Raw genomic sequence first — 144,179 nt, forward strand, 5'->3', positions numbered from 1 at the left:
GTACATTTGTAAATAAATATTTGATCGCATTCAAAAAATGTTGTACTTATTGCATTGCTTTACACCGACTTACTCTTAAGAAAAACGATCAGGTCTAAACATGCACAATGACGACATCACAACAGCACTTGCTTACTCTAGCTTTCCCGATGCATGTTTAAACTCGTTCGAATTTACCGCTACCACATTCCTTTACATCGACTTACTCTTAAGAAAACGGACAAGTCTAAACATGTATGATGATGTCATCACAACAGCACGTGCTTACTCTAGCTTACCCGATGCGTGATTAAACTTGTTCGAATTAACCGCCACCACATAGAGTGCAGCAGCGAGGTAAGCGATGTAAATGGCGGTAGCTAAAGATGTCAGCACGGTGCTCTGTTGATTAAAGATGGCTGCTTGTCAAAAAGATTTTTTCAAGTTATCCGCCACCACATAGAGTGCAGCACTGAGGTTTGCGATGCAATATGGCGGGTGACAGCTTGTCAAAGGTAAGTAGCTAAAGAGGGCAGCACTAAGGTTATCAATGCAAGATGGTGGATGACAGCTGTGACGTAAAATATTACCCGCAAGATAGCACCACGATGCCCTTTTCATTAAAGATGGCAGCTAGAATTTTTCAAATTAACCGCCTCAAAGGTAAGTAGCTAAAGAGGGCAGCACTGTTCTCTCTGGATTAAAGATGGCAGCTTGTCGAAAAGAATTTTTCAAATTAACCGCCTCAAAGGTAAGTAGCTAAAGAGGGCAGCACTGTTCTCTCTGGATTAAAGATGGCTGCTTGTCGAAAAGAATTTTTTCAAATTATCCGCCACCACAAAGAGGGCAGCACGGTGCTCTCTTGATTAAAGATGGTAGATGACAGCTGAAGAGCGAGTAGAATTTGTTTCCAAATAAGAGCACGTAGAATTTGCCGCCACCACATAGAGTGCAGCACTGTTCTCTCTAGATTAAAGATGGTGGATGACAGAAAAGCGCATAGGTTTGTAAAGCACGTAGAATTTGCCGCCACCGCATAGAGTGCAGCACTGTTCTCTCTAGATTAAAGATGGTGGATGACAGAAAAGCGCATAGGTTTGTAAAGCACGTGGAATTTGCCGCCACCACATAGAGTGCAGCACTGTTCTCTCTAGATTAAAGATGGCGGATGACAGCTGTCAGAAAAGCACATAGGTTTGTAAAGCACATGGAATTTACCGCCACCACATAGAGTGCAGCACTGTTCTCTCTGGATTAAAGATGGCGGATGACAGCTGTCAAAAAAGCACGTGAGTATGTTTTCAAACAAGAGCACGTGGAATTTTTCAATTTGCCGCCACCACATAGAGGGCAGCACTGTTCTCTCTGGATTAAAGATGGCGGATGACAGCTGTCAAAAAAGCACGTGAGTATGTTTTCAAACAAGAGCACGTGGAATTTTTCAATTTGCCGCCACCACATAGAGGGCAGCACTGTTCTCTCTGGATTAAAGATGGCGGATGACAGCTAACGAAATTGCCCGCATGATAGCAGCACAGTGCTCTATTGATTAAAGATGGCGGATGACAGCTGTCAAAAAAAGCACGTAGCTTTGTTTCCCAACAAGAGCACATAGAATTTTTCAAATTGCCGCCACCACATTTCAAAGGTATCTAGCTAAAGAGTACAGCACTGTGCTCTGTTGATTAAAGATGGTGGATGGTAGCTGTCAAAAAAGCACGTGAGTTTGTTTCCAAACAAGAGCACGTGGAATTTTTCAATTTGCCGCCACCACATAGAGGGCAGCACGGTGCTCTCTTGATTAAAGATGGCTGCTGTCACGTGGAATTGTCTGCACCACAGGTATCTAGCTAAAGAAGGCAGCACTGAGGTTTGCGATGCAATATGGCTGCTGTCAAAAAGCATTTTTCAAATTATCCGCCACCACATTTCAAAAGGTAAGTAGCTAAAGAGGGCAGCACTGTGCTCTATAGATTAAAGATGGCGGATGACAGCTGCACGTGGCTTTGTTTACCTCGCGCTAGTTAGGTTAAGTTGGTAGCACTAAGGTTTAGACCCGTCAAGATGGCAGCACTGCCGATGACAGGTGACGAAAGAGGGCAGCACGGTGCTCAAAGATGGCGGATGGCAGCTGTCAAAAAGCATGTGGCTGTCAAAAAGCACGTGGCTTTGTTTACCTCTCGCTAGTTAGGTTAAGTTGGTACCACCGAGGTTTAGGTCCGTCAAGATGGCAGTACTGAGGTTAGCGATGCGTTGTTGTCTGTCAAAAAAGCACGTGGCTTTGTTTACAAATCTGTCAAAAAGCACGTGGCTGTCAAAAAACACGTGGCTTTGTTTACCTCACGCTAGTGAGGTTAAGTTGGCACTAGTGAGGTTTAGGCCCGTCAAGATGGCAGCAGTGAGGTTAGCGATGCGTTGTTGTCGATGACAGCTGTCAAAAAGCACGTGGCTTTGTTTACAAATTCAAATTTCGCGCTAGTTAGGTTAAGTTGGCAGTACTGTCGCGCTAGTTAGGTTAAGTTGGCAGTACTGGAAGAGGCCACTGGCTGAGGTGGAGGTGGCCACTGGGAGCCGGAGGTGGCGGTGGCGCCAGAACCATCCAATTATACTACTGACTCTCATACTAAACTTCTTCCGCTAGATTGTACTGCTATCTTGGCATAACTTATACGCATGAACTTAAACTACAAAGAATAGCTAAGTTCAAAGCGTGTACACATCACCTATCGATTTTGCATGCATCGACTTTCGTATAACGATCGCATATGTGTATTGCTAACGTATGTGTATAAAGTTAAACTTCTGCCGCTAGAGTGTACAACGATCGCATATGTGTATTGCTAACGTATGTGTATAAAGTTAAAGCACAAAGAGTAGCCAAGTTCAAAGCGTGTACACATCACCTATCGATTTTGCATGCATCGACTATCGTACTAAACTTCTACCGCTAGAGTGTACAACGTTCGCAATTGTGTGCTGCTACCTATGTGCGTGAACTTAAAGCACAAAGAATAGCGTGTACACAACACCTGTCAATTTTGCACGCATTAACTCTTGTTCTAAACTTCTTCTACTAGAGCGTGCGATAATTGCTTGTGCATGCTGCAATCTTAACATAACCTATGTGCGCGAACTTAAAGCACAAAGAATAGCCAAGTTCAAAGCGTGTACACATCACCTATCGATTTTGCATGCACCGTCTTTCGTATTAAACTTTTTCCACTAGAGCGTGCGTCAACCTTATAACTATGCCGCTAACTTAGTATAACTGATACGCATGAACTTAAAGCATAAAGAATAGCGATTATAAAAATCTTGTGAACATAGCAGCAGCAGTAAGAATAGCAATGTTTTTAAAGCGTGAACGCATTGCCTATCGATTATACATGCATCAACTAGAGTACTAAACTTCTCCCGTTAGAGTGTGCTACTATCATAGCATAACATATGTGCACGAACATAAAGCACGAAGAATAGTTAAGTTTCAAAGTGTGTACACAACACCTATCTATTTTGCATGCATCAACTATTATACTAAACACATTCCGCTAGAATGTACAACGTTCACATGTGTTTGCACTGCTACCTTAGCATGACCTATGCGCACGAACTTAAAGCACAACGAATAGCGATGTTTCAAAATCTTGCGAACATAGTAGCAGTAAGAATAGCAAGGTTTAAAAGCGTGTACATATCACCTTTTGATAATGCATACATCAACTATCGTACTAAACAACTTCTACACGAGCGTTCGACCATCGCTTGTACGTGTGCTGCTACCTTAACATAACCTATGTGCACGAACTTAAAACATAAAGAATAGTAATGTGTAAAAATCTTGTGAACATAGCAGAGTGTTAACTACGTAGGTGTAGACATTGAACTTTGCATGCTGAAGCAGCATACTACGTGACCGTGACGTCACGACCACGTGCTCTTGTTTGGTAAACATAGCCACGTGCTTTATTGACAGCTGTCTCCTTGACGAACCCTAACCTCACTTTGGAGGACAATAGAGCGTCGCTAACCTCACTGCTGCCATCTTTACAGCGGTAAACCTCAAGGCTGCCACCTTATGCATGTTATAGCGGGGAATTTAAAATCCAACAACAGAACATTGCTAACCTCACTCTTGCCATCTTTACGGCGGTAAACCTCAAGGCTGCCACCTTATGCATGTTATAGCGTAGAATTTAAAATCCAACAACAGAACATTGCTAACCTCACTCTTGCCATCTTGAAAAGTTCAGTGTTCCAAACACTAGTTCGAAAAACGTAACTCATCGCACCTCGGGGATTTTATTAGGTAAGACGTAACCCCTAGGTTCCATTCCTTGTTCTGAACATAAAACCATTTACCAATAAAGATTAATTTTCTACACTTAACAAAGTACAAGCGTTCTTGCTGATAGCGATCGATGAGGTTGTTGCTCCTTTAGCCCTTTAGCCCTTTAGCCCATTAGCCCTTTAGCCTTTTTGCCCTTTTGCCCATTAGCCCTTTTGCCTTCCATTCCTTGTTCTGAACATGAAACCATTTACAAATAAAGATTAATTTTCTACACTTAACAAAGTACAAGCGTTCTTGCTGATAGCGATCGATGTGGTTGTTGCACCTTTAGCCCTTTAGCCCTTTAGCCCATTAGCCCTTTAGCCCATTAGCCCATTAGCCCATTAGCCCTTTAGCCTATTAGCCCTACAAGGAATGTGCGGTAATCTAATCTTCTTAGAACAAAGGTATCCCCTGACATGTTCTAAACACATGTTGTATCGAGTACAGTGTTCTATTATAGTCTTGATCACTTATTGAGTGTTCTAAACACTTCAATCAATGTTCCGATCACATGATCACGGTATAGAGTGCAGTGTTCGATTCTAGTCTTGTTATGTTTCTTTAGTGATTTGCAAGTCTAAACATGCATAATGACGTCATCACTGCAGCACGTGCTTACTCTAGCTATTCCGATGCAGGTTTAAACTTGTTCGATAGAGCTATGCCTTGACATAAGAGGAGGCCTTAACAGCTTATGTATAGTCGTTATTGTCTAAAGATAGCAGCTGTGAAGAAAAAGCACGTCGAATTTTTCAAATTGCCCGCTACCAAATTTCAAAGGTATGAGGTTTAGTGCTGTAAAAATATCTGCGCGATGCAAAGCTAGCTTTCTTCATCAGAGCAGTCACCATCTTGTGTGAGCACCTCTAGGCCGTATCATAAGCAGCTGTGTATAGTCACCGTCTTGTCGGTGCTACCTTGCGCAAGCACACCTAGGGCGTCTCATAAGAGCAGCAGCCATCTTGTGCAAGCGCTCTTAAGCTGTCTCATAAGAAGCTATGTATAGCCGCCATCTTGTAGAATTAGATAGCTGCCAATGCCAAAGGGCCTAAGTAAGGATCGAACCGTTGATCTCATCATTAGACTATTTTTTTTCATGTTCCTGATACTGCAAACCTAGGTATCAGGTAGAAAATTTTTATCCGTTTTCGAGATATTTAACATTTTGCACTTAAGCCCTAAATTTAATGAATCGAACCTGCACGGCACGTTATACTCTCTACCATAGCTAGACCTGATCATGTTACGAAGACTTACTTCAATACAAGCTAAAACAGAGTGAATGCCAAAGGGCCTAAGTAGGAACCGAACCGTCGATCTCATCATTAGACTTATGCTATCATGTTCCTCCTACTGCGAACCGAGGTATTGGTCAGAAAAATTTTGTCCGTTTTGCTCTACGATGCACCGTTTTCGAGATATTTAACATTTTGCATTTAAGCCCCAAATTTAATGAATCGAACTAGCACGACACGTTAGCCTCTAAGCTAAGAGCAGCAGCTATCTTGCGCAAGCACCCTTAAGGCGTCTCATAAGGAGTCGTGTATAGCCGCCATCTTGCGTCCGCCATTTTGCGCAAGCATCCTTAGGGCGTCTCTAGTCATCTTGTGCAAGGACCCTTAAGTCGCCTCATAAGAGCAACCGCCATCTTGCGCAAGCATCTCTAGGGTGTCTCATAAGGAGCCATGTATAACCGCCATCTTACGCAAGCATCCCAAGGGCGTCTATGTATAGCGGCCATCTTGCATAAGCACCTTTAAGGAGTCATGTATAGCCACCATCTTGTGCAATTAGCGTCGAGAGAGGACTGATGTAGAATTTTTCTTTTTAAATTATCCGCCACCATATTTCAACTAAAGAGTGTAGCACTGAGCTCTATAGATTAAAGATGGCGGATGACAGCTGACAAAAAGCACGTGAGTTTGTTTACTAAACAAGAGCACGTAGAATTTGCCGCCACCACATAGATGGCAGCACGGTGCTCTCTTGATTAAAGATGGCGGATGACAGCTAACAGAACTTTTCAAATTGCCCGCTACTACAGAGAGCAGCACGGTGCTCTGTAGATTAAAGATGGCGGATGACAGGTGATGAAATTGCCTGCATGATAGCCGCACAGTGCTCTATTGATTAAAGATGGTGGATGACAGCTGTCATAAAAAGCACGTGGCTTTGTTTACTAAACAAGAGCACATAGATTTTTTCAAATTGCCGCCACCACATAGAGCGCAGCACTGAGGTTTGTGATGCAAGATGGCGGATGACAGCTGTCAGAAAAAAGCACGTGAGTTTGTTTCCAAACAAGAGCATGTAGAATTTTTCAAATTGCCGCCACCACATAGAGGGCAGCACGGTGCTCTCATGATTAAAGATAGCTGCTGTCACGTGGAATTGCCTGCCACCACAAAGAGGGCAGCACGGTGCTCAAAGATGGCTGCTATCAAAAAGCATTTTTCAAATTATCCGCCACCACATTTCAAAGGTAAGTAGCTAAAGAGGGCACCACTGTGCTCTATGGATTAAAGATGGTGGATGACATCTGTCAAAAAAGCACGTGGATTTGTTTATCTCGCGCTAGTAAGGTTAAGTTGGTAGCACTAAGGTTTAAGCCCGTTAAGATGGCAGCACTGCGGATGACAGCTGTGACGAATTTACGTCTACTACAATAAAGAGGGCAGCACTGTGCTCTATAGATTAAAGATGGCGGATGTCAGCTGTCAAGAAAGCACATGGCTTTGTTTCCAAACAAGAGCACATGGAATTTGTCACCACCACATTTCAAAGGTAAGTAGCTAAAGAGGGCAGCACGGTGCTCTCTGGATTAAAGATGGCGGATGACAGCTGTCAAAAAAAGCGCATGGGTTTGTTTCCAAACAAGAGAATGTAGAATTTTTCAAATTACCACCACCACATAGAGGGCAGCACGGTGCTCTCTTCATTAAAGATGGCTGCTGTCACGTGGAATTGTCTGCCACGACATTTCAAAGGTATCTAGCTAAAGAGGGCGGCACGGTGCACAAAGATGGCTGCTGTCAAAAAGCATTTTTCAAATTATCCGCCACCACATTTCAAAGGTAAGTAGCTAAAGAGGGCTCACCGGGGCAGCACGGTGATTAAAGATGGTGGATGACTGCTCTGTCAGAAAAGCATATAGGTTTGTAAAGCATTTAGAATTTGTCGCCACCACATAGAGTGTAGCACGGTGATTAAAGATGGCGGATGACAGCTGTCAAAAAAGCACATGGCTTTGTTTCCAAATAAGAGCACGTGGAATTTGCCGTCACCACATAGAGGGCAGCACGGTGATTAAAGATGGTGGATGACGGCTGTCAAAAAAAAGCGCGTGAGTTTGTTTCCGCACAAGAGCACGTGGAATTTGCCGCCACCACATAGATTGCAGCACTGTTCTCTCTAGATTAAAGATGGCGGATGACAGCTGTCAAAAGTAAGTAGCTAAAGAGGGCAGCACTGTGCTCAAAGATGGTGGATGACAGCTGTCAAAGGTAAGTAGCTAAAGAGGGCAGCACTGTGCTCAAAGATGGCGAATGACAGCTGTCAAAAAGCACGTGGCTTTGTTTACCTCATGCTAGTGAGGTTAAGTTGGTACCACTAAGGTTTAGGCCCGTCAAGATGGCAGTACTGAGGTTTGCGATGCGTTGTTGTCTGTCAAAAAGCACGTGGCTTTGTTTACAAATCTGTTGAAAAGCACGTGGCTGTCAAAAAGCACGTGGCTTTGTTTACCTCGCGCTAGTGAGGTTAAGTTGGCACTACTGAGGTTTAGGCCCGTCAAGAGGGCAGTACTGAGGTTAGCGATGCGTTGTTGTCTGTCAAAAAGCACGTGGCTGTCAAAAAACAAGTGGCTTTGTTTACCTCGCGCTAGTGAGGTTAAGTTGGCACTAGTGAGGTTTAGGCCCGTCAAGATGGCAGCAGTGAGGTTAGCGTTGCGTTGTTGGCGATGACAGCTGTCAAAAAGCACGTGGCTTTGTTTACAAATTCAAATCTCCCGCCAAAATTCAAATTTCCCGCCAAAATTCAAATTTCCCGCGGGCTGCGGCGGCGGAGGCGGCGGCGGAGGAGGAGGCGGCGGGAGGAGGAGGAGGCGGCCGAACCCGCTTATTATACTACTGAAGTGATAAATGGTGAATGAAATAATGTTATGAGTTTATAGTAGATTATGATGGTGATAGTTATTGTTATTTAGGACGTTGGTCATAGTATTCTTCGAGAGATGGTAGTATGTGTAAATTGCACATGCTAAGATATATGTTGAAACGTGCTGTTTTCAATTGCTATTTTTATTCCCTAATATATAATATAGATTAGGATACGATCTCAATGCCATCAGTATAGAATTAATTGAGTATGTAGGATCATCAGAAGAGCCGAGAGGCCAATAACGTCAATATTTAGGCCTTCACTGACATATCTACGATCGTTTTCATGTATTCTCACATGCGGCAAATTAACTTATGGGTTTATGGGAGCAGTTTGACACATCACTGGTAACTTAGTCTTTCAAATGTGGATTTTAGAGAAGATAGAGTCTTCTAATGTGTCAATTTTTCCACCTATGGTATTATTCGTTGGAAGGTTAGTTAAATACACTTGGTAATGCTATATTAAGCCATATACGCACTTTAACTGAATTTCAACCATGGAATAAAATAATAATTGAATGATTTTACCCACTGGAGCCTTATGATAGAATTAATTTGAGATTACTTACGACTTAAAGTGGACTTAGATTTGCTTATATGGAGGTAAGTTAATATGAAATATGAAACATTATGAAAACTTGAAACCTCAACTAGTGAAAATCCTTATGAACAGACATTATTTTCTCACACGATTTTCCTACTGTGCATGGACATTGATGTGAAGTTTTCAGCCAAGTGATATGCATTTCTTTAGTCACATGTGAATTTAGGCTCAAATGATTGAATTTTGGTAATTTTGAGGAGCAATCCAGCTCAATAAGGAAAGATTCCAGATCTTAATTAATTAATTAATTGATTAATTATTGGCTACCTTCTTTGCGTTTTCACATTTTCAATTGAAACCCCAATTTGAAATATTGTATATAGTAGGGAGTATAGTTTGTTTTACTTAAATCAATTGGATGCGTCTGATTATTACAATTATATTGAATAATTTTTCACTTAATTATATATAATTTAATTTTTCCTTTTCATTTAATTTTCAAGGATAATACTTAATTACGACATATTTTTTTTTAACAGGCCAGGATTAGCGTATAGATGAATGAGGCCTGATTTCCATTTATTTATTGAAGGTTTTTCCAAACCTGTTTTCTTTCAATGCAACATAACTACGGCACTTAGAGATACTGATTGCGTATGAAACCAGCCACATTATATAAAATAATTTCTCAAGATACTCTACGTGATTTTCAAATCATACTTAGACTGATTTGTTAATAAATGCTGAGTAGTGAAAATATTAAAATTCTTTTAATGCCTACTTAGAATAAGTGCTAGATATAAGCCTATAATGTCTATTTCTGATCGCGATTGTGATGACGACATGCACGAATTTCTTGAAAAGCCATAATAACCTGAATTTTACGATAAATTTCGGCAACATGCAAGTATGGTATCCGACTGATAGCGTGTTGGAGACGTCCTTCTACGTAGGTTGGGATTTACCGTAGGCCATCGGTGTACTTTCTCACGTGGAACTCACAACCCAGCAATATTTGGTATAATGGAATCGTTGATAAGAGCTAGTCTGGAACTCGTGTATCCCCACCTGGACGCGGGAGCGGTGCAGTAGTAAGCAGTTTGGCCTATCCTGACGACTTGGTCTTAATGGCAGACTGTGCCGTAAGCCTGCAGTCTAATATCCTGGAACTTGAAAATAGGTACAATGAGTATGGTATGAAAATTAGCCTCTCGAAGACTAAATTGATGTCCGTAGGTAAGAAATTCAACAGAATTGAATGTCAGATTGGTGATACAAAGCTAGAACAGGTCGATAATTTCAAGTATTTAGGTTGTGTGTTCTCCCAGGATGGTAATATAGTAAGTGAGATTGAATCAAGGTGTAGTAAGGCTAATGCTGTGTGCTCGCAGTTGCGATCAGCAGTATTCTGTAAGAAGGAAGTCAGCTCCCAGACGAAACTATCTTTATATCGGTCTGTTTTCAGACCAACTTTGCTTTACGGGAGCGAAAGCTGGGTGGACTCAGGATATCTTATTCATAAGTTAGAAGTAACAGACATGAAAGTAGCAAGAATGATTGTTGGTACAAACAGGTGGGAACAATGGAAGGATGGTACTCGGAATGAGGAGATAAAGGTTAATTTAGGAATGAACTCGATAATGAAGCTGTACGCATAAACCGGCTTCGGTGGTGGAGTCATGTGAAACGAATGGAGGAGGATAGGTTACCTAGGAGAATAATAGACTCTGTTATTTAGGGTAAGAGAAGTAGAGGGAGACCAAGACGACGACGGTTAGACTCAGTTTCTATCGATTTAAAGATAAGAGGTATAGAACTAAATACGACTACAACACTAGTTGCAAACCGAGGATTGTGGAGACGTTTAGTAAATTCTCAGAGGCTTGCAGACTGAATGCTGAAAGGCATAACAGTCTTTAATGATAATGTATGTATGTATGTTTATTTATTCCAAATTAGCCCTGAAGAGGGGGTTTCTCTTCTGGCTTGGAGGAAAAGTTTTCCTCCTATTCAGATAGATTTTTCCGCCGACAGTGTAGTGAATTAAGATTTTACGACTCATCGGGCATTCCTAGGGAATGGATTAGTAAAACGGCTTCGTTTTCTCTGTGGGACTCTCCACTGTTCGATCCCCTCCTCGAAAAAGGACGAAGAGTGTTCACGGACAACAACTGTCTGCGGCTTGGTCATTCAAGCTCTGGAACTTTGGACTGATAAATCGGCGGCGTAGTACTGTTTTTTTTAATTGTAAAAATGTGTGGTTTTACATTTGATCGAATATTTCATGTGAAAGCATTGCTTTTAATCGCACCGTTCCTACTAACGTCATTGTATGACCCATGTTCATTTCTGTTGGGAAAACCACTAAGATAGTCCTTCTGAGGACGTAAAAGGGCAGGTGGAGAGTGAGTGTCTGCCATTATAGTGAATACTCCCCAACCTGATTGTGACTGATGGTAGTTAAGTGGGCCTACCATTACAATAAAAATTCCCAAACCCAGCCTTCATGGGAGAAAAGACTTCCCCATCGCGTGTATAGGGTAACGTTAAGAGCTGTGTTGTGTATGTTGGGTATTCAGCCCGAAGGCCGATTTAATCCTCTACAGCTCCACCAACAGCTTTCATAGATAGCCTAGGTGTCGCTGAAGAGGCATACTAGGGAAGTGAGGAGTGAGGTAATTTCCCGTTCCTTTCCTCACTGAGCCAGAAGTTGTTATTGCATATCAATCTGCCAAGCCCACTGGAATGCATGCACAGTAGTACAATAGGACAGTTCGGCCGCCACCGCCACCGCAGGCTCCCAGAGGCCACCTCCACCACCACCACAGCCAGAGGCCTCCCAGATGCCTCCTAAACCACCACCACAGCCAGAGGCCTCCCAAAGGCCTCCTCCACCACCACCACAGCCAGAGGCCTCCCAGAGGTCTCCTCCACCACCCGCGGGAAGTTTGAATTTGTAAACAAAGCCACGTGCTTTTTGACAGCTATCATCGACAACAACGCATCGCTAACCTCAGTATTACCATCTTGACGGGCCTAAACCTCAGTAGTACCAACTTAACCTAACTAGCGCGAGGTAAACAAATCCACGTGTTTTTGACAGCCACGTGCGTTTTGACAGACAACAATGCATCGCTAACCTCAGTACTGCCATCTTGACAGGCCTAAACCTCAGTAGTACCAACTTAACCCAACTAGCATGAGATAAACAAATCCACGTGCTTTTTTGACAGCTGTCATCCGCCATCTTTAAACTACAGAGCACCGTGCTGCCCTCTTTATCGCAGTAGCTGCAAATTCATCACCTGTCATCGGCAGTGCTGCCATCTTGGTGGGCCTAAACCTTAGTGCTACCAACTTAACCTCACTAGCGTGAGATAAACAAATCCACGTGCTTTTTTGACAGCTGTCATCCGCCATCTTTAAACCACAGAGCACTGTGCTGCCCTCTTTATCGCAGTAGCTTCAAATTCGTCACCTGTCATCCGCAGTGCTGCCATCTTAACGGGCCTAAACCTTAGTTCTACCAACTTAACTTCACTAGCGCGAGATTAGAATCGGTAAACAAATCAACGTGCTTATGTGACAGCTGTCGTCCGCCATCTTTAATCTATAGAGCACAGTGGTGCTCTCTTTAGCTACTTACCTTTGAAATGTGGTGGCGGATAATTTGAAAAATGCTTTTTGATAGCAGCCATCTTTAATCCAGAGAGCACCGTTTTGCCCTCTTTAGCTAGATACCTGTGGTGGCAGGCAATTCCACATGACAGCAGACATCTTTAATCAAGAGGGCACCGTGCTGCCCTCTATGTGGTGGCGGCAATTTTTAAAAAATTCTACATGCTCTTGTTTGGAAACAAACTCACGCGCTTTTTGGACAGCCGTCATCCGCCATCTTTAATCAACAGAGCACAGTGCTGCCCTCTTTAGCTAGATACCTTTGAAATGTGGTGGCGGCAAATTCCACGTGCTCTTGTTTGGAAACAAAGCTATGTGCTTTTTTGACAGCTGACATCCGCCATCTTTAATCTATAGAGCACAGTGCTGCCCTCTTTAGCTACTTACCTTTGAAATGTGGTCCGTCACAGCTGTCATCCACAGTGCTGCCATCTTAACGGGCCTAAACCTTAGTGCTACCAACTTAACCTTACTAGCGCGAGATTTGAATCGGTAAACAAATCCACGTGCGTTTCGACAGCTGTCATCCACCATCTATAATCCATAGAGCACAGTGGTGCCCTCTTTAGCTACTTACCTTTGAAATGTGGTGGCGGATAATTTGAAAAATGCTCTTTGATAGCAGCCATCTTTAATCCAGAGAGCACCGTGCTGCCCTCTTTAGCTAGATACCTGTGGTGGTAGGCAATTCCACGTGACAGCAGCCATCTTTAATCAAGAGGGCACCGTGCTGCCCTCTTTGTGGCGGTGGCAAATTCCACGTGCTTTACAAACTCACGTGCTTTTTTCTGACAGCTGTCATCCGCCATCTTGCTTCACAAACCTCAGTGCTGCGCTCTTTAGCTAGTTACCTTTGAAATGTGGTGGCGGCAATTTGAAAAATTCTATGTGCTCTTGTTTAGTAAACAAAGCCACGTGCTTTTTCTGACAGCTGTCATCCACCATCTTTAATCAATAGAGCACTGTGCTGCTATCATGCGGGCTATTTTGTCAGCTGTCATGCGCCATCTTAAATCTACAGAGCACCGTGCTGCCCTCTATGTAGTAGCGGGCAATTTGAAAAGTTCTGTTAGCTGTCATCCGCCATCTTTAATCAAGAGAGCACCGTGCTGCCATCTTTAGCTAGATACCTTTGAAATGTGGTGGCGGCAATTTGAAAAATTCTATGTGCTCTTGTTTAGTAAACAAAGCCACGTGCTTTTTTTGACAGCTGTCATCCACCATCTTTAATCAATAGAGCACTGTGCTGTTATCATGCGGGCAATTTCGTCAGCTGTCATCCGCCATCTTTAATCTACAGAGCACCGTGCTGCTCTCTGTAGTAGCGGGCAATTTGAAGAGTTCTGTTAGCTGTCATCCGCCATCTTTAATCAAGAGAGCACCGTGCTGCCATCTTTAGCTAGATACCTTTGAAATGTGGTAGCGGCAAATTGAAAAATTCCACGTGCTCTTGTTTGGTAAACAAACTCCCGCGCGTTTTGTCAGCTGTCATCCGCCATCTTTAATCTATAGAGCTCAGTGCTACACTCTTTAGGTACATACCTTTGAAGTATGGTGGCGGATAATTTAAAAAGAAAAATTCTACATCAGCCATCCCCCGACGCTAATTGCACAAGATGGTGGCTATACATTCTAACCGGCACCACCCTCTAGGTTCCCGGTACGACCTAGGGATGATAGGTCAATAACCTTACCCACCAGAGTGAGAGGGGAAGAGAGAGGGAAAAGGAGCAAAAGAGAGAGAGAAAGACAGAGATAGATAGATATAAGAGAGGGGTAGAGACCCTGGTGAGAAGGTTGCTAGCGTGTCCGCCCCAAAATAGGAGTTTAAGCGAAAACGAGGGAGAACGATAGGCACAAGAAAAACGACAACAAAGGTCCGAGCACAATAAAATAACAAGAAACCATAGAAATAACCAAAGGATGAAGTTACCACACTTACCGGAAGCAGCGGAGGAAGACGACTTAAGGCCGTGGAAGCTAATACTTAAGAAAATCGGTGACAGTGCTCCACCGAACGTGGCGAATGAAAACCAACACTTGAATGGAATTAAAGAACTTTAATTGAGAGGTAAATTGGAGGTAACACATTAAATCATTAAGCTGAGAAAACCTATGTTTATATTTTAAAAAGTAAAACCAAAATCAGTAAATACATCCAACGTAAAGTTGAAAAGGGGGGAAAAGTAAATAACAATTAATAAAATGAATCAGAAAATACCAGGTATAGTTTGAAAAAAAATTAATTCATTAGTAATTAACAGTTAAGGAAAATAGATATTCTTTAACAGATAATAAATTATAATTATTATGAAAACAACAAAGAAAAGAAAAGGATGACCTCCGTACCCTAATGTGATTTGAAAACAACGGAAAACAAATTGACCTCCTTACATAAATACTACCTTGAATAAGGTAAAAATAAAATGTGATCGATCACGGATAATTAATTAATTAAAGATACCATACTCAGTTAACAAGGTTTTCAGTTAAATTGATTTTCAACGCGGCCGCTTCTCATGATTACCATAATTAATTCGTTCAATTTCCACCGAGGACAGTTTCCAAGACATGTAGAAAATTTACGTAGAAATACACAACCACCCGGGCCAAGAAAAGGTAACACAACATTAAAGGGTGGCCAAAATTAATTAATTAATTTTTAAAACAGTAAACGATACACTCAACTCAGAAATATATAATTCAAGATCCACACAGGCTCCATGCGCCAGACTCCATCAAAAACCCGACAACAACAATACACACACAAAACCGTTGCCAAGGTAACAACCAAAACAAAAGCAAAGCCTCCAAAAAACAAGGAGGAAAAACAGGAAAGAGAAATTAATTCACAGAAAACCCCGGGGGGGGGAAGAAAACATACCTAACAAAGGGGAAAACAAATCACAGGAAGGCAGACAGAAACCCCAAAGAAAGTTAAGCCCGCTATCTTGGAGACTGTACCTTGGTTCACAAGGAAAGTTACAATTTAAGGTGCTCAAAAAAACTCATTTTAATTTTAAATTAAAAATCCCAATTCAGTTCACTGTGGACCTTCCACATTAATGTGATTAGTTGCCGAAACTGTTTTTCAGATTTTCATAACCGCACACGCCAATAAGTACCAATTTAACGACGAAGTTTAAATCATTATTATTATTATTATTATTATTATTATTATTATTATTATTATTATTATTATTATTCTCATGTTTTCTGAAATCGTCGAAAATATCAAAATCCACTTCTGGACGACGCTTAAGATGTTTCAAACACTGGTACATACCTTTGGTGGTGAAGAAATTGTGAGAAATCCAAACCTGGCCATTGTTGAAAAGAGAGCAGTCACGAGCTCAGCAACAAGACCTTGTTAGCAAGTATCCAGGAGAAAAATAGTTGCAAAAATATAATCGGAGGACATGGTAGGAGGTCTTCAACTAGTTCTGCGGGGGAATATCTCCGATAATGGAATGGTTACGGCGGTTTGAAGGTAATCCACCACTCCATGACGTAGCACTCAATCACACTCACGTTCATGATGGCTGCCCCAAGCGAAATGAGTCTCGCGTCAGCAAGCGAGGAGGAGGCAAGTCCACCTGGTAGCAGGCAGGCGCATGCGCAGTTACGCGCAACCACACGAAGCCAGACAATGGCGCGCTGTATACAGTACTAAAAAAAAGGTATGCTAGCGAAAAGCCGATTGACACAAATTTTCCATGGCACAAGTCCAGTCCAAAAAGGTTATAAAGGGAGGCTCACACTACATAATATTGTCTCAACATGACTCCTTAAAGGTTCTTATGCAAGATGGCCGCTATACATAGGTTCTTATGAGATGCCCTTGGGATGCTTGCGTAAGATGGCGGTTATACAAGGCTCCTTATGAGACGCCCTAGAGATGCTTGCGCAAGATGGCGGTTGCTCTTATGAGGCGGCTTAAGGGTCCTTGCACAAGATGGCTAGAGATGCCCTAAGGATGCCTGCGCAAGATGGCGGACTCAAGATGGCGGCTAGACACGACTCCTTATGAGACGCCTTAAGGGTGCTTGCGCAAGATGGCTGCTGCTCTTATGAAGAAAGCTAGCTTAGAGGCTAACGTGTCGTGCTCGTTCGATTCATTAAATTTGGGGCTTAAATGCAAAATGTTAAATATCTCGAAAACGGTGCATCGTAGAGCAAAACGGACAAAATTTTTCTACCCAATACCTCGGTTCGCAGTATGGGGAACAAGTAAAACATAGTCTATTGATGAGATCAACGGTTCGGTTCCTACTTAGGCCCTTTGGCATTCGCTCTGTTTCAGCTTGTAATGAAGCAAGTCTTCGTAACATGATCAGGTCTAGCTATGGTAGAGAGTATAACGTACCGTGCAGGTTCGATTCATTACATTTGGGGCTTAAATGCACAATGTTAAATATCTCGAAAACGGACAAAATTTTTCTACCTGATACCTAGGTTTGCAGTATCAGGAACATGATAGCATGAGAAAAACATAGTCTAATGACGGGATCGACGGTTCGATTCCTACTTAGGCCCTTTGGCGTTGGCAGCTATCTCTTTCTTCAAGATGGCGGCTATACATAGCTTCTTATGAGACAGCTTAAGAGCGCATGCACAAGATGACTGCTGCTCTTATGAGACTCCCTAGGGGTGCTTGCGGGAGGTAGCAGCGACAAGACGATGACTATACACAGCTGCTTATGATACGGCCTAGAGGTGCTTACACAAGTTGGTGGCTGCTCTGATGAAGAAAGCTAGCTTTGCATCGTGCAGGTATTTTTACAGCACTAAACCTCATACCTTTGAAATGTGGTGGCGGGTAATTTGAAAAATTCGACGTGCTTTTTCATAAGCTGTTAAGGCCTCCTCTTATGTCAAGGCATAGCTCTATCGAACAAGTTTAAACGTGCATCGGAATAGCTAGAGTAAGCACGTGCTGCAGTGATGACGTCATTAAGCATGTTTAGACTTGCAAATCACAGAAGAAACGTAACAAGGCTGGAATCGAAAACTGCACTCTATGCCGTGATCATGTGATCGGAACATTGATTGAAGTGTTTAGAACACTAAATAAATAGAACCGAACACTGTACTCGATACAACATGTGTTTAGAACATGTCAGGGGATACTTTTGTTCTAAGAAGATTAGTTTACCGCACATTCCTTGTAGGGCTAATAGGCTAAGGGGCTAATGGGCAAAAGGGCTAATGGGCAAAAAGGGCTAAAGGGCTAAAGGGCTAAAGGAGCAACAACCTCATCGATCGCTATCAGCAAGAACGCTTGCACTTTGTTAATTGTAGAAAATCAATCTTTATTTGTAAATGGTTTCATGTTCAGAACAAGGAATGGAACCTAGGGGTTACGTCTTACCTAATAAAATCCCCCGACCGGGCGAGTTGGCCGTGCGTGTAGAGGCGCGCGGCTGTGAGCTTGCATCCGGGAGATAGTAGGTTCGAATCCCACTATCGGCAGCCCTGAAGATGGTTTTCCGTGGTTTCCCATTTTCACACCAGGCAAATGCTGGGGCTGTACCTTAATTAAGGCCACGGCCGCTTCCTTCCAACTCCTAGGCCTTTCCTATCCCATCGTCGCCATAAGACCTATCTGTGTCGGTGCGACGTAAAGCCCATAGCAAAAAAAAATCCCCCGAGGTGCGATGAGTTACGTTTTTCGAACTAGTGTTTGGAACACTGAATTTTTCAAGATGATAGCAGATAGTTTAGCTATGTTCTGTTGTTGGATTATAAATTCCGCGCTACAACATGCATAAGGTGGCAGCCTTGAGGTTTAACGCCGTAAAGATGACAAGAGTGAGGTTAGCAATGTTCCGTTATTGGATTTTAAATTCCGCGCCTAAAACATGCATAAGGTGGTAGTCTTGAGGTTTACCGCCGTAAAGATGGCAGCAGTGAGGTTAGCGACGCTGTATTGTCCTTCAAAGTGAGGTTAGGGTTCGTCAAGAAGACAGCTGTCTAAAAAGCACGTGGCTATGTTTACCAAACAAGAGCACGTGGCTGTGACGTCACGGTCACGTAGTATGCTGCCTCAGCATGCAAAGTTCAATGTCTACACCTACGTAGTAAACATTCTGCTATGTTCACAAGATTTTTTACACATAACTATTCTTTATGCTTTGAGTTCATGCACATAGGCTATGCTAGGATAGCAGCACAAACACATGCGAACTTTGTACATTCTAATGGAATAAGTTTAGTACTGCGAGCATCATGGATACATGATGTGTACACGCATTTAAACATGGCCATACTTATTGCTGCTGCTTTGTTTACATTTTTTATACATTGCTATTCTTTATGTTTTAAGTTCGTGCACACACAAGCGATAGTCGTACGCTCTGGCAGGAGAAGTTTAGTACGATATTCGATACATACATTAGCGATAGGTGATGTGTACACGCTTTGGAACATAGCTCTTCTTTGTGCTTTAAGTTCGTGCACATGGGTTAGGGATACACAAAAGCGATTGCTACATGCTCTAGCAGAAGAAGTCTAGTACGATAGTCGATGCATGTAAAATCGATAGGTTATGCTAAGATAGCAGCACACTTACACGATTTTAGCACAATCTAGTGGAAAAAGTTTAGTATGATAGTCGTTTCATGCAAAATCATTAGGTAATGTGTACACGCTTTGAAACAAGGCTATTCTTTGTACTTTAAGTTCATGCGTACTGGTTATGCTAAGATAGCAGCTCAATCTAGTGCAAGAAGTTTAGTACGATATTTGATGCATGCAAAATCGATAGGTGACTGTACACGCTTTAAAACATGGTTATTCTTCGTACTTTAAGTTCATGCGTATAGGTTAGGCTAAGATAGCAGCACAGTCTAGCGTAAGAAGTTTAGTGCGAAAGTCGATGAATGCAAAATCGATAGGTGATATGTACACGCTTTGAAACATAGCTATTATTTGTACTTTAAGTTCATGCGTCTTAGTTATGCTAAGATAGCAGCACAATCTACCTTAAGAAGTTTTGTACGAGAGTCGATACTTGCAAAATCGATAGTTGATGCGTACACGCTTTGAAACATGACTATTCATTGTACTTTAAGTTCATGGGTGTAGGTTATGCTAAGATATCAGCACAATCTAGCGGAAGAAATTTAGTACGATATTTGATGCAAGCAAAATCAATAAGTAATATGTACACACTTTCAAACATGGCTATTCTTCGTACTTTAAGTTCATGTGTATAAGTTATGCTAAGATAGCAGCACAATCTAACGGAAGGAGTTTAGTATGAGAATCAATGCATGCAAAATTGGTAGGTAATGTGTACACGCTTTGAAACATGGCTATTCTTTGTACTTTTAAGTTCATGTGTATAAGTTACGCTAAGATACCAGCACAATCTAGCGGAAGAAGTTCAGTACGAGATTCGATGAATGCAAAATCAATAAGTAATGTGTACACGCTTTGAAACATGGCTATTCTTTGTACTTTAAGTTCATGTGTATACGTTATGGTAAGATAGCAGCACAACCTAGCGGAAGAAGTTTAGTACGATATTTGTTGCATGCAAAGTCGATAGGTAATGTGTACACGCTTTGAAACATGGCTATTCTTTGTACCTTAAGGTCATGCGTCTTAGTTATGCTAAGATAACAGCACAATCTACCTGCAGAAATTTAGTACGAGAGTCGATACATGCAAATTCGATAGTTGATGTGTACACGCTTTGAAACATGACTATTCATTGTACTTTAATTTTTTGGGTCTAGGTTATGCTAAGATAGCAGCACGATCTAGCGGATGAAGTTTAGTTCGATGGTCGATGCATGTAAAATCGATAGGTGATGTGTACACGCTTTGAAACATGGCAATTCATACTGCTGCTCTGTTCTCAAGACTTTTAAGCATAGCTAATCCTAATGCTTCTCTTAACGACGTCAAGCTAAGGATTGATTACGTGACCGTGACGTCACAGCCACGTGCTCTTGTTTGGTAAACATAGCCACGTGCTTTTTTGACAGCTGTCTTCTTGACGAACCCTAACCTCACTTTGAAGGACAATAGAGCGTCGCTAACCTCACTGCTGCCATCTTTACGGCGGTAAACCTCAAGGCTACCACCGTATGCATGTTATAGCGCGGAATTTAAAATCCAACAACGGAACATTGCTAACCTCACTCTTGTCATCTTTACGGCGGTAAACCTCAAGGCTGCCACCTTATGCATGTTGTAGCGCGGAATTTATAATCCAACAACAGAACATTGCTAAACTCTCTGCTATCATCTTGAAAAGTTCAGTGTTCCAAACACTAGTTCGAAAAACGTAACTCATCGCACCTCGGGGGATTTTATTAGGTAAGACGTAACCCCTAAGTTCCATTCCTTGTTCTGAACATGAATCCATTTACAAATAAAGATTAATTTTCTACACTTAACAAAGTGCAAGCGTTCTTGCTGATAGCGATCGATGAGGTTGTTGCTCCTTTACCCCTTTAGCCCTTTAGCCCATTAGCCCTTTAGCCCTTTTGCCCATTAGCCCTTTTGCCCATTAGCCCCTTAGCCTATTAGCCCTACAAGGAATGTGCGGTAAACTAATCTTCTTAGAACAAAGGTATCCCCTGACATGTTCTAAACACATGTTGTATCGAGTACAGTGTTCGGTTCTATTTATTTAGTGTTCTAAACACTTCAATCAATGTTCCGATCACATGATCACGGCATAGAGTGCAGTTTTCGATTCCAGCCTTGTTACGTTTCTTCTGTGATTTGCTTAATGACGTCATCACTGCAGCACGTGCTTACTCTAGCTATTCCGATGCAGGTTTAAACTTGTTCGATGGAGCTATGCCTTGACATAAGAGGAGGCCTTAACAGCTTATGAAAAAGCACGTCGAATTTTTCAAATTACCTGCCACCACATTTCAAAGATATGAGGTTTAGTGCTCTAAAAGTACTTGCACGATGCAAAGCTAGCTTTCTTCATCAGAGCAGCCACCATCTTGTGTAAGCACCTCTAGGCCGTATCATAAGCAGCTGTGTATAGTCATTGTCTTGTCGCTGCTACCTCCCGCAAGCACCCCTAGGGCGTCTCATAAGAGCAGCAGTCATCTTGTGCATGCGCTCTTATGCTGTCTCATAAGAAGCTATATATAGCCGCCATCTTGTAGAAAGAGATAGCTGCCAATGCCAAAGGGCCTAAGTAGGAATCGAACCGTCGATCCCGTCATTAGACTATGTTTTTCTTATGCTATCATGTTCCTGATACTGCAAACCTAGGTATCAGGTAGAAAAATTTTGTCCGTTTTCGAGATATTTAACGTTGTGCATTTAAGCCCCAAATGTAATGAATCGAACCTGCACGGTACGTTATACTCTCTACCATAGCTAGACCTGATCATGTTACGAAGACTTGCTTCATTACAAGCTGAAACAGAGCGAATGCCAAAGGGCCTAAGTAGGAACCGAACCGTTGATCTCATCAATAGAATATGTTTTAATTGTTCCCCATACTGCGAACCGAGGTATTGGGTAGAAAAATTTTGTCCGTTTTGCTCTACGATGCACCGTTTTCGAGATATTTAACATTATGCATTTAAGCCCCAAATTTAATGAATCGAACTAGCACGACACGTTAGCCTCTAAGCTAGCTTTCTTCGTAAGAGCAGCAGCCATCTTGTGCAAGCACCCTTAAGGCGTCTCAAAAGGAGTCGTGTATAGCCGCCATCTTGCGGCCGCCATCTTGCGGAAGCATCCTTAGGGCATCTCTAGCCATCTTGTGCAAGGACCCTTAAGCCGCCTCATAAGAGCAACCGCCATCTTGCGCAAGCATCTCTAGGGCGTCTCATAAGGAGCCTTGTATAACCGCCATCTTACGCAAGCATCCCAAGGGCATCTCATAAGAACCTATGTATAGCGGCCATCTTGCATAAGCACCTTTAAGGAGTCATGTATAGCCACCATCTTGTGCAATTAGCGTCGTGAGATGGCTGATGTAGAATTTTTCTTTTTAAATTATCCGCCACCATATTTCAAAGGTATGTACCTAAAGAGTGTAGCACTGAGCTCTATAGATTAAAGATGGCGGATGACAGCTGACAAAAAGCGCGTGAGTTTGTTTACTAAACAAGAGCACGTGGAATTTTTCAATTTGCCGCCACCACATTTCAAAGGTATCTAGCTAAAGATGGCAGCACGGTGCTCTCTTGATTAAAGATGGCGGATGACAGCTAACAGAACTTTTCAAATTGCCCGCTACTACATAGAGGGCAGCACGGTGCTCTGTAGATTAAAGATGGCGGATGACAGCTGACGAAATGGCCCGCATGATAGCAGCATAGTGCTCTATTGATTAGAGATGGTGGATGACAGCTGTCAAAAAAAGCACGTGGCTTTGTTTACTAAACAAGAGCACATAGAATTTTTCAAATTGCCGCCACCACATTTCAAAGGTATCTAGCTAAAGGTGGCAGCACGGTGCTCTCTTGATTAAAGATGGCGGATGACAGCTAACAGAACTTTTCAAATTGCCCGCTACTACATAGAGGGCAGCACGGTGCTCTGTAGGTTAAAGATGGCGGATGACAGCTGACTAAATTGCCCGTATGATAGCAGCACAGTGCTCTATTGATTAAAGATGGTGGATGACAGCTGTCAAAAAAAGCACGTGGCTTTGTTTACTAAACAAGAGCACAGAGAATTTTTCAAATTGCCGCCACCACATTTCAAAGGTAACTAGCTAAAGAGCGCAGCACTGAGGTTTGTGAAGCAAGATGGCGGATGACAGCTGTCAGAAAAAAGCACGTGAGCTTGTAAAGCACGTGGAATTTGACACCGCCACAAAGAGGGCAGCACGGTGCCCTCTTGATTAAAGATGGCTGCTGTCACGTGGAATTGCCTACCACCACAGGTATCTAGCTAAAGAGGGCAGCACGGTGCTCTCTGGATTAAAGATGGCTGCTATCAAAAAGCATTTTTCAAATTATCCGCCACCACATTTCAAAGGTAAGTAGCTAAAGATGGCACCACTGTGCTCTATGGATTAAAGATGGTGGATGACAGCTGTCAAAAAGCACGTGGATTTGTTTACCAATTCAAATCTCGCGCTAGTAAGGTTAAGTTGGTAGCACTAATGTTTAGGCCCGTTAAGATGGCAGCACTGTGGATGACAGCTGTGACGTACCACATTTCAAAGGTAAGTAGCTAAAGAGGGCAGCACTGTGCTCTAAGATGGTGGATGTCACCTGTCAAAAAAGCACATAGCTTTGTTTCCAATCAAGAGCACGTGGAATTTGCCGCCACCACATTTCATAGGTATCTAGCTAAAGAGGGCAGCACTGTGCTCTGTTGATTAAAGATGGCGGATGACGGCTGTCAAAAAAGCGCGTGAGTTTGTTTCCAAACAAGAGCATGTAGAATTTTTTAGAAATTGCCGCCACCACATAGAGGGCAGCACGGTGCCCTCTTGATTAAAGATGTCTGCTGTCATGTGGAATTGCCTGCCACCACAGGTATCTAGCTAAAGGGGGCAGCACGGTGCTCTCTGGATTAAAGATTGCTGCTATCAAAAGCATTTTTCAAATTATCCGCCACCACATTTCAAAGGTAAGTAGCTAAAGAGAGCACCACTGTGCTCTATAGATTAAAGATGGCGGCTGACAGCTGTCACAAAAGCACGTTGATTTGTTTACCGATTCTAATCTCGCGCTAGTGAGGTTGAATTGGTAGCACTAACGTTTAGGCCCGTTAAGATGGCAGCACTGCGGATGACAGGTGACGAATTTGAAGCTACTGCGATAAAGTGGGCAGCACAGTGCTCTGTGGTTTAAAGATGGCGGATGACAGCTGTCAAAAAAGCACGTGGATTTGTTTATCTCACGCTAGTGAGGTTAAGGTGGTAGCACTAAGGTTTAGGCCCGCCAAGATGGCAGCACTGCCGATGACAGGTGATGAATTTGCAGCTACTGCGGTAAAGAGGGCAGCACGGTGCTCTGTAGTTTAAAGATGGCGGATGACAGCTGTCAAAAAAGCACGTGGATTTGTTTATCTCACGCTAGTTAGGTTAAGTTGGTACTACTGAGGTTTAGGCCTGTCAAGATGGCAGTAGTGAGGTTAGCGATGCGTTGTTGTCTGTCAAAAGCACGTGGCTGTCAAAAACACGTGGATTTGTTTACCTCGCGCTAGTTAGGTTAAGTTGGTACTACTGAGGTTTAGGCCCGTCAAAATGGCAATACTGAGGTTAGCGATGCGTTGTTGTCGATGATAGCTGTCAAAAAGCACGTGGCTTTGTTTACAAATTCAAACTTGCCGCGGGTGGTTTCTCGCCGCACTTTCACTATCACTTTCTTCAGTAACTTTCACAGTTGCTATTACTATCCTCAACTTCGATTCTTTTTCCAAAACGTCATGATTGAGATCTAAAATAATGTCCACAAGCGCTCTCCATCTCTCGTGGACATAACCGTGAAATCGGTTCTACTGCACGATGAATACCGATGAAAATAAGTTGTTATTCAGCAATGTCAGTGTCACAGGGAGCATTGTTTACCAACAGTACATGCCTCTGGTTCTCTAATCTGCGTACTGTTAGAAATGATAGTGGAAAGGGAATCTAATAAATAAAGATAAGCGCGGCACTGTGTAATTGCAAGCTGAGCTCGTCATTTGATTCATGCATCAAAACACCGCACGGGACCACCGTTCGTCATATTAGGCGAATGGGTTAAGTGCCTTCTTTGTTAAATGTTATGCTTTTGTTTTCTTTCTATCGTACAGGCAGTGTAAAATGGAGTACTCCATACCGTTATCTGACTACTACTAAATAAAACATAAATACATAATTTACCATGAACCGCTAGCGGTCTGAAACATAATTTAATTCAGCGCGAGGTACCGCGACGTAAACAAAGTCACAGCTGGAACTTGTGTTGAGAGAACGATTAACTACGTCACGAGCTCCACCTTGCTGTGTCCCTCCGATCACGTGTACAGCTCGAGGTACCGCGACGTAAACAAAGTCACAGCTGGAACTTGAGTTCAGACAGCGAGTAACTACGTCACGAGCTCCACCTTGCTGTGTCGCTCCGATCACGTGAACAGCGCGTTATTACATGGGAAGGAATGGAACATATATTTACAATATTTTGATCTGAATAAGCTATCAAATAATGGAATACGTCATTTGAAGGCAAACATTTGCAAATATCAAGTAAATTGGCCCAGGATTTCCATTCAAAGGAAATCAATTCTGCCACGAGGAGACTGAGTCAGACTCGGCAGAATGGTATAAAATAACAGCGATTCGCCAAGTAAAAATCAGTTCATAACTCGCAGCTGAAGAAACAAGTGACTACGCCGAGGTTCGAACATAGCCGCCACGAGTGGGGTTCCCCGGTAAGAACGTTGCCGTAATTGTTGTCAAAAGACTCGTATTCAAAGTTCTACTTTTGGGGTAAGAAATTTTTCGATTCGTCTTCACGAAGGACTAGGAGTATTTCGAGAACGTGTGACAGTAACTTACACCGTGAAATAATGTATTTGAACTTGAACTCATTTGAAAGCGAGAGTGCAGAACGTGTACTCACACCAGATTTATTTTTAACTTGGAACCTTTGTAATTTAAAAGCGTGTGCGTATTAACGCAATTTTCCAGTGAAATACATAGATACTTAGTCTGTTAAAGCAAATAACGCAATAAAAGTGCTTGAAGATTCGTATTTAATAAAAGGGTGATTAACTCTAAAGAACATTTTAAGAATTCGTCGTCGGTGAACAATACAGTGCCGCATTGAATACTTCTTATTTGAAACACTCTAACTGTTTAAACGTACACACATTCATGAGTATAGAACTTTTCTACTGTTGTAAATAAACCTTTTCTTCGTGTGTCATACCAATGATCATAATAGAACTGTGCTTTTCCTCTGAACAGTCATTCCGATAAGTGAGCTTTCGTAATTTTGCTGCCAGTGTTAAGAACAGTGGACACGTGCACATTACAAAATAACGTGCATACTTTTATGAAATGCAAATGCGAGTTATTTTGAATAGGACACTACTGAGCAATCATAGTCAGTTGAACTTCCTCGTGTTCTCTACACTACAAAGTGACGCGTGAAAACCTGACGAGTGCCTGTTTCTCGTAATTATCATATCTGCCTGCCGCTATACAAGCTGAATCTCGTGTTGACGTGGGACGTGTCAATGAGTGAATGGAACCGTGGTATCAACGTTGGATATAGAGCATGATGACTTCACGACATCGGCTGCCTGTGGTAACAACTTTGTGTTCGGTGATCAGCAGCTTTATAGATTCCAGTCCTTAGTTTCAGTAAAAACGGGTGATATGATGTGCATTTCAAATCAATTCTAAAAGAAGTGCATAAAATTCCACAAAATATTACTATCTTCTTGCCAAGTGAAATGGGAAAATCAGTGACTTCGTTTACCAGCGTTACGAGTAATTATTACAACGCTCTTTGGAAACTAGACTTTTACTAAATTCAAGTTTGCATTATTTTCGAAGTGTTCATATTTCCGTACTTTTATAAAAACTTTTGGGAAGGATTTCACACACTTTCAAAGTGAACGATTATTCATTTTAAAGTTAAGGAATATTTATTATTATTAAAAAAGCTGTAGGAAACAAGTGAAATTTATTTTTGAAAAGACTGTAGGGAATACAATTCTGATATTTTGAATTTTGAATTTGATCTTCAAGCGAAAGAGACTCATTTCAATTAATTTATGGTGACTTAGAAAATAAATTATTTTCAAAACATCAATATAAAGACAATCTTTTGCGGATATCATGTTATTAAATCAGGCAAACGTCAAGATGAATTTTATTTGTTTTTACATTACGAAAATTTCGTAAGATAACTTGCTTTAATGTTTATATAATTCGCCAGCGAAACATATACTTAGGCAAAAGGAGTATGAATAATAGGAAACATTGCCCATAAATTAATGGTGGTGAATAAATTGAGTTTTAAGCCTAACTATTATTTTCTCTGCATATGCCTCTCTGTACCTGCTCCATTAGAGCCGTCCACCCTTAAGTGAAGATTCTCATGCCCAGATCCCTGATCATTTCCCGGCACAATAATTAAAATAATGTTTGTGGCTCTTGTTTCAGTGCAAATAATTTACGTCCACTGCTCTGTCTAAATCTTCGTATGCTTTGTGAAATGGACTTCGCAGTAGAGATCAAAGAGGAACCTGTCTGTCTTGAGGAAACAGGAAACTCATCACTTGTAAGTATAATTTCAGATAACTTTATTGTGATTAGAATTTAATGCTTACCAGTCAACAGAGTTTGACTAGTTACATAACTCAACTTGTATCTCTTATTCAGAATATATATGAATATATTATCTATTATGAGCCTCTGTGGTTCAGGCGGTAGCACGCCAGTGTCTCACTGCTGGGTTCCGTGGTTTAAATCACTGTGACTCCACATAAGATTTGTGCAGGACACGGTGGAGGTAGGAGAGTGTTTTCTATAGGTACTCTTGTTTTCCCCGTCATCTTTCATTCCAGCAACAATCTCCAATATCATGTAATTTCATATGTCAGTCATCAATCATTGCCCCAAAGGAGTGCGAGAGGCTTTGGCAGCCGGCACAGTTTCCATCCTCGCCACTAGGTGGAATCTTCTTTCCTTCTGACCCGGTCGAACGACTCCAAACAAGCTATGGATTTCCATATTGCTATCTCTTCTTAAAGCCTAATCATTTGTATTTTTATATTAATTGCAAACGGACATAAATATTAATATATATTCACATAAATGATGGTAGAAATGCAGAATTTGTAAGTATTGTCCCCTTTATTCCCGGTCGGCTCAGCCAGAGAGCGAGATTCCCAGACGTAGACCGTTCGCTGACGGGCTCTGTTTATTTTAAAACGGCAGGTAATACTTAAGGACTGACGACAATTGAAAAAACATGTAAAACAATAGGTTTGACATTTATTACTACTAGCACTTCGTATAACACAAAGTAACATAATTTAGCAAATTAATCTTGACGATTTTGATTCAGATTCATCTCTAAAAGTTGTCTGATCCACTAGACCATCATTCTCCAACCATACCGAAGCTTGCATTTTACTTTAAAATAAAATAAATAACCATTAGCCCACATCTGGCTTGAATAAAAGTGTAAATTCTTGTGGGAGAACCTCCTCCTAGCACTGGTTGGATTATCAGCAAACTAGAAAATTAACAACAGTAATTTATTCCATGTTTCATAAAGTATCCTAGGCTGTCGCGATAGTGTCCACCTTTACACAGAAATTATTTTTATACATTCTAATTTAATGAAGAAATTTAATTACTATCAGTTACCTCCATCGGGCGCGTCCCATTGGAATTGGTGAAGCTCGCTGGCTCTGCCGCCAGCAGTCAGAAGGTAGTAGGGAAATAAAATACCACCGTGGAAAAAAAATTGGTCTCTTGCCAGGGTTACGGCGAAGGCTGGTAAATGACCAGAAGCCAGAAAACATCTTGAGGCAACCTCTAGGGCTAACAACCCTAGTTGTAAAAGGATGGGTACCCGTCCAAAGCAAAGTCAAGTCAAAAAGCGTGATGGCACAACATTTCAAGAAACATACCCCAGGGGGTAAGTCTTCTGATAAATCCCTCGTTGTGAACGCTACGGCGCATGAGTCTCGTTCGGATTCTGGGGGAGACTCGACATCATGCAAGAGACGAGTCGGAGCGTCTCGGTGTACACCGAAGAGTCAAAAACTCAGGCCAAAATCTAAAACCTTTCTAGCAACTTTCAACATAAATTCACTTACACAAACTGGCAAGGTGAGAACCTTCACCAAAGCCCTTCACGAAAATCAGATATCAATAATGGCCGTACAGGAAACAAGATATACCCAGATGAAGAGATTTTTGAATCCGAAGAATACCGATTTTTCAAGAGCAAAGCGCAAAGAGGAATCCTCAATGGAGCTGTGATGCTTGGAACTGCTTTTGCTGTTAGAAACAAGATCCTTAAATCGGTTGCAAATTTCGAACCTGTGAATGACAGATTGTCTATACTCACAATTAAATGCGGAACAAAACCTACGCTCTAGTTAACGCATATGCTCCTACAAACGATAAGAACAAGTCTGATCCAGACGAAGTTGATAATTTCGGGGACCTACTGGATGAAAAATGATACAAAATCCCCAAACACCATGTCAAGCTTCTTTTGGGTGACTTCAATGCCCAACTAGGTCGTGAACAGAAGTACAAGAAAGTTATAGGAAATTACCCTGCTCACAAAAGAACCAATCCCAATGGCAAAAGACTGGTGTCCATTTGCGAAAATCACAACCTGCAGGTCATGTCGATCCACTTTCGCCATCTACCCAGAAAGCAAATGACTTGGCGTTCTCCCGTCCAAACTCTCGGAGAGTTCCAAATTGATCAAGTTGCAATCTCCAGGAGAAACAGCCCTGAGATTATGAAAGTCAAGGTAAAGAAGGGCACCAATGTGGCCTCAGATCACTACATGTCTCTTATCGAATTCAAACCAATTCCCGCAAACACAAGGAAGACAACCAAACAGATCACACGCTTCGACAATGATAAACTTCGGCAAAGGGTCGAGGAGTTCCAGGAGAAGGCTAGACCAAATGACTGTGACTTTAACAACGCCAAAAGTCTCCTTGTTGAGGCCGCCAAAGACGTTGCAGAAATCAAGAGAAGCAAAAAGCATGCCTGGTGGAATGGTGCCTGCGAATCAGTCCTCCAAGAAAGGCTGAATGCGTGGAAACAGTACTACTCTACGAAATCAGAAAATGATTGGGAAACTTACAAAACCCAACGTTCCCAAGCAGCTAGAGTGTTCAGAGAAACGTAAATACGAAAAATCTCTCATTGAAAAGATAGAACAAAACTTTAGGAAGAATGAAAGCAGCGAGTACTACAGAGCCTTCAAACGCAAACTCACTGGCTATAAACCACCATCTCTATGCTTTGAGCGAAAGGACGGCACACTGGCGACGTCAGATGAAGAAAATTGCAGCATTCTGGCAGACTACTTCAAGAATTTACTTAATTGCTCTAAACCGCAAAGCCCCATTGAGACCAAGGAACCCTTACTCAGGTTCCCAGATTCCAGACCACCCGACAGAGATGAAATCAAGCGCCACATTGCCCGTCTCAAAAATAATAAAGCGCCGGGGGAAGACTCAGTAGTAGCAGAATTATGGAAATATGCCCCAGATGAATCACTTGATATCTTGCAAAAGCAAATAGAAGAAATTTGGAACAAGGAGACCCTACCCGACGATTGGAAAATAGCTTTGATCCATCCATTACACAAAAAATGCAGCATGAAGAATATCAACAAGTACAGAGGAATATCTTTGCTACCCGTGACTTACAAAATTCTATCACTTGCCATCCTGGAGCGTTTGGAAGCACAAGTCGAACATCAAATGGGTGAATACCAAGGAGGGTTCAGAAAAGGTCGCTCAACAGCCGAACAGATCCAAAATCTCAAAACGATCATCAGATATTGTACACTAAGGTCCAAGCAGTATGTGTCCGTCTTTGTGCACTTTAAGAAAGCGTACGACTCCATTGACCGGGAAGTCCTTCTAAACATCTTAAATGAATTCGGGGTTGATTTGAAACTGCTGGCATTAATTAGAACCACCCTGACCGGCACAAAATCCAACGTGAATTTCCACGGATGTCTCTTGCATTCCTTTGACATCAAAACAGGAGTCCGACAAGGTGATGGGCTATCCCCGATACTCTTCAACTGTGTTCTTGAAAACATCATCAGAACCTGGCGGATGAGATTATAGGAAACCAACTATAGTCCATTGAGAATAGGAACCAAATCCAAGGGGATCGCAACAGACTGCTTAGCATTTGCCTATGATATTGCTGTTGTCTCAAAAGACATAGAAACCGCTAGAGCTCAAGTTGAAATTTTAAAAGAAGTTGCCGAACAAACTGGTTTGCAGATATCGTTTGAGAAAACAGAAGTAATGACTAACATCAAAGGGGCTCCTCCAAAACTCCATACAAAATACGGGGACTTCACCGGAGTAGACAAATTCAAATACCTGGGTGAGATCATCATGAAAAATGGACTGGACAAAGAAGCACTTCAGGAGCGAGTACGCAAACAGGAAATAGCCTACCAAACATCCCGCACAATCTACAACAAAAAATGCCTTTCCCAAAACACCAAGATACGTCACAATGAAACAGTTCTGAAGCCAGTAGTTCTATATGCAGCCGAAACCCTGTCTCTAAATGCCAACAAAGGACTCCTTGAAGAACTGGAGAAAACAGAACGCAAAATTGTGAGAGGAATCTTGGGATCAAAGTACAGAAATGGAATCCATCAAAAGAGATCCAACGAGGAAGTCTACAGCAAAATAGAGAAAATTACCGACACAGTCAGAAAAGGGCGGGCACGATTTTACGGTCATCTGAAAAGAATGGACGGAAGAAAGTTAACTAAAGAAACCTTTCACTTTTTTTATTCCAACCCCAAAACCAAAACTCCTGGTTTAGAAATACCAAAGAAGACCTGCAAATGCTACATATCTCAGCTGAAGACGTCTTTAACAGAGATCTCTTCCGCAAGAAAATATTGACGAACGGGCTAAACCGAGACGAGCAACCGAAGAGAAGACACGGTGCCCCTTGGACAAAAAAGCGTAAGCAGTCCCACTCTCAAAGAATGAGGGAAATTTGGGCTCTGAAGAAGGCTAAGTTCAGTGTCAAATGCAACAATACTTAACGTGGTCCTTGGTGGCATCAGCGAATTATATATAATGGCGTCATTTAACTTTGCAAATATTATCATAAATATTGCATCATTTTCTTTGTTATTCGTGGATAAAATCATTAATATTATTTCGTCTTTCTGGTGTGTATTCAGCTGGACTATACTCTTGAAAGTATTCCTATTACGTAATGTTACTGAATCATGTCTATTCAAGACCCAACCAAAATTAATTACATTCACAAGAATTATTATTTCCACAAAAATCCTTTTAAACTGCTTTGAATAATGTATAACATTAATTACTTCATGTTACTCGACGCCTTTAAAAGGAATTTTACAATATTTACAATTTTTGTACTTTTGGTTATACGATTTTGAAATAACACGCACTTATTCACTTTTGGCTGGTACCTTAACGTCAACCTTACTTAAAATTCAAATAAAATTTAATAAAGGTATTAATCATCTCAAGATAAGTCATCACAAACAACGCTGGAATAACCTGGGCCCAACATGATGAACACGTGGCCAGGTCAGAACCACATTTCAATAAATCACAGAAAACTATTACTAACTACTGCACTCATTCCACAATCAGACAAAAGATACACGATTATTATTTACATATTTTAAAATCAGATTCTGGAATTTGAGTATTAAGTTTGGATTTTTATTCTCCTATCCATGGAATATTCAGATGACGGTATGGGATAAATAGTAGCACCCGACACTCATAGAAATGTGATTAAATCTGGGCAATCACTTGCAAAGAAAATAACAGAGTTATCACAACGTTGATCATCGACAAAATCGGCGATTCAATATTCAGAAGAATTGGTCGACTAATAACACGCACATACATATTAATATCATCGGACATGTGGTTCATGAGTTGCGATAAATTATTATTACTCCTAAACCACATCAACATTATTTAACACGTGCTCCAAAATTCGCAGAAGACATGGTTCTCTAGACACATACTTGCCCAAATAAAATTACACAATCAATCCCTCAGGATCCGCCGTATTCCAGGCTCATAATCCACTAATAGAGCACACATCAAACAAAACACAATAATAGCAAATAACATTTACCACTCATGACCATTAAATTCCAGTTTAACCCGACTTTCAACTTTATTATTATTATTATTATTATTAGTGCCGAATATTAATTGCACCCAAAATATGAATTCGACGCTGAGTCTGATAACACCTCCTTGCATTAACCCAATGAAATACGTAAGGTGAAATGTACTCCGAAATTCAGCATGTCAAATATGACGTAATTTTGTCCCACATGAGTTCACACATTTGAAATTAATCTCACATAAAATTGTGTTTTATCGGAGAGGTCTATGATTTTTAAATGGCATTTTAATCTATCGAAGGGACATTTAGAACAATATCAGAAGACACTCATATAGTCCAACAAATCATTCACTCACAACGTAACAACACTACCATTACCCATAGGAAAGAAGATTGGAAATATTGCCAAAATGCTGTAATCTATCAGAAATACTACCATCAACGAATAAGCTAGTACTATTTCTACAAAGATGAACAGGAAAATTATTATAAAAGGCACTTAAATATCTGATGAAATTGGATCTCGCCGTCGATGAATGAGTATTCTAACATGGTGATCTGCTGACATGGTCATCTGCATCCAATCGTTCTCTCCCCCATGTCAGACAGTGCCTCAATTTTAACATTGCATGTTGACGGCAAAGTCCATTTTCAGATTCTCGTAGTTCGCTCTTTCAGAAGATGGGTGGGACATCCTGGCGAAGAGAACTGAGTATGTAAAGGTTCTCTTCTTTCTTGTCTTGATGAGAGCTAAAGCTGACACAAAAGTTTTAGAATGTGACCGCACACACGACCACGTGGAAATTATCATAACTTCTCCCCGATCATCAGCTGCACTCGGAGATCGTCGCAATTGGAAGGGACGTTTATTCCTGAAGCACAGGTATTTATGCATTTACACCAGGAGGTGTGTCCTTATATCGCGTCGTAATTGGACATCGTACTTTCACCTGATAGGTTCTCATATTTCGAGTGGGTACTATATCGAGAACATTCGCCACGCGCTATAAATTTGGGCGGCCTTGATAAATTCCAATTAGATCACATGGTTTACAGCTGGCCGGTCGATTGATAAAACAATACACTGTCCACCCTACGTGTTTAGACCGGCTCTCTGCGTGAAGACACGACACTTGTAAAATATCACCCTTAATGAAAGAATGATAACATCCCTTTGCCACATGCAATAAAATATTCATTGTAGGCCAAATTTGAAAGGGACGTCATCTTCCTTGGTTGGAAATGATTTAGTTGGCCGATAACATTATAATTCATGGTATTACAACATAGGAATGTTCTCCGAAAATTTGCATTTTCTGACGTGGATTCACAGTATGTCTTTCCTGCAACAGGCGAGCTGGTTCTGCACGTAGCCTGGTATTATTTACTTCAATAGCAGCACATTGCAAACGGAGTCTCCATACTAAGTTTGCCGGTATATCTTGACACTCTTTACGTGTTTCTTCAGGTATATCCACTTGCGTTGTTACATGATGGTGGATCGGATCCTCATTTTCCTCCCTCGAAAATATTCTTTGTCAGAGGTGACGTTAACTTGAACTGCTCTTGCCTGTTTTGGTTGATAAAAATGTTCGAATTAGCCGCGTTGTGAATGGCCTGAATTTTGTAGGCATTATTTCCAAACGCTTTAATAATTTTATATGGCCCAACGAAAAGTGGTACGAATTTTGCATGCATCTTACTTTTGGGTTCAGATAAGCCGGTTTCTTAAATAAGACGTACTCATGTAATCTCAATGGTCGATGAAATTTCTTATCTTTTGCCCTTTTTTGATGTCTCTCAGCGTGCTCCTGGAGTGACTTATTAGCCTGCTCGATGTTCTCTCTCAAGGTGGGCTTACATGTCCCTGGACATTGAATAATATTGTCCCATGGTCGCACAGAGTATTTGTCAAAGTGAAGAACAGATGGAATTTGAGACGTAGCTTCATGGATGGTATTATCTGAACATTCCATCAAAATAGGCAGTACATCTAATTCATCTCCAGTGTGTCTCGCCACAAAATGTACGACGAAATTTACCAAGCTCTTTCATGACTCTCGCAGCTGGGTTACTGGACGGATGTCGCACGGAATTAAGGACATGTTTGATCTCTAACTAAACCATGGCCTGCTGAAATTCGACAGAAGTAAATTGGGATCCATGCTCTGTTAACAAGGCTTTAGGCTTACCCATATGAGGGATCATATTACGACTAATCCTCCGGAGTACAAATTTAGAATTTGACTTTTGGATGGTGTACAAGGTGACGTATGTTGAGAAGACGTCAATCGTAACAATGATGTGACGTTTACCCGTTTTAGACGTCGGAATCTGGGCGAACAAACCCATGGCATATAATTGTCTTGGACCTGAACGTATTATTGGAATTGGGTTATGTTGTAACAGATGAGAGCTAGGTTTTACTCTCTGGCAGAAGTCACAAGTTCTAACTACATTTCTGACCCCGATTATTCTAAGTCCTGTCCACATGAATATTTCTTGAATAGTGGCTATTGTTTTGTCCATAAAGCCATGACCTGTGATTCGTGAGCATGCCAAAGGAGTGGTTCCTGTAATTTTACTGGGGCTACAGTTCTTAATTTAGATTTGGCAGGATCTACAAATTTAAACAAGACGCCATTTAATTACTGGTACTTTTGATCCTTTATTTTAATCCTGCGGTATCCAGGTCCTCCAGGTTTGAGTTTACCTTCAAGAAAATTTATTACGGGTCTCAACTTTTGATCTCGCCTCTAATCTTGCGTGAGATAAGTGAGCTCATACAGACATTCGTGATCTTCTTTAACATCCAGGGGCGTCGGGGTTGCGGCTTAAACAATCAAATAATAAGTTGTGTTGTAATTGAAGATTAGATTGCTGTACAAGCAGAGTCAATCGGAATACACGTTCTGAAGCCATAGTGGTCTTCATCATAAATGTCAGAACTCGATGATCAGTCCTAACAATTACAGGACATCCATAAATCAGTTTCTGCCAATACTTCAATCCATATTTAATCTCCAGTTCGGTGAAAGAGTAGTGCCTTTCATGTTTACGGAGTTTTGGACTGACAAACGCCAAATAGGTGTTCTTTTCAGGATTCTCAGCTTCCTGTTGAAACAAAACAGCTCCCATGCCAATTCCCAGATGCATCCGTTTGGAGAATAAACGGTTCCTCGGAGTCAGGTTACCCCAGTTTAATGTTATTAAGAAGCCTTTCTTTGGTTTTCAAAAACGCCTGGTCACACTCAGAAATCCAGTGCCAAAAATTTCCTTTCTTCAATAATTCCTGAAGTGGTGCGACCGTTAGGGTGTACTGTGGACAGTGATTCGAGGAATATTGACACACACCTAAAAATTGTCGTACCTGTTTTATGCGAATAGGTTTCGAAAACTTGCTGATGGCTTGTGTTTGGAGTGGGTTAGGCTTTATTCCAGTACCATCCTGCCCATGAAAGGTTATCAAGCAATTTTTCGAGCTTAATCACGTGTTCATCCAGAGTTTCCGTTGCAAGTAACAGGTCATCAGTATACCTAGTGGTGAAGCTCTTTACCTCTCCTGTGAGACATCCTTCTAGTGCTCGACTAAGCGCTGCACCAGCATTACGTAATGCAAATGGGAACCTGCAGAAAATACACTGTACCAGGAACTGTTCTACCTCTGTACATTGTTTTATAAATGCCGGAACATGTGGAAAAGGGACGGCGATAATATCTGTTCGTATGCCCGACATCTTGTGCTAGCGCAATACGAACCTCCTCGTGGCGAGCTGGACACGTTACGAGCAAGGAACCTGCGGGTGACGTCACTATCACATGTTGCAAGCCTCCCTATCGAATGTACTTCGAAGAAATGTCTAACTTTTCAGCCGATTAAGTTACGGAAATGAGACATATATCATCGTGTAGCTCATGTTCTAAATGTAAACATTTGTTAATTTCAATAAAATCCGTCAAGGCATTCAAGAGATATAAGCACATTTCATCTCTGTGACGTAGCAAGCAGCCTTGAGTCGTACGGGATATAAGCAGCAGGCCAGACCACAGCAATTCAGTTCGCATCCTTAACAGCTGACTAGTATGTCACGCTGCACGCGACGAGTCGAACTCAGTATTCCTGCTGCTGGACATCGAAATACTTAGAATATTTCGACGGCAAGTTGACACTTAGTTTCTGCGATTTTTTTTGTCCAACCCTTGTCCCGTTTCCCTACGGGGTCGGGTATGAGGTGAGATGAATTTGTCGTGGCGGTTTTTGATGACCGGATGCCCTTCCTGACGTCAACCTCATCAGAGGAGTTAATGAGAGATGAAATGAATGACGTGATATATGATAGTAGGGAGAGGGTGAAACCCGGCGCCGGCACATAGCCTACTCCTGTCGAATAGCACCAAGGGGTCTGCTCAAGGCTTAACGTCCCCATCCGACGGACGAATCACCATAGGAGCAGAATAAGCACCTGGCTGCTTACCGGCTGCCATACCAGTGAGTAACTTATAAATTGTGGGACTTGCAATTCGTTAGATATTTAGATTTAGGAAATTAACGTGTGTGTAACATCAAAGTCATAAAGACTTGTAATATTTCACCAATAGTTGCACTTGACAAGTATCTTAGTTTTCGTGTGAATAACCATAATTAGCTTGAAGTTAGCACACCTACTACGCATTGTAATGATCTTGGACTATTTTGACTTTGAATATTGTGTGTGTAGGTCGCAACACATTGACTATTTTGAGAGCCTAGAACACTTTCATTTCTGTAGAAAGACTGTTCGCGTATCGTCATAACAGACTGTACTGTTTAAAATAACGCCTTTGGACAGACCGTGTAATGAACTTCATAATCAGTGATATTGTGAAGTATAGGACTCATACATGAACAATTGTAGAACTGCGATAGTGAGAAGTAACGTTATGAGATATTACGAGAGAGAGCCACTTATTTATTTCTTTGCTGTGAAGGTGAGCCATGACAAACTGTGCTTCAAATTAAAGTTATTTTGACCATACGAACAGTGAGCTGTAAGTGTCTAGATGAACTGTGCAGTGAAGTGTATTTCTCTTTATCGTGATTTACGATAATAGACAGTGCTCCGATGTATTTCTCATCGAGTGAATAGTGATTATTTACGAAACAGTCATCAGTTCTAACAGGGCAAAATCAAATTGTGCACATTTTCAACCCGGTCAGTTGAACTTTCTCGTGTTAAAGCCACTCTTTTAATAACATGAGAAATCCTGACTCGAGACGATGGAGATCGACGGAGAACGACGGAGATCAGCGTTGAACGACGGAGATTTTGTACTACAAGGGATAGTTCCAGGGACGCGGTACTATGGAACATCGTGGTGTCTGCTGACAGCTGAGTTCCAGATTGCTGTTTGTTGAGCAGTACTCAACTACTCGAGCTCAACGAGAAGGCGTATATCAGGTGATATCAGTGCTTTTTCCATTCAATTCTGACTTTGAGCAGAACTTTATAAAGTGTGTCATTACTGACAAAGAACACAAAGACAAAGAGCACACTTAATTAATATTTTACTTGAAAAAGATCAACGTTTTGCAAGTCTTCGAGTCAAGACAGACTTTCAGACAACAGTGTGCTCTCGTATATTCTCATTTATTGGAACTTTGAAATTTCAATTGAGTGCATTATTCGTAGTGGAAGTGTATCACAAACTCCCAATTTACAATACTTTCATAAAGTGTACAATAATTTACAAAAGAATAGGACGATACTCAGAACTTTATACAAGAAGACTAGACTTGATTTCAAGTGTTTTCATATTTAAGTTTGATGTGTTCTCGAATTACCAAATTTACTTTATTTAATTCATTTAGAAAGCGTAATGTGAAATCGCAAGTGCCCATAGAAAGACTCTAGGATTTCTTATTTACTTATAACATTCTTTATTATTGATTTATGCCATGAAGGATATAATGGACATATCAGATTGAGAAAAATATCATTTAGTTGAATTTCATTTGAATTTCGATATTCTGTTGTTGAAATTGGGATTTATTTTTTATTAAATATTCATAATTCGGCGACATAATACGGTGGCCTTCCAAAGATTGAATAAAGGAAAGAAAGATATAATATCTATTATTTCGCCTTGCGACCCTCTCTCTCTGTACCATCTCCTAAGGACTCGGCACCCTTCAGAAAGACCTCATGCTCTTTAAAATCAGCTTTTCCTGGTATAGAGAAGAGAGAAGGCATTTATGGCGCTCATCTGAAGGGGGATCGAAAGGAGTACTAATAAAGCCCAACTTAACGGGTCGGGAAAGAGAATATTTATGACGGTAAACTTACGGGGTCTTGAAAGGGGATATAACACGCTAGTAACAAATGCGTAGCTTCACCCCGTGTGTAATAATAAATGAAGGCCAACTTAGGAATTTCGAAAGGAACTGTGCTGGATATTATAGCACGAAAAATAACAGAATATTAAATAAAGTTCTACTTAGGCTTTACAAGATACGAAGCATAACAGCATATTTTAAATACCATAATCGAAATAATATGCGAATTTATTTAGACAACGCTAAGAGACACTGGGTCGTCAGATTACGCACAGTCAATCGAAATTTGATCCTCAGAATACTTAATTAATTTTCAAGTTCATTATAAACATTTTTTCATCATGGAGAATTTAGTAGCAGCAATTGAAGCTCTTCGCACCAGTATTAATGATCAAAATGCAAAAATAGATCAATCAAGTGCTCAATTGAATACAAAAATAGATCAATCTAATACTAGGGTTGATCAGGCTAACAAACAACTAAGTCAACAACTAGGTCAACAGATAAAAAACACTCATAATAAAGTGCAAGATTTAGCTAATAACCTTAACTCAAGTTTCGATGAAGCACAAGCTTCTTTAGAAATTTTTTTTTGCAGAGGCAGATAAATCCATTATTAAGAGATTTTCTGAATCAGTCGCTAATCTTGAACAAAGATTTCGTGAGGCAAACACTAATTTAGAAAAGAGGCTCAAGGATTCCAGTGACAAAGTCGAATCTAAGTTAGGAGAAATAAAAACTCAATTCGTAGAAAATCTTGAAACACTGAAGGAAGAAATTAAAGGTCAAGTTATTGAATCATTTGGTCAGGATTTCAAAAATGTTCAATCCCTTTCTACGGAGTTAAAGGAACTTCGAGCCGAATTCCAAGTCTCATGGACATATTTCACAGGCTCAAATAAAAATGTCACAAATCCAAGAGAGCCGTAGGGACTCGTTCAGATCGGACGTAAACAAACTCAATGCTGAAGTGGGACTTTTGAAATGCACACAGGCCGAGATGGACAAGGGTTTCACGAGTCAAATGGATAGTACACACACACACAGCTCACCGCCTTTTGTAAGGATGTTCAAGCTTTGAAAACTGATTTACAATCTGAAATTAAAACTCTTGATAGCCCATTTCAGATAAAAGTAGATACCCTTGCTGAAGAAGTCTCTTCGATTAAGTTAAGAGAAAACTCATCATTTATTTCCAGTCCAGGTACATGTAGAGAGTCAATTAACACCACGACACTCATTAAAATCCAAGACGACGAACCAACTAAATGTTCGGGTAGGGATGAGTATACTGCTAGGGAATTTCTTCAAAATGTCGAGGATTTTTTCAAGAAAATCGCATAGGACAAGGTAGACAATTACGCACAGTATCTAAATTGTTGGAAGGCAGAGCATTATCTTGGTTCATAGCCTTTAAGAACAATTTCGAGACCTATGATGATTTTAAAAAGGCATTAATAAATCGTTTTTGGGATACAGAGACACAGCATCTCGTGAAAATGCAGTTGTATTCACGAAAATACAAACATCAGTGAATACATCGAGATATTCAGATTATTATTTGATGCAATTGAAGAGGATGCAATATCTAGATCCTCCACTACAGGTCCCAGAACTTATTCAAATAAAGACACTTCAATTTCCGTCTCATGTACAGGAAATATTGGTAGCAGCAAACATTCAAACACTTGAACATTTGGATGCTCTGTTAAGACGACTAGACACGGCTAATACGCAGTCAACTCCAAAGAGCACAAAACTTACAGGGGTATCCAGTAATTCAGCCGACGTGCAGACTACGGAGCAAGAAAAAACACCGAGGGAAAATGTTGTAAATAATTCACGTATTCCTCCCAGGTTTAGGAAATTCCAAAGACAACCGGACCAGCGACAACCTGCGTACAGAACAAGACCACCGTGGAGAAAACCGGAGATAATTTCCGAAGAATCCAGAAGTGCTCGGAGGGAAGATCTTGAAAATAGATGGAAAGAAACTAAGGAATACATTCGAGACAGAAACAGAACTAATGAGGACATAGGAGCCACATCATAAAACATGTGAGAATTCAAGAAGAGAATGACAAGGACCTCAGAGCGACTGGCGCTATAAAAAAAACTCCGATCAACTAAATTGGAGATTGCCTGAAAACGAAGAAGGGGACGATCATCAAGTAATTTGTTTTACAGAAGTACAGTACTGGCACATTGATGATACCGAATTATCATTTGAGGATGAACATCAGAATAGGCCCATAATTAAGAGATCATTACCCGTCATATCTATACGAGTCGGGAACCTTAATGTGATGACTTTGGTCGACCCTGGTGCGCAAGCTTCGCTTATTTCGGACAAACATATAGATTGTATGGGGAAAGAAACTGTCTTACTAATGCCTGTAGCTCAACTGAAGGTTCGAGGTGTGGTACCTGATCGCAACATTAAATGTAAACTACAAGCATTTATAGAATTCTATATCAGTAGAAGACTTTTCGAACATATTTTTCTTGTCATCTCACTCTCAATTGTTATATTGGGATCTGACTTCATGATAAAATATGAGGGAACTATAAATCACAAGTCGAATCTTGTCAGTTTAAGCAACGCTCAGGCTGTAGAATTGCAGCTGGTGGATCATTATGATGCGGAAATTCGCGAAGAGGGAACCCCTGCTGAAGAACCCGGTAGCGACATGGATGAGCCCGCTGAATGCGAGGATGCGCTAGCCGCGGTAAAGCTGTTGAAAATGGGAAACCCTGGAATGGACGAGGAAATATCCGTATTTGGTGAATGTTCCGTTATCGGCGCTTCTTTATTAGGATCCTTCACCAGTGCAATTGATGAGCCAGAACTCGAAGCAAAGCTTAATTCGGCTAGAGAAGTTTTTAAATTATACCCCAATGTTTTTGACGAGAAACCAGGGGAAATTCAAAGTTTTGAGTATCACATAAACGGTAATGATAGTTCTCCTTATAAAAGGAAAGCATATCCAGTTCCTGAGAGGAGGCAAGAGCATTGATTACAAAGTTGAAGAATGATGGCATCATTTCGCCATGTGTTACCCCCATATGCCTCTAACCTCAAGAAATATGTTCCACGGGAAGAGTAGGCAACTAAATTAAGAAAATCCTTCGAATTTTCTTAATTCGAGGACGGAGAAATGTGTACCAGTAACTGTTCCAGCCCTGTACATTGTTTTATAAATGCCGGAACATGTGGAAAAGGGACGGCGATAATATATGTTCGTATGCCCGACATCCTGTGCTAGCGCAATACCAAGCACCTCGTGGCGAGTTGGACACGTTACGAGCAAGGAACCTGCGGGTGACGTCACTATCACATGTTGCACGCCTGTCTGTCGAATGTACTGGAAAGAAATGTAACTTTTCAGCCGATTAATTTACGGTAGTGAGACATATACCATCGTGTAGCTCGTATTCTAAATGTAAACATTTGTTAATTTCAATAAACTCCGTCAAGGCATTAAAGAGATATAAGCACATTTCATCTCTGTGACCTAGCAAGTAGCCTTGAGTCGTACGGGATATAAGCAGCAGGCCAGACCACAGCATTTCAGTTCGCATCCTTCACAGCTGGCTAGTATGTCACGCTGCACGCGACGAGTCGAACTCAGTATTCCTGCTGCTGGACATCGTATTACTTAGAAAATTTCGACGGCAAGTTGACACTTAGTTTCTGCGAATACCAGTGAGTAACTTATAAATTGTGGGACTTGCAATTCGTTAGATATTTAGATTTAGGAAATTAACGTGTGTGTAACATCAAAGTCATAAAGACTTGTAATATTTCACCAATAGTTGCACTTGACAAGTATCTTAGTTTTCGCGTGAATAACCATAATTAACTTGAAGTTAGCACAGCTACTACGCATTGTAATGATCTTGGACTATTTTGACTTTGAATATTGTGAGTGTAGGTCGCAACACATTGACTATTTTGAGAGCCTAGAACACTTTCATTTATGTAGAAAGACTGTTCGCGTATCGTCATAACAGACTGTACTATTTAAAATAACGCCTTTGGACAGACCATGTAATGAACTTCGTAATCAGTGATATTGTGAAGTATAGGACTCATACATGAACAATTGTAGAGCTGTGATAGTGAGAAGTAACGTTATAAGATATTACGAGAGAGAGCCACTTATTTATTTCTTTGCTGTGAAGGTAAGCCATGACAAACTTTGCTTCAAATGAAAGTTATTTTGACCATACGAACAATGAGCAGTAAGTGTCTAGATGAACTGTGCAGTGAAGTGCATTTCTCATTATCGTGATTTACGATAATAGACAGTACTCCGATGTATTCCTCATCGAGTGAATGGTGATTATTTACGAAACAGTCATCAGTTCTAACAGTGCAAAATCAAATTGTGCACATTTTCAACCTGGTCAGTTGGTCAGTGTTAAAGCCACTCGTTTAATAACATGAGAAATCCTGACTCGAGACGACGGAGAACGACGGAGATCAGCGTAGAACGACGGAGATCGACGGAGATTTTGTACTACAAGGGTTAGTTCCAGGGACGTGGTACTATGGAACATCGTGGTGTCTGCTGACAGCTGACTTCCAGATTGCTGTTTGCCGAGCAGTACTCAACTGTTCGAGCTTAACGAGAAGGCGTATATCAGGTGATATCAGTGCTTTTTCCATTCAATTCTGACTTTGAGCAGAACTTTATAAAGTGTGTCATTACTGACAAAGAACACAAAGACAAAGAGTTCACTTAATTAATATTTTACTTGAAAAAGATCAACGTTTTACAAGTCTTCGAGTCAAGACAGACTTTCAGACAACAGTGTGCTCTCGTATATTCTTATTTATTGGAACTTTGAAATTTCATTTGAGTGCATTATTCGTAGTGGAAGTGTATCACAAACTCCCAATTTACAATACTTTCATAAAGTGTACAATAATTTACAAAAGAATAGGACGATACTCAGAACTTTATACAAGAAGACTAGACTTGATTTCAAGTGTTTTCATATTTAAGTTTGATGTGTTCTTGAATTACCAAATTTACTTTATTCAATTCATGTAGAAAGCGTAATGTGAAATCGCAAGTGCCCATAGAAAGACTTTAGGATTTCTTATTTACTTATAACATTCTGTGTTATTGATTTATGCCATGAAGGATATAATGGACATGCCAGATTGAGAAAAATATTATTCAGTTGAATTTTATTTGAATTTCGATATTCTGTTGTTGAAATTTGGATTTATTTTCTATTAAATATTCATAATTCGGCGATATAATAGGGTGACCTTCCAAAGATTGAATAAAGGAAAGAAAGATATATTATCTATTATTTCGCCTTGTGATCCTCTCTCTCTGTACCATCTCCTAAGGACTCGGCACCCTTCAGAAAGACCTCATGCTCTTTAAAATCAACTTTTCCTGGTACAATACGTCTGCTGCTCGTACATAAATCCGGTGATCAATCTGGATTTCTCTTCAATCAGTATATGATAGTAGGTTGATGTGGATTCTATCGATGGGATAAATTTCATCCCTCTAACTTCAGAATTATGTCTTTTATTGTAGGAGCCTGATCATTCTCTGGAATTCCAAGCTTTTCGTTGACGGCACGGGCGTCCAAACATACGCGTAGGGAACCATCGGGCTTGGATACCACCACCAAGGAATTTGTAAAAGGTGTGTTGGTCTTCGTGATAACGCCGTCCCGTTGCATCTCTTCAATAATTTTCCCAACTCTTTAATGAAATATTTCTGGGATAGGGTATGGCTTCTTTTTAAAAGGTAGCCAATCTGTCACCAAAAGTGGGTACTTAAAGTCGGGGATCTTGCCTTGTTTAGCATTAAAAAGATTCTTATATTTTAACAGTAAATTTCGGAGTTGATTCTGCTCCTCTTCTGACCTGAAAGCTTGTTTGACCTTGGCGTGATTGAGGTCAAATGGATGTGCATTTCTTTCGCCCTCTTCTAGTATGTTATCCATGGCCTGGTGAATCTCTTCTACGGCCTCCTGGTCTTCGGATTCCCATGGTGATAACGCGTTATCCATGTGAAAAGAGCATCGGTCAGTTGCACCTGAAGGGTTAACTCTTCATAGGTCTTTGGGATATTATCTTCCCACCTCGTATATACATAACGGGTTTAGGGAGATTATCTTCCCAGTTGTTTCAGAGCATGCAGTTCCACTTGCTTGTGTAAGAGGGCGGTACAGTTTCATTTCAAACTTAATAACCTGATCGCTACTGCGACCTAAATCACTAGGTGGGAAGTATATATCCCAGTGGTTCCTAGCGCGCGTACAGTGGCAGTCACTTTGTGTTCAGCTGCAATGAAACTGTGTTTGTAAGAAGAAGGTGTGGAATACTCAAGACGGAAGATTTCTAAAGGTTAGTATATACTTCTGAGATGCAGTTTATCATGTTTTATTCAAGGAGCAAATCTATTTGTGGCATGAATATCATAATGATCCATCCGTTGTATCATTCGGAATACTACTAACAGAATCAATGATATTTTCATAGTTTCACTGCAACTTAGTAAGATGCTATTTCAAAATTATTTACATATTTTTCAAACTAGAATTCCTTATTCTGAAACTGTTTTAAGTTTCCCATTATGACGACAGACAAAGATGTTATTGTCATTTGCACTTAGTCAGTACGGATTTTATGTAAGATCTAGGCCTAATTTTGCTTGGACTGTATTTGTGTTATTTAGTTCTTCTAATAAGTGGTTTCAAACCATAAACATAGGTAAAGCATGTTTCCTCTAATAGTAGCTTGGTAATAATAATAATAATAATAATAATAATAATAATAATAATAATAATAATAATAATTTTAATACAGTATTATATTGGAACTATTTGTAGGCTGATTACTACTGCTCTGAATATGGAAGCAAAGATTGAAGTCTGTCTGGATGAAATATCGGAAGAACAAGCTGTGGACTCGGAGGAAGGTGGAAACTCTGATGCTGAAGATCGTGTCCAGTACTCTGGTAAGAAAAAACAATGTTCAACCCACGCAACCTATTATGATTGGAATTCCTATACATAGTGTCTCATAGGTTTATGTTATCTTTTATTGGCAGGTCAAGAAGTCAAGAAGATGGTGGCTCAAGGTTTGTATTACTTCCTGGATATTATGATTGTCAATTCATACATAGTGTACAGAGCGGAAATGAAAGGGAAGACAAAAGGTACGTCACACCTGAAGTTAAGGTCACAACTAGTAAATGAACTGATACAGTCATTTTCGAGCAAGAAACGCTCTGGCTCCCCAGCGAACGGGCATGGAAGGAAGAGAAACAGGTCTGATGGATAAGCAACGATCGAAAATACGGTGAGATTATCAGATATCGGCAGCCATCTACCTGAGCTAATAAAAACATATCGTCGCTTTGCAGTGTAGTATCGAGTAAAAGGAGTAACATGAAATGTAATGTTGCATTATGTAAATCATGCTTTGAACCATTTCACAAATCATAGACAGTATTTTCAAATTTTTCTACAACCGAAGTAAATTAGGTTTGAGAGATTTCATATAAATTTTTAATCCATAGGCCATGTAGTATGTAATGTTATTGTATTATATTGATGTCAATAAAGTAATTAATACGTAATGAGCGCATTATCATAAATATTTTTAAGTGGGAAATTATTATCCCACTGCCCACACACAGACATTACCTACCTGGAACGGTCAGTGGGATAATAATTTCCCACCCCATATTTTATGAAATAAGGTGTAAATCCATACACTAGTTGTACATCCATAGTCTTACATACATTTCATGTACAAATTAACCATAAAATATATATTTTTTTAATACCCCCAGTCTTTTGCCCTATAAAGGGTTAAATAATGCTACATCAGATAGGTCTGTCTTTCTAAACTGGATCCGGTTGGAATTCATGTCAATGTTCGCTTGGTATGACGACAGGAAATCAGCCCCAAGGGTGATGGTGAATTTTATGTGTGACATGGATAAAAATACTTGTGTAAATTGAGTATTTCCGATCTCTACGTCAAGAAACGTCTATTGTTTACATGAGACGGTCTTATCCGGTGTGATTCCCTTAATTTTTACATGTGACACAGGGATGAGAGGTGTGTCATATCGGTCCTTAAGGTCATATAAGAATGAAGTAGAAATCACACTGATAGTTGATCCTGTGTCTACGATACATTCAACAGTCACGTTACAGATCCGGTCCGAAATTATAGGCAATGTGTTTGAAGATTTGTGATTTAAATTTTCATTTCCTCCAAACGGTCTTCAGACTTAGTCATCCAAGAGTCTATTTGTACAATTGTCCACTCCTGACATCCATGGATGGTGGAAATTCCAGAATTCTTTTACTGGTCCATTCAGGGTTCTTCAATAGCACCCTGGTTGTGCTCGCCTCGAGTATTGCAGGCTTTCTGCTCCTAAAATATCGGGGTTGGTGTTTTTCTCGTGGATTGCGCATTTCCATTTATCGTTGTCCTGTGCGGACTTGTGTAGCACCTTAAAAATGTCTCTTCCTGAAGCCAATCCCTTTTCTGCCTTTGTTGGAGAAGTTCGGATCTCTCCTCCATTCTCGTCGATGGTTATCGTACGGCCTTCTGTTGTTCCTGTGGCAATATTCCCAATTTCGTCCATTTCTTAGTCTGGATACAGGTGATCGGTCCCGCTGTGAACTCTTTCCTTCTGGATTCCTGTTCCACGTTCTCCCCTGGTTGTTTGGGATCTTTTCTTCCAGTCCTGTCGCTGTGATCTGAAATACCTGTTGCTCAGGACTTCTATTGGGTCTGGTAGGTTCCTTAGATGATATATCTAACTGCCTGAGTATCGCCTCCGCTTGTATGGCAGTTTGTACGTTGGACGCAATCATAATTCTTTGAATGTCAGTTTTCTGATGATAACCTTTACCAGCTCTGGCTCGGATGGAAGGGCATCTAGTTCTCTGAGCTTTCTGAGTTGACTGAAAAATAAATCAGGGAATCGAGTTGGGGTCGATGAAGCGTACTTCCGGGCGTATAACTCTGTTTAGAGGTTATTTGGACGTCCGAATTACAGTATTCTTCGAGGAATGCCCGTTTGAATCCCTCGAAATCATCAAAGGAAAATTTGAACGCTGTGAACGAAGCACATACTGAATTCAATCAATCAATCAAGCAATCAATCAATCAATCAATCATTCAATCAATCAGTCTATCCTGATCTGCATTTAGGGCAGTCTCCAGGTGGCAGATTCCCTATCTGTTGTTTTCCTAACCTTTTCTTAAATGATTTCAAAGAAATTGGAAATTTATTGAACATCTCCCTGGGTAAGTCATTCCAATCCGTAACTCCCCTTCCTATAAATGTATCTTTGCCCCAATTTGACCACTTGAATTCCAACTTTACCTTCATATTGTGATCTTTCCTACATTTAAAGACGCCACTGAAACTTATTTGTCTACTAATATCATATTCGCTTACAGCTCGGAACATACCATTTAGTCGAGCAGCTCGTCTCCTTTCTCCCAATTCTTCGCAGCCCAAATTTACAACATTTTTGTAATGTTACTCTTTTGTCGGAAATCACCCAGAACAAATCGAGCTGCTTTTCATTGAATTTTTCCATTTCTTCCAGCGTAGTACTGTTTGTTAAAAGTTGGAAAATGTGTGGTTTTACATTTGATCGAGTATTTCATATGATAGCATCGCTTTTAATCGCGCCAATCCTACTGACGTCATTGTTATGACCCATGTTCTTTTTTGTTGGGAAAACCACTAAGATAGCCTTTCTGAAAATGTAAATGGGCAGGTGGAGAGTGAGTGTCTGCCACTATTGTGAAAACTCCCCAACCTGATTGTGACTGATGGTAGCAAAGTGGGCCTACCATTACAATAAAATTTCCCAAACCCAGCCTTCATGGGAGAAACTTCCCCATCGCGTGTATAGGGTAACGTTAAGAGCTGTGTTGTGTATGTTGGGTATTCAGCCCGAAGGCCGGTTTGATCCTCTACAGCTCCACCAACAGCTGTCATGGATAGCCTAGGTGTCGCTGAAGAGGCATACTAGGGAAGTGAGGAGTGAGGTAGTTTCCCTTTCCTTTCCTCAGTGAGCCAGAAGTTGCTATTGCATATCAGTCTTCCAAGCCCACTGGAATGCATGCACCAACCCACCGTATGAGCGGTAATTTCACACCATCATAACAGGGACTGGCTGCATAAGGAATGGCATTACTGGCTTCGCTCATACCTCGGTCACTTTCATATTGTCAAAGCCAAGGATGAGACTGAGACAGATCAATGAAAGTAAAGCCCGTACCTGAGGACATAGTGCACTGTAAACACTACATCCTGCCACCAAAGGCTAACAACGTGTACACTAGAATTCTGTATACAATGTAGAATGTGAAATACGGGTACATCGGCTACTTTCAAATAAAGCAGATCCGCGTACTCTACAATTTCTGATGGTGCGTGGTCTATATATTTTTTGTAAGTATTTCTGAAGCACCGTCCAATCCACGAAATGAATGTATAGCAGGCTTATCATTATTTTCCCCAATTTCCAGTAACTGCGGTTCCTTTTTGTGTCACTGGTCGTGCACGTTTCTCGCCGCACTTTCACTATCACTTTCTTCAGTAACTTTCACAGTTGCTATTACTATCCTCAACTTCGATTCTTTTTCCAAAACGTCATGATTGAGATCTAAAATAATGTCCACAACCGCTCTCCATCTCTCGTGGACATAACCGTGAAATCGGTTCTACTGCACGATGAATACCGATGAAAATAAGTTGTTATTCAGCAATGTCAGTGTCACAGGGAGCATTGTTTACCAACAGTACATGCCTCTGGTTCTCTAATCTGCGTACTGTTAGAAATGATAGTGGAAAGGGAATCTAATAAATAAAGATAAGCGAGGCACTGTGTAATTGCAAGCTGAGCTCGTCATTTGATTCATGCATCAAAACACCGCACGGGACCACCGTTCGTCATATTAGGCGAATGGGTTAAGTGCCTTCTTTGTTAAATGTTATGCTTTTGTTTTCTTTCTATCGTACAGGCAGTGTAAAATGGAGTACTCCATACCGTTATCTGACTACTACTAAATAAAACATAAATACATAATTTACCATGAACCGCTAGCGGTCTGAAACATAATTTAATTCAGCGCGAGGTACCGCGACGTAAACAAAGTCACAGCTGGAACTTGTGTTGAGAGAACGATTAACTACGTCACGAGCTCCACCTTGCTGTGTCCCTCCGATCACGTGTACAGCTCGAGGTACCGCGACGTAAACAAAGTCACAGCTGGAACTTGAGTTCAGACAGCGAGTAACTACGTCACGAGCTCCACCTTGCTGTGTCGCTCCGATCACGTGAACAGCGCGTTATTACATGGGAAGGAATGGAACATATATTTACAATATTTTGATCTGAATAAGCTATCAAATAATGGAATACGTCATTTGAAGGCAAACATTTGCAAATATCAAGTAAATTGGCCCAGGATTTCCATTCAAAGGAAATCAATTCTGCCACGAGGAGACTGAGTCAGACTCGGCAGAATGGTATAAAATAACAGCGATTCGCCAAGTAAAAATCAGTTCATAACTCGCAGCTGAAGAAACAAGTGACTACGCCGAGGTTCGAACATAGCCGCCACGAGTGGGGTTCCCCGGTAAGAACGTTGCCGTAATTGTTGTCAAAAGACTCGTATTCAAAGTTCTACTTTTGGGGTAAGAAATTTTTCGATTCGTCTTCACGAAGGACTAGGAGTATTTCGAGAACGTGTGACAGTAACTTACACCGTGAAATAATGTATTTGAACTTGAACTCATTTGAAAGCGAGAGTGCAGAACGTGTACTCACACCAGATTTATTTTTAACTTGGAACCTTTGTAATTTAAAAGCGTGTGCGTATTAACGCAATTTTCCAGTGAAATACATAGATACTTAGTCTGTTAAAGCAAATAACGCAATAAAAGTGCTTGAAGATTCGTATTTAATAAAAGGGTGATTAACTCTAAAGAACATTTTAAGAATTCGTCGTCGGTGAACAATACAGTGCCGCATTGAATACTTCTTATTTGAAACACTCTAACTGTTTAAACGTACACACATTCATGAGTATAGAACTTTTCTACTGTTGTAAATAAACCTTTTCTTCGTGTGTCATACCAATGATCATAATAGAACTGTGCTTTTCCTCTGAACAGTCATTCCGATAAGTGAGCTTTCGTAATTTTGCTGCCAGTGTTAAGAACAGTGGACACGTGCACATTACAAAATAACGTGCATACTTTTATGAAATGCAAATGCGAGTTATTTTGAATAGGACACTACTGAGCAATCATAGTCAGTTGAACTTCCTCGTGTTCTCTACACTACAAAGTGACGCGTGAAAACCTGACGAGTGCCTGTTTCTCGTAATTATCATATCTGCCTGCCGCTATACAAGCTGAATCTCGTGTTGACGTGGGACGTGTCAATGAGTGAATGGAACCGTGGTATCAACGTTGGATATAGAGCATGATGACTTCACGACATCGGCTGCCTGTGGTAACAACTTTGTGTTCGGTGATCAGCAGCTTTATAGATTCCAGTCCTTAGTTTCAGTAAAAACGGGTGATATGATGTGCATTTCAAATCAATTCTAAAAGAAGTGCATAAAATTCCACAAAATATTACTATCCTCTTGCCAAGTGAAATGGGAAAATCAGTGACTTCGTTTACCAGCGTTACGAGTAATTATTACAACGCTCTTTGGAAACTAGACTTTTACTAAATTCAAGTTTGCATTATTTTCGAAGTGTTCATATTTCCGTACTTTTATAAAAACTTTTGGGAAGGATTTCACACACTTTCAAAGTGAACGATTATTCATTTTAAAGTTAAGGAATATTTATTATTATTAAAAAAGCTGTAGGAAACAAGTGAAATTTATTTTTGAAAAGACTGTAGGGAATACAATTCTGATATTTTGAATTTTGAATTTGATCTTCAAGCGAAAGAGACTCATTTCAATTAATTTATGGTGACTTAGAAAATAAATTATTTTCAAAACATCAATATAAAGACAATCTTTTGCGGATATCATGTTATTAAATCAGGCAAACGTCAAGATGAATTTTATTTGTTTTTACATTACGAAAATTTCGTAAGATAACTTGCTTTAATGTTTATATAATTCGCCAGCGAAACATATACTTAGGCAAAAGGAGTATGAATAATAGGAAACATTGCCCATAAATTCATGGTGATGAATAAATTGAGTTTTAAGCCCAACTATTATTTTCTCTGCGTAAGCCTCTCTGTACCTGCTCCATTAGAGCCGTCCACCCTTAAGTGAAGATTCTCATGCCCAGATCCCTGATCATTTCCCGGCACAATAATTAAAATAATGTTTGTGGCTCTTGTTTCAGTGCAAATAATTTACGTCCACTGCTCTGTCTAAATCTTCGTATGCTTTGTGAAATGGACTTCGCAGTAGAGATCAAAGAGGAACCTGTCTGTCTTGAGGAAACAGGAAACTCATCACTTGTAAGTATAATTCCAGATAACTTTATTGTGATTAGAATTTAACGCTTACCAGTCAACAGAGTTTGACTAGTTACATAACTCAACTTGTATCTCTTATTCAGAATATATATGAATATATTATCTATTGCACCCGTCCACCTCCCGAGTCCCAGACTAGCATTTATCTCAGGGGTGTCGGTTCATTATTTAAGTCATCAAATATATATATAACGGCATAATAGAACACGGGGATGAAAGGAGCAATTAAAATAGGGAAGGCTCGATTGTAAACTTGAATTTAAGGACTCCATGATAGGACTAGGAAGTGACTGTTACTTTAAAAAGGGCATCATCTAACTACAATAAAAAGATTATGAGAGTGGTTTCCTTTGAAATGATTTGCCAGAAGGAGCGGTTTATTACGCCATCTGACGTATGAAACTTTGATACATTTGGCAACGACATTTAAATTTCCACACATGTTACATACACAAATCACTTGCCATACCGCAAGTGGTATCAATATCTTGCTGGGTTGCTTCTGAAATAAAATGACATTTTGGAGGTATAATTTACGGATCGATTCCATTTGAATCGAACCGTTGTTCAAAGATATAGCTTCCTTCTATCGGGAGCCCGAGCATAACCCATGTTACGGTCGGCTTCCCGATTTAACTAAGATGACGTACTCCGGCTATATACATTTTTCCGAGACCGGTGCTCGGACTGGGTAATGTTTCTCGTGAAATGCGAAAACTGGATTCCACGGACAGTTCTTATCTTACGATATCCAGCTGATGCCATACCACTGAATCAGCATTTATATTTTATTTACATGTGATTTGAAATGTTGCAAAGTAACCTCAACAGACTACTGACACAGATGAGATAACGAGAAGCGGTTGGGAAATACCGTGGCAATGGCCCCCCTCGCATCGCGAGCGAAGTAAACAAACACGCCAAGTATGACTGTAACATCGTCCCATACGGAAACCGTACGATAACGAGGTACCAAATGACTCTAATATCATCATTCTCATTATTCAACATACGAATAGAGGGATGTTGTCACCAAATAATTTAATCCACGATCGTCAGAATATTCATGAAATTATTATTATTATTATTATTATTATTATGATCGACGGTTCCTGGCACTGTCACGTTTGATTAATATCGTCATTATTATGCGGGACGCAAACACAAATGGTTATTACTGTTATTATTAGTATATCCCTCTCGTGGTCATTATTATTATTAATGAATAGGTTACTCAAGATTTTATTATTATTATTCACGTCACTTAAGAGGTTATTATTATTAATGGACCGGTCACTTCCGCCAAAATATATACAGATATCGGTCGCAATTACAAATATTTCACTGATCAACCAACGGCATCATACTGTTACTATTATGACAATTATTATTAATCTGACCGCGATGATTTAACATCGTCCTTACATTATTATTATTGTTATTATTATCGGTTGCATATTATCATTTAGGTTCCCGTTTAATATCTTTATCAACGCTCATTTAATTAAGGCGGTCCAATCCTTTATCTGCAATATTTATTATTATTATTATCACGACATCATGATTGTCCTCGCTCGTCATTACAATGAATACAATATACGACCATTTATGTGGAATCTGAACTCTCATTATCCTTAGATCCGTTGTATCTCAACGAATAGCTGTGCAGTCTATTTATTTCGTACATGCTGTCACGGGTTCGAATTCTACCCGCTATGTAACTCAGTCTTTCTCTGTGACACTGCCCGTACATTTTACACTCATATCAATATCCTAAGTGTCTCTCGTACGGAATTTATTTTCCTCTCTATCTCAATATTCCTCGATTCATTTATTTCTCACAGAATTATCAACTGACTTATTTATTCATTTCTGAACATACGACCTTCTATTATCTGACTGCAGATTCTCTCACATTTTTCTATCTCATTTTGATCTACGCTTTAGTTCATTCTCCCCAAATAATCGTAACATCTTGAAATTATATTTACCAAAATTTGACAATCATGGTTTCGTAATATTAGTCCTACGTGTTCCGGCTAATGAATCGCAACTTTAAGACACGACATTTATACGTAAAAAAATATTGGACCGTAATTTAAACCACACGTCCATAACATGTACGGATTATTAGCACCGATCTACATTTCAATATTATTAATTGATCAAATTAAATTACCACGCACTTTAATTCCGAATTAAAAACGACCTCCCGTCATTAAATGATTCCCAATAAACTCAACACCTGATCACATAAATTTATTATTACGCACTGCTCGCTAAATATTCCAATATCACATGAATTATTGTTATATCCAAATTATATAAAAAAATATCTTCTTCAAAAAAAGTAGTTATATTATTTATTTATCATTATTATTAATAAAAAATAATTTTCTCCTGTTACACGGTAGTTCACTCTTAATATGTTTAACGCATAACCCCTTTTACAAACTCGATTTATTCTGGCACTAAACACTCCAGATATGATTTACTTTGAATATTATATTAATCGCATCTCACAAATTTAACAACTTCACTATGAAATATGACCATATTAATTACAACAAAACACAACTGGTATGGCGAAGCTGGATTTTCCTTCCATGTCATTACATAGCTCGTTAAAATGATAAAACAGAAAACACATATCGGGTCTTATTTAACTACCATAACCAAAATCAAACGTAAAGAAAATTATTGACTACAAAGAAATATGAATGCATGCATGACTTAACGTACTACACTATATATACAAATTTACATCTCCAACAAACTGAATACATAAAAGACCCGATTATTTACATTATTATTATTTACTACTGTCCGTGCTACAAATTTAGGATGGAGTCGTTAAGCGACCCATCTTGTTACAGAAGGTAACCAAGTATAATCAAATTATTCCCATTTTTCCCATCACGATAATATTTCCCAAATATTATTTACAATTTAGTACTCATCTTAGTTATCGGTATTCCATTACAGCTTTGCAGATGAGAGGCTCCTCCGGCCCCTCTCTGCGTTTTACTCCTCCATTCTTGATGGCGTAGTTCCACAAACGATTTCCTGGCACATTACCATTTTACACTGATATCTTGATTACCACAAACCTTCACCATTTACAACGTTAACACTGAATACTTTAACTTGGATACAACAAATTACTATCCTAGACCCAAGAATTTAATATTTACACTCTTTAATCTTCGTCCAACTACCGCACAATGGACCTGGACACGTACGACGAGGTGTCAACTTTTACGCCCGTCGCGATACGCCCGATTCATACGGCATTCTTGACGTGTTCATGATATCGGTTCGATATAGCAAAGTACAGGCTACTATTCCCTGAAAGTACTGTTCGTCACACAGTCTGTTATGTACGTACTTATGGTGATATACTTTATACTACTCTCTTGCAGTGTAATTACTTTACATCACTGATATTCATAAATGACAAACACTGTCCTACGTTAACTATTTCTAGTTCATTTTACTTGAGCGCGATCACATTTTACAAACACTGGCGGATGCTCGCGCCATTAAATGACTGTACGTCCGTAGAATTCTAAGTTATCGGCGACCAACAGTTCAGCTCCCGAGATTCACTTCAAGTGTACCGCGACCGTCAATTCAGCTCCCGAGATTCACTTCAAGTGTGCTGGCGAGGATCCCTTGCCCCGTATATATGGATGAAGCCTTTTTCCCGCGGATTCGTTGACGTCATACCCCTGAGGGAGGGGGTGAATTTTTAATATCGGTACTCGCACTCCGAATTGGAAGTTAAAATTTACATCAAATTAATCCACTCCGCTAGCGTATCTGCTGGATTAAATATGAACTCCTGGTGATCACAGATTTAGGAGATACGGGTGGATTTAGCTCCTCACATTTCGCGCCTTCGGTAGCGTCCCTTACAACGTGGTCTTCTTTCAGCCAATGACATTCAAGCTGTCTGGTTTCCAAGAAATCCAGCCTCCAATTTATTTAATTTGCCAATAATTATTGATTATTTTTCCATGCGTGACATCTAATAAATTCATTACATCCATCCGTGTACTCACAATAATTTATTACTGAATACTTTTGTAGTTACGAAAATATCTCATCCATCATTCCTTAAGATGGTATCCCTGAGCCTTCCATTAAATTTTTACGATTGGCCGGCAAGCGGTCACGTGATTTAACTCTCCACCTGCTCGAACTTAGGCCAGCGAACGTACACGCAGCCGCTGTAATTTTCCACGAGCTCCCGGAATTTCCGTCCTGCCAAAAATATCTCAAGTTATTACTCATGTTGTGAGTTTCCTTTGTATGACTCTCCCCCTTCTCTTTCTGACCAAGACTTATTTGTGGACTCTGTATTTCCTTGTTCGCCAACTAATGATATTCCCTGCCGTGAAGTAGCTAAAGTTGTCGTGTCGAGCTAATCCGTCAGGCTCCAGTCTGTCGTCCTTCCTTCGCTCTGATTTCGACATTACATAAACGAAATATTTTCAACTACACTTCTGTATTTCAATAAATGTACCATATATTATTTTACCGATCAAATCATGACTGACTATGGGCCTAAGTCACTCGGGTTCATCTTCCTCTTGCCGAGGTAAAAAAAAATGTAGTGAGCATCATGAGATTTTTTTATGACGTGTTTATATCATCACTATCATGATTTGACATCGGATCCTCTGTTCTGCGACGGCTATTGATTTCGTCTCTCAGCATCTGGTTCCTGAACCTTAACTCCTCGTTCTGTCTTTCGATTTGATGGATCGTATTGACAAATTCCTGCACGTCGCTGTCTATCTCTCCACACTCTGGACATGGCCTTGCTTCAATTGGTGTATGGATTACTTGGACTTCTTCTTCCCTTCCGTCATCTTCTTCATCATCTTCTTCGACATCATCTTCTTCCGGCTCGTCATCTGCTTCCTCTCGTTCATCCTCTGCTTCTAGTCACATCCTTTTGTTTCCTTGTCCCGAATCGAACGTCGGTGCATTTGGGTTCAAGTCGCAGCCCGCTTTCCTTGCTCTTTGGAATTCCAAGCTCTCCGCTCCTGTTGCTTCCTCATCACGGCCTCGATCATGGATCGCCTCCTTCCATTTTCTCTTGTTCAGCTCTTCTATGTACCGCCTAGACTCTTGATATCGGTCATCCTTCTCCTGACGAGATCCTCCCTGGTAATATCTCGGGTTCCCTTGATTCCTAGCTGGATACGGCCTATAATTACTTCTCTGGAATCCACGGTATCCCCTGTCAGCTCGAAAGTTCCCTTGGTTGGTTTGCCGGTTGCCTTCCGCAAAATTCCTTGGTCTTGTCCATTGTCGCGGCTTCCACTCCGTATTATATGCTCGACGAGGTTCCGGATCAGTACTAGTTCCCTGGTTTTTCGTACTAGTGGTCTTCGGTTCGATTGTCCGTTCGATATTATTCACCTGTTGGTCGCTGCCCCTAATTTGTCTCGGGTTCGAATGATGCGTTGTGAGGTCTAATTGACGTAATAAAGCCTCCGCTTCGACAGCTGTCTGGACATTTGACGCTATCATCATTCGTTGGACCTCGAATGGCAATTGTTTTCCAATGGAGCTAATCAATTCTGTTTCGCTCATTGGATTATCAAGCTCCCGTAGCTTGTGAAATTGTGCCACAAAGTAATCTGAGAATTTCGTGGGTGAAGACGTTGAGTATCGTCTGGAGTATACTTCCAGCCTTAACTCCTGCTGTTCCTGAATACTCCAGAACTTTTGGAGAAAAGCCCGCCGAAATCCTTCAAAATCTTCAAAGGTATACAAAAAAGCCCTGAACCATACAGCTGGTGCTCCGTCTAAGAATTTCTCGACCGTTCGCAGTTGTCGCTCTACTGGTATTTTATTCTCATTTATATAACCGGCGATTTCCCGGATGAAACCTTTCGGGGTGATATGCCCACGGGCATCGAACCTTGGTGGCTTGTCATCAGACATCTTAATGACGTGTACCACCGATGTCGGGATAGCATTCGATGACGTAGACGACCCATCTCTGTTCTCAAACTTGAAACCGTTTGTATCAGCTTGGGATAGGCCCCCTTTCTTATGAATCCCCTGGTTATCATGGGGTTCGTATTCGCGGTATTGGATGTTAAAGTCTTGGCTAGACGCTGACGGTTCCAACCTAGCCTTCAACATCTCCAAGTCTTTTCGGATGTCATCCATTCCGTCGGGATTACAACTTGACATTTCTTTTGTGCCGGAATTTTGCCCATTATACGCCTTGCATTGTTCTAATAGGCGAACTTCCGTGTCGGCAAATGATTGGCCCTGTTCAATTAGGTCTTCCGTCCGCTGGAATAACGCTAAGTTTGCGTCTTCGCACTTGGTTATTCTCTGGCTACGGTCTTCTAAATTTATAGTTAGTTCTTCGACTTTGTTTCTCAGTCCTGCTACGATTACAAGTGTGCGTGCGGCTTTCCCACGTAACTCGTTCATGCCCTTGTCATGCTTGTCCAAGGTGCCAGCTATCTGCGCGCACTTTTCTTCTACTTGTCCCCGGACGATGTCATTCTCCTTCCGACATTCATCCCGAATTTCCTCTATGTGTGATTCTATGTCTTGTCTATCAGTTAATCGTAAAGCGGCGAGTTCCTTGACACTAGCGTTCAATTTTTCCTTAATTTCTGCGCGTTCCATTTGAGCCTCATCTCTAACGCGGTCAACCTTTTCATTAACGATGGTAATGTACGCATCCATGTGCACTTTTAATTCATCTTTCGCGAAGTGACATGCTTCCTGGACTTGAGTTAATTTGTCCCTAAGTTCCTGTCCCATCGCTACGCTCGCGGCCTGAACTGCATCTATTTGTGCCTTGAGTTCTGTTTTATTAACTTCACACGCAGCCTGTACTTGGTCTATTTTGTTCTCTAATGAAACACTATTAACCTTCATTTGTTGAATAATTTCCTGTTTATCTGAAATCCTATCAGCCCGCATTTGTTCTGCGAGTTCTTGTTTAATCGAACCATTATTCACTTTCAAAGCTCGCATTAATACCTCTAATGTGATCGCTTTCACTTCTCCCTGTCCTTCTACCACTATGTCCTGGGATTGCTCCCCACCGTCGTCAGACATTATAACTTTTCTTGTGAAAGCAAAAGGGCCGATCGGCCTCTCACCTTGCTGCACACGAAGGAATACGCTATTGGGTCTAGGCCCTATCCTATGACATTATACCCCTACACTAACTTTCATTTAACAAAAACAAATTTGACTATAAAACTTGTTTACATTTGCAGGTCATTCAACTTGAATGCTGGCTTGCGCCTAAGATTTCACAATAAACCGCTCCAATATGACAACAACAACAATATTAAAAACAACGATGAAGTTGGAAATCTCCTGCCCTGAAATACGTTAATTTTAATTTATACCATCTCAACCTCTTTTTAAATAATAACTTGAACTGGTGCTCAGTAATATTTTTACCATTTCAAGCCTTCTTAAACAACTGTTTATAATATTCATCTCATGTCCAATGACATTTAAATGGAGTCCTGAATTACCAAAATAATATTAAATTTCATATGGGAAAAAGAGAAACATCATATCTTCGAGCTTATTGAATTTTGAATCATTGCCAAACTTGAAGAGATTAGCAATGGATTATATTCATAAACTAGCCAAATCTAGCTCCGTTCGAAACTAACCTTACTCTAGCATGATATTACGTTACAAGTGAACACACACTTGACCGTGACGCGGTCATCAATTAATAAAAATCAAAAATTTAAAAATATAAAATTTTGAAAAAAAAATATAAAAATTTTACAATTGATTAGCAATAATATTGGTCTCTCTGCCGTTCTTCAAGCAACACGTTGGGCAAGCATATTTTGCTTCTGGCCCAACTGTAACATGTCCTACAATTGGTCATCATTTTACTGATGTCAACCAACATGACTCGTAGTTCTTCCCCTGTTTTGTTAGGCCCTCTCTGCCGTTCTTAAAGCCCCACTTTGGGCCAGCCATTTTGCCCTCTCTGCCGTTCTTAAAGCACCACGTTGGGCCCGCCATTTTGCACCCGTCCACCTCCCGAGTCCCAGACTAGCATTTATCTCAGGGGTGTCGGTTCATTATTTAAGTCATCAAATATATATATAACGGCATAATAGAACACGGGGATGAAAGGAGCAATTAAAATTAAAATAGGGAAGGCTCGATTGTAAACTTGAATTTAAGGACTCCATGATAGGACTAGGAAGTGACTGTTACTTTAAAAAGGGCATCATCTAACTACAATAAAAAGATTATGAGAGTGGTTTCCTTTGAAATGGTTTGCCAGAAGGAGCGGTTTATTACGCCATCTGACGTATGAAACTTTGATACATTTGGCAACGACATTTAAATTTCCACACATGTTACATACACAAATCACTTGCCATACCGCAAGTGGTATCAATATCTTGCTGGGTTGCTTCTGAAATAAAATGACATTTTGGAGGTATAATTTACGGATCGATTCCATTTGAATCGAACCGTTGTTCAAAGATATAGCTTCCTTCTATCGGGAGCCCGAGCATAACCCATGTTACGGTCGGCTTCCCGATTTAACTAAGATGACGTACTCCGGCTATATACATTTTTCCGAGACCGGTGCTCGGACTGGGTAATGTTTCTCGTGAAATGCGAAAACTGGATTCCACGGACAGTTCCTATCTTACGATATACAGCTGATGCCATACCACTGAATCAGCATTTATATTTTATTTACATGTGATTTGAAATGTTGCAAAGTAGCCTCAACAGACTACTGACACAGATGAGATAACGAGAAGCGGTTGGGAAATACCGTGGCAATGGCCCCCCTCGCATCGCGAGCGAAGTAAACAAACACGCCAAGTATGACTGTAACATCGTCCCATACGGAAACCGTACGATAACGAGGTACCAAATGACTCTAATATCATCATTCTCATTATTCAACATACGAATAGAGGGATGTTGTCACCAAATAATTTAATCCACGATCGTCAGAATATTCATGAAATTATTATTATTATTATTATTATGATCGACGGTTCCTGGCACTGTCACGTTTGATTAATATCGTCATTATTATGCGGGACGCAAACACAAATGGTTATTACTGTTATTATTAGTATATCCCTCTCGTGGTCATTATTATTATTAATGAATAGGTTACTCAAGATTTTATTATTATTATTCACGTCACTTAAGAGGTTATTATTATTAATGGACCGGTCACTTCCGCCAAAATATATACAGATATCGGTCGCAATTACAAATATTTCACTGATCAACCAACGGCATCATACTGTTACTATTATGACAATTATTATTAATCTGACCGCGATGATTTAACATCGTCCTTACATTATTATTATTATTATTATTATCGGTTGCATATTATCATTTAGATTCCCGTTTAACATCTTTATCAACGCTCATTTAATTAAGGCGGTCCAATCCTTTATCTGCAATATTTATTATTATTATTATCACGACATCATGATTGTCCTCGCTCGTCATTACAATGAATACAATATACGACCATTTATGTGGAATCTGAACTCTCATTATCCTTAGATCCGTTGTATCTCAACGAATAGCTGTGCAGTCTATTTATTTCGTACATGCTGTCACGGGTTCGAATTCTACCCGCTATGTAACTCAGTCTTTCTCTGTGACACTGCCCGTACATTTTACACTCATATCAATATCCTAAGTGTCTCTCGTACGGAATTTATTTTCCTCTCTATCTCAATATTCCTCGATTCATTTATTTCTCACAGAATTATCAACTGACTTATTTATTCATTTCTGACATCATACGACCTTCTATTATCTGACTGCAGATTCTCTCACATTTTTCTATCTCATTTTGATCTACGCTTTAGTTCATTCTCCACAAATGATCGTAACATCTTGAAATTATATTTACCAAAATTTGACAATCATGGTTTCGTAATATTAGTCCTACGTGTTCCGGCTAATGAATCGCAACTTTAAGACACGACATTTATACGTAAAAAAATATTACACCGTAATTTAAACCACACGTCCATAACATGTACGGATTATTAGCACCGATCTACATTTCAATATTATTAATTGATCAAATTAAATTACCACGCACTTTAATTCCGAATTAAAAACGACCTCCCGTCATTAAATGATTCCCAATAAACTCAACACCTGATCACATAAATTTATTATTACGCACTGCTCGCTAAATATTCCAATATCACATGAATTATTATTATATCCAAATTATATAAAAAAATATCTTCTTCAAAAAAGTAGTTATATTATTTATTTATTATTATTATTAATAAAAAAAATAATTTTCTCCTGTTACACGGTAGTTCACTCTTAATATGTTTAACGCATAACCCCTTTTACAAACTCGATTTATTCTGGCACTAAACACTCCAGATATGATTTACTTTGAATATTATATTAATCGCATCTCACAAATTTAACAACTTCACTATGAAATATGACCATATTAATTACAACAAAACACAACTGGTATGGCGAAGCTGGATTTTCCTTCCATGTCATTACATAGCTCGTTAAAATGATAAAACAGAAAACACATATCGGGTCTTATTTAACTACCATAACCAAAATCAAACGTAAAGAAAATTATTGACTACAAAGAAATATGAATGCATGAATGACTTAACGTACTACACTATATATACAAATTTACATCTCCAACAAACTGAATACATAAAAGACCCGATTATTTACATTATTATTATTTACTACTGTCCGTGCTACAAATTTAGGATGGAGTCGTTAAGCGACCCATCTTGTTACAGAAGGTAACCAAGTATAATCAAATTATTCCCATTTTTCCCATCACGATAATATTTCCCAAATATTATTTACAATTTAGTACTCATCTTAGTTATCGGTATTCCATTACAGCTTTGCAGATGAGAGGCTCCTCCGGCCCCTCTCTGCGTTTTACTCCTCCATTCTTGATGGCGTAGTTCCACAAACGATTTCCTGGCACATTACCATTTTACACTGATATCTTGATTACCACAAACCTTCACCATTTACAACGTTAACACTGAATACTTTAACTTGGATACAACAAATTACTATCCTAGACCCAAGAATTTAATATTTACACTCTTTAATCTTCGTCCAACTACCGCACAATGGACCTGGACACGTACGATGAGGTGTCAACTTTTACGCCCGTCGCGATACGCCCGATTCATACGGCATTCTTGAAGTGTTCATGATATCGGTTCGATATAGCAAAGTACAGGCTACTATTCCCTGAAAGTACTGTTCGTCACACAGTCTGTTATGTACGTACTTATGGTGATATACTTTATACTACTCTCTTGCAGTGTAATTACATCACTGATATTCATAAATGACAAACACTGTCCTACGTTAACTATTTCTAGTTCATTTTACTTGAGCGCGATCACATTTTACAAACACTGGCGGATGCTCGCGCCATTAAATGACTGTACGTCCGTAGAATTCTAAGTTATCGGCGACCAACAGTTCAGCTCCCGAGATTCACTTCAAGTGTACCGCGACCGTCAATTCAGCTCCCGAGATTCACTTCAAGTGTGCTGGCGAGGATCCCTTGCCCCGTATATATGGATGAAGCCTTTTTCCCGCGGATTCGTTGACGTCATACCCCTGAGGGAGGGGGTGGATTTTTAATATCGGTACTCGCATCCGAATTGGAAGTTAAAATTTACATCAAATTAATCCACTCCGCTAGCGTATCTGCTGGATTAAATATGAACTCCTGGTGATCACAGATTTAGGAGATACGGGTGGATTTAGCTCCTCACATTTCGCGCCTTCGATAGCGTCCCTTACAACGTGGTCTTCTTTCAGCCAATGACATTCAAGCTGTCTGGTTTCCAAGAAATCCAGCCTCCAATTTATTTAATTTGCCAATAATTATTGATTATTTTTCCATGCGTGACATCTAATAAATTCATTACATCCATCCGTGTACTCACAATAATTTATTACTGAATACTTTTGTAGTTACGAAAATATCTCATCCATCATTCCTTAAGATGGTATCCCTGAGCCTTCCATTAAATTTTTACGATTGGCCGGCAAGCGGTCACGTGATTTAACTCTCCACCTGCTCGAACTTAGGCCAGCGAACGTACACGCAGCCGCTGTAATTTTCCACGAGCTCCCGGAATTTCCGTCCTGCCAAAAATATCCCAAGTTATTACTCATGTTGTGAGTTTCCTTTGTATGACTCTCCCCCTTCTCTTTCTGACCAAGACTTATTTGTGGACTCTGTATTTCCTTGTTCGCCAACTAATGATATTCCCTGCCGTGAAGTAGCTAAAGTTGTCGTGTCGAGCTAATCCGTCAGGCTCCAGTCTGTCGTCCTTCCTTCGCTCTGATTTCGACATTACATAAACGAAATATTTTCAACTACACTTCTGTATTTCAATAAATGTACCATATATTATTTTACCGATCAAATCATGACTGACTATGGGCCTAAGTCACTCGGGTTCACTATTATGAGCCTCTGTGTTTCAGGCGGTAGCACGCCAGTGTCTCACTGCTGGGTTCCGTGGTTTAAATCACTGTCACTCCACATGAGATTTGTGGAGGACACGGTGGAGGTAGGAGAGTGTTTTCTATAGGTGCTCTTGTTTTCCCCGTCATCTTTCATTCCAGCAACAATCTCCAGTATAATTTAATTTCATATGTCAGTCATCAATCATTGCCCCAGAGGAGTGCGAGAGGCTTTGGCAGCCGGCACAGTTTCCATCCTCGCCACGAGATGGAATCTTTATTCATTCTGACCCTGTCGAACCACTCAAAACAGGCTATGGATTTTTATAACGCTATCTCTTCTTAATGCCTAATCTTTCTATTTTTATTTTTATTTCAAACTGACAAGAACTATTTATATATTCACGTAAATGGTGGTAGAAATGCAGAATTTGTAAGTATTGCCCCCTTTATTCCCGGTCGGCTCAGCCAGAGAGCGAGATTCCTAGACGTGGACCATTCGCTGACAGGCTCTGCTTATTTTAAAAGGGCAGGTACGACTTAAGGGCTGACTACAAAAAAAACATTTAAAAGAATAGGTTTGAAATTTTTTACTATCACTTCATATAACACAAAGTAACTTAATTTAGCAAATTAATCTTAACGATTTTGATTCAGATTCATCTCTAAAAGTTGTCTGGTACACTAGACCATCATTCTCCAACCATACCGAAGCTTGCATTTTAGTGTAATTTAAAATAAATAACCCATTAGCCCACATCTGGCTTGAATAGAAATGTAAATTCTTGTGGGAGAACCTCCTCCTAGCACTGGTTTTATTATGAGCAAATTAGGAAATTAACAACAGTAATCTATTCCATGTTTCATAAATTATCCTAGGCTGTCGCGATAGTGTCTACCTTTACACAGAAGTTATTTTTATACATTCTAATTTAATGAAGAAATTTAATTAATTAATAATGGCGTCATTAAACTTTGCAAATAATATCATATATATTGCATCATTGTCTTTCTTATTCGTGAATAAAATCATTAATATTATTTCGTCTTTCTGGTGTGTAGTCAGCTGGACTATACTCTTGAAAGTATTCTTATTGAATTATGTCTATTGAAGACTGAACCAAAATTGATTACATTCACAAGAATGATTATTTCCACAAAAATCCTTTTAAACTGCTTTGAATAATGTATAACATTAATTAATTAATGTTACTTGACGCCTTTAAAAGGAATTTTACAATATTTACAATTTTTGTACTTTGCTCATACGATTTTGAAATAACACGCACTTATTCATTTTTGGCTCGTACCTTAACGTCAACCTTACGTAAAATTCAAATAAAATTTACTAAAGGTATTAATCATCTCAAGATAAGTCATCACAAACAACGCTGGAATAACCTGGGCCCAACATGATGAACACGTGGCCAGGTCAGAACCACATTTCAATAAATCATAGAAAACTATTACTAACTACTGCACTCATTCCACAATCACACAAAAGATGCACGATTATTATTTACATATTTTAAAATCAGATTCTGGAATTTGAGTATTAAGTTTGGATTTTTATTCTCCTATCCATGGAATATTCAGATGACGGTATGGGATAAATAGTAGCACCCGACACTCATAGAAATGTGATTAAATCTGAGCAATCACTTGTAAAGAAAATAACAGAGTTATCACAACGTTGATCATCGACAAAATCGGCTATTCAATATTCAGAAGAATTGGTCGACTAATAACACACACGTACATATTAATATCATTGGACATGTGGTTCATGAGTTGCGATAAATTATTATTACTCCTAAACCACATCAACATTATTTAACACGTGCTCCAAAATTCGCAGAAGACATGGTTCTCTAGACACATACTTGCCCAAATAAAATTACACAATTAATCCCCCAGGATCCGCCGCATTCCAGACTCATAATCCACTAATAGAGCACACATCAAACATAACACAATAATAGCAAATAACATTTACCACTCATGACCATTAAATTCCAGTTTAACCCGACCTTCAACTGTATAATAATTGTTATTATTAGTGCTGAACATTAATTGTACCAAGAATCTGAATTCGTCGCTGTAATTGATAACCCTACCTTGCATAAATCCAATGAAATACGTAAGGTGACATATACTCCGAAATTCAGCATGTCAAATATGACGTAATTTTGTCCCACATGAGTTCACACATTTGAAATTAATCTCATATAAAATTGTGCTTTTCGGTGAGGTCTATGATTTCTAAATGGCATTTTAATCAATCGAAGGGACATTTAGAACAATATCAGGAGACACTCACTGACTAACTACGCTAATATAGTCCAACAAATCATTCACTCACAACGTAACAACACTACCATTACCCATAGGAAAGAAGAATGGAAATATTGCTAAAATGCTGTAATCTAACAGAAATACTACCATCAATGAATAAGCTAGTACTATTTCTACAAAGATGAACAGGAAAATTATAAAAAGGCACTTAAATTTCTGATGAAATTGGATCTTGGCTTCGATGAATGACTCTGCTCACATGGTGATCTGCTGACATGGCCATCTGCACCCAATCGTTTTCTCCTCCATGTCAGACAGTGCCTACATTTTAACACTGCAGTCCATTTCCAGATTCTCGTAGATCATTCTGTTAGAAGATGGGTGAGACATCCTGGCGAAGAGAATTGAGTATGTAAAGGTTATCTTCTTTCTTGTCTTGATGAGAGCTGAAACTGACACAAAACATAGGAATGCTCTCCGAAAATGAATTAATGAACCAGCGCATATAAATAAAAGTGTTTTAAACAACGCATGCTTTAAAAGATGAAAGTCAACTTAGGAAATCCTATGGCCAAAATTCTTATCATTAAACCTAACTTACTTGTATTTTCTGACGTGGATTCATTGTATTTCTGTCGTGCAACAGACGAACTTGTTCTGCACTTATCCTGGTATTATTTACTTCAATGGCAGCACATTGCAAACGGAGTTTCCCTACTAAGTTGGCCTGTATATCTTGACACTCCCTAATTGTTTCTTCAGGCATATCCACTTGCGTTGCTACATGATGGTGCGCCGGATTCTCATTTTCCTCCCTCGACGAATATTCTTCGTCAGAATGACGTTAACTTGAACTGGTGTTGCCTGTCTTGGTTGATAAAAATGTTCAAATTAGCCGCGTTGTGAATGACCTCATAAGTCTTATCCAAACTCTGAATTTTGTAGGCATTATTTCCAAAGACGTTAATAATTTTATATGGCCCAACGAAAAGTGGTGCAAATTTTGCATAGATCTTACTTTTGGGTTCAGATAAGCCGTTTTCTTAAGTAAGGAGTACTCCTTTATTCTCAACCGTCGATGAAATTTCTTATCCTTTGCCCTTCTTTGATGTCTCTAAGCGTGCTCCTGGCGTGACTTATTAGCCTGCTCGATGTTCACTCTCAAGGTGGGCTTACGTGTCCCTGGACATTAAATAATATTGTCCCATGGTCGCACAGAGTATTTGTCAAAGTGAAGAACAGATGAAATTTGAGATGTAGCTTCATGGATGGTATTATTTGAACATTCCATCATAATAGACAGTACATCTAATTAATCTCCAACGTGTCTCGCCACAAAATATACGACGAAATTTACCAAGCTCTTTCATTACTCTCGCAGCTGGGTTACTGGACGGGTGTCGCATGGAATTAAGGACATGTTTGATCTCTAACTGAACCATGGCCTGCTGAAATTCGACAGAAGTAAATTGGGATCCATGTCTGTTAACAAGGCTTTAGGCTTACCCATATGAGGGATAATATTATGACTAATCCTTCGGAGCATATAATTTGCGTTTTGGATGAGGTACAATGTGACGTATTTTGAGAAGACGTCAGGCGTAACAATGATGTGACGTTTACCCGTTTTAGACGTCGGAATCTGGGCGAACAAACCCATGGCATATAATTGTCTTGGGCCTGAAGGTATTATTGAAATTGGGTGCTGTTTTAGCAGATGAGAGCTAGGTCTTACTCTCTGGCAGAAGTCACATGTTCTAACTACATTTCTGACCACAATTATTCTATGAATGTCTTAGGATTACGGCGGACACCCCCGCTCCTGTACCGTTTCTCAAAATTGAGTTTTATTATGAACCCGTTACAGCTCTATTAGACTCTGGGAGTCTGAATGGTATTCCAAATTAAAGTCTGTCTGTTAAATTCCTGATTATTGTTCGTCTACGGTTCAGTGCGTTTCGGCTAACACTTCTCCATTAGAAAATTTAGGTTTCATATTTGCCAAAATTAGGATTGCTAAATTTACTCGGAAAGTTGAATTGTTTGTGGCTAAGCATTTGTCTTGCCCTATTGTATTGGGAGCGGATTTCATGTGTTTTACTGGTCTAGTGCTCGACATTCAGAGCAAGTCGTGCACTTTCAAATTTGCGAGTAATTTCAAAATCCTCTTACTAAAATGTAATTCTGTGTCTTGTTCATTTGTTTCGCCTACCGAGGATGAGATATTGTTAGACCTTAGAGATCTACTTGAGGAGCAGGCTGATAGTATTCGTAAGTTGTGTCAGTCGTTTCCAGATGTCTTCTCCGATACTCTTGGTGTTACTGACCTTATCGAATACAAGATTGAGGTTACGAATTCAATCCCTATTAGGTTTCCACCTTATAGGCTATCTCCTCCTAAAATGAAGGCTCTGAAGGAGATCATAGCTCAGATGCTGAAAGATGGTATAATTCGACCCTCTAAGTCGGCGTATTCATCGCCTATTTTTTTAGTTCCGAAACCCCAAGGTGGTTTCAGGCCTGTGATTGACTATAGGGCTTTAAATCGGAAGGTGGTGTTACAATCTGTGCCCCTTCCCGACCTTCACTCTTGTTTTTCATGGTTTCCAAAAGCTTAGTTTTTCACCATCTTAGACCTTAATCAGGCGTATAACCAGATCCCTCTAGCTGAAGAATCCTAACATCTTACAGCTTTCGCCACGGATTGGAACTTGTATGAGTACAACCGCGAGCCTTTCGGGATCAACACAGGAGTAGCTGTGCTTACGAGATTGCTAGATAGGGTCTTCTCCGACACCAAATTTGAGTACTTATATCATTATCTTGATGATGTCGTATTTTCTGAGACTTTTGACGAACATCTAGACCATCTGAAGGAAGTCCTCAACTGCCTTCGTAAGGCAGGGTTAACTGTGAAGTTATCTAAGGTTGATTTCGCTAAGCCTTCCGTGTCATTCCTAGGGCATATTGTATCGCCCGATGGTGTCGCAGTGGATCATTATAGAACACAGGCCATCCGTGATTTCAAACCTCCTAAGGACATCTAAGTTATTGCCAGATTCATTGGCATGGTGAATTTCTTCGGGAAATTTATTCCTAACTTCGCTAACAGAGCGGCGCCCTTGAACTTACTACGTAGGAAAGGCGTCAAATTCGAGCGGGGGCCTTCTCAACAAGCCGCTTTTGAAGACCTGAAATGAGCTCTTTGTAATGCCCCTCTTCTTTCCATGGCTGATTTCTCTAAGAAATTCATTGTTCAAACAGACCCGTCGTCGTCGGCGTCGGCGGCAGTTCTTCTTCAAGAGACTGAACTAGGGAGGTGACCCATCGCCTATGCATCTAGGACTCTATCGGCTCAAGAAGCCAAGTATTCCATCTATGAACTTGAAAGTTTGGCAGTCTTATTTGCGCTAGAAAAGTTCCGCCTCTATCTGGAACATGTCAAGTTGGACTTGGAGACAGATAACCAAGCCTTAAGTTGGGTCTTAGCTAGGCCGCGTCGTACTCGCTCTATAGCCCGCTGGGCCATCATATTTCCTGCCTTCCAGTTTGACGTTAGGCATATAAGAGGATCTGAAAACTTTGTGGCGGACGGACTAAGCCGTATGTTTTCTAATGATGTAGAGACTTCTGAACAGGAAGACAGTCCTTCACTGCCCGAGTCCATACCCCCTGGGGTAAATGCCATTCTAACTGATGCCCCTATGTTGTTTAGAGATATTGACAAATATCAACGCGAAGATTCAGTGCTGGCACCTATTATGGATACCCTTTCTTCTGGGGAATGATAATAATAATAATAATAATAATAATAATAATAATAATAATAATAATAATCGTATGGCCTCAGCTACCGTGTGCAGACATTTCAATTTGACGCCATCTGGCTGTCTGCTCGTCAATTTCGACGTTCCGTTTTACTCTAGGCCCACTAGATGCTAGACCGAGTAAACCGAAACTCTCTTGGGAGTCTATGGCTGAGATTTAATTAATTTTGTCGGGTAAACACCAAATGTGTCACCAGAGATCTTTTACATGCCGACATCGTACGACATGGAGTGTCGAATGGAATTTTTTCCGCCCTTCAAAAATCCGACCACCTCTGCCGGGTTTGAACCTGCTATCTTGGGATCCGGAGGCCGACACTCTACCAACTGATGCACAGAGGCAGCTTCTTCTGAGGAACATATCCCTTATGTATTGAGGAATGGTGTTTTATGTTGCCCGTCGGGGCATGATAAGAAGGCGAAAGTTGTGGTTCCAGCTGTTCTTGTACCTGTGATCTTCAAGTATTACCATGAGACCCCATTAGGGGGGCATTTAGGCATCTTCAAAACCCGAGAATAGATCAGAGAGTTGTTCATTTTGAAAGGAATCGACGGTGAAATTCGTGAATTTGTAAAAGCGTGTAAATCTTGTTGGCTTAGTAAACCTTAGTAAGCAAGGGCTATTGTCTTCTCATCAAGCGTCGCATCCCATGGAACGCATCTATATCGACTACGTAGGACCCTTCCCCCAGTCAAAGGGGAATGCCAACAAATTCATTCTTGTGTGTGTAGATGGCTTCACTAGATTTTCCTTGTTATTTCCGACTAAGCTGGCTACCGCTCAGTCCACCATTTCTTGTTTAAATTCCATCTTTGCTTCTTTTGGTCCGTGTCAATACATAGTTTCTGATAATGCCAAAGCTTTTACCTCCAATCTCTTCCGTAAATTCTGTGCTGATCTGTCCACCTCTCACGTAACTACTTCAGCGTATTATCCTCAACCATCTCTGGCTGAGCGGGTCAATCGTAATCTGAGATCGGTTCTTATTGCCTGTCATCATGCTGATCATTCCAGGGGGGAAACATCCCTGCATTGGTTGGCCTTCGCTTTGAATTCGGCGGTTCATGAATCTCATAAGTTCACTCGAGCTTCGATGATGTTTCTGTTCGTACCCAACACGCCGCTCTCTAACCTTTGGTCTCTTAGTGATATTCTAGCAGAGACAATACGTCCAGATAATATTAGAGATCTTTGGAAGAAGGCTAAGGCCAATCTTAAAGTTTCTCATGAATAGGTTAGGGAAAGATATGATCGTGGACGGAGGCCCACCAATTTAAAAGTAGGAGATCAAGTCATGGTTAAAAAATTGTTCCCGCGGGCAAGCTTGCCCCCAGATTTCATGGGCCGTGCATCATTTTAGATTTCCTAACTCCTGTTGCATTATTAGTGAGCAATCCAGCCACCGAGAGGATCTTTAGATTTCACCTGTCTTAAGTGAAACCTGTGTAATGGTATTGTTAACTTAGCCATCTACGTTGTGGAATAGTGGGAAGGTTATATTTTTTAAGAGCCCTTCTGCCCCAATTTATTTTATTGTTATAGAAATAACTATTTGATGAAAGATCTTCTCCTCTGGTTACTCTGCTGTCCTTTCTCTTGCGGCCATTACCAAGCTCCCGTCTCCTGCTAAACCATACCAGTGGCAAAAAAAATTCCACGCTGCTGGCCCCTCAGCCTCACCAACAAGATCGTACCCTAAAATCATATGTCACCAACAAATTCTGCCGCGGAGATCTTATTGTTTCAGTGTCCCGCAGCCGTTCGGCGCCGTAAATTTTGTGATTACGAAGTTGTCAATACTGTGTGGATTTCAACTTGTTTTGTTTTCCATTGATCAAGAAGTGTGTAAATTCTCTCATAGATGTCACTGCCTAAAAACTATGATCATGCACCCTGGTGCGAAGTGAAGGAACTTTCTTGAAGAAATGTTGTATTCATAAGTTCTGTCTTTACTAAATTTCGTTCTTTCATTTGTGTGTTGGCTATATTAATCCTTTCTTTCCGCCTGTTTTGAATTTAGCAATCCCTAATTTCTGTAATTAATTTCCCACCAATCATATGTGCCATTTCACCGTTCTATAGTTACTATATTTGGAACAAAAATGGCGCTTCGGCTATTAGCGGGTCAGAATGAAAACAATTAACAGCTGTATGAACTGAAGAGATGATAAATTCAACCGGCAATCACAGAAGGAATTTTTTTTTAGAAGGCAGTGCGAAAGAATGACGAGAGCGGATTATTTAAATCGATTATTGAAAAAAAAGTCTTCCATTAGAGAAAGGATTCTTATTTGAGCACTACACCAAGAAAGACGGAATCGCGTAAAGAAACCCAGTAATAATTGGAGATTTTGGTCTACTGTTAGAGATAAGATCAAGTCCACGATAACCCGCCGAACACCAGCTGTAATTGACATATACGTGAGATAAAAGACCAGCTGATAAGAAACGTCAAGTTGGAGCTTCACTACGTCACGGTTGGGCTCGGAACATTTTATTTGCCCGATACTGCATAACATCAAGAGAGCTGAAGTAAACCGAACAGAGTGCAATCTTTAAAGCACGTAATATTCACAACGTTTCGGCGAGCAAGGCAGTTTGAAACAAGACGATATTTAGAGTCTTATAGGCAAATTAAGCGGAACAGAAAACAAATATACTGACCACATTAGCATTACTAAGCAGATTACCATGTATAAATCCACTAATGCCTTGTATTATTCTGTCCTTGATGCAATGAAGGCCATCATGATCTTCTAAGAAGCTGAGGCGAGGACTACTCTGGCTATGGTAACGCTTGACGAGATGAATGATCCAGGAGGATAGTAGTCAGCTGTGATGACGAGATGATTCCTTGTTACTTAAGCCGAACCAGGGAGCAAGACCTACCATCCCATGACGATCAACAGCGAGATGGAAGCCAGACCCAATAAGCAAAGATAAGTCCCCATTTAAGTCGTATCGTAAGTAGAAAACCTTATTCTTTGGATTAATGTATAATATTTGTAGTGACATTTTGTGTGCGTAATTAATATACGTGTGTGTGTTCACAAGGAAATAGGTATTCATCCAAAGTTACCGTAAATTCCAAACATAGGCGTTAAAGTACCAGTGAAATGCCGTTCGTAAGTTTGTCAATATGATAGTGGAGAAGTGATTGATATTGTTCATAATTTGTTGTCAGTGAAATATTAGAGTAATATGAGGAACCTAATATTTATATGCATGATGGTTTTGACTAATAGCAAGCGTAAAGATCGTATTTAGGGAGTATTACAAGGAAATTTGATGGCACAATTTTAAGGTTACAGTGTACTATTTATTTGATACTATGACAGTAATGGTAATGAATATATATATATGTGCAGGTGATAGTACATATGTTGTGTTTTGATGGAATGAGTGCTTCAATTATAAATGCTACGCGATAATGGAAGTGTTAAATAATGAATTTAGTTAGCATATGAGTTGCTAGTGTATTTTGATGGTGATAGTTACTGTTATTTAAGGTGTCGGTCATAGTATTTCTTCGAGAAATGGTAGTATGTGTGGGTTGCACATGCTAAGGTGTCGGTAGTGAAATGTACTGTTTCTGATTGCTATTTTATTCCCTAATATATATATGATACGGTTTAGGATACGATCTTAATGCCATCAGTAAAGAATTAATTGAATAAGTAGGATCTTCGAAGAGCCAAGAGATCACTTACATAAACATTTAGACCTTCACTGACATAATTACGACTGTTTTCATATATATTCTCACTTACGGCAAGTCAGCTTACGATTTATTTATTTTCTTTTGGAGCAATATTAGTCATCACTGGTAACTTAGACTTTCATATGTGGATTTTAGATGAGGATAGAGTCTTCCTATGTGTCAGTTTTTCCACACATGGTATTTCGTTGGAATAGTAATCGTAATGTACTTGGAAATGTTATGGTAAGTCATATACGCACTTTAGCTGGAATTTAACCATGAATTAAAGGAATAATTGAATAATTTAGCAATGTAATCCTTACGATGGAAATAATTTGAAAATGCTTACGACTTAAAGTGGACTTAGTTTTGCTTATATGGAGGCTAATTGATACAAAATATGAAACATTGAACAAGTTGAAACTTCGAATAGAGTAAATACCTAAGGATCAGACAGTAATCTTTTCACACGATTTTTCTATTGTGCGTGGACATTGAGATGAACTGTTTTCAACTGAGTGATATACATTTCTGTAATTGTATGTGAATTTAATTCAGGCAATTGAATCTTGATGATTTCGAGAAGCAACTTAGTATAATATTCAGAGATTCCAGATCTTAATTAATTAATTAATTAATTGAGTCATTAATTATTGGCCAATGTCTTTGCGTTTTCCTCATTTTCCAATTGAACTTTAATTTGAATTGTATATAGTAGGAAGATAGTTTATTTTACTTAGAGCTTTCGGATGCATCCAAATAATTCTTTCACTACAAACATTATAATAATTATAATTATTGCAATTGTCCAACTTTTTCAATTATGTTGAGTAATTTTACTTATTATGTAATTTAATTATTTTTCTTTTCATTTCAATCCCTTGGAAACTACTTAGTTAGAATACAATTTTTCGATAGGCTAAGATTATGAGTCAGATGAATAAGGCCTAAGTTCATTTATTTATTTATTTATCAGAGGTTTTCCCAAACCTATTTCTTCAAGACAACATCAATATATTATTGAGAAACTGATTGAATAGGAAACCTGCTATACTGTATAAAAGATTTTCAAGGTAATCAACGTTTATTCCAATTCATCCATAAATCAATTTATGAATAAAAGCTGAGTAGAGTAATATTGAATTCTTTCAATGTCTGCTTAGAATAAGTACTAGATATAAGTTTGGAATGATTAATTTTCATTGCGATCATGATGATATCATGTAGGGTGTTCTTGGCAAGCCACGATAATCTGATTTTTGCGATAAATTTTGGTATCAAAAATATACGGTAACCGACTAATAGCGTGTTGAAGACGTTCATCTACGTAGGTTGGTATTTACCGTAGGCCGTCGGTGTTCTTTCTCACGCGGAACTCACAACCCAAGAATTTTCGGCAGATGAAAGTATTATCAAGAGCTAGTCTGGAAACTCGTGTAGTCAACCTGGACGCGGGATGGTGCATGTAGTTAATTGGCTGCCCAACTGCGGGGCAATTCTAGAGAAAGACACCGTGGCAGTAAAGGGTCGCCAAAACTTGTAGTTAAATTGGTGCCATGCGAAATGAGGTAAAGGTGTACACGAATGGTCGCCAATTGTAGTTAAATTGTCGCCCATACGCGTAGCAAATAGAGAAAGACACCGTGGGAGTAATCTGTGGCAAATATAGAGGGACACTGTGGAGCAGAATGTTGCTAAAACATGTAGTAATTGATGCCGCAATAGTGGAATAATTCAAGAGAAAAACACCGTGGGAGAGAGATGTTGGTTATCAAACCATATTCATATGAAGCTACGTCATATTCAGAATGAAGAGAAAGATATTAAGGTCAAGAAATGGAGTTGTTGAGTATTGTAGAATTACACAAACATGTGGCAATTTCAAATTTTAAGAGCCTTGATAAGAAGGAAAGGTATATTTTAGGAGTTGATTCACAGAAGATTTTGAATGTAGGGACCAGATGATGGAGTGAAAATGGAGGTATCATGCAAAATTTAGTCATATCTGATAAAAAAAATTGTCGTTTGACCAGATATTATATTGGGATCGAAGAAAGCACAGCAGAACAATGGACTGTGAAATTGAATAGATGCCCAATAATAATAATAATCAGAAGTAAAAGGGGAGAGAAACGGATGGATGAGAGGAAGAAAATATTTCAGGATGGCTGGAAATAATCGAATTTCTGTCCAGAGGAAGCTGAAGTAGAATATGAGGACTTTATAATTGTAAATATAAAACATTGTAAATGGATATAAGGGATGTTACTAACATGTTGGTCACCATTTATTATGAAATAACTGAAATATAGGAAGTAGATGATAAGTTGAGTTATTTGAATTTTTTTTTAATTATTTAGGCCAGAATTAGGATTTGGAATCTTAGTCATTAAGGTAAATGTTTCATATTTTGTGGAGTAATTGGGTCATCCTCGTAAGCAAAGCCTAGTCAGAGTGGTTAAGCCTATATTTAAGCATTGTATCAGTACAGTTGAGTGAGTAAGGATAAGAATATTTGTGAATATTGAACTATAGTGGAATTAGGGCAGAATTAGAGTATTTTCTGAAATAATAGAGAATTCGGAGATAATACGTAAAAGTAAAGATGTCAACATTGAGTCAATTAAAAGCACAATTTGAAGAGTACCAGAGAGTACAGGAGGAGAAGCAAGAAAAATACCAGAAAGAGCAGAAAGAAGAGCGACAGGGAATGTTGCAAGCCATAAAGCAAATGATGGAAGAAAACCGAAAGCGCGATAAGGAAGAACAGGAAGAGAAGGAGAGAAAACAGAAGGAGGAACAGGAAGAAAAGGAGAAGAGACAGGAAGAGAAGGAGAGAAAACAGAAGGAAGAACAGGAAGAGAAGTAGAGGAAGCAAGAAGAAAAACATAAACAAATGATAGAAGAAATTATTAATAAACAGGAAGAAAAGGAGAAGAGGCAGGAAGAGAAGGAGAGAAAACAGAAGGAAGAACAGGAAGAGAAGGAGAGAAAACAGAAGGAAGAACAGGAAGAGAAGGAGAGGAAGCAAGAAGAGAAACAGAAGCAAATGATGGAAGAAATTATTAGTAAACAGGAAGAGAAGCAGAGGCAAATGATGGAGGAGATGAAGCAAGAAATGAAGCAGGAGATGAAGGAAGAGATGAAGAAAGGTCATCAAGAACAGAAGGAAGAATTGATCAAATATCGGAGGAAGATGGAAGAGGTAACTAGGGAGCAAGAAGAAAGACGCGAAATAATAATGACGGAAATGAAAGAAGAGATCTTAAAAATAGGATCAGAAATGGGCAAGATCAAGAGCCACATGGAGGAATGGAAAGCAGAGATTAGTGGAAAAGTGGAAGAGAAAAATCAGAAAATACAAGATGAAATAAATGACATCAAGAAAGAGATGATAGGGAACAATAACTATTTACAATCTCTGAAGGAGAATGAGATAAAGAGCCTGACGGACAACGTGGAGAAATTGCATATAGATTCCCAAGAGAAATGGAAACAATGTGAGGAGAAGATTGGGGAATTAAGCAGCGAAATACAGACAACGAATGCTGATTTGGAAAGGAAATACGAACAAGCTGCCGATCAGATCGGAAATAAAATAGCGGAAATAAAAGACGAGATCGAGCACAACAAAGAAGAGCTAAATCAGAGAATAAGTAAATCTGAGGAAGGATTTCGGCTGATACAAGCTCAAATACAAGAGATCAGGGATGAAGAACATGGAAGGACCGTTCCATCATCCAATGACGAAGGTCGTAAGAATGTGGAATTTCAGATGAATGAGAGGGAAAATGCAGGTATACCGGTTACACGTTCGAATCATAGTATTGCGGAAAGGAATACAGAGAATGGAAGTAGTGGGAGCCCTACTATAATAAATGTAATAAAGACATTCGACGATAGGCCCAAACATTTTAATAACACCACGAGTATGTCACCGAAACGTTTCCTTCGGGAAATGGATGATTATTTCAGAGAGCATGGTATCCCAGAAGAGAAAAAACTAAAAATAGTAGAAAAACACTTGGACGCAAATCCTAGTTTGTGGTTCCAAGCATTCAAATATACTTTCCACGAGTACAGCGATTTTAAAACAGCATTCTTGCAACGCTTCTGGAATCCAGACATTCAACACAACTTACGCTTAGAACTCTATTCTCGTAAATATGCTTCAAATGGTCAAACAGGGTTCAGCGATTTCTTTGCCCACCAATTTTATCGTTTCCAGGACCTGGATTCACCACCCAGCGAACTCGAAGCAATTAAGACTATACAACGTCAATTTTCGTTAGACGTTCAACGGTTACTAGCTACTGCTAACCCGGTAACGGCTGTACAAATGGAGACAACACTAAGACAGATTGACATGACTACGGTACCACATCCTCACAGGATAGCTAGGAATGGTTACAGTGAAGAAACTGTTAACATACTTACGCAAGATGACACAAGTAGAAATACCCTAGAAGAACACAGAAACATAAATAGAAAAAGACAATGGGGCAATCCAGAAAATGGAAGAAAGGAGGAAGGAAAATGTCATTGCAGGAGAGGAACCTATGGTCAAGGGACATATATGGGAAATAGAAGGTATAAGCCCAATATGCGACCGAGGAACCAGTATCGAGATGGCAGAGGAAGAAATAATTTCAGAGAGAGACCCCGATATGAAAGAAGGAATGTTAGGGATACTCAAGAAAAGCAAAGTTACAACCGAAGATACATCCAAGAACTGAATGAGGCCCGAAATGATAAAATTAAATGGGAAAAGGCTATCAGAGATCAGGACGTAAATACTGACGTGGAAGGAGCTGAGAGTCTTGAATTACAAAGATTCAAGAAGCGAAGACAAGAAGAACAGGCACTCAATCCCAACACAAAAGAATTTGAATATAGGGGAGAGAGTGAAAGGCCAACAAGCAAAAAAAAAACGCCGATTTCGAATTAGAAGGTGAAATTGAAAATGTAGAAAACGCGGGGAATTTCAAAATTAATAGTTATTTTGTAACGCAGGTAGATTCGTGGGAGATTGATTCTGAAGAATTGGTTAAGGACTTAACACAGCATCACATCCAGAAAAGATATAATTTACCTATTATAGTCGCAAGAATAGGAGAGCTTAAAGTACATTGCCTTGTGGATTCTGGAGCCAGTATTAGTGTGTTATCCAAAGAGCTTTTCCAAGACATGAATAAGAGAATGAAACTGCTTACGATCCCAGTGTCAAAAATTAAGATACGGGGTATTGTACCTGACAAGACAGTGGAGTGTGATATACAAACATATCTGGAGATTAATATAGGAAACAGAAATTTTGAACACCCATTCGTAGTCATGAACCGAATCAAGTATAACGTCATACTAGGAATAGATTTTATGACAGCCACAGGAATGACCATTGACATGGAGAAACAAGAGATAAGATTTCCTATTTGCGATGGGAATACCGAAGAAAAACAGGAAAGAATTAAGATCAATAAGGACGACGGTGTAGTCAATAATGTGAAAGTCGAGGAAGAAGGAGAGGACTTACACTCAGAAAGGGATTCGAAATTGCAAATAGAAGGGAATGAAATATCAATACCATGTGAGAATATGCTAGAAATTATTGAGAAGGTCATGATTACAGTGGAAGAAGAAAATACACCAAACATCTCAGAGGCGGTTGCAAATGCTAAAATTTCACCACTCGAAAAATCCAGACTTCACGGAATCTTGCAGGAATATTCAGATTTATTCAGGAACAAGCCAGGACAGATTCCTAATTTTAGATATAAGTTGTCGGTAAATGATTGGACACCTTTTAAAGGAAAATTGTATGGGGTACCAGAAAAATATTTCTCAGAAGTAAAGGAAATTATAAAAGGCATGGAGGATGATGGAATTATCATGAAAACATCTAGTCCATATTTGAACCCGTTAGTAATAGTTGTGAAAAGCAACGGGAAACTGAGAATTTGCCTAGATGCGAGATCCTTAAATACCCGATTAATTCCTGAATATAATACTGTACCGAAGATTAAGGACATTGTACAAAAATTCCGAGACATGAGGTATTTTTCGACGATGGACTTCACGTCTTCCTACCATCATATTGTCCTTGAAGAAAAATCTCGACTGCTAACGGGATTCATGTTTGACAGTCAGACTTATTGCTACTGTCGATTGCCTTTCGGACTGAAAAATAGTTGTGCCGTTTTGGTGAGAGCCCTGGATAGGAACTTAACTCCAGAGGTGAAGGAATTTCTAACTTGTTATGTAGACGACCTCATCTTGGCAACCAAGACATTCGAGGATCATTGTGATAAGCTAGAGAAGTTATTTCAAAATCTAAGGACAGCTGGATTCAAAATCAACATAGCCAAGTCCAAGTTCTGTCAGGAAGAAGTATTATTTGTCGGTCACATGATAGATGGCACAGGGGTACGACCAAACCCAGTAAAAATCCAGGCGATATGCGACTTTCCTCGACCAAAACGCATTAAACATGTACGACAATTCCTCGGAATGGCCCAGTTCTTTTCTAACCACTGTAAAGGTTACACTCAGACTGCAGCACCTCTACAGGATCTTTTGAAAACAAATAACAGATGGAAGTGGGATGAAAAAGCAGAAAGGGCATTCCAAGAATTAAAAACTTTGCTGACCAAAAGTATAAAGCTAGGCTATCCTAATTACGAAAAGGAATTTATTATTCAGTCAGATGCCTCAAATGTCGGTATAGGCGCATGTTTATACCAAGAGGAAGAGGGAACACCCCCTAAAAGAATATATTTAGCTTTCACCAGTCGAAAGTTGAGGAGTCATGAAATTCATTACACCACCACAGAACAAGAGCTACTAGCAATAGTCTATGCTTTACAGCAGTGGAAGAAAACTATCTATGGATATCCGATAACTGTCAGGTCTGATCACAAAGCGTTGACTTTCGGACTTAAAGCAGCAATGACAAACGAAAGAATAACAAGATGGATGTTGTTCACTCAACAGTTCCAAATAAAGATAGAATACTGCAGTGGAAAGGAAAATATCCTAGCCGATGCTTTGAGTCGAAATCCCATGGACAACATGGAGGAAGTCCATAAAATAGAGCTAATTCCGGAAGATGAGGATATTCTAGAAAAATTACGGAATATTGTACAGTTGCAACGTCAGGATGAGAAGTTGAAGAATATCATAGATAAGTTAGAAAGTAGAGATTGTGATTCTGAGGCAAGGTCGAAAATATCAAGAGTATACAGCATCAAACAGGGTATGCTCATGGCTAAAACAGGTAAAGATCAAGAGAAAGTACGCATTGTATTACCTTCAGTATTATATAGAGAAGTGATCTGGCACGTACATCGGATCACAGGACATGGCGGTATGGAGAAAGTAACTCAAGTCATCTTAGAAAAATTCACTTGGAAAGGAAATAGAAGAACTATAAGGAGTATTGTAAGAACTTGTGATATTTGCCAGAAAGTAAAACAAGGTAATTGTCTGATAAGGCATGAACCAAGGGCCATAATACCACACAAAGCCAGAGAGCTATATGCTATCGACATATTTGGCAAGCTTCCTACCGCTAAGAAAGGAAATAAATTCATCGTGGTAGTTATGGACGTTTTCTCAAAGTATGTATCACTTCAACCAATACAGCGTGCTAATTCGAAACAAGTAATACGACGTCTAGTTAAACATATTTTGCCTAACATGGGAAAACCCGAGAGACTGTTGTCCGACAGAGGAACTCAGTTTACGTCACTTAAATTTAAAGAGGCTATGGAAGAGATGGGAATTAAACATGTTCTATGTTCAATAAGACATCCAGCATCCAACCCAGTCGAAAGATATATGAAAGAAATAGCCAAATTTTGCCGGATATACTGTTCCAAGCAACACTGGAAGTGGATAGATGTCCTTGAGAAAATTGAAGAAAGTATTAATAACACTGTCCACGAATCCAGCGGCCAAATTCCAAAGGTTATTCATTACAACATTAAACCTGAGAGACCATGGGACAAAATAATCCAGTTACCTACCGAACCAAGCTTAGACCAAGATAAGCTGGACCAACTAGTTCGAGAGAGTTTATATAAACAATCCCAAAGGAGACTGAGGAGGATACAACACAAGAAGTTCCATCCTGAATTGAGGAAAGGCGACCTTATATTAGTAAAGAAGCCAGCAATCTCGAACGTATCCACTAAAATATTTGCAAAGTTCATACATTTATTCGATGGACCATTTGTTATACATCGGTCATTTGGAAACAACGCTTATGAAGTTCACGATCTGAATGGTAGAAGTAAAGGAATACACAATGCGGCAAATATTAAGTTATATTACAAGGAACAAAGGAATTAGGATCCATCAAATGACGTAGTTAAATAAGGAATGAGAAGTGGAATGGCTTATGAGAAGAACGAACTAATCCAATTAAAAAAAAAAACTTACAGTAATGCTCTCAAAATTTTAACTATGAACAGTGAAAAGTCCCATTATGATCTTAGAAATATATAGGATAAATATATAGCAAGCCATATATTTAAGTCAACGTGGGAGGAGTAAATGTGCCATTTCACCGTTCTATAGTTACTATATTTGCAACAAAAATGGCGCTTCGGCTATTAGCGGGTCAGAATAAAAACAATTAACAGCTGTATGAACTGAAGAGATGATAAATTCAACCGGCAATCACAGAAGGAATTTTTTTTTAGAAGGCAGTGCGAAAGAATGACGAGAGCGGATTATTTAAATCGATTATTGAAAAAAAAGTCTTCCATTAGAGAAAGGATTCTTATTTGAGCACTACACCAAGAAAGATGGAATCGCGTAAAGAAACCCAGTAATAATTGGAGATTTTGGTCTACTGTTAGAGATAAGATCAAGTCCACGATAACCCGCCGAACACCAGCTGTAATTGACATATACGTGAGATAAAAGACCAGCTGATAAGAAACGTCAAGTTGGAGCTTCACTACGTCACGGTTGGGCTCGGAACATTTTATTTGCCCGATACTGCATAACATCAAGAGAGCTGAAGTAAACCGAACAGAGTGCAATCTTTAAAGCACGTAATATTCACAACGTTTCGGCGAGCAAGGCAGTTTGAAACAAGACGATATTTAGAGTCTTATAGGCAAATTAAGCGGAACAGAAAACAAATATACTGACCACATTAGCATTACTAAGCAGATTACCATGTATAAATCCACTAATGCCTTGTATTATTCTGTCCTTGATGCAATGAAGGCCATCATGATCTTCTAAGAAGCTGAGGCGAGGACTACTCTGGCTATGGTAACGCTTGACGAGATGAATGATCCAGGAGGATAGTAGTCAGCTGTGATGACGAGATGATTCCTTGTTACTTAAGCCGAACCAGGGAGCAAGACCTACCATCCCATGACGATCAACAGCGAGATGGAAGCCAGATCCAATAAGCAAAGATAAGTCCCCATTTAAGTCGTATCGTAAGTAGAAAACCTTATTCTTTGGATTAATGTATAATATTTGTAGTGACATTTTGTGTGCGTAATTAATATACGTGTGTGTGTTCACAAGGAAATAGGTATTCATCCAAAGTTACCGTAAATTCCAAACATAGGCGTTAAAGTACCAGTGAAATGCCGTTCGTAAGTTTGTCAATATGATAGTGGAGAAGTGATTGATATTGTTCATAATTTGTTGTCAGTGAAATATTAGAGTAATATGAGGAACCTAATATTTATATGCATGATGGTTTTGACTAATAGCAAGCGTAAAGATCGTATTTAGGGAGTATTACAAGGAAATTTGATGGCACAATTTTAAGGTTACAGTGTACTATTTATTTGATACTATGACAGTAATGGTAATGAATATATATATATGTGCAGGTGATAGTACATATGTTGTGTTTTGATGGAATGAGTGCTTCAATTATAAATGCTACGCGATAATGGAAGTGTTAAATAATGAATTTAGTTAGCATATGAGTTGCTAGTGTATTTTGATGGTGATAGTTACTGTTATTTAAGGTGTCGGTCATAGTATTTCTTCGAGAAATGGTAGTATGTGTGGGTTGCACATGCTAAGGTGTCGGTAGTGAAATGTACTGTTTCTGATTGCTATTTTATTCCCTAATATATATATGATACGGTTTAGGATACGATCTTAATGCCATCAGTAAAGAATTAATTGAATAAGTAGGATCTTCGAAGAGCCAAGAGATCACTTACATAAACATTTAGACCTTCACTGACATAATTACGACTGTTTTCATATATATTCTCACTTACGGCAAGTCAGCTTACGATTTATTTATTTTCTTTTGGAGCAATATTAGTCATCACTGGTAACTTAGACTTTCATATGTGGATTTTAGATGAGGATAGAGTCTTCCTATGTGTCAGTTTTTCCACACATGGTATTTCGTTGGAATAGTAATCGTAATGTACTTGGAAATGTTATGGTAAGTCATATACGCACTTTAGCTGGAATTTAACCATGAATTAAAGGAATAATTGAATAATTTAGCAATGTAATCCTTACGATGGAAATAATTTGAAAATGCTTACGACTTAAAGTGGACTTAGTTTTGCTTATATGGAGGCTAATTGATACAAAATATGAAACATTGAACAAGTTGAAACTTCGAATAGAGTAAATACCTAAGGATCAGACAGTAATCTTTTCACACGATTTTTCTATTGTGCGTGGACATTGAGATGAACTGTTTTCAACTGAGTGATATACATTTCTGTAATTGTATGTGAATTTAATTCAGGCAATTGAATCTTGATGATTTCGAGAAGCAACTTAGTATAATATTCAGAGATTCCAGATCTTAATTAATTAATTAATTAATTGAGTCATTAATTATTGGCCAATGTCTTTGCGTTTTCCTCATTTTCCAATTGAACTTTAATTTGAATTGTATATAGTAGGAAGATAGTTTATTTTACTTAGAGCTTTCGGATGCATCCAAATAATTCTTTCACTACAAACATTATAATAATTATAATTATTGCAATTGTCCAACTTTTTCAATTATGTTGAGTAATTTTACTTATTATGTAATTTAATTATTTTTCTTTTCATTTCAATCCCTTGGAAACTACTTAGTTAGAATACAATTTTTCGATAGGCTAAGATTATGAGTCAGATGAATAAGGCCTAAGTTCATTTATTTATTTATTTATCAGAGGTTTTCCCAAACCTATTTCTTCAAGACAACATCAATATATTATTGAGAAACTGATTGAATAGGAAACCTGCTATACTGTATAAAAGATTTTCAAGGTAATCAACGTTTATTCCAATTCATCCATAAATCAATTTATGAATAAAAGCTGAGTAGAGTAATATTGAATTCTTTCAATGTCTGCTTAGAATAAGTACTAGATATAAGTTTGGAATGATTAATTTTCATTGCGATCATGATGATATCATGTAGGGTGTTCTTGGCAAGCCACGATAATCTGATTTTTGCGATAAATTTTGGTATCAAAAATATACGGTAACCGACTAATAGCGTGTTGAAGACGTTCATCTACGTAGGTTGGTATTTACCGTAGGCCGTCGGTGTTCTTTCTCACGCGGAACTCACAACCCAAGAATTTTCGGCAGATGAAAGTATTATCAAGAGCTAGTCTGGAAACTCGTGTAGTCAACCTGGACGCGGGATGGTGCACATAGGTTTCTTCTTCAATTTTGTGTGTAACTGTGTAATGTAGCCAATAAAAGCCTGTGGGTGTGTCTTAATTATTCATTAAATTGTCTCGAAACTTCCCCGAGGGTATTAAAACTGCTGATTTTCTTCTCTGTCAGCCAATTCATCAACATCTTACTTAGTGTACGGACACGTAGCAGTGGGCGGGTAGCGCCTCTTCCTTCCGGCAGCAGCTCTTCAAAAAGTTAATGGCCGTTTAACATATTTATTTCTTGCTAGCTCAGCAGTTTAACCAGCGGGTAAGGTCCGAAAGCTTTACTCTGTAACCCATCTTTCTAGCATGTAATTTTCCGTCGTTTTGGTAAAACTTCACATATCTTTCACTGTAATTTGGGGATAGAGAGTGATTTACCATCTCGAGCTCCCCTTCACATTGGTTTGAGGTGACTACGTTTTATAACTGTTTTCTTCCCTTCTGTAATGTATTAAATTTTCTTATATGAGTCACCGCCATAGCTTTGGAATAGCCCCTGTTTCATCGGCCTAGTGCCTCTTAGGTGTTAAGAATTTATGTGTAGGAGTGCAAGTACACGCCTCCATTCATTTTTGTATTTTGGGCCATTTACTTAACCTGTTCTTTTTCTACTAAGGCCCAGTAGGTGGGGTACGAGATACCCCCGTTTCGTGCCTTGAGGGCAGTTTAGTGTAAAATCTGGTATGGCCTTGTAATAGGCGTGAAAAATTGAGAGCGGGCCAACTCTTTTATATGTGGTAAAAGTGCCTCTAGGAGGCCTGATATGGTTTTTGGAGCTAATGCTCTTTGAACAAATGTGTGCCTTGGTAAAGTTGGGCTAGTAGCTCGATGATTGTAAAAATTGGGGCTCGAAGCCCAGAACTTGTAAAGACCCCTAAATTTGTGCTTTCGTGCTCTTGTTTATAAAATTATACCTTGTACCTGATCTTTCATTGTTATTTCACCTATTAAAAATTTGTTAAATCTTGTTGTGTATTGAAAATATAATCTTCGGTTAAATTTTAAGTTTAGTTTCATATTGCGGATAGACCCATTCCAGCCCGCACCTTCTTTCACCTCTGCATTCCACGGGTAACCCCGTAATAGGCACTAACTCGTTCACAAACGGCATGCAAGCATCAAATATCCAGGAGAAGAAAAACAATATAATCCAAGTAACAGCCACGAGGAAATAATTCTGGCTCAAATAAATTAAATATCGCTACCAGCAGAGCCTCAGTAAATCAGATTTAATTAACACAAGACCAGAGGAAAAATCCAACCACACAAGGAAAATTCTCATCCCAATCGGTGAATGTCAAATGTCAGAATAATAAGACCACACTCAAATGTCAGACTCAACACTGCACACGCCCCCAAACAGTTTACGCTCGGTTACATCGGAACGGGTCACGTGACACCCACATACCAACAAGATGGCTACCCAAGCAAACCGAGAAGTCCATTACAAAAGTTTTCACCTTACTTCCTTTATCCCAAAAATGGTGGTTGCGAAATATACAAGACTAGCAAATGTACCCGTGCTTCGCTACGGTATTCTACATTGTATACGGATATCGACGTAAATACTGTGCGTGCAGTAAATGTGATTGTTTTAAAAAAGCATGTCTCTTAGCCTTATCCGAGAAATAGCATGGGGAGGTCCCCATACGTTGTTTCCAATGTAAAGTGAGGGTTGCGGAGCTGTGATGATAAGGGCAGGCTCACTTACCTACTGCCATTCACAATCGAGTTGGCAAGTTTACATTATAATTGTAGGCCCCATTGCCTACTGCGCGGTCACAATCGATTTGGGGAGTTTTAGTTACAATGGCAGACCCATTTCCTACTTTCAGACAGATTACAGTTGAGGAGTTTTTATCATAATAGCAGGCAACATCCCTACCACCAGTCGAAATTGAGTTGTGCAGTTATCATTATAATGACAGGCCCTTTTTATTGCTTCCACCCAGCTTACTGCTAGTCACACAGAATTAGTGAGTTTCCATGAAAATAGCAGGCCACTATGCATAATGCTAATCAAATTTTAGATTGAACATTTGTTTATAATGGCGGGCACCCTGGCCTAGAGCCAAACACAATAGGGTAGGGGACTTTCGAACAAAACTGCATGATCCCTTGCCTTCTGCAAGACAAATCGAGAAGTGAATTATTCATTAAAATGGTAGGCCCTCCTTACTAATGCTAGTTACACAGGAGTTGGAGAAGGACCCCATTCCTACTGCCAGCAGTCATAGTCGGTGTAGGGAGTACTGATTACAACAGCAGATACACCCTTTCTCAATCGCTACAAATCGACATCAATGAATATATATAGATGGACATACGAAAGTATATGCATGTTTACAATATTGCAGACCTTCATTTACAGATTAACTGCTGCTAAACGGTACGTCATATTGACAAAGGATTGTACCGTAAGGCGCAATATTTAGCGATCTAAATGGCTGGTCCTATGGTATTTTCTCGCATCGCATCTATTCATGGGTCAGATTGAGTCAGAAACGTTGAATAGCTTGAAATTTGTGTAAGATTATCTTACATTGCATTACTTTTCGGATAATTATCTGACATAGCATTTGGCTCACATATGGGTACTGGGAGGTGCAATGTTCGTGTAGAGTTTGATCATACTATCTTTCCTGTAAGTGACAAAGTATGAATTATATAGGTAAAGAGTCCTAATATACTTAAAATCGAGAAATAGAGACGAATCTAACGTATAAGCGATACAGATACGACAAAAAGTCATAAGACCAAGGTTGAAGATCACTCCTAATTCAACGAAGATTGTGCCATCCGTTATGTGATAGGACTTCCCGTTTATCCCACGAAATACCTCGAAACGAAGGTCTGCACCAAAATTAAAATTGCTTCCATATTTCGATATTTTTCGGGGATAAAAAATGAAAAAATGAAAGATCTGTGAAGTTTTTCGTTCGTTACAGGCTGAAACGTATAATTTTGCCAAATTTCAATTTTCTAGCTTGTCTGGCAGATTATGCTGCAATCTGGATTTTGGGTGGGGGTGGGGGGTAAAAATTATGACTCAGGAAATTAAACCAAAAAATATGCAGACGATCATTATTAGCCCTCAAACGGGTATCTGTACGAAAATTTCGCCAAAGTAGTCAATGTACAGTCACACACAGTCGTTACGATTTTATTTATATAGATAGATAAGGAATCTGCTCCACGTACAACACATTTTGGCTACGTCCGCTGGACTTAACCTGCAAAACCAACCGTTCATGATATCTCACTTATTAATCCTCCTGTCGAAAAATTCACATGAGAACAAAAGTTTTAGAAATGGATTTCCATTAAAGATTGTAGATTTCGATTAATTTCGGATGTGCATATTTTGAGGAAGTACAAAATCATGGTTCCGGTTTCGGATAAACCCCCAGTAAATTTAGGTATTCAGAAATAATATTGGCCCTAAAACCTACACAAGGAGAGGTGGATTCTATATATCAAGTTTGGTAGAAATATATTCAATAGTTTTCAAGTTATAAAACCTCATATAATCAAACTGACAAACAAACACCAAAGTTAAGAAATATGCAGATGGTCATTATTACAACTGAAACGAATAACTGTACAGAAATTCCGCCAAAATAGCCAATGTATAGACAGACGGTCGTTGCGATTATATTTATATACATGACAGATAAGCATGGGCACGTTTGAAAGTGCAAACCTTCATTTCGAGATTTACTACTCCTAAACGGTACATCATACCAACAAACGGTTTGCACTCTCAGACGTCCCTTTTATCGCTCTACATGTTTGGTGTTAAAACATTTTCTCGTATCTCACATATTTATGGGTTCGATTGAGTTACGATATTTGAATGGGGTGAAATTTGGGTACATTTTCATCATTTTACATTATTTTTCACATACTTATGTGGAAGTTAGAATCATGAAATTGGGTTCGCATATAGCCATTGGTCGTGTCAATGTGCGTGCCAAATTCTATGACTCTACCTTTCCTATAAGTGTGTCAAACAAAGTAATACACGTGTGAAAAGCACAAATTTTACGAACCATCCAAATATACAGCCAAATCTACCCTATAAGGGAGAAAGAGAGAGAGAGAGAGAGACGACAAAATATCACAGGACCAAAGTTGTAGATCACTCGAAATTGAACGGAGATCGTGCCATCCGTTTTGTGATAGGACTTACCGTTTAGCCGCGAAATACCTTGAAACGGAGGTCTGCACCGTCATTAAATTGCCTATATTTCGATATTATTCGGCATAAAAAGTGAAATATTTAAAGATCTTGGAATTTTTCTGTAGGTTACCGGCTAAAACGTATAAATTTGCTTAATTTCAATTATTCAGTTCGTGTGGCAGATTGTGAGTCAATCTTGATTTTGGGCGAGGGGGGGGGGTAAAATTTAGGACTTCCAGGAAACTATAGCTAAAAAATATGCAGGTGGTCATTATTACCCCTTAAACGGAAAGCCGTACGAAAATTTCGCCAAAATAGTAAATGCACAGATACACGGTCGTTACGATATGATTTATCTAGATAGATAAGGAATCTGCTCCACGTATAACACCTTTTGGGCTATGTCCGCTAGATAGCCTGAAAACCGACCTTTCATGTTATCTCCCTTATTAATCCTCCCGTTGAACAATGCACATGAGAAAAAGAAATTAGAATTTTATTTCCAAACAGTTTGATCGATTTCTAGGCAGGTTGGTCTTGTACTTTATATATTGTGGAAAAGTAAAAATCACCATTTCGGTCCCCTATAAAATCCCAGTCCATTCCGGGAATTTGAAATGGTATAAACCTTAAAACCTACCCTTGGAGGGGTAGATGCTAAATATAAAGTTTGGTTCAAATATCTCAGTAGTTTTCAAGTTGTAAGAAATACGCTTTACGCGCACCCACTCTTGCGTTAAGTCCGGTGGAACTTGTACCGAAAAACGGTCCGTTAATGATATCACCGTTATTAATCCTGGTATGGAAATGATGCATATGAGAAAAAAAGGCTTAGAAATTAATTTCCATTAAGGCAGGCAGATTTCCATTAAGTTTGGTTGTGTATATTTTGAGGGAGTGCAAAATCAAAGTTTCGGTTTCGTATAAATCCCCAATTAGTTCAGGGATTTAAAAATATTTGTCCTAAAACCTACCCAAGGGCAGGTGGATTCTAAATATGAAGTTTGGTGGAAATATATCCAGTAGTTTTCAAGTTATATAAAGACAAACAGACCAACAGACAAACAAACAAAGAAACTAACTAACTAACTAACAGACACCAAGGAAACCTACCCTTGGACAGATGGATGATATATATAAAGTTTGATTCAAATATCTTCAGTAGTTTTCAAGTTTTAAGAAATACGCTTTACACGCACCCGGTCTTGCGTTAAGTCCGCTGGGACTTGTACCGAAAAACGGTCCGTTAATGATACCTCCCTTATTAAATCCTGTTATCGAATTGATGCATATGAGAAAAACATGTTTAGACATTAATTTTCACTAAGGCAGGTAGATTTCTATTAAGTTCGATTGTGTATACTTTGAGGGAGTGCAAAATCACGGTTTCGGTTTCGTAAAAATTCCCACTCGGTTCAGGGATTTAGAAACGATATTTGCGCTAAAACCTACCCAAGGACAGGTGGATTTTAAATATGAAGTTTGGTGGAAATATATCCATTAGTACCGGGCGAGTTGGCCGTGCGCGTAGAGGCGCGCGGCTGTGAGCTTGCATCCGGGAGATAGTAGGTTCGAATCCCACTATCGGCAGCCCTGAAGATGGTTTTCCGTGGTTTCCCATTTTCACATCAGGCAAATGCTGGGGCTGTACCTTAATTAAGGCCACGGCCGCTTCCTTCCAACTCCTAGGCCTTTCCTATCCCATCGTCGCCATAAGACCTATCTGTGTCGGTGCGACGTAAAGCCCCTATAAAAAAATATCCAGTAGTTTTCAAGTTATAGAAGGACAGACAAACAAACAGACACCAAAGCTAAAAATTATGCACATGGTCATTATTACACCTGAAACGGATAACTGTACGGAAATTTCGCCAAAATAATCAATGTACAGACACACGGTCGTTACGATTTTATTTATATAGATAATGACCATGATTGCAACAAGTTAAACAATATCAATTTAAACCACCGAATAGAGATTTATACCATGAACGGGTTCGTAAGCAATTATTGTTAGGAACTCCTACAACATAAATTTACTTAACTTTACTTCATGAAGCATTTACATTATCTCACCATGAAGGTCAAATGGAAATACATATTTACAGTTTCATTGAAACCCCAGTAATAAATCAAACATAACATTGACATGATTATGACCTGTTTTTTAAACATTCCACCAATTCTGAATTACACGAAAATTGAATCAATAATTTCTCACACGGTTATTACGCCAAAACAGTTTCTATTTTTCCTAGATAGTATGCATTAGTAGATCTCGTTGACCAGGTTAGTCCCGTAGACAAGAAGATTCAAATATACTCACAAGGTCGGAGAATACCAAATTCTAGAAAAAAAGAAAAACTAACTTTTCAGGCCTAATCGCTCAGGTGGGCGATTATTCACACTGGATCCAGTCCTAGTATCATCTTCACAGCTCTCCGATGGGTAGTTTTATCACTTAGTATTCAACCATATCGTTGGCCACCAAGCTGCCTTGAGAATAATAATCAGAACTGCACTCATTCATTGTCGAGTTTTACACATGTGACGATCGTCAAGCGAGTCCAAATTGACGTACCCATGTGGCACCACACACACGGCGATCAGGAAGACTAGTACAATGCCACCCCGCTAGGAGGCACAGAATTAGCGGGCAGAGAATAAAGAAATGCATATACGACGGTCCAGCCCACTCAATAGGCCACAAATCACATGAATGCATAAACTGAGCTGCAAAATACTTCATGACTCGCATCTAGTTATTTAAAATCCATTATGCGCCAATCCCTTTTCTCCCTTAGTTGGCGGAAGTTCGGATCTCTCCTCCATTCTCGTCGATGGTTATTGTACGGCCTTCTTCTGTTGTTCCTGTGGGAATATTCCCACTTACGTCCATTTCTTAGTCTGGATACAGGTGATCGGTCCTGCGGTGAACTCTTTCCTTCTGGATTCCTGTTCCACGTTCTTCCCTGGTTGTTTGGGATCCTTTCTTCCTTTCCTGTCGCTGTGATCTGAAATACCTGTTGGTCAGGACTTCTATTGGGTCTGGTAGGTTCCTTAGATGATATATCTAACTGCCTGAGTATCGCCTCCGCTTGTATGGCAGTTTGTACGTTCGACGCAATCATAATTCATTGCATATCAGCTAGCAGTTTTCTGATGATAACCTTTACCAGTTCTGGCTCCGATGGAAGGGCATCTAGTTTCTGAGCTTTCTGAGCTGACTGGAAAAGAAATCAGGGAATCGAGTTGGGGCGATGAAGCGTACTTCCGGGCGTATAACTCGGTTTTGAGGTTATTTGGACGTCTGAATTCCAGTATTTTTCGAGGAATGCCCGTTTGAAGCCCTCGAAATCTTCAAAGGAAAATTTGAACACCGTGAACAAAGTATATACTGAATTCAATCAATCAATCAATACTGATCTGTATTTAGGGCAATCGTCCAGGTGGCAGATTCCCTATCTGTTGTTTACCTAACCTCTTCTCAAATGATTTCAAAGAAAATGCAAATTTATTGAACATCTCCCTGGATAAGTTATTCCAGTCCCTAACTCCCCTTCCTATAAATGAATATTTGACACAATTTGTCCTCTTGAATTCCAACTTTATCTTCATATTGTGATCTTTCCTACTTTTAAAGACGCCACTGAAACTTATTCGTCTACTAATATCAATCCATGCCCTCTCTCCGCTGACAGCTCGGAAAATACCACTTAGTCGAGCAGCTCGTCTCCTTTCTCCCAAGTCTTCCCAGCCCAAACTTTGCAACACTTTTGTAACGTTACTCTTTTGTCGGAAATCACCCGGAACAAATCGAGCTGCTTTTCTTTGGATTTTTTCCAGTTCTTGAATCAGGTAATCCTGGTGAGGGTCCCATACACTGGAACCATACTCTAGTTGGGGGTCTTACCAGAGACTTATATTCCCTGCCCTTTACATCCTTACTACAACCTCTAAACACCTTCATAACCATGTGCAGAGATCTGCACCCTTTATTTAAAATCCCATTTATGTGATTACCCCAATGAAGATCTTTCCTTATATTAACACCTAGATACTTACAATGATCCCCAAAATGAACTTTCATGCCATCAACGCAGTAAATAAAACTGAGAGGACTTTTCCTATTTGTGAAACTCGCAACCTGACTTTTAACCCCGTTTATCAACATACCATTGCCTGCTGTCCATCTCACAACATTATTGAGGTCACGTTGCAGTTGCTCAAAATCTTGTCCAAGTAGCGCTCAGTTACACGTAATTGACGTTCAGGCGGAATCTTGGCGCGTGGGAAATAGTCCTGTAATTCACTGATAAAGCTTTTAGGAGTGATTCCATTGAGATTATTAAATTTCTTTGGTTGGTCCTCGTGAAGCCTGATTATGTTCACGATCTGAGTTTGCCCTGTGGAATTTAGCTGGTTGGAATTATTATTATCATAATTGATAAACGTATTAGTCGTATAGACAGTGTTGACTGTATTGAGTCCTGGATTTACTATGGGAGTTGATGATTTAATCTTCCCGGACATCCGTTTTTCCAATAGGTTTTGTTTTTCAAGAAGCGAAGCTGTAACTAGACTAGTACTCTCGTTCTGTAGTTTGAGCTTTTTCATTTCCTGTACGAGATCTTGGATTCCCCCGGCGAGTTCTCTTCTGCAGCTCTCAGCCTCAGTTTTCGAGTCTCCTTTAGCCTTCTCCATTTCTTGGGTAAGAGTGGTCTTTACGGCCTTGAGGTCTTCGTGATTAGCTTCTAATGCCTCATTAAAATGATCTAGTCGCTCAGTGTTGGTAGTTTGGGCTACTCTGATTTCAGCGATACCTCCTTTTTCTACCTGTTTCACTTTCTTGTGAATTCCATTGAATTTCCTCGCCTATGCAGATTTAGTTGCCGCGAGGACTGCAATATTGTCATCTATTTTACCTTGGAAGTTCTTCTCGACCTCATCCTTGTACTTGTCGAGACCTTGCATAATGTCTTGCTTTACATGTGACAACCTCTCTCTAAATTGGTTTGACATGGCCGACATCGATATAGTGATACTTCCCTGTATTTCTCCCTTCAGATCGGTAAACTTTTGTTTAACCACCACCAGTTCACTCTGAACAGAAGCCTTTTTTCCATTAAACAGTTTTACGTCAGCATGGAGTTTCCCGGTGGTTTCGTCAGTTCGTTTTTGCACTTCCTCTAAGGTGCTAGTAAGTTTCTCTTCCAATCTAGTCTGACCTTCATTAAACTTTTGTTCAAAACTAACTTGGTGTGTTCTAAGTTCTTGTTTCACCCTGGCCTGATTTTCGCTCAATTTCTGCTCTAAACGAGCCTGATTCTCACTCAGTTCTTGTTTCAATCTAGCTTGTAGGCTCGCAATAGTCTCCTGGTTCCTGCGGTCTAATGCCGCTAAAAACGCTGAAACTCTTCCATGTCAAAGCATTTATCACGTAAGCGGCGGTTCTAACAATAAGGGAAGTAACGAGTGGAATGCAGATTTTCGGAGATCCAGTTCATCAGAAAAATATGAGCAAAGTTTTCAACCGTAGGAGAAGATTAAATTTAACACAATTATCAACTGTCTACCTAAATTAAAACAAGCGTAAAATATCACCTACAAATGTAAATTTCCTACTTCACATCAAGATTTTATTTAATCAACAACAACACAACCCTACTCTAACCTTAATATAGACGCTATGTTAGCCACGAAAATTTGGGCAAATAAATGTCATGACATCAACCTTTAAAACTAAATTGTCGCCGCATCTAGTTCATGTTAGAAAACACTAACAAGTAGCCCTTAATTCGAGCTTTCGAGCCCCACGAATTGGGAAAAGCCGATTCTTACATGCCCCCTTTATTCCCGGTCGGCTCAGCCGGAGAGCGAGAGTGTCAGACGTGGACCGTTCGCTGTCAGGCTTTGCTTATTTTAAAAGGGCAGGTAAGACTTAAGGACTGACGACAATTGAAAAAACATTTAAAACAATAGGTTTGACATTCATTACTACTAGCACTTAATATAACACAAAATAACAAAATTTTGCGAATCAGTCTTGATGATTTTGATTCAGATTCATCCCTAGAAGTTGGCTGGTACACTAGACGGTCATTCTTCAGCCATACCGAAGCTTGCGTTTTACTGTAATATAAAATAAATTACCATTAGCCCACATATGGCTTGAATAAACATGTAAATTATTGTGGGAGAACCTCCTCCTAGCACTGGTTGGATTATCAGGAAATTAGAAAATTAACAACAGTATTTTATTCCATGTCTCATAAATTATACGAGGCTGTCGCGATAGTGTCTACCTTTACACAGAAATTATTTTTATACATTCTAATTCAATGAAGAAAGTTAATTAATTAATAATGGCGTCATTAAATTTTGCAAATATTATCATAAATATTACATCATTGTCTTTCTTATTCGTGGATAAAATAATTAATATTATTTCATTTTCTGGTGTGAATTCAGCTGGACTATACTCTTGAAAGTATTCCTATTACGTAATTTTACTGAATCATGTCTATTCAAGATCTAACCAAAATTAATTACATACACAAGAATTATTATTTCCACGAAAATCCTTTTAAACTGCTTTGAATAATGAATCACATTAATTAATTCATGTTACTTGACGCCTTGAAATGAACTTTACAACATTTACAATTTTGTATTTTGCTTATACGATTTTGAAATAACACGCACTTATTCATTTTTGGCTGGTACCTTAACACCAACTTTACGTAAAATTCAAATAAAATGTACTAAAGGTGTTAGTCATCTCAGAATAAGTCATCACAAACAACGCTGGAATAACCTGGGCCCAACATGATGAACACGTGGCCAGGTCAGAACCACATTTCATTAAATCACTGAAAAATTCTCCCAACTACTGCACTCATTCCACTATCACGCAAATGATACACGATTATTGCTTACATATTTTACAGTCAGATTCTGGAATTTGAATATTGAGTTTGGATTTTTATACTCCTATCTCTGGTGCGCAGATAACGGTATCAGATAAATAGTATTGCTTTATTGACTGAACTAAACAGGCTTTTCGCCCCATGCAAGTTCACATAGGTGAAAGCCTAACCTAAGAAACCAAACAAAAATTATACATCTTGCACCAATTACGTAACGTATAGATATGCTACGTCCGGCCTTATCCCTACTCTACTTTGCTTGGGTCTGCAGTCTGGCGATAAATTACCCAACAAAACCCAGCACGATCAAGCCTCTCTCTGAGTGCACTTGCTTACTCAGGGTAATCTTCCTACGATTAAAATTCTTTTGCACATTACACTCACATACCATCTTCATTACACTTGTTCATTCTGCTGAACTATGTCTACCTCACCTTCTGTTCTGCTTAATGCCGCAACCCCTCGCCCACTTACGCAGTAAGGGAGAAGTAACACACACTGCATAATTCACATTCTCCTCCAATTCACCAGATCTCAAGGTTTCTCAATACTACTACATCGCCTTTAATTTCACTATACTTCAGTGTAAATATGATCAGTTCACCTACTATCTCCCGATGCCATTCAGTTACAACAACTACAAAAAACGCGCTGCATATACACACCTTCGTCTCTCCAATCGATTCACTCTTGAAATCAATACTTACAACTTCATACATCACCGTTAATTCCACTGTATTGAACCCATAATTCTATGATGAGAAAATTATTTTTTATTTTTCTCAATATTTATTTCAAATAACAAGCTACTTTTATTTTTGAGAGCAGCCATGTTGCACTTCCAGAGCCTCGTTGTCGCGTGGGAACGAACTCACCCGCGGCAAGCTCGTGAAATACCGTGACACCTCGGTAGACTTCGAGTATTCAACAATATTGATTTTGGCAGCACAGTAAATACAGAAATAAATAATCTAAATTATTCTTAAACACTACGTGAATACAGAACCCCCAGGTTAAATATAAATGCAGTTAAGCCTAAGTACAAATCAGCGTCAGATCCGACGACTAGCTCCACGTGCCAAGGTCAATGGATGAAGAAAACCCACGAAACGCCCGGGCAGAAATAATTTATTTCACCTGTTGCGAGTGTGGTTAAATGATGAGAGTAACATGTAAATAAATCGCAAGTCTGTCTGGAATTCTGGAACAAGCTTCATGAAAATCGGTCTATTGGACGCGAAATTAGCAGATTACATAATCACGCTTAGTGGTGTGAGTAGCGTCACCTCCTAAGACTATAAAAGATACCCCCCTCTGCATATTTCTCAGTGTCGGTCTGGTTTCTGAAGCAGTGGAAGCTTACGCCCGTCATCGGCGGAAAATTGCATAAGATTGATCTCCAAATAACTTAGTACATGTTCGTGGCTATGGTCCACATCTACTGTTAGAAAGGGAAGGTGATAGAAAATTTTCTGAACTTTCGCCGACAAAACTGTGAAAGAATAGGCGTCTGTTTAAATACATAGCAGATTTTATTGTATCACCTTGTGTGTGTTGGAAAGTGTTAAGGGAGTTAGGAAGCTAGTCAGAGTAGTTCTGATTTCGTTATCTGTGGGACACCTGTTGTATTAGGGTGAATGAGAGCTGAGTCTGGGGAGAAGGGAGACAGTTGCAGTCGACTGCAGAACGAAGGAGGTTTCCTGTACAAAATCATAACGAAGAAAGTGCGTGATTTGTGTTGTCATTTAATAACGTGTGAAAAGGCAGTATTTGTAAGATAGATATGTTTAAGAAGATGATGTTCCTTGTATCAATGTGCGGCTAAGCACGAGGTCAGCTGGCAAATTGTAGCCAGAATACTGAAGACGACATCAATGCAGGTCTGTCTATATTTTGTATTATGTTGTAGTTAGACTTTTTTTGTCCCAACCAAGTTTTCAAGGCGAGTGTCGGATTGATATTTGTAATTATCAGGCGAAAAGTTTTATAATTTTGGTCAGCGTGTGAAAATCTTTAGTTTTGTAAAATTTCACGTCAAGAAAGTGTAAAATGCGACGTTTAAATCTGGTGTTAATGTTCTATGAGATATTGTCCAAAGTGAGGAAAATTAGGAAAGTGATAATGGTAAAGTAGTCGTGGCGAATGTCTCAATTTCAAATGTCGTTTGAATTCAAAATTTTTGTCGAAATTAATAATAATAATAATAATAATAATAATAATAATAATAATAATAATAATGTGTACCGCGGGATAAAAATTTTCCTATGTTAAAAGTGCATTTAACAAGTATGTTTTACAAGGAACGCAGGCATTAGAAAATATCCAGTGAAATCAGATAAAGTTATGTTTTATTCATGGGAAGTAAAATTTTATGACATCGTGTATGTCGATGATACGGAAAATCGCGGTGTGTTCTTGTATTCTCGAGGTCAGAAATTTGTAGTAACAGTAAAATAAAGAGGTGTATTTTATAATGGTTATTGTTTTTCACCAGAGGATTGAAATTTGAAAAGGGTCTTGAAATATAAGAAAAATGGATTGAGAGCGAAGAATTTATATGTGTGGAGATGAGAATGGTAGGAATATTGAAGGTGAAAGGGAGCCTGGATTTTAAGTAATACCGCCGGGATAAGGCGAGGAGAATGAGTTTTGAGAGTTTGAGTTTGAGTTTGAGTTTGCCGAGGAAGGATTTGTGAGACAGGCTGTATAGAGGCAGGCTGTAGTGTATTCCGCTAACAACCCGAAAATTGAGACGACTACTGTGCCACGCAAAGTAGATTTCTAGTAAGATCCCAAGTGAAAAACGATTCGAGTAAAGACTAAAATCTTGGTAGTAAAAGTCAAGTGACTAGTTACGTAAAGTCAGTATGAATATTAGGATAATGTGACCTCTAGGATAAAAGAGCATTTAGAATACACGGTTGGTGTTGTGTGACCGTGTAAATTTATTGAATTTCGTTTCACTGGATATTCATGGATATAAATATTTGGAAATGACGGTAGGCGATTTGAGGGTTTCCAGTGCAGTGGTGATGATTATTATTTTTGGACAACATCCACTAAATGGTAGACGTGTGTTGGGAATTATTATTTCTTCCCTAAAACTTCATTGCGCATGCTGAGATCGTGTTTGATTTGGGGGATTGTTCGTCACGTAATATTTATTTTCGAGTTCACGTTTTGTAACGAGATAGAGACTTATTGCATTTTCCGACCTGCATTCGTTTAATAGTAAGAGACGTTGTTCCGTTGTGTGTTATTAGTTTGACCAGGTTTACAACTGAAATGTCAGGGTTTGTTTGAAATTGCTGGTTCGCCTGATATGCTAGGGGAAGCATAATACGACCCAGTTTCCGCCCGACAATAGATTTAGGACGTCACATGTTATCCTATGAGTATACTGATGATGAGACGTCCTATTTCACGCTCGACGATAGAATTAGGAAGGTATTGTGTACATAGAGATTACTGTTAGGGTGTACAGACTTTTAATAAGCCCGACGATAGGTCTAGGTTGACAGCTGTACATACTCAAGTCTCAGATTAGATGTTTTTGCGAAGTGACCGGGGCGAAGGTAGCATCTGCAGTAATCTACGAAATATGAAGAGGGTTAGATCGGTAATAACGAGGCCAACTTGTGCGCAGCTCCCAATAGCTGGAAGGTGCTCCCCAAGATATGGGACCGTTATCGGCAAATGAGGGTTGCCCAACATTGGATATCGACCTAAGGGTGATTGAATATTTTACTGTAATTCTCCATGCGTGTTGAGTTCAAATAACTTCGTTATTTTATTTTATTTTACGGACTTAATTGTTTTGTCGTTCTGACGTCCGTTTCGCTTTGATAGTGTGCATATTGACACTCAATGTATTAGTGTGAGACTTCAGTTGCGAATGTGGTTTCGATTCGTCAGCCAGTAATATATTTTATTTTCAATCTTTGTCGTACTTTCATTTTTATACGTAGTTGAGTTCGATTAAGTGATAACTTTGTAGGTAGTGTATTGGAACAAACAATAAGTAGATGGATCTGTAATGGTAGTCATTGTTTAAGAAGGAAAGAATTCCTTAAGTTTGTTGTATTTTTCAATGTGGACTGGTAATTTTATTAAGCATAACTTAACCGTTTTCTAACCTGAAAATCGGTTTGATAATAATACTTTTCAAGTGATTTATCACTTTTTAATTAACTTCAGTGTTTGGCATTTCATCTAAATGCGTGAAGAGCAAGTGTTTCCTGCATTTCACAGTTTTGTTCCTTCAGAACGACGTAACGTAAGATCCTCGTGGATCATGTTGTTGGTTCCTTCTGAGCAGCTGTTCGGGTGATGCACATTTAGCATCGGGATTATCTTATCACTTAAGGTTGTCATGAAATGATAAATACATGGTGGAATTTTATTTCAATTGTGAATGATGCTGTTAACTCGTAGTGAACACCATGTTTTCCATAATATTTCGCAACCTATCCAAATCAACTGATAGTCAATTTGGTTCGATTAAGGGTCCATTCGGCAGGTGTTCCGTATTCGCAAGGTTATTCGACTGGTGGATAACCTTAATTGAGAGGAAATCAGGCGTTCTACTTGTTGAAAGTAAGATTTTCCACGGATCGTGTGGATTAATTCTCAGTTCTCGTTTGGAATAATAGGTGCCCGGTTTTCAGGTTTTTCCTTTTTCAGTTTTCAGTTTCGCTGTCCACTAATTTATTACTTTCCCCGAAGCAACTCTTCGATATTGTGAGAAATAAATCAACGCTATGCAATGTGACTGCGTTTGAAACATTCAATAATAAATTATTTATAATTTTTTCAAGGATTTATATGAAATAATAATGTTGTCGTGTCATTTCGAATTTAATAAAAGTTAGTAAGCACATATTTGCTCGTCATTTCAAGTAGTTAGGCTCTCTTCTGGACCCCATCGTTTGGTTAAGATCGTGACCGAATTTCTTCCCGCAACGACCCATGATTTAAGAGTTCAATATTGCTCTGCCGTAGCAGCTGTGGCCAACCAACGATGGAATGGTAAGTTCAAGGGTTCAGTATACTCTAGCATACCACCATTCACTATTCTCCTTATTTCTCCGACTCTATACACTAACTTCATCTCAATATCCTACTAATTACCACTTACTCCAGCTACAAACGTAATTACGCCAATTCCACCTCAATATCATCCTCTCTCTCGCCATTACCAGGTACTATTCCACACTCAAACTACAAACACCTACCTCTATACCACAACTAAGTATAAGAGTTACACATACTACAAATAATACTCACACCTCCGTAACACACTTTACCATTATATTCAATACACTAATTCCATCTCAATATACATTTCAACACTCGCTATACATTTCAGTATTACTACAAACCGATCATAACTTCATCTCCATCTCATTCTCACCCTCTCTCTAACCATAAACACACCTCCAAAACACATTTCACCCCTAATTTCACCATCCACTCTACCTTATTCTCATCCTCTCTCTAACCATAAATACAACTTCAAAACTCATTTCACCAATAATACCAATTATAGCTTACTCAAATTAACCTCCACACAACTATAAACACACCTCCAAACCACACTTCACCATTACATTCAATATACCATACACTCCAAGCCAATTACACTTTCTTTAGATAATTTTCCACACTAGAATTCTCTTAGTTACTCACATTCAGTTCAGTACCATACCCTACTTTTGACTATATCATATCAACACAGTCCGACTCGTTGGCTAAACGGTCAGCGTACTGGCCTTCGGTTCAGAGGGTCCCGGGTTCGATTCCCGGCCGGGTCGGGGATTTTAACCTTAATTGGTTAATTCCAATGGCACGGGGGCTGGGTGTATGTGTTGTCTTCATCATCATTTCATCCTCATCACGACGCGCAGGTCGCCTACGGGTGTCAAATTGAAAGACCTGCACCTGGCGAGCCGAACCCGTCCTGGGATATCCCGGCACTAAAAGCCATACGACATTTCATTTCATATCAACACAACTTCTTCATTCTACATACCGTACTTTTCCACTTAAATCTCCAACTCCATACACCAAATCTACCCCAATATCAACCTCTGTCTCACCATTACCTAGTACTATTCCACACTCTCAGTACTTTTCGGTAAACCATACTCTCACCTCCATACCTCGTTTTCATCCACTGCAACTGTGATAGGTAGAGACACAACATACTAACTACAACTTACTCAAATCACACACCTGAACACACATCCATAACACACTTCACCATTACCGTCAGTACACCATACACTCCAAGCCGATTACCATTTCTTTAGATAATACAACTTGGCCATGCCTTGTTTACTACTACCTTTTTAACGTTTTTGCTTCTTGTTATAGTGGCCTCGTCAGTCCTTCCTGTTCCCCGCATATCACTTAAGCTCTTATTCCTTCCCCTGGACATAGTCTGCCCCAGCCTCTTCCAGCCTGCCTCTTCCTCTTCCCTTTTTCTATCCTGGGACCTTCCTATTCTTGCCTCCTTATCCACTACTCTTTCTTATCACTGCTTATGATAACGCTTTCACTATGCACCTCACCCTGCTTTTCCCCTTGGAGTTTTCCTTATCACCTTCTCTGTCTTCTCCAACATTGCTGTCTTCCACTTGTCTTGCTTCAACGCTATTCACCAAACTCCTCTCCGTTACTTCCTCTTGTTTCAGCTTCTCTTCTAGATCTATCAGTTTAGTCACAGTCCAAATTCTACTCCAAATGCCGTTCGTCACTACTAGTTCCTGTCCTCTAATGACTGCTCTTAATCTCTGGTGTCTAGCTCATACCATCTGTTTCTTGAGAATTTTTGCTTTCCTTATCCCTTCATTTCCCATATCTCTCTGAATTTTACCCGCATTTCCAATCACTATATCGGCCATCAGCATTGAAAACAGTTGAACCTTAATAGGCCTATTGCCTTTAACATTCCCTATTTTCTCCACATCGCCTACGTCAACTTCGCTAAAATTAATTTTCATTTTCCCCTGAATTAAGTCCACCATTTTGTAAATTGTAAGCACTTTGTCCTCTCTCTCTGCTCCTCAGGCACACCATATATAAACAAACATTTCCTTCTCCTATATTGAGAACTATCTTCCAATTATGCTTTAAGTTTCAGCGATTCCTCTTCCAATCGTCCTACTGTTTTTTCAACTGTACCACCTCTTCGGCATTGATCCTCACTTGGGATGTTGTGTCTTCTGCCTTTTCTCGAAACCACTTCTTCATTTTGTCAAACTCCCTCGTTTGTTCCTGTAACATATACTTAAGTTGCTGAAATGGGCAAACTTCTTCAACCACCTCTCTAACTACCCCCTTGATCACGTCCACATCTTCCCAATTCATGTTTCCATTGGCAGTCTGGCCGGGGTTCATCTCAATTCCCCCAATCCATAGCATTGCTATAATCACCGCTGCTGTCAGCATCATCTCTACCTTCGTTCCCATTTCAGTTCTACACCCTCCTACCTTCACTAATTGTTGCTTCCTTCTTCCCTGCCATCTTCCTATGATTGCCCTGTATTGTTCCACTCCAATCATCTTCTAACCATTCTTCACTTCTTTCCTGAACTCCACTCCTGCGCTCCCCTTTCCTTCTACCGGTACCCACCACTCAACACGTCTACTCTGGTCGGTCGTTTAGGTTATACTGATCGGATAAATAGTAACACCCGGCACTCATAGAAACGTGATTAAATCTGGGCAATTACTTGTAAAGAAAATAACAGAGTTATCACAACGTTGAACATCGACAAAATCAGCGATTCAATATTCAGAAGAATTGGTCGACTAATAACACGCACATAAATATTGGTTAAACTTTAATATAATCAGACATGTGGTTCATGAGTTACAATAAATTATTAATACTCCTAAATATCATCCACATTATTTAACACCTGCTCCAAAAATTCGCAGAAGGCATGATTCTCCAGACACATACTTGACTAAATAAAATTACACAATTAATCCCTCAGGATCAGCCGTATTTCAGGCTCATAATCCACTAACAGAGCACACATCAAACAAAACACAATAAAGGAAATAACATTTACCACTCATGACCATTAAATTCCAGTTTAACCTGACCTTCCACTTTATTATTATTATTATTATTATTATTATTATTGTTCCGAGGGTACTGTGGAACAGCAGAGGTGAAAGAAGGTGCGGGTTGGAATAGGTCTCAACTACCACATTAGAGTTAATTTAAAACTTTAACAAAGGTTATATTTTCTTTTCAAAGACAACAAATAACAGATAATAACATTCAACAATTTCCACTAGGTGAAATAACAATGAAAGTCAGGTACAAAATGATTTTTCCATCAGGGTTTTTTTTACCAAGTTTTGGGCTTCGAGCCACACACTCACAACCTTTGAGCGAATAGCTCAACTTTACCCAGTTACCAAATAAACAAAGGGGCAGAAAACGCCATCATTCCAAGGAGCACTTGCCTCTAATTACAATGTTAAGCCTCCTAGAGGCACGCAGAGATCAAATTAGGAAAGAGCAGTCCTGCTCTCAATTTTACAAGCCTATCAAAAGCTACAACCAACTTCACTCCTAACTGCCCTCAAGGCACGCATACAGTGAAACAAGGGTATCTTGTATCCAACCTACAGGGCCTTCATATGAAGAAACTAAAACATCAGGTTACGTTACTGGCCCATAATGCAAAATAGAATGTAGGCCATAACTTGCACTCCTACACCAAGTTTTTGTCTAAAAACCTATGTGGCGCTAGGCCGATGATACAGGGGCTAATCCCAATCTATGAAGGTGACTAGTCGGCAAATAAGTTTAAGACATTAAGAAGGAAGAGAAAAAATGGTTAGAAAAACATAGTCACCTCAAATTCAAAATGAAGGGGAGTTCGAGAGGGTGAAGCACTCTCTATCCCCGCTTTACAGATTTGTAATTTGTAGATAGACAGAAAAGAATTTACATTTTAAAACGGTAGGTTACATACTAAAGGTTTCGAACCCTCCCCGAGAGTTAAACTGCTGAGCTAGCAAGAAATGAAGATGTTAACAGGCCATTACCTTGTAGATGAACTGCTGCTTGGAGAAAGAGGCGCTTCCCGCCCCCTGCTACATATTCACACGCTGCAAAAGATGTTACTGAAGTGGCACCGAGACAAGAAAATCAGCAGTTTTTATACCCTCGTGGAGAATTCGAGACCTTTCAAGAATGAGTAGACACACCCCCTCAATTTTATTGGGTCGCAAAAAGTTACACATCAACAGCGAGAAGGAAAGACACTATTGGTCAGAAATTAATTACAAAAATTAGTTATTGGTTAAATTCAAAACAGGCGGAAAGAAGGATAACTGTTGCCAACCTCGAAACCACAGAACAAAATTTAGTAAAAACAAAACTTATGAATGCTAAATTTCTTCAAGTAAGTTCATTCCTTTACACCAGAGTGCGTTATCAAAGTTTCGGTAGAGACATCTGTTAGAGAATGTCCAAACTTCTTGATACGGAGCAAACAAACACAAATCAAAATAGACACAGTTCAGAACACTTCAAAATTACCAAATTTACAGTAGTGACATCTTCCGAAAAACCGCTGAGTTAATTCAGTTTGTTAACGTTCAGGCTTTCTCCTGTAGAGGAGTTTCCACTGGCGCAATATTTAAATTAGCGGCGTGGAGGTGTACCACCCGGTACAATTATTATTATTATTATTATTATTATTATTATTATTATTATTATTATTATTATTATTATTATTATTATTATTATTATTATTATTGCTGAATATAAATTTCACCAAAAATTTGAATTCGGCACTGAGTCTGATGACACTGCCTTGAATTAATCCAATCAAATGCGTAAGGTGAAATATACTCTGAAATTGAATGTGTCAAGTGTGACGTAATTTTGTCCTACATGATTTCACACACTTGAAATAAATCTCATATAAAGTTATCTTTTATCGGAGAGGTCTATGATTTTTAAATAGCATTCTAATCAATCGAAGGGACATTTAGAACAATATCAGAAGACACTCACTGACTAACTACGCTAATATAGGCCAACAAATCATTCACTCACAACGTAACAACACTACCATTACCCATACGACAGAAGAATGGAAATATTGCCAAAATGCTCTAATCTAACAGAAATACTACCATCAATGAATAAGATAGTACTATTTCTACAAAGATGAACATGAAAATTATTATAAAAAGGCACTTAAATTTCTGATGAAATTGGATCTTGGCTTCGATGAATGACTCTGCTCACATGGTGATCTGCTGACATGGCCATCTGCACCCAATCGTTTTCTCCCCCATGTCAGACAGTGCCTACATTTTAACACTGCAGTCCATTTCCAGATTCTCGTAGATCATTCTGTTAGAAGATGGGTGAGACATCCTGGCGAAGAGAATTGAGTATGTAAAGGTTATCTTCATTCTTGTCTTGATGGGAGCTGAAACTGACACAAAAGTTTTAGAATGCGACCACACACACGACCACGTGGAAACTATCATAGAATGTTATGTAACTTGTCCTCGAAAATCTGCTGCACTCGGAGAACGTCGCAATTGGAAGGGACGTTTATTCCTGAAGCATTTACACCCGGAGGTGTGTCCTTATATCGCGTCATAATTGGGCGTCGTACCTTTACCTGATAGGGTCTCATAGTTCAAGTGGGTACTATATCGAGAACATTCGCCACGCATTATAAATTGGGGCGGGCTTGAGAAATTCCAAGTAGGTCACATGACTACAGCTGGCCGGTCGATTAAAAAATCACTACACTCTCCACTCTACCTGTTCAAACCGGTTCTCTGAGTGAAGACATGTCTGAGTTGAAATAAACTTGTGACATATCACCCTTAATGAAAGAATGATAACATCCCTTTGCCACATACAATAAAATATTCATTATAGTCCAAATTTGAAGGGGACAGTATACATCTGTTATTCTGCGTAACACAGCTGAAAGCTGAAAATACTGTTAGGGTTTCGAAGAAGGAGTGGATCTCTCTTCATCTTTCTTACATTCAGCACAGAGTGTGCAGATTTAATTCAGTAGCTCCTCGACAGGAAAACTGCCATTCCAGTTCAAACACACCAGCCTCATATGAGTAGAATTACTGTAATGTAATAGAGCTTGTGAATAACAAAAACTGCAAAAGTACGATGTAAGCTCATTATTAATATCAATTTGAATATCTACTCTGAAGAGTAATTTGTTTTGATTTTTCTGAACAGTGACACAGTGGTGAAGTAATTGAGGACCCTTCTGGAAGAAGGGCCTTTAGACCTGCGGGCCCTTCATTTTATTTGAACTACCTTGCTCTATAGAATATAGTGTCCAATTTTGCTTCTCATCTTCACCACTTCAGGTCATGGCAGTACTGTTCTGACTCTTATGAAAATGTCCGTGCGGCAGGCATGTCTTGTCAGTTTTGTTAGTTTGTGAAAGCATATTTTTACATAAATAAATGTAAAATGGACGATAATGGCAAGAAACGTAAAAAGGAATATTTGCAGTGGAAATTACTCATCTATTTCCAACTCGTGGACATGTGACAGGAACTTAGACCAATAAAATCAAAGCTGAAGAGAGTTAAGACACTCCCTATCTCTCAGCTATGGTACAGTGTAGAACATACCCCGTGGGATTTGATCTTTGCGGTGATCTTCAAAATGTAATGTTTGAAGTGGCTAAACCCAGAAGTGGTACTGTCCTACATTCACTGGCATGCTACTGTTGAGCCTGAAGGCAGTGTCAATCCACTGCCCGAAGCACAAAGGATATGTAACCTTATCGTTGTTGACATAGTGAATTTTAGGCACTTCCATGTGAGACTAATTCGATATTTGAGATACTTGGAGCCAGTCATTTACTCTTCTTCTGTTAACGTGAGCACAAACAAAATGTGATATACTGCTACTAACACTGTGACGTACAGGTGGCCGCGTGACAAGCAACTCGACCTAAGGTCATTTCCTGACCCCGTGACTTCATAATGTACTGACTGATGGGGAACTATAAATGCTTGAACTGTTCGTAGGAATTAGTGAAATTCTTGGTATGAGCTCAGATTCTCTTTTGCCACAGACATTGAGTACCACATATCTGAGCCATGCCATTAGTTGCAGCCTGGTGCCATTTTAAGTTTTGAAGGGGGGCAGGCTCCTGAGAAGCATCATGTCTGCTCCTATTTTCAGAGTATTAATATGTGTCAGTAGTCCAGGGTCTGTGACAGAATTGTTGAGGCATTCAACAGGATAGTGCACCACGTCATCCTGATTGGTGGCTCAGTTCACCAATGCATACATTATCTCCCATGCTTGAAGTCTGCTCATGATGGATCCATTGATGGCTCTGGCTTCACAGTTGTTCGGACTTTGTACTGTTCGCTCACAGAGCCAATCAGCAGATTTCTGCTTTATTTCTTGAGTACTGGGCTGTATGTTGTTGATGACATCATCAATACTCGGAAATGAAGTACAAATTTAACCATACGTACAACTTCCTTATAGACCATTATGCCATTCTGCATTCAGTCTGCAAGCCTCTGTGAATTTACTAAATGCCACCACAATTCTCTGTTTGTAGCTAGTTCTCGGGTCTCGTTTAGTTCTATACCTCTTATCTTTAAATCGTTAGAAACTGAGTCTTACCATCATCATCTTCCTCTATTTCTCTTACCTTCCGTAACAGAGTCCATTATTCTCCTAGGTAACCTGTCCTCCTCCATTCATCTCATATGACCCCACCACCAAACCCACTTTATGCATACATCTTCATCCGTTGAGTTAAATTCTAACTTATCCTTTATATCCTCATTCCAAGTAGACTCCTGCCATTGTTTCCACCTGTTTGTTCCAGAAATCATTCTCGCTACTTCTAGCTTATGAATTATATACCCTGAGTCCTGCCAGCTTTCACTTCCATGAAGCAAGTTGGTCTGAAAACAGACTGATATAAAGATAGTTTTGTTCAGGAGTTGAGTTCCTTCTTACAAAATACTGTTGAACGCAACTGCAAATTCACAGCATTAGCTTTGCTGCACCTTGATTCAAACTCACTCACTACAATACCATCCTGGAATACTTGACATGTCTACCTGTTTTGGCTTTGTATCCCCAATCTGACATTGAAATCTCTTGGGTTTCTTACCTGCTGACATCAGTTTAGTCTTGGAAAGACTAATTTTCATACCATGCTCATTGTGCCTGTTTTCAAGTTCGAGTTTTTTGGTACAATGTTCCATTAAGATAGGTCAGACTGCTTACTATGTTTTCATCTAACCAAATTCCTCCCTACCACTTAATACATTTTAATCAGAAGAAGTTTAATTGGATAGAATAATTTATTTTGCTACTTCTTCCTCTCATTTCATTGGCTATAGTAAGGATTATCTCAGAAAATTATGTGTTGTCACAGTTGCCTCCTAGAAGAACTCTCATATTTCGAGTGAGAGCATATATATGAATGAATGACCATAGAGCTCATCTTTTCAGAGAGGCATTGACTTCATGTGATCTTGTTTCATTGGCAACAGCAGGGTAAGTCTGTCAGAAGTCATCAGAGAAGATGACTGTTACTCCATCGAAACATATGTTGCAATTGCGAATATCTCCGAGCGTCTTTTCAACTGCCTCTATCCATTGTGTGCTCATACCATATTACCAGTACACAGTTGCCCAAAACATTGTATTGCTGGTTGTCAATATATTGGTGCCTCAGTGTTATTGAGATCAATGGGCAAATTAAGCATGGAAGATGGGATCTTATCTCCCTGTAGAAGTGTTGCAGCAATTCCGGAGGATGCAATCATGACAGGAATGTGTTGCCTGCAGCGCCAGGGCATCAATGAAAAACAATTATCTACTGTTCGCTCCGGTACGTCTAGGTAAATTGAGCACTGCTTATTGTCAGTGTTGGTTTAGTATGGAGAATAATTTTTACCATGTTATTCTTGCTGTAGCTCATTTTACCAAGATATTCTGAATTTGAGCATTTTACATTATCGGGAACAGGAGAATTCATAAACCTCTCACTGAGTTACTGTCTTCCAATTCTTAAACATATTCACTTTGTGTTATGTTCTGCATTCCCATATATATATGGCAGGTGTTGGCTGTGTACAGAAGTCCTCAGCCATACTTCACTTGTACTTGTGCAACATGTAATAGATCAACTCAGTTGGTCTGTATTGACTCGTAACAATAATGTACAACGGGTGATTCTTTAGTCCGCTCTGTCAATGTAATATCATATTTGATTTTTTACAATATTTCACACGTACATATTTCGGGAGCCTTAACTCCCTTCATCAGCGCTTTCTACATCAATATCAATCTTCCCCAAATCCCCAGATCAAACATCAGTCTGTTTTACATTAAACATTGCCATCTATAATATTGACTCTACCCCATATATATGCACGGTTCATTTCTTGTTAATGTCTGTTGTAATGTAACCCATTCATACATACTAGAACACTTTAAAACACTCGTGAAAAGCACAAATATTCCTCCTATATTGTACAGATCTGACAGATATGTATCATAATATTAATGGATTTACTAGCAGAGTCGGCCACAGATAACTCTTTGAAAATCCACAGCCTGTATCCAGTCATTCGACCAGGTCAGCAATGGAATGAATGAAGCCCCATCTAGTGGCGAAGATAGGAATTGTCCTCTGGGGCAATGATTAATGAATGAAAATGAAATGATATTGGAGAGTTTTGTTGGAATGAAATATCGCAGGGAAAACTGGAGTACTCGGAGAATAACCTGTCCCACCTCTACCTTGTCCAGCACAAATCTCACATGGATTGACCGGGATTTGAACCACGAAACCCAGTGGTGAGAGGCCTGCGCACTGCCGCCTGAGCCACGGAGGCTTAGATAACTGTTTCTTGTCACTGTTTGAATTGTTGTTGCCATTTAAGCGTAGGCCCATTAAAAATCAACTATCTTATCGTCAAATTTAAATCTTGCTGATGTTAAAATCCTTTCTAGGGAGCACTGAATTATCATTAAATTATAAAATACATTAGGATTTAGTTGTAGATTATTGCTGTCAGGCCAGATGAAGTTGTGCTTTACTGTTGTTGGACGGGATTTTTTAATAGAGGTATATACATTTGTGAGTAGCTGGCTGGCGAGCAGGTAGGCTTCCTCCGCTTCAATATTTCATACTAGAAGAACAAATTCAAGGACATAACGGGAGGTTTGTTCCGCTCTGTTTAAAAATCTATTCTAACAACAGTAAAGCACGACTTCATCTAGCCTGAAAGCAATAATATACAATTAAACCCTAATGTGTTTTTATAATTTAATACTAAATCAGTGCTTCCTAGAAACAACATCAACAATATTTAAATTTAATGATAAGATAGTTGATTTTGAATGGGCCTACACTTAAAAGGCAACAACAATTCAAATAATGACAAGAAACAGTTATCTGTGGCCGACTCGGCTAGTAAATCCATCTAAGGTTATGATCCATATTTGTACAATATAGGAGGAATATTTGAACTTTTCACGAGTGTTTTAAAGTGTTCTAGTGTGTGTGAATGTGTTACAATACAACAGACATTAACAAGAAATGAAAAGTATTATATATATATGGGTTAGAGTTAATATTATGCCTTTGCTGGCAGGACCTAGTGTTTACAGTGCACTATGTCTTCTGGTATAGGCTAGAGCAATTTTCTTACTTTCATAGATCTGTCTCTATCTTATCCTTGGCTTTGACAATATGAAAGTGACTGAGGTATGAGCGATGCTAGTAATGCCAATCCTTATGCAGCCGGTCCCTGCTATGAATGGTGTGAAAATATTGCTCATTGGTCGGTTGGTGTATGCATTTCAGTGGGCTTGGCAGACTGATATGTAATAAAAACTCTGGCTCGGTGAGGAAAGCAACGGGAAACTACCTCACTCCTCAATTCCCTAGTACGCCTCTTCAGTGATGCCTAGGCCATCTATGACAGCTGATGGCAGAGCTGTTGAGAATCCCACCAGCGGCATCGCTGACGGACTGAACATACATAGAGTTAATATGAAATCACTGCTTCCTAGAAAGGATTTTAACATCAACAAGAGTTAAATTTGACGATAGCACTACACTTAAATGGCAACAATAATTCAAATAGTGACCAGAATCAGTTTATCTGTGGCCGACTCGGCTAGTAAATCCATCTAAGGTTATGTTGTAAGAGTTGTACAATATAGGAGGAGTATTTGAACTTTTCACGAGTGTTTTAAAGTGTTCTAATATGTGGTACATTATAACAGACATTAACAAGAAATGAACCATGTATATATATATGGGTTAGAGTTAATATTATAGATGGCAATGTTTAATATAAATCAGAGTGATGTTAGATCTTGGGATTCGGAGAAGATTGATATTGATGTAGAGAGCATTGATGAAGGGATTTAAGGCTCTCAAAACATGTACGTGTGTAACATAGTAAAAAATTTAATATTGATATTATACTGATTGGTCAGAATAAACAATCACCCGTTGTGCATTATTACAGTAACTGTGAAAAGCTGCCGCAGCTTTAACGGACTGTGAGAAACAGGTGGTTCTCTCGTGGTGCAGTCCCAATGAGATTCATCTTCCAGGGGAGCCTGATTTACGGTATGTTGGCACATTGGTAGGTGAGCAGAAGGATCCCCTTTACAGTTCTGAAGTCAGTAGAAGAAGTGTGCAATCGTTACCACACATAGAAGCTTTCTGCATTCTTTGTGTGCACTGCTCACACCCTTCCAATAACCTCCAAATGAATTACCATCGGGCATCTTTCATGAGTTGGGAATGCTAGAATCTACCAAACATTTTCACATAGTCTTTTATTTTGGGATTTCATCATGATCATTTTCCAAAGTAAGTGAAGCTGGCTCTGGATAAAATTGGAAAATATGGCAAATATTTCACTGGCCTGTTTATTTAAGGTAATGTAAGAGGTAAGGCTGCCTTTGGGGATTATAAATATGCAGTTTGGTTGAAATTTGTCAAGTAGTTATCCATTTATAAGAAATCAACACTGTGGGCACCCACTTTTAGACTAGTCTGCTAAGGCGTAGACAGTAAGAAACATTATGTTCGTAATAACCCCCTTATTAAACTGCCTGGGCTGATGATCTAGATGTTAGGTCCCTTAAAAAGTCATCATTAAACCTCCTAGTGAAGAAGTATACATGAGGAAACACTTTTAGAAATAGGTTTCCATTAAGGTTATTTTGGGAGGGAGTAAAATCATCAGGGATATTCAAATTGTGTGCACCCTAACACCAACCTTTGAATATGAAGTTTGGAATATAAATGCAGTAGTTTTCCAGTTACACGGAACCTGCTTTATGCGCACCTGCTTCTGGGCTATGTCACCTTGGACTTGGGCTGTAAATCTTTCCATTTATAATATCTCCCTGGTTAATCCTCGTGTTGAAAAAGTGTGCATAACAGGAAGGTTTAAGAAATAGATTTCCATTGATGTTGATATGGATATTTTGTGTGAGAGTAAAATCACTGTTTCAGTCTTTCTGTACAACCTCAGTCCGTTTAGGGATTTTGAAATGATGTGGACTCTAAAGCCTATCATATTTTTTTGTTGCTATTTGCTTTATGTCGCACCAACACTGATATGTCTTATGGCGACGATAAGCCTATCATAGGTGGATTCTAAATACGAAGTGCGGTTATAAGATGTGCAGTAGGTTTCCATTTCTAAGAAATCAGCACTATGCGCATTTGCTTTTAGGTTAGCAAATACAACATGATATTAAAATATCTCCCTTATTAATACTGTCTGAAAAGTGTACATGACAAAAATAAATTTGTGACGTACCCACTCTGCCCACAGATGTGTGACAAAATTATGACGTGGCAGGTCACCTTAATATTAATATAATAAATAATATATCATTGTTTCTCCTTAAACAATATCCCATGGCCGCCAGCCTTCAAGCTTATGGCTTGAAAACGATAGTTGGTAATTAATAATAATAATAATAATAATAATAATAGTAATACGTAATGAGACTCAAAACTTCCCAGGGGTGGGGTGACGAAACACAAACCATTAAGTACACTAACTTGGAAGTTAAGGATCATTAATTATAATTTCAGAAATTACAAATTAAAACAGCTATTTATTAGGATGAAAAACGCGACGTAACGTCGTATTAACGGAATCTGTACTTACGAAAAAAAATTGAATGAAATAAACTCTAAGAACAAGAATTGATACTCGAAGTCTTGCACTAATTTATGTCATTAGCTCACCATTTGTAGACTCTGTTATGTAGAAGCTGATGATTGATGGATCTCTCGTACAGGCGGCGTCATCTCTTGTTGTGGATTCCAGTCTAGTTCTGCTTTGTGCATAGTACACTAATTGTACTACGACTTTTCCTGCCTTCACCACTTCCTTCTGTACTCCTTACATAAAGTCGTAATGAGTCATAATTTTAATAGCAAAACCACCATGGTTTATGTTCTTGGAGAGAATACACTTGTATTCTTCCATATTACGGAAATCTAGCATAAATAAATTCATAACAAAATCTCTCCTGCCCTATATCAGTCGAAACCGGTCTCCCGTTGACTTTAACTCTCGTCATTGAGATAACAGGTCCCAATGAGAGTAACTTTTGAGTAGAACACTACTCCGATTCGAAATGAACTAAGTTAAGATCTTCTCCGATGTCAAGACGTACAGCCCTCCTCCGATGATAGATTATAATCGTAGAATCGTCGTAAGAGTGTCCTTCCAAGAGTGTCTCTCTAGCCCTTGTCATTGATGTATATAGCCCACAAGATCTCCCTCCATCAACCATATCACATGGTCCAGTAAGATTTGAGGTCTTATCCCTCCTCCTATGTATTGCTGTGAATCCATCACGTTGATTTATTACGTCCGTTCACATAGGTTGAACTTTCCCGCGGAAACGAAGCGTCAGGTAGCGAACTTTGAAAAATAGGCGTTTACACGGTTTCAACTGTCTTCTCAGAGTTTGGAAGGGGCACGGTCTCTCGTAAGCTTGATGACGTACATTTCCTGGCAATGGGCTGAAATTAGCCTGCTGACTCTGGTCACCTCACTACGGCTATTGGAAAATTTACTGCAAGTTATTAATACGAATGATGTTGAAATACTTTAGACAATAAGTTGTTCGTTCCGAATACATTATAGCTGCGGTACAAAGAAATGAAATGATGATGTGAAATGGATGATGATATATATATGATATATATATATATAATTTTAAAATGACCTACCAGTGATTAAATATATACATCTTTTCAATTAATTATACAGTTCGATAATTTAATACATGCAGTGATGTCCCAAACATCACAAATTTTGGAAATAAATTTCCTTTAAGGTTGGCATATTTCCATTGAGGTTGATCATGCATATTTTTGGGTGATTGAAATTATTGTTTCAGTCTTCTTATAAATCCCCACTCACTTCAGGGATTTTGAAATGGTATGGACCTTAAAAACTACCTTTGGGTAGGTTGATTCTACATATGAATTTCGGTTGAATTTTGCCAGTAGTTTCTCAGTTATAAGAACTCAAACAGACACCAAGGAAAATTTTTTGTAGACAGTTAATATTTCACCTGAAAATTATATTTATCGGAAAATTTCACCAATATACTCAATATGCAGACACAGGGTCATTACAATTTTATTAATATAGATTACTGGGATGGGAAAGAATATTAGTAATTTATGATGTTGTGTCAATGAACTTTGAGTAAATAACAGTAAGTTATTAATTAATGAATATATTTTTCAGAGCTGAAATATGTGAAGTCAATATGGCAGCACTACACTAGATTCATTCATAAATTTTCCTTTTCACAGGAAGATTATCATATATCAGGAATGACATATTTGAAAGAAGAAAGCAAATCAGTGCCAGGACCAACACAGGAGAACACTTTTGAGGTAAACTGTGCATGTGATGCATACCACACATCATCATGATAATTTTTCTGTTTATATTTTTACTTCCAGTTCTGAATATTACAAAGAAATTTTCATCTCTAGCTGCAAAATGTTATCGTTTAGAGTGTATCAAATACAATCTTACCCATTTTTAGAGAATGGTTATGAAAAATCAAGAGAAGTTAGGAATCTGTACAAATATATATTTTAATGGTGATGTGTGGGCTCTGCATTGAATAGCAGATGGTGGAGTTCTTTTGATGAGTCTTACTTTTTCTGTTGTACTGAATCTTGTAGCAAGCAACATGTGGCATTATGTATTGGCTGCATGTCATTTATAGTTTAATAGGCTCTTGTCTGGGAATGTTTGAAAAACAGCTAATTGGATTTCAGAGAAAGCCTCCTCTTTTACAGTGTACCATTTATATAACCTATGACAATAAAGTTCCGTGAATAGTCTTCTACTATCAACATACGTGAACAATTCATGACAGTGACCTTACTGTCCTTCAAAAGAGTCTCCTCCCATAACTATGCACTGTTGAGTTGGGCGATACATGTCCTGGAAACTTTGCAGGAAGACTTCCTTTGGAATGGTGTTCAAAGGCCTGGTCATGTTTCGTTGGATGTCAGGAATATCGTCAAATCTCTTTCCTTTCAAAGCGAGTTTGAGTCGTGGGAATAGGGAGAAGTCAGGAAGATTGAGATCTGGCAAGCATGGAGGATGTTCAAGTTGCACCACCCCCTTTTTTTGCCATGTGCCACAAGACGAGAACACGTTTTCCTCTTCCCTAACTTCTGGGTAGCGATTTGTCGCACAGATTCACGGTTATTCTGCATTTCATCAGCTACCATGCGCACAGTTAATCGAGGATCGTTCATGATTGATGTACTCACCTTCTCATTGTTTTCGTTACTGACGGTGGTCGCCGGGCTTCCGCTATGGGGGTTGTCAGAAACACCTTCCCGGCCTCCTCGAAAACAGGCGAACCACTCGTACACACACTTCAAGGACAGTGCTTTATCTTCATAAACACGTACCAGCATTGCATGCATTTCTTTCTGTGTCTTGCCAAGCTTAACCTGCTGCTACGGAGGTGCAGCTCTATGTGTCGCCAGTGTTGCCGGATCGACCGTTCTGAATTCATTCACCAAACTTTATTGTCACAGGTTGTAGGTCATTGAAAAAATCACCATTCTTATAAGAGTGTTAGGTAAATTTTCTTCCAAATGCTGCAAGGTCCCCTGCTTGGTTCTGTGTGACATAGACCCAGTGTGAAGCTTGTATTGATCATTGATATTGTACTAATAATAGTGTTGATATTAATTAAAGACTACAATTACAGTAACGTGAAAGCTGATGATGTCACCAGAGCATGATGTAACAGAAAAATCAAAGATCACATACAACTAAGAGATTCTCCACTCTTTACTATACTAAATTGCTTATCAGAGAAGCATAACATGTCAAACTAATTAAATAATAAATTCAGTAATGTTCATTAATCGTTCTTTAAATCATTCCAAAACAATTTAAAATAAAATAAAAATAATTATAAATATAGACTACAATTCCAGTTCCACCATGGCCATTGACATCCACGGTGCATGACTAAATGAAAAAAGCCAGCTGGCAAAACGCTAAGGACAGCACACTACACTCCTTGCTAGGTTGTAAAATATCAATTATAATCTAAAGGTGTGGGTTACGTAAGTCACGTCCTTATTCAGTAACCATGGGCAGTGGCTGAGTGGCCCAGTGAGAACCCAGATACAAGTTGCTATGGAATGGGAGTGGACATCTTGGATATATTCTCCGTCGTGACCTTCATTGTGCTCAGGTGACTAGGACTCTACAATTTACCGGTGGTCCCTAACCAGTTAGAGAAGGAATACCAGTTGCTATGGAATGAGTGGAAATCTCATGACATTCATTGCGCTCAGGTGACTAGGACTATACAATCTACCGGTGGTCCCTAACCTGGTAGACGAGAGTTGCCAGTTGCTATGGAATGGCAGTGGGCAATTCATGGCTTTCATTGTGCTCAGGGGAGTAGGACTACACAATCTACCGTTGGTCCCTAACCTATTAAAAAGATTCCCATTGCTATGGAATGGGAGTGGACATCCCTTGAGCTTCATTGTGCTCAAGTGACTAGGACTATACAATCTACTGATGGTCCCTAACCAGTTAGAGGAGAGATACCAGTTGCTATGGAATGGGAGTGGACATCTCATGACCTTCATTGCACTCAGGTGACTAGGACTATACAATCTACCCATGGTCCTTAACCTGTTAGGGGAACCACTTGTTATGGAATGGGAGTGGACATCTCATGACCTTCATTGCGCTCAGATGACTAGGTCTGTACATTCTACTGGTGGTCCCTAACCTGTTAGAGAAGAGATACCAGTTGCTATGGAATGGGAGTGGATATCTCATGACCTTCATAGCGCTCAGGTGACTAGGACTACACAAACTACCGGTTGCTGTTAGAGGAGAGATACCAGTTGCTAAGGAATGGGAGTGGACATCTCATGACCTTCAATGCGCTCAGCTCACTAGAACAATACAATCCACCGGTGGACCCTAACCTGTTAGAGGAGAGATACCAGTTGCTATGGAATGGGAGTTGACATCTCATAACCTATATTGCGCTCAATTGGCTAGGAATACACAATCTACTGGTGTTCCCTAACCTTTCGAGGAGAGATACCAGTTGCCATCGAATGGAAGTGGGCATCTCATGACCTTCAATGTGCTTAGGGGAGTAGGACTATACAATATACCGTTGGTCCCTAACCTACTAAAGAAGGGATTCAAGTTGCTTTGGAATGGAAGTGGCATCCCTTGAGTTTCATTGTGCTCAGGTGACTAGGACTACGCAATCTACCGGTGGTCCCTAACCTGTTAAAGAAGAGATTCCGGTTGCTATGGAATAGGAGTGGACATCCCTTGCGCTTCATTGTGCTCAGCTGACTAGGACTATACAATCTACTGCTGGTCCCTAACCTGTTAGAGAAGAGTTGCCAGTTGCTATGGAATGGGAGTGGACATCCCTTGAGCTTCATTGTGCTCAGGTGACTAGGACTATACAATCTACAAGTGGTCACTACCCTGTTAGAGGAGGGATACCAGTTGCTATGGAATGGGAGTGGACATCTCATTACCTACGTTGCGCTCAGGTGACTAGGACTATACAATCTACCGGTGGTCCCTAACCTGTTAGAGGACAGATACCAGTTACTCTGGAATGGGAGTGGACATCTTGGTTATATTCTCAGTCATGACCTTCATTGTGCTCAGGTGACTAGGAGGATATAGGCTACTGGTGGTCCCTAACCTATTAGAGGACAGATACCAGTTGGTCTGGAATGGGAGTGGACATCTCAGATATATTATCAGTCATGACCTTCATTGTGCTCAGGTGACTAGGACTCTACAATCTACCATTGGTCCGTAACCTGTTAGAGGAGACATACTAGTTGCTATGGAATGGTAGTGGACATCTCATGACCTTCATTAGGGCAGACTTAACTGCAGTTTAGAATTGTGTAGACCAAATTCTTGTGTATTACTTTCGGTTTTCAGTAATTAACAGCAACTTTCATTCTGTTAGGGTGTTGTAGAAAAGAAATTCGTACAACTAAGCAGTATTGTAGGGTAAAAGTAGCTTATATTAACTACCTTGTTGTTGGGTGATTTTTGTGAACTATCCTAGAGAATCTTTCTTTCCCTTCATTTTTGTACGCAATATCTCTCCCCTTTCATTTTTATTGCACAGAATAAGTTATTTTATTTTTCCTTTTCTTCCTTTTATTCAGGAAATAATGGCTATGCTGTGCAACTGTAGGAACTGAGGGTGTTGCGAGGCATTAAGGAGTATGGAGGAGGAGTTGGAGTGTTTGAGGGAGATAATTAGGATTCTCTCTGAGGACAGGAAGGAAAGTAGGCCTCCCTCAAATAATATACAGGATGCAGTAGGTGTAAAGGAGGGATGGTAATTAAATGGGTGATTTACAGGTGTGTGTTAGAAATCGGTACGAGTCACTGCAGGTAGGACAACCGAGGGAAGATGAGGAATGGGGAACTATTGCTGAGATGTGGGGAAGTAGGGGGAAGGGAAAAGGTAGGAATGGGAAATGTAGTGCGGTGGAAAGGAAACGACAGGTGGAACAGGGTCATGGGAGGGAGAAAATGGAGGAGGAAGTAGCTTCTGCAGCATTGAGAAAAGATAGGGCTGACCAGGAGGGGAGGGTATCAAACGATGTGGGTAGGGGGATTCCATCGTTAGACATGTGGGGAAAGTGTGTGGACGAAAGGGAACCAGGGTTGAGTGTTATCCAGGAATTAGGTTGAGGCAGATGTTGAGGAAAGAAGAAGGGATGAAGAGGTAAAGGAGAAGATGGTAGTGTTTCACGTTGGTACTAAGAAAGTAAGGCTAGCAGGTATTAGTACCAACATAGCTGGGAATGTGTGGGATCTGGTAAATGCAGCACGGATAAGGTTTAAGGAAACGGAGATTTTTATCAGTGGAATACTGTGTAAGAAGGATACAGACTGGAAGGTGATTGGGGATTGAAATGAGACTATGGAGTGGGTATGTTTGAAACTGGAAGTGAGTTTTCTAGATCCTAATGGGTGGGTAGGAGACAGAGATCTGCGCCCAGATGGCCTCCACTTAAACCGCAATGGTACATATAAGTTAGGAAACTTGTTTAGAAAGGTTATAGGCATTGTAAAAAAGGAATCGAATGAAGTAATTTAATATATATGTACGTAACAGTTATTGTAATATGAGTTGAATCATGGCTGAGAAATGCTATAATGGATGCAGACATATTCTCACGGAAGTGGAATGTGTATCGTGGAGATAGGATAGGAATGGTAGGAGGGGGAGTATTCATTCTATGGAAGAAGAATTTGTAAGCTATGAAAATGTTAAGGATGAAAAACATGAAATTCTGGGTGTAAAGTTCTTCTCTAAAGATAATAGGCAACTTGACGTCTTTGGAGTGTACAGACCGGGAAAGAGTAGCGCTGACGCTGATTCAGAATTATTTGATGAGATAATCAGCTACGTTGGAAATTATATGGAAAGGAATGTGATAGTAGCGGGTGATCTCAATTTACCAAATGTCAATTGGGAAGGTAATGCGAATGACAGGATGCATGACCAACAAATGGCAAATAACTTAATATGGGAAGGGCAGCTTATTCAGAAAGTGATGGAATCAACTAGAGAAAAGAATATTCTGATTGTGGTGCTGATAAAACCAGGTGAGCTCTATAGAGAAACCAAAGTAATAGATGGTATTAGTGATCACGAAGCTGTTTTTGTGGTATTTAAAAATAAATATGAAAGAAAGTAAGGTATTAAATTTAGGACTATTTGGCAGTACCACATGGCTGATAAAACAGGCATGAGGGAGTTTATAAAAAGTAAATATGATCGCTTTAAAATGGTAAATAAATATTTAAACAGGCTCTGGGATGTGTTTAAAGGAATTGTTGAGGAATGTGAAAATAGGTTTGTATCTTTAAAGATGGTGAGGTATGGTAAGGATCCACTATATTATAACAGAGAAGTAAAGAGACTAAGAAGGAGGTGCTGGTTGGAAGGAAATAGATTTAGAAATGGTTATGGAAGTAAGGAGAAATTGAAGGAACTAACTGGGAAATTGAATCTAGCAAAGAAGTCAGCCAAGGATAACATGATGGCAAGAATAATTGGTGGTCATACAAATTTTAATGAAAAATGGAAGTGTATGTATAGGTACTTTAAGACAGAAACAGGTTCAAAGAAGGACATTCCAGGAATAATTAATGAACAAGGGGAGTGTGTATGCGAAGATCTTCAAAATGCGGAAGTGTTCAGTCAGCAGTATGTAAAGATTGTTGGTTAGAAGGATAATGTACAGATAGGGGAGGTGAGTTATACTAAAGAAGTATCAAAATTCACCTATTATAACAATGACATATACAGTAAGATACAAAATTTGAAATCTAGAAAAGCAGGTGGAGTTGATAAGATTTCTGGGGATATACTAAAGGCAATGGGATGGGATATAGTACCACATCGAAATACTTATTTGATTATTGTCTGGTTGAAGGAGCAATACCAAATGAATGGAGAGTTGCTATAGTAGCCCCTGAATATAAAGAAAGGGTGATAGACATAAAGCTGAAAATTACAGGCCAGTCAGTTTGACATGCATTGTATGTAAGCTTTGGGAAAGCATTCTTTCTGATTATATTAGACATGTTTGCAAAATTAATAACTGGTTTGACAGAAGGCAGTTTGGGTTTAGGGAAGGTTATTCCACAGAAGCTTAGCTTGTAGGATTTCAGAAAGATATTGTAGATATCCTGGATTCAGGAGGTCAAGTGGACTGTATTGCGATTGACATATCCAATGCATTTGATAGGGTAGATAATGGAAGACTACTCGCAAAAATGCGTGCTATTAGACTAGAAAAAAGAGTGATTGTGTGGGTGGCTATATTTCTAGAAAATAGAACTCAGAGAATTAGAGTAGGCAAAGCTTTATCTGACCCTGTAATAATTAGGAGGGGAATTCCTCAAGGCAGTATTATTGGACCTTTATTTTTTCTTATATATATATCAATGATATGTGTAAAGAAGTGGAATCAGAGGTAAGGTTGTTTGCACATGATGTTATTGTGTACAAGTTACAAGATTGTGAGCGGCTGCAGGGTGACCTCGATATTGTTGTGAGATGGACGGTGGGCAATGGTATGATAATAAACGGGGTTAAAAGTCAGGTTGTGAGTTTCACAAATAGGAAAAGTCCTCTCAGCTTTAATTACTGCGTTGATGGGTTGAAAGTTCCTTTTGGGGATCATTGTAAGTATCTAGGTGTTAATATAAGAAAAGACCTTCATTGGGGTAATCATATAAATATGGTTGTTATTAAAGGCTACAGATCTCTGCCCATGGTTACGAGGGTATTTCGGTGTTGTATATGGATGTAAAGGAGAGGGCATATAAGTTTCTGGTAAGACCCCATCTAGAGTGCGGTTATAGCGTACGAGACCCTCACCAGGATTACTTGATTCAAGAACTGTAAAAAAAGAAAAGAAAAGCAGCTCGATTTGTTCCGGGTGATATCTGTCAAAAGAGTAGCGTTATAAAAATGTTGGAAACTTTGGGCTGGGACGACTTGGGAGAAAGGAGATGAGCTGCTCGATTAAGTGATATGTTGCAGGTTATAAACTTCATTTTCCTTGTCCGTATTGAAGAACTACTTATGATACAATTCCTTTAGTTTTGCCAATTGCCACCTTTTCAATACAATAAAAATATAGTATAAACTTACATATTTATTATGATGTTTATATGGTACTTGTTTCGCTCCTTTTCGTTAGAATCATCAGCCAACTATCATTAATCTGTGATTGTATAAGATCATTGAACAATTCTTTTCTTTCAAGATTGCTCCTATAAAACTAATTGATAATCTTATAACATTTCAAAAGTCACACAGCAATAAAATTATGTCTTAAGCTAACACTTTTTGTCTAAATCTTATTTTTATCTCAAAACTGAAGGTAATAGACGTGAACATTTGTGTTTGGAATCTCCTTTAAACATAAAGAAACACGCCTTCTTTTAGTTTTTTTTGGGGGGGGGGGGGTAAATAAACTTAGCGGGGTGGGGTGTAAAAGGAGGTGAGACCAATTGATTTTACTGTTCATAATGTATTTATAAGGAGCCTCCGTTGCTCAGGCGGCAGCGCGCCGGCCTCTCACAGCTGGGTTCCGTGGTTCAAATCCAGGTCTCTCCATGTGACATTCGTGCTGGACAAAACGGAGGCGGGACAGGTTTTTCTCCGGTTGCTCCGTTTTTCCCTGTCATTACTCATTCCAGCAACACTGCCCAATATAATTTAATTTCATTTGTCATTTGTTAATCATTGCCCAGTGCGACAGGTTTCGGCAGCCGGCACAATTCCTATTGTCACCGCTAGATGGGGGGCTTTATTCATTCCATTCCTGACAGTAGATTCTCCTTCAGTCTTCTTCAGTCTAACATTTTATTGTCGAAACTCATCTGGTGAACATCTTTTAAAATTGTTTAAAAATAAGAATAAACATACATACATACATTATCATTATAGACTGTTATGCCTTTCAGAGTTCAGTCTGCAAGCCTCTGAGAATTTACTAAACGTCGCCACAATCCTCGATTTGCAACTAGTGTTGTGGTCTCATTTAGTTCTATACCTCTTATCTTTAAATCGTTAGAAACCGAGTCTAACCATCGTCGTCTTGGCCTCCCTCTACTTCTCTTACTCTCCATAACAGAGTCCATTATTCTCCTAGGAAACCTATCCTCCTCCATTCGCCTCACATGACCACACCACCGAAGCCGGTTTATGCGTACAGCTTCATCCATCGAGTTCATTACTAAATTAGCCTTTATCTCCTCATTCCGAGTACTCTCCTGCCATTGTTCCCACCTGTTTGTACCAGCAATCATTCTCGCTACTTTCATGTTTGTTACTTCTAACTTATGAATAAGATATCCTGAGTCCACCGTGCTTTCGCTCCTGTAAAGCAAAGTTGGTCTGAAAACAGACCGATGTAAAGATAGTTTCGTCTGGGAGCTGACTTCCTTCTTACAGAATACTGCTGATCGCAACTGCGAGCTCACTGCATTTGATTTACTACAACTTGATTCAATCTCTCTTACTATATTACCATCCTGGGAGAACACACATCCTAAATACTTGAAATTATCGACCAGTTCTAGCTTTGTATCACCAATCTGACATTCGATTCTGTTGAATTTCTTACCTACTGACATCAATTTAGTCTTCGAGAGGCTAATTTTCATACCATACTCATTGCACCTATTTTCAGGTTCCAAGATATTAGACTGCAGGCTTTCGGCACAATCTGCCATTAAGACCAAGTCGTTGGATTAGGCCAAACTGTTTACTACATTTCCACCTAACTGAATCCCTCCCTGCCATTTTATACCTTTCAGCAGATGTTCCATGTAAACTACAAAGCAAAGGTGAAAGATTACAGCCTTGTCTAACTCCTGTAAGTACACTGAACCAAGAACTCATTCTACCATCAATTCTCACTGAAGCCCAATTGTCAACATAAATGCCTTTGATTGAATTTAATAATCTACCTTTAATTCCATAGTCCCCCAATATGGCGAACATCTTTTCCCTCGGTACCCTGTCATATGCTTTCTCTAGATCTACGAAACATAAACACAACTGCCTATTCCTCTCGCAGCATTTTTCAATTACCTGGCGCATACTGAAAATCTGATCCTGACAGCCTCTCTGTGGTCTGAAGCCACACTGGTTTTCATCCAACTTCCTCTCAACGACTGATCGCACCCTCCCTTCCAGGATGCCAGTGAATACTTTGCCTGGTATACTAATCAATGAGATACCTCGATAGTTGTTGCAATCCTTCCTCTTCCCTTGCTTATAGATAGGTGAAATTACTGCTTTTGTCCAATCTGAAGGTACCTTACCAACACTCCACGCTAATTTTTTTACTACTCTATGAAGCCATTCCATCCCTGCCTTCCCACTGTACTTCACCATTTCAGGTCTAATTTCATCTATTCCTGCTGCCTTATGACAATGGAGTTTATTTACTATCCTTTCCACTTCCTCAAGCATAATTTCACCAACATCGTTTTCCACCTCCCCATGAGCTTGGCTGTTTGCATCACCACTATGATGATTTCCTTTTACATTGAGAAGATGTTCAAAATATTCCCTCCACCTCTCCAGTGATTCCCTGGGATCTATTATGAGTTCACCTGAATTACTCAAAACACTGTTCATTTCCTTTTTCCCTCCCTTCCTAAGATTCTTTATTACTGTCCAGAAAGGTTTCCCTGCTGCTTGACCTAGCCTTTCCAGGTTATTACCAAAATCTTCCCATGACTTCTTTTTGGATTCAACAACTATTTGTTTCGCTCTGTTTCTTTCATCTACGTATCAATCCCTATCTGCCTTGGCCCTTGTTTGGAGCCATTTCTGATAAGCCTTCTTTTTACGTTTACAGGCTGCTCTCACTTCATCATTCCACCAAGATGTTCGCCTTTTCGCATCTTTACACACAGTTGTTCCTAGGCATTCCCTTGCTGATTCTATTACAGCATCCCTGTATGCCACCCATTCACTTTCTATATCCTGAACCTGCTTACTGTCTACTGTTCGAAACTTCTCACTAATCATATCCATGTACTTCTGTCTAATTTCCTCGTCCTGGAGACATTCTACCCTTATTCGTTTGCAGACAGATTTCACTTTCTCTACCCTAGGCCGAGAGATACGTAGTTCACTACAGATCAGATAGTGGTCTGTATCATCGAAAAATCCGCGAAAAACTCGTACATTCCTAACAGATTTCCTGAATTCAAAGCCTGTTAAGATATAGTCTATTATGGATCTGGTACCCCTAGCCTCCCATGTGTAGCGGTGAATAGCCTTATGCTTGAAGAATGTATTCGTAACAGCTAAACCCATACTAGCACAGAAGTCCAGCAAACGCTTCCCATTCCCATTAGCTTCCATATCTTCCCCACATTTACCAATCACCTTTTCGGATCCTTCAGTTCTATTCCCAACTCTCGCATTGAAATCGCCCATTAGCACTATTCTATCCTTGCTGTTGACCCTTGCCACGATGTGACTCAATGCTTCATAAAACTTGTCAACTTCATCCTCATCTGCACCCTCACATGGTGAATACATGGACACAATTCTTGTCCTTATTCCTCTCACTGACACATCTACCCACATCATTCGCTCATTTACGTGCCTAACAGAAACTATGTTGCGTGCAATGGTATTCCTTATAAAAAGCCCTACCCCAGACTCTGCCCTTCCCTTTCTAACAACCGTCAAGTACACTTTATAATCTCCTATCTCTTCCTCATTATCTCCCCTTACCCGAATATCACTTACTCCTAGCACATCCAGATGCATCCTCTTTGCTGACTCAGCCAGTTCTACCTTCTTTCTTCCATAAGCCCCATTAATATTGATAGTTCCCCATCGAATTCCATTTCGTTCGCCAAGTTGTTTCCAAGGAGTCCCTCGCCTGTCAAATGGGAGTGTGACTCCATTACTCCCATAGGTCCGAGGCTTGCTTAAAGTGTTCTGGGCTCGGTAAATTCATGAGCAGGATGCTGCCCTACTTGCACATAGTCCAAGTGAGGATCTCTCCTCTAACGGGTTATGACCACCGGTGAATTGTAAAAATAAAAACTTTTGAAATCTGGCTAGTTGTGTTGATTCCTGTTGCTTAACTTGTATAATTGTCGTTTTTAAACTTACAACTTTATCGTACACACTTAGAAATCTCTGACTTTCTAACCCCGTTAGAAAGGCAATCAGTACAACAATTTATTAATGAGAAACTCGTTGGTATATTATAGAAGAAACAAAGAACTATAGAAAACAAAATATCACATTTAAGAGAGAACAAAACAAAATCCGAAAAACATAATACAAGAATAAAACAGACTAACTCAGACCTTAAAAACATCCCAACCACAGTAAATTTATCAGATGTCACCTTCACGGATAGTGAAATGAGCTAACTGAATAAAGGATCGAAATTTAATTGGCCTAACCATCATCAAATAGAAGACGTAATAATCACTGTAGGTGAAGTAGAATTTAATATAGGGAAATTAGCTTTAGAATCGCAAAATGATACAAGATTCGAGGTTAAAAAGAAACTTCCAACTTTAGTAAAATACATAAATAAAAACTTAAATCCCGACCTCACTAAACAAATCAAAGAATTAAAAACTAAAATCAACGATGCAACATAATAGTAACCTAGGTGATAAAGGAGAAACTACAGTTATTTTAAATAAGCAAGATTACATTAAGAAAACAGAAGAATTTTTCTCAAATGGAACCTATTCGATAATACAGAAAGATCCTACAATCAAAATTCAACGGAACCTAAAGAAATTACTTAAAATTTCGTCTTTTCTCCTTAATGATCTAGAATGTCAGAAGCTGATAAATATGAATCCCAAGATACCGACAGCCAGAGCCATGCCCAAAATCCATAAAGCTAATATACCTATGCGACCTATTATCAACTGCATGAATAGCCCAACATATAAGACCTCTAAATTTATACATCATTTTTAAAAAAAGTACTATAAATTTTACAATTAATAATTCAATAGAATTCTGTGATAAACTAAATAAATTCGAACTGCAACCACATCATAAAATGTGTTAATATGATATAACTAACATGTACCCTTGCATACCGATCAACGAAACCATTAATATAATGAAAATAAATATATTCAATCATAGTAAATTAATTAGGTGTGAAATAGAAGAGTTCATAAATGTACTAAGATTTACTTTAAATAATAATTACTTCACATTTAATCAAATGAGCTTAGGAATGTGTGACCCTGCATCAGGTATACTAGCTAACATTTATATGGATCATTTGGAACATGTTAAATTTTAAATAACATAGATGGACTAAACCTTTGGCTGAGATACGTGGATGACACGTTTGTTATAATAGACAGCAAACTGTACAATAGTGATAATATTTTGGATTTTTAAAATAAATTAGACAGTAATATAAAATTCACTAAGGAAGACGAAAGGAACAATTCGGTAAGTTTCCTAGATATAAATGTAATGAGAGCAGGAAACAAATTTGACTTCCATATTTATAGAAAACCGACGTTTACTCCAGTAACGATCAAAAACGAATCACTCCACACCAAATCTCACAAACAGGCAGCAGTTTTGAGTTTGGTTTACAGAGCCCTAAAAATTCCACTAACAAATAAGAGTTTAAAGAAAGAACTTAATTTTATAAAAGATCTAGCACTCAATAACGGTTACAAAATAGAAATGATTAACAAAATCATTAATAAGGTAAAAATAAAATTGGCCACTAATCTTGTACCAGATTAAAATAAGAAATCCAAATTTGCAACTTTTACATTTACTAACCCAGCTATATACCAAATCACTAATACCATCTAAAAACAAAATATTAACATTGCCTTCAAGACCCAAAACACGTACCGAAACGTTTTCTTCAACCCCAATAAAGTTAATATAAATAGTAATCAATATCAAGGATCTGGCATATATAGGCTCACGTGCGCAGAGTGTAATTTTTCATACGTTGGCCAGACTGGCCGAAGCTTTATAATAAGATATCTCGAACATGTAAATGGAGCCAAACATAGGAAACATTCTGCAATGAGTACACACATGCAAGAAACTGGACACAGTTTCACAACTATTGAAAGGGATTTAAAAATGTTAAGAAGAGTGGAAAAAGGAAAAGAAATGACGGAATTGGAAAACAAATACGTTCATTTAGATCAGCAATACAACAAAAATAAAAAACTTAATGACGAAATTGAAATAAAGAACCCCGTCTTATTACAATTACCGGAACTAATACAAATACTCAAATCAGATATAAACAAATTCTATAAACATTTTAATCCGATAAAAGTTAATGGCTTATTGACACAAACAAACTCAACTCCTCCCCTCACTTCTCCTAGACTATCCCCTCCACAGTCTACTGCAGCTATCAATACGCCGCCTACCTTAACTTCCCCTTCGCCCTCCCCGCCAAAACGTAAACTCATCCACACCCACTCATACAACACAAGAAGTGCAAACAGGACAACAAGTAGTTCTCAAGAAGCTAGGAGTAACACCATACAATTACGCAGCAGTAAGGATAGTAAGTGACAATTCTTCCAATAAGATGTTATACAGAAATACAATCAAAACCATAAACATATAATTTTTATATTTCATTACAGATATACCAACGAACCATTATGGAACGTTCGAGAACATTTTAAATCCAATATCACATCAGAAAGTATTTCATCAACAAGTTTGTTCAAGAACAATTTCACCCCATTGATAATATAAATCAATGCCAATAGATTTTATAAATGTTACTCCAGCAACGAGAACAAGTCTATCGACCATAATGACAATTATCAACTGCAGAAAATATTCAATACTGTTATGAAGTTTTAAAGACAATTATACAAGTTAAGCAACAGGAATCAACTCAACTAGCCAGATTTCAAAAGTTTTTTATTTTTATTTTATTCTTATTTTTAAACAATTTTAAAAGATGTTCATCAGATGAGTTTCGGCAATACAATGTTGGACTGAAGAAGATTTTAGACAAAAAGTGTTAACTTAAGACATAGTTTTATTGTTGTGTGACTTTTAAAATGTTATAGGATTATCAATTAATTTTATAGGAGCAATTTGAACCAAAAGAATTGTTCAATGATCTTATACAATCTTAGATTAATGATAGTTTGGCTGATGATGCTCACGAAAAGGAGCGAAACATGTACCATATAAACATCATAATAAATATGTAAGTTTATACTATATTTTTATTGTATTGAAAAGGTGGCAATTGGCAAAACTAAAAGAATTGTATCATAAGTGGTATGTTCCGAGCTGTCAGTGGAGAAATGGCGAGCGAAGACATCATTAGATGAATATGAGTGGTGTTTTTAAAAGTAGGAATAATCACAATATGAAGATAAAGCAAATTGGGGAAATATTCCTTTATAGGAAGGGGAGTTAGAGATTCGAATAACTTTCCAAGGGAAATGTTCAATAATTTTCCAATTTCTTTGCGATCTTTTAAGAAAAGACTAGGAAAAGGACAGATAGGGAATTTGCCACCTGGGTGACTGCCTTAAATGCAGATCAGTAGTGACTGATTGATGATGATTCATTTTGCTCAGGTGACTGGGACTATACAATCTACCGGTGGTCCCTAACCTGTTAGAGGAGAGAGACCAGTTGCTATGGAATGGGAGTGGAGATCTCAGACAAATTCTCAGCCATGACGTTCGCTGTGCTCAGGTGACTAGGAGTATACAATCTACTGGTGGACACTAACCTGTTAGAGAAGAGATTCCAGTTGCTATGGAATGGGAGTGGACACTTCATGACGTTGATTGCACTCAGGTGAGTAGGAGTATACTACCTACTGGTGGTCCCTAACCTCTTACAAAAGGGTTACCAGTGGCTATGGAATGGGTTTGGACATCATGGACATATTCTCTGTCATGACGTTCATTGCACTCGGGTGACTAGGACGATACAATCTACTGGTGGTCCCTAACCTGTTAGAGAAGAGATACCAGTTGCTATGGAATGGGAGTGGACATCTCATGACCTTCATTGCGCTGAGGTGACTAGGAGTGTACAATCTACCGGTGGTCCCTAACCTGATAGAGTCGTATGCCAGTTGTCACGGAATGTGAATGTACACCTCATGTCCTTCATTGCGCTCAGGTGACTAGGACTATACAATCTACAGGTGGTCCCTAACCTGTTAGAGGAGAGATTCCAGTTGGTATGGAACGGGAGTGGAAATTTCGTGACCTTAATTGCGCTCAGGTGACTAGAACTGTACAATCTACCGGTTGTCCCTAACCGTTTAGACGAGAGATACCAGTTGCTATGGATTTCGAGTGGACATCTCAGTTATATTCTCAGTCATGACCTTCATGCACTCAGGTGACTAGGACTACACAATCTACTGTTGGTTCCTAACCTCTTAGATGAGAGTTACCAGTTGCAATGGAATAGGAGTGGACATCTCAGACATATTCTCAGTCATGACCTTCGTTGTGCTCAGGTATGTAGGACTATACAATCTACTGATGGACACTAAACTGTTAGAGAAGGATACCAGTTGCTTTGCAGTGGGAGTGGATATATCATGGCCTTCATTGCGCTCTGATGACTAGAAGTATACAATCTACCGGTGGTCACTAACCTGTTAGAGAAAGGATCTCAGTTGCTATAAAATGGGACTGGACATCTTGGACATATTCTCAGTCATGACCATCATTGTGCTAAGTTGACTAGGACTATACAGTTTATTGGTGGTTCCTAACCTGTTGGAGGACATATTCCAGTTGCTATAGAATGAGGTGGACATCTGATGACCTTCATTGTGCTCAGGTGAGTAGGACTATACAATATACCAGTGTTTCCTAACCAGTTAGAAGAGAGATACCTGTTGCATTGGAATGGAAGTGGTCATCTCAGACATATTCTCAGTCATGACCTTCATTTTGATGTGGTGACTAGGACTATACAATCTACTGGTGGTCACTAACCTGTTAGAGAAGAATACCAGTTGCTATGGAATGGGAGTGGGCAATTCTTGACCTTCATTGTGCTCAGCTAACTAGGACTATACAATCGAACGGGGGTCAATAACCTGTTAGAGTAGGATACCAGTTGCTGTGCAGTGGGAGTGGACATCTTGTGACCTTCATTGCGCTCAGGTGACTATTACTATACAATCTACCGGTGGTCCCTAACCTGTTACAGGAGAGATGCCAGTTGCTATAGTATGGGAGTGGACATCCCATGACCTTCATTGTGCTCACGTGACTTGGACTATACAATCTACTGGTGGTCGCTAAACTGTTAGAGGAGAGATACCAGTTGCTATGGAATGGGAGTGGACATCTCAGATATATTCTCAGTCATGACCTCCGATGTGCTCAGCTGACGAGGACTCTACAACATACTGATTGTCCCTAACCTGTTAGAGAAGGTTACCAGTTGCTATGCAGTGCGAGTGGACATATCATGACCTTCACTGCGCTCAGGTGACTAGGATTATACAATCTACCGGTGGTCCCTAATCTGTTAGAGAAGGGATACCAGTTGCTATGGAATGGGAGTGGATATCTCGTGAACTTCATTGTGCTAAGGTGACTAGGACTATACAGTTTAATGGTGGTCCATAACCTGTTGTAGGAGAGATACCAGTTGCTATGGAATGGCAGTTGACATGTCATGACCTTCATTGTGCTGAGGTGACTGGGAGGATACAATCTACCGGTGGTCCCTGACATGTTAGAGGAGATATACCGGCTTGTATGGAATGGGAGTGGACCTCTCATGACCTTCCTTGTGCTCAGGTGACTAGGACTATACAATCTACTGGTGGTCCCTAATCTGTTAGAGGGGAGATACCAGTTGCTATGGAATGGGATTGGTCAACTCCTACATATTCTCAGTCATGACCTTCGTTGTGCTCAAGTGATTAGGATTATGCTGTATACCGCTGGTCCCTAAACTTTCAGAATAAAATACCAGTTGCTATGCAGTGGGAGTGGAAATCTCTTGAGCTTCATTGCGCTCAGGTGACTAGGACTATACAATCTACTGTTGGTCCCTAATCTCTTATAGGAAAGAAACCTGTTACTATGGAAAGTAAATGGACATTTCAGACATATTCTCCGTCATGACCTTCGTTGTGTTCAGGTGACTAGGACTATGCAATCTACCGGTGGTCGCTAACCTGTTAGAAGAGAGAAACCTGTTGCCATGGAATGGGAGTGGACATCCCCTGACCTTCATGGCGTTCAGGTGACTAGGATTATACCATCCACCGGTGGTTCCTAACCTGTTAGAGTAGAATATCGGTTGCTATGATATGGGAGTGGACATCTCATGACCTTTATTGCACTGAATTTGCTAGAACTATACAATCTATCGGTGGTCCCTAGCCTGTTAGAGAATGGATACAGATGCTATGGAATGAGATTGGACAACTTGGACTTATTCTCATTAATGACCTTCATTGCGCTCAGGTGACTAGGACTATACATTCTACTGGTGGTCCCTAACCTGCTAGAGGAGAGAAACCAGTTGCTATTGAATTGGAGTTGGCATCTCATGACCTTCATTGTGCTTATACGACCAGGACTATACAATCTACTGGTGGTCCCTAACCTGTTAGATGAGAGATACCAGTTGCCAACGAATGGAAGTGGACATCCAATGACATTCATTTTGCTCAGGTGACTATGGCTATAAAATCTACCGGTGGTCCCTAACGTATTAGGGGGGAGATACCAGTTGCCATGGAATGGGAATGGACATCCAATGTCCTTCATTTTGCTCAGGTGACTATGACTATAAAATCTACACGTGGTCCCTAACCTATTAGATGAGAAATACCAGTTGCTATTGAATGGGAGAGGACATCTCATGACATTCATTTTCCTCAGGTGACTAGGACTGCACAACCTACTGGTGGTCTCCAACTTGTTAGAGAAGGGATACCAGTTGCAATGAAATGGGAGTAGACATCACATGACCTTAATTGTGCTCAGGTGACTAGGACTATGAAATCTACCGGTGGTCCCTAACGTATTAGGGGGGAGATACCACTTGCCATGGAATGGGAGTGGACATCTCATGACCTGCATTACGCTCAGGTGACTAGGACTATACAACCTACCGGTGGTCCCTAACCTGTTATTGGACTGATACCAGTTGCTCTGGAAAGCTAGTGGACATCTCATGACCTTCATTAGGGCAGACTTAACTGCAGTTTAGAAATGTGTAGACCTAATTCTTGTGTATTACTTTCGGTTTTCAGTAATTAACAGCAACTTTCATTCTGTTAGGTTGTTGTAGAAAAGAAATTCGTACAACTAAGTAGTATTGTAAGGTAGTAGTAGCTTAATTTAACTACCGTGTTGTTGTGTGATTTTTATGAACTATCCTAGACAATATTTCTTTCCCTTCATTTTTATACGCAATATCTCTCTTTTTTCATTTTTATTTCACAGAATAAGTTATTTTATTGTTCCTTTTCTTCCCTTTATTTAGGAAATAATGGCTATGCTGTGGAACTGTAGGAACTGTGGGTGTTGCGAGGCATTAAGGAGTATGGAGGAGGAGTTGGAGTGTTTGAGGGAGATAATTAGGATTCTCTCTGAGGACAGGAAGGAAAGTAGGCCTCCCTCAAATAACGTACAGGATGCAGTAGATGTGAAGTAGGGATGGGAAGGAAATGGGGGAATTGTCAATCAATCAATCAATCAATCAATACTGATCTGCATTTAGGGCAGTCGCCCAGGTAGCAGATTCCCTATCTGTTGCTTTCCTAGCCTTTTCCGAAATGATTTCAAAGAAATCGGAAATTTATTGAACATCTCCCTTGGTAAGTTATTCCAATCCCTAACTCCCCTTCCTATAAATGAATATTTGCCCCAGTTTGTCCTCTTGAATTCCAACTTTATCTTCATATTGTGATCTTTCCTACTTTTATAAACGCCATTCAAACCTATTCGTCTACTAATATCAATTCACGCCATCTCTCCGCTGCCAGCTCGGAACATACCACTTAGTCGAGCAGCTCTTCTTCTTTCTCTCAATTCTTCCGAACCCAAACTTTACAACATTTTTGTAACGCTACTCTTTTGTCGGAAATCACCCAGAACAAATCGAGCTGCTTTTCTTTGGATTTTTTCCAGTTTATGAATCAGGTAATCCTGGTGAGGGTCCCATACACTGGAACCATACTCTAGTTGGGGTCTTACCAGAGACTTATATGCACTCTCCTTTACATCCTTACTACAACCCCTAAACACCCTCATAACGATGTGCAGAGATCGGTACCCTTTATTTACAATCCCATTTATGTGATTACCCCAGTGAAGATCTTTCCTTATATTAACACCTACATACTTACAATGATCCCCAAAAGGAACTTCCACCCCATCAACGCAGTAATTAAAACTGAGAGGACTTTTCCTATTTGTGAAACTCACAACCTGACTTTTAGCCCCGTTTATCAACATACCATTCCCTGCTGCCCATCTCACAACATTTTCGAGGTCAAGTTGCAGTTGCTCACAATCTTGTAACTTATTTATCACTCTATAGAGAATAACATCATCCACAAAAAGCCTTACCTCCGATTCCACTCCTTTACTCATATCATTTATATATATAAGAAAACATAAAGGTCCGATAACACTGCCCTGAGGAACTCCCCTCTCAACTATTACAGGGTCAGACAAAGCTTCACCTACTCTAACTATCTGAGATCTATTTTCTAGAAATATAGCAACCCATTCAGTCACTCTTTTGTCTAGTCCAATTGCACTCATTTTTGCCAGTAGTCTCCCATGATCCACCCTATCAAATGCTTTAGGTGTGTCAATCGCGATACAGTCCATTTGATGTCCAGAATCCAAGATATCTGCTATATCTTGCTGGAATCCTACAAGTTGAGCTTCAGTGGAATAACCTTTCCTAAAACCGAATTGCCTTCTATCGAACCAGTTATTAATTCCACAAACATGTCTAATATAATCAGAAAGAATGCCTTCCCAAAGCTTACATACAATGCATGTCAAACTTACCGGCCTGTAATTTTCAGCTTTATGTCTATCACCCTTTCCTTTATACACAGGGGCTACTATAGCAACTCTCCATTCATCTGGTATAGCTCCTTCGACCAAACAATAATCAACTAAGTACTTCAGATATGGTACTATATTCCAACCCATTGTCTTTAGTATATCCCCAGAAATCTGATCAATTCCAGCCGCTTTTCTAGTTTTCAACTTTTGTATCTTATTGTAAATGTCATTGTTATCATATGTAAATTTTATTTAATTTCTTCTTTGGCCTTAGTCTCTTCCTCTATCTCGACATTATCCTTGTAACCAACAATCTTTACATACTGCTGACTGAATACTTCTGCCTTTTGAAGATCCTCACATACGCACTCCCCTTGTTCATTAATTATTCCTGGAATGTCCTTCTTGGAACCTGTTTCTTCCTTAAAATACCTATACATACCCTTCCATTTTTCACTAAAATTTTTATGACTGCCAATTATGCTTGCCATCATGTTTTCCTTAGCTGCCTTCTTTACTAGATTCAATTTTCTAGTAAGTTCCTTCAATTTCTCCTTACTTCCACAACCATTTGTAACTCTATTTCTTTCCAGTCTGCACCTCCTTCTTAGTCTCTTTATTTCTCTATTATAATAAGGTGGGTCTTAACCATTCCTTACCACCCTTAAAGGTACAAACCTGTTTTCGCATTCCTCAACAATTTCTTTAAACCCATCCCAGAGTCTGTTTACATTTTTATTTACCGTTTTCCACCGATCATAGTTACTTTTTAGAAACTGCCTCATACCTGCTTTATCAGCCATACGGTACTGCCTAACAGTCCTACTTTTAAGACCTTCCTTTCTATTGCATTTATTTTTAACTACCACAAAACTGCTTCATGATCACTAATACCATCTATTACTTCAGTTTCCCTATAGAGCTCACCTGGTGTTATCAGCACCACATCCAGGATATTTTTCCCTCTGATTGGTTCCATCACTTTCTGAATCAGCTGTCCTTCCCATATTAACTTATTTGCCATTTGTTGGTCATGCTTCCTGTCGTTCGCATTTCCTTCCCAATTTACATCTGGCAAATTCAGATCTCCCGCTACAATCGCATTTCTTTCCATGACGTTTCCCACATAGCTGACTATCCTATCAAATAATTCCGAATCCGCATCAGTGCTACCCTTTCCCGATCTGTACACTTCAAATATATCAAGTTGCCTATTATCTTTAGAAATGAGCCTTACACCTAGAATTTCATGTGTCTCATCTTTAACTTTTTCGTAGCTTACAAATTCTTCTTTCACCAGAATGAAAATTCCCCCTCCCACCTTTCCTATCCTATCTCTACGATACACACTCCAGTGCCGAGAGAAAATTTCTGCATCCATTATATCATTTTTCAGCCATGATTCACTCCTATTACAATATCTGGTAAATATGGAAGACAGGTGGTCTAATACTTTAAGGGGAAGGATATTGCAGGCTAAGAGCTCTGTTCAGGATCAGAATTCAGGACAGGTGTGTGTTAGAAATCGGTATGAGTCACTGCAGGTAGAAGAACCGAGAGAAGATGACGAATGGGGAACTATTGCTGAGATGTGTGGAAGTAAGAGTAAGGGAAAAGGTAGGAAAGGGAAATGTGGTGCGATGGAAAGGAAAAGACAGGTGGAACAGGGTCATGGGAGGGAGAAAATGGAGGAGGAAGTAGCTTCAGCAGCTGTGAGAGAAGATAGGGCTGACGAGGAGGGGAGAGGATCAAATGATGTGGGTAGGGTTAGGGCTCTGGCCGTGGGGGATTCCATCGTTAGACATGTGGGAAAAGTGTGTGGACAAAAGGGAACCAGGGTTGAGTGTTATCCAGGAATTAGGTTGAGATAGATGTTGAGGACAGTAGAAGGGGATGAAGAGGGAAAGGAGAAGGTGGTAATGTTTCACGTTGGTATTAACAACGTAAGACAAGCAGGTGTAAGTACCAACATAGCTGGGGATGTGTTGGATCTGGTAAATGCAGCACGGATAAGGTTTAAGGAAACGGAGATTTTTATCAGTTCAATACTGTGTAGGAAGGATACAGCCTGGAAGGTGATTGGGGATTTAAATGAGACTATGGAGTGGGTATATGGAAAACTAGGAGTGAGATATCTAGATCCTAATAGGTGGGTAGGAGACAGAGATCTGCGCCCAGATGGCCTTCACTTCAACCGCAGTGGTACATGTAAGTTAGGAAACTTGTTTAGAAGGGTTATAGGCAGGTACATTCAGGGAAACGGGGTGGCCTAGGGAGCAGTGTTAAGCGAGCAGAGAACTGGAAACCAAGTAGGGATGACATAAAAATGTTAGTACTCAAATGTAGAAGCATTGTAAACGAAGGAATCGAATGAAGTAATTTAATATATATGTACGTAACAGTTATTGTAATATGAGTTGAATCGTGGCTGAGAAATGCTATAATGGATGCAGACATATTCTCACGGAACTGGAAAGTGTATCGTAGAGATAGGATAGGAATGGTAGGAGGGGGAGTATTCATTCTATGGAAGAAGACTTTGTAAGCTATGAAAATGTTAAGGATGAATAACATGAAATTCTGGGTGTAAGGTTCTTATGTAAAGATAATACGCAACTTGATGTCTTTGGAGTGTACAGACCGGGAAAGGTTAGCGCTGACGCTGATTCAGAATTATTTGATAAGATAATCAGCTATGTTGGAAATGATATGGAAAGGAATGTGATAGTGGCTGGTGATCTCAATTTACCAAACGTCAATTGGGAAGGTAATGCGAACTACAGGAAGCATGACCATCAAATGGCAAATAACTTAATATGGGAAGGGCAGCTTATTCAGAATGTGATGGAACCAAGTAAAGGGAAGAATATTTTGGATGTGGTGCTGATAAAACCAGATGAGCTCTATAGAGAAACCGAAGTAATAGATGGTATTAGTGATCACGACGCTTTTTTTGTGGTAATTCAAAATAAATATGAAAGAAAGTAAGGTATAAAAATTAGGACTATTAGGCAGTATCACATGGCTGATAAAACAGGCATGAATGAGTTTAAAAAAGTAAATATGATCGTTGGAGAATGGTAAATAAAAATGTAACCAGACTCTGGATGCTGATGAATGTGAAGATAGGTTTCTACCTTTAAAGATAATAATGTATGGTAAGGTTCCACTATATTACAACTGAGAAGTAAAGAGACTAAGAAGCAGGTGTAGGTTGGAACGAAATAGAGTTAGAAATGGTTATGGATTTAAGGAGAAATTGAAGGAACTAACTAGGAAATTGAATCTAGCAAAGAAGTCAGCCAAGGATAACATGATGGCAAGAATAATTGGTGGTCATACAAATGTTAATGAAAAATGGAAAGGTATGTATAGGTACTTTAAGGCAGAAACAGGTTCAAAGAAGGACATTCCAAGAATCATTAGTGAACAAGGGAAGTGTGTATGCGAGGATCTTCAAAATGCCGAAGTGTTCAGTCAGCAGTATGTAAAGATTGTTGGTTACAAGGATAATGTACAGATAGGGGAGGTGAGTTATGCTAAAGAAGTATCAAAATTCACCTATGATAACAATGACATTTACAGTAAGGTGCAAAAGTTGAAAACTGGAAAAGCAGCTGGAATTGATAAGATTTCTGGGGATATACTAAAGGCAATGGGATGGGATATATTACCATATCTGAAGTACTTACTTGATTTTATACCTTTCAGCAGATGATCCATGTAAACTACGAACAGCAAAGGTGAAAGATTACAGCCTTGTCTAACTCCTGTAAGTACCCTGAACCAAGAACTCATTCTACCATCAATTCTCACTGAAGCCCAATTGTCAACATAAATTCCTTTGATTGCTTTTAATAATCTGCCTTTAATTTCAGTCCCCCAGTATGGTGAACATCTTTTCCCTCGGTACCCTGTCATGTGCTTTCTCTAGATCTACGGAACATAAACACAACTGCCTATTCCTCTCGTAGCATTTTTCAATTACCTGGCGTATACTGAAGATCTGATCCTGACAGCCTCTCTGTGGTCTGAAACCATACTGGTTTTCATCGAGCTTCCTCTCAACGACTGATCGCACCCTCCCTTCCAAGATGCCAGTGAATACATTGCCTGGTATACTAATCAATGAGATACCTCGATCGTTGTTGCAATCCATCCTGTTGCCTTGCTTATAGATAGGTGCAATTACTGCTTTTGCCCAATCTAAAGGTACCTTACTAACACTCCATGCTAATTTTACTAATCCATGAAGCCATTTCATCCCTGCCTTCCCACTATACTTCACCATTTCAGGTCTAATTTCATCTATCTTGCTACCTTATGACAATGGAGTTTATTTACCATCCTTTCCACTTCCTCAAGCATAATTTCACCATCATCATTTTCCTCCTCCCCATGAGCTTGGCTGTTCACAACACCACCAGGATGATTTCCTTTTACATTGAGAAGATGTTCAAAATATTCCCTCCACCTCTCCAGCGATTCCCTGGGATCTATTATGAGTTCACCTGAATTACTCCCCGTGGTGCCCCTGGATAGGTACAGGTAACTGTGTTGCCAGTACTGAACTGAACGTCAGCTTTTGGTTGCCAGACTATCACTTGTGATCTCCTGGCTAATGGTACACAAAACGAATGATACTAGCTCTTTTGAGAGCCAATCTGCAAAGCCCTTGGGAACTGTTCTGAGAGTCCTTCAAATCAACATCGAAAGAATCAGTAGATCTAAAAGTGACTACCTTTCCAAACTGGCATTGGAAACTAATGTTGATGTAATATGCATTCAGGAAACTCATGCCTCTGATCCATCTCAGCTTCGTTCAAGAGGAAACATTCCTGGATACAAGTTACTGGGAGCTACTTATCATCAGTCTTATGGAACTGCAACCTTTGTTCGAAATTCCATCGCCTGCTCTTATTTAGTCTCAGCTAATTCTGATGCAGGCATTTTCAACATCACTACAAAAGTCAATGATGTATCAATCATAAATATTTATAAACCTCCAGGAATTCAGTGGCCTAACAGTGTTCTTCCAACAATCTCTCACCCATCCATCTATGTGGGTGATTTCAATAGTCATCGTACTCTGTGGGGTTATAGATATAGTGACCAGTGTGGAGAAAAACTTATAGAGTGGGCAGAGCTTTGTAACATGCAACTGATTTTCAATCCAAAAGACAAACGTACATTCAAATCAGGAAGATGGGACTCAGAAACCAATCCTGACTTGTGCTTTGCTTCATGTGATTGTCAGGGATCCAGCTTACCTGTGTTTCGTAAAGTTCTTTTGAACTTTCCACATAGTCAACATCGACCTGTCCTTCTGGAAACTGGAATGCAGATTCGTATTATAAGATCTTCTCCTCTCCCTCGTTGGAACTTTAGTAAAGCTAGTTGGGAGAGCTATTCAGCTGATCTTGACAGTACCATACGATGGATTC

Source organism: Anabrus simplex, chromosome 3, assembly GCF_040414725.1.
Source record: "Anabrus simplex isolate iqAnaSimp1 chromosome 3, ASM4041472v1, whole genome shotgun sequence".
Lineage (NCBI taxonomy): Eukaryota > Metazoa > Arthropoda > Insecta > Orthoptera > Tettigoniidae > Anabrus > Anabrus simplex.